Here is a 141,040-nt window from a genome sequence, read left to right as displayed (position 1 = left end):
CCCTCCTAGATCTGTTGCTGGAGAACAGAGAGGGTCTTGTGGGGGACGTGGCAACTGGTGGTTATCTCAGTCATAGTGACCATGAAATGGTTGAGTTTAAAATTCTCGGTGGCAGAAGGAAAATTGCCACCAAAACTTCAGCCCTGGATATGGGGAAAGCAGACTTCAGGCTGCTCAGGGAACTAATTAGCAAGGTCCCCTGGGAAACTGCTTTAGGAGACGTTGGCGTCCATCAGTGCTGGTCAGTCTTTAAGCACTGCCTCCTAAAAGCACAGGATCAGGCAATTCCAAAATATCAGAAGTCAAGCAGGCGGGGCAGAAGGCTGGCCTGGATGACTAGGGATCTTATTTTGGAGCTTAGGTAGAAAAAGAAAATGTATGGCTGCTGGAAGCGGGGTCAGGCAACGTGGAAGGAATACAGGGACATTGTTTGCATTTGTAGGGAGAAAATTAATGTGGCCAAGGCCCAATTAGAGTTGAGGCTGGCCAAGTCTTTGGGAGACAATAAAAAGTTTTTTTTTTAGATATGTGAACAGAAAAAGGAGGACCAAAGAAAACATAGGTCCGCTACTTGATGGGGAAGGTCACCTCACAGACAAGGACACAGGCAAAGCAGAGACGTTTAATGCCTTCTTTGCCTCCATCTTAAACGCTGAGGATGGGCTTCAGGACCCAGGTGCCCTGAGCTGGAGGACCATGGCAGTGGGAATGATAAACTCCCAACTGACCCTGAACGTGTGTGGGACTTGCTGCTCCACCTGGATCCATACAAGTCCATGGGTCCGGATGGGATTCATCTCAGGGTGCTTAGAGAGCTGGCTGACATCATTGCAGGACCTCTCTCAATTACTTTTCAATGGTCTTGGGAATCTGGAGAGGTCCCAGTAGACTGGAAGCTGGCAAATGTTGTACCCATTTTCAAGAAGGGTAAGAAAGAAGACCCTGGCAATTACAGGCCTGTCAGTCTCACATCAGTACCTGGTAAAATTATGGAGATGATTATCCTTGAAGTTATTGAAGCGCACCTGGGGGAAGAATGCAGTCATTGGTCCCAGTCAACGTGGGTTCACGACGGGTAGGTCCTGTTTAACAAATTTGATTTCCTTTTATGATAAGATCACCCATCTAGTCAATCAAGGGAAACCAGCTGATGTGATCTTTTTGGATTTCAGTAAAGCTTTTGACACAGTTTCCCATAGGATCCTATTGGACAAAATGTCCAGCATACAGCTAAACAAAAACATCATACGACGGGTGAGCAATTGGCTGACAGGCAGGACTCAGAGGGTTGTGGTAAATGGGGCCACATCAGGCTGGCGGATGGTCACCAGTGGGGTCCCCCAAGGCTCCATTTTAGGGCCAGTCCTCTTCAATGTTTTTATAAACGATTTGGATGTAGGACTAGAAGGTGTTTTGAGCAAATTTGCTGATGACACTAAACTTGGAGGAGTTGTGGACTCTGTTGAGGGTGGAAAGACCTTGCAGAGAGATCTGGACAGATTGGAGAGCTGGGCGATCACCAACCGCATGAAGTTTAACAAAAGCAAGTGCCGGGTCCTGCACCTGGGATGGGGCAACCCTGGCTATACATACAAACTGGGCGATGAGACCCTGGAGAGCAGCCCAGCAGAGAGGAATCTGGGGGTTGTGGTTGACAGCAAGTTGAATATGAGCCAGCATTGTGCCTGGGCAGCCAGGAGGGCCAACTGTATCCTGGGGTGCATCGAGCATGGCATTGCCAGTTAGTCGAGGGAAGTGATTGTCCCGCTCTGCTCTGCGCTGGTGCGGCCTCACCTCGAGTACTGTGTGCAGTTCTGGGCACCACAGCACAAAAAGGACAAAAAATTGTTGGAGAGAGTCCAGAGAAGGGCTACAAAGATGGTGAAGGACCTAGAGGGGAAGACACAAGGAGCGGCTGAGGTCACTTGGCCTGTTCAGCCTGGAGAAGAAAAGGCTGAGGGGAGACCTCATCGTGATCTACAGCTTCCTCATGAGGGGGAGTGGAGGGAAAGGTGCTGATCTATTCTCTTTAGTCACCAGTGATAAGACCTGCGGGAATGGTGTCAAGCTGACGCACAGCAGGTTTAGGCTAGACGTCAGGAAGAGGTTCTTCACTGAGACGGTTGTTGCACACTGGAACAGGCTTCCCAGTGAAGTAGTCACTGCACCAAGCCTGTCTAAATTTAAGAAGCGATTGGACTGTGCACTTAGTCACATGGTCTGAATTTTTTGGTAGACCTGTGTAGTACCAGGAGTTGGACTCGACGATCATTATGGGTCCCTTCCAACTCGGGATATTCTATGACTCTATGATTCTATGCTCTCTGCAAGAGATGTGAGAATCCCTGCACATCGTGACTGTGCCTATGGGGTTTGAAGTCCTGTGGCACTGATGTCTCGTGCATGCTTCTGTCAAGGTGCCTTTTTTTTTTTCTCAGTGTTACAAGTCAGCTCTAAGTCTGCTCAGGTATTTCAGCAGGGATGCGTGAGGGGCTAACCTTGCCTTTCGTGGCTTAAAGCCACACATAGTACTGAAGATGCAGGGCCAAAGTTGCCTGAGTTTCCACAGCCTCCAAGAGGGTACAGCAACGTAACAACAGGGCTCAAAGGTCCAGACTCTGCAGGGGCTCTTCTGATGGGACATGTTCTAAAAAGAGACTGCAAAGCTGCTAGAGCAGAAGGCAGTGCAGGACGGCTTGCTTTGCCCATGCACGGTGCCCTGGAGGCTCTTGCGCTTGCTCTCTGCGAGACGCATCTTCCCTCAGGACACACTGACCTCCTCCGGCGTGGTCTCTTGCACTGGCTGCGCGGCATTAAGGAATGGTTTCTGGTGGCTGGAAGACCTCCTGCTCTTTCTCCTCCTCCTGTTCCTCCTCCTGCTCCTCCTCCTGCTCCTCCTTCTCTTCCTCCTGCCCCTCCTTCTCCTCCTCTTGTGCCTCCTGACCCTCCAAACCCCTCATCCCCTTCCTTCCTCCCGCTCCGACTCTCACCTTAGCGTTTGCACAGCTGTTTCTCACACTTTTCCCTCCTCATCCCCCACTGCTGAGCAGCATTTTGCCCTTTTTGAGTGCCCTTTCAGGACAACCTTTCTCCCGAGGCCCCGCCCACTTGGCGGCTAGGCTCTGCCATACATTGCGGCAGTGCCGCTTGTAACAGCAGTGTCAGCATGGGACCAATATTGGCTTATTCTTAGGGGCCACCGGCAGCCCCTCGTGCCAGCACCTGAGCATATACCTGTTACGGCTTTATAGAAACATATACAGTATGTTATAGTACTATACTATATATACAGTACTATATACTATATATATATACATATATATATGTACTATATTTATATACAGTACTGTATACTATATATACAGTATACCAGTATACTGTACGAAAACAGGTGGGTTGGGTCCTTTCACAAAATGGTGGTTTTTACTATGTACATCATTTTTTACTATGGACATCATTTTGCCCTTTTTGCTGTTTTAAAATGGTGTAGCACTGATGACTTATGGAACTTATTTCTAGGTGTCATCTTTTCTGAGTGGTATAAGTCATCACTGAAATATCGTGGGACCTCTCTGACAACTGGAGTACTGGGTTGGATGGCTATAAGCTCTATCAGTGGTCGTGGTCAACCAGAGTTCCCAGTTGAATGGAGACTTGCTAATGTGACCGTTATCTCTAAGAAGCGCTGTCAGGAGGTTCCAAGAAACTACAGGCCTGTCAGCCTGACATCCCCACCATGGAAGAGTATGGAACATATCATCATGAGAGCAATCACCCAGGATTTGCAAGACTACCAGGAGATCAGGCCCAGCCAGCATGGATTCATGAAAGGCAAGACCTGCCTGATCAAACTCATCTCCTTCCATGACCATGTAGTCCACCTGGCGGATGAGGGAAAGGCTGTTGTCGTAGCCTACCTATATGTCAGCAAAGCCTTTCACACGGTCTACCACATTATTCTCCTGGAGAAGCTGGCAGCCCATGGCTTGGACAGGTACACTCTTGGCTGGGTTAAAAGTGGATGGAGTGGTTGGAAAGCTGCCTAGCAGAGAAGGACCTGGGAATACTGGTTGATAGGCAGCTGAATATGAGCCAGCAGTGTGCTCAGGTGGCCAAGAAGGCCAACAGCATCCTGGCCTGTATAAGAAACAGTGTGGCCAGCAGGTCTAGGGAGGTGATTGTCCCCCTGTACTCGGCTCTGGTGAGGCCGCACCTCGAGTACTGTGTTCAGTTTTGGGCCCCTCGCTGCAAGAAGGACATGGAGGTGCTTGAGAGAGTCCAGAGAAGGGCAACGAAGCTGGTGAGGGGTCTGGAGAACAAGTCTTACGAGGAGTGGCTGAGGGAGCTGGGGTTGTTTAGCCTGGAGAAGAGGAGGCTCAGGGGAGACCTCATCGCTCTCTATAGGTACCTTAAAGGAGGCTGTAGAGAGGTGGGGGTTGGTCTATTCTCCCATGTGCCTGGTGACAGGACGAGGGGGAATGGGCTAAAGTTGTGCCAGGGGAGGTTTAGGTTGGATGTTAGGAAGAACTTTACTGAAAGGGTTGTTAGGCATTGGAATGGACTGCCCAGGGAGGTGGTTGAGTCGCCATCCCTGGAGGTCTTTAAAAGACGTTTAGATGTAGCCCTTAGTGGTATGGTTTAGTGTAGGACTTGTTAGTGTTAGGGCAGAGGTTGGACTAGATGATCTTGGAGGTCTCTTCCAACCTAGACGATTCTGTGATTCTGTGATTCTGAAAAACTGTCTGGCAGGCTGGCCCAGAGTGAGGTGGTGAATGGAGTTAAATCCAGCTGGTGACCGGTCACCAGTGGTGTTCCCTAGGGGTCGGTGTTGGGGCCCATCCTCTTTAACGTCTTTATTGATGATTTAGATGAGGGAATTGAGTGTACTCTTAGTAAGTTTGCAGATGCCACCAAGTTGGGGGTAAGTGACAATCTGCTGGAGGGTATGAAGGCCCTGCAGAGGGACCTGGACAGGATGGGTCGATGGGCAGAGGCCAATGGGATGAGGTTCAACATGGCTAAATGCCAGATCCTGTGCTTTGGTCACAACACCCCATGCAATGCTGCAGGTCTGGGGTGAAGTGGCTGGAAAGCTGTGCAGAGGAAAAGGATGTGGGGGTGTTTGTCAATGCTATCCTGAACATGAGCCAGCAGTGTGTCTAGGTGGCCAAGAAGGCCAACGGCATCCTGGCTTGTATTAGGAATAGTGTAGCCAGCAGGACGAGGGAGGTAATCATCCCCCTGTACTCAGTTCTGGTGAGGCCGCACCTCGAGTACTGCATTCAGTTTGGGGTCCCTCAGTACGAGAAAGACATTGAGGCCCTGGAGCATGTCCAGAGAAAGACTACCAAGTTGGTGAAGGGTCTGGAACACAAGTCTTATGAGGAGTGGCTGAGGGAAATGGGGTTGTTTAGTCTGGAGAAGAAGAGATTCAGGGGAGCCCTTATTGCTCTCTACAACTACCTGAAAGGAACTTGTGGTGAACTGGGAGTTGGCCTCTTCTCACAGATGACTAGAGATAGGACAAGAGGGCATGGCTTCAAGTTTTGCATGGGGAGGTTTAGTTTGGAAATTAGGAGAAGCTGCTTCTCAGAAAGAGTGGTTAGGCATTGGAATGGGTTGCCCAGAGAAGTGGTGGAGTCACTGTCCCTGGGGGTGTTTAAGCAAAGGTTTGGTGGGGTGCTTAGGGACATGGTTTAGTGACTAATATTGGTGGTAAGGGGACGTTTGGACTAGAGGATTCTGGAGGTCTTTTCCAACCTTAAGGATTCAAAGATTCTCAGTCAGGTACAAGTCCCCAGGTATTTCAGCAGGGATTGTGAGCCTTGCCTTCCATTGCTTAAAGCCACTCATAATACTGGAGATGCAGGGCCAAACTTTCCTGAGCTTCCACAGCCTCAAGGAGCATACAGGAAGCCAGCAACAGGCCTCAAAGGCCCAGACTCTGCAGGGGATCTTTCTATGGTTTTATTTTCTAAAAAGTATCTCCAAAGGGATCGGTCTCAGGAGAGTTTAATTCTTGCCAAAACTACAGCTGGCTTGACAGTGAAGGTAACTGTGATGGTTTTACCCTGCTGGGCAGCTGAACTCCATCGTAGCCTCTTTCTCACTCTCCCTTCTCTAAGGAAAAGAGGGAGAAAATATGATGGAAAGGGCTCAAGGGTTGAGATAAAGACAGGGAGATTGCTCACCAATTACCGTCTTGGCCAAACAGACTCAACATAGGAAGATTAATATAATAGATTGCCTATTACTACTACTGTACTAGAACAGGGAGAAACTAACAGCAAGCTAAAAACACCTTCCCCCTACCCTTAACCCACGCTCTTCTATGTCACCCTCAAGCAGCACAGAAGAACATGGAATGGGGGTTGCGGGCAGTCCATAATGCTTTGTCTCCACTTTTCCTTCATGATCACTCTCTTCCCCTGCTCCAGCATGGGGCCCCTCTCATGGGATGCCATTGTTCCTGAAGTGATCCTGTGTGGGCTTCCCACAGGCAGCAGTTCTTCAACAACTGCTCCAATATGGGTCTGTACCATGGGGTCCATTCACCAGGAGCAGCCTGCTCCAGCATGGGTCCCCCAAGGGCGGCAGCTCCCGACAGATCCCCTGCTCCCGTGTGGGTTCCTCTCCATAGGCTGTAGGTCCGGCCTAGAGTACAATCCTGCAGGGCCTCTCCATGGGCTGCACACTCCTCAGGCCACATCCACCAGCTCCACCATGGGCTCCTCCATGAGCTGCAGCATGGAAATCTGCTCTGCCGTTGTACACCATGGGCTGCAGGGGGACAGCCTGCTCCACTATGGGCCTCTCCACAGTCTGCAGGAGAACTGTTCCCTGTCCTTCTTCACTGACCTGGCTTGTTTCTTATTCTTCTCTCTCTTTGGTGCTGGTGTGTAGCAGAATTTTCCCTTTCTTAAATGTGCTCTCACAGAGGTACAACCAACATTGCTCATTGGCTTGGCTCTGGCCAGTGGTGGGTGCCTTTTGAACTGGCTCTTATCTCACATGGGGCAACTTCTGGAGTCTTCTCATAGATGTCACCGCTGTAGCCCCCCCTGCTACCAAACCCTTGCCACATAAACCCAAGACAGTAACATAAACCATAAACTCACCCAGTTTTGTTTCTCTCGCCAAGGCTATAGGGACTCAATATTCTATAGTGAAGAAAGGATGGTGGGATACATCAAGAGCGAAGGAGAGAAATTTCACATTTAGAGCATCTTAGCAACATGATTCAGAGTACATCGTAACAGGGTGACTACATAACAGGGTGGTGGTGAAAGGATGACTTAAAAAAGGAAAGGAAAGACAGGGCATAGATTGTACGCTAACTGCGGAATGTGGTGGCTTTTTTTTCTTTCCTAAACGAAGCTGTAAAAATTAAGACTCTTTTGTACAATTTCTGCACTGGTAAAAAAGATTGACTTACTCAGCCTGTACATTTTCCTTATTATGGATTAATGTACTAATACTTAGAGTAACTTTTTCATAGACTTTACAATGTTCAATTCAAATACGATATTAGTATTTGTCACAGACTTGTTGGTTTAAGGTGCACTTTATCAAAAGCTATGGTAAGTATGTTCTTCTTAATCAGTTCTCTTTGGCATGCTTCTGGTATATTTAAATACAAAAGCCTGGCTCGAGTACAGAACGCTGCTAGGACAGCTGACCCCAGTGGACAAAAGGGAAGTCCTGCATCTTTTGACAACATGCTCAGCAATAGAAACCAGGGAAAAGAAGAGGTAGGGGGCATATTGTCCTGGTTCCAGTTAGGACAGAGTTAATTTTTCCTCATAGTAGCTGGTAGGGTGCTATGTTTTGGATTAGGATGAGAAGAGCGCTGATAACATGCTGATGTTTTAATTGTTGCAGAGCAGTGTTTACACCAGGCCAAGGACTTTTCGGCTTCTCGCTCTGTCCTGCCAGCGAGCAGGCTAGGGGTGCAGCAGGAGCTGGGAGGGGACAGACCCAGGACAGCTGACCCAAACTGGCCAAAGGGGTATTCCATACCATCTGACGTCATGCTAAACAATATATAGGGGTGGCTAGCTGGGGTGGGGGACCGGCTGCTCGGGGATAGGCTGGGCATCGGTCAGCGGGTGGTGAGCAATTGCATTGTGCATCACTTGTTTCTTACACATTATTATTATTAATACTATTATCATTATCACTATTATTATTATTATTATTGTTATTATTATATTCCTGTCTTAATAAACTGTCTTTATCTCAACTCACCGACTTCACTTTCCCGTTTCTCTCCCCCATCCCAGAGAGGGAGGGGGGAGGGTGAGCGAACGTCTGTGTGGTGTTTAGCTGCCGGCCGGGTTAAACCACAACAGTCCTTTTGGCGCCCAACGTGGGGCTCGAAGGGTTGAGATATCGACAAATTTGACCAGAGTGTGTTAAACTAAAATTGGTATAAGTATTGGACCTGCTTAATAGTTGCTAGTCACGATGTTGATTGCCTTAATCTCCGGTCTGCTGTGCCTGTTTTCCAAATTGAGTTTTATAGCGCGTTACTTTCTGTATGTGCTCCCTGTTGCACTGTTTATCCTTTCCGGGCCCTGGTTTAAGATTGTTATGGTACTGTGCGGTGTAACAATGGCTTATGAAACGATGAAATATCTGGTCACAACTCTAACCTGTTATTTGTACTCAGCACTGACGTCGACTCTATACTTTGGAAACCATATCTCGGAAACTATTAGCAATTACACCTATTGCCTGTTTTCATTAAGGAGCCAATCTGTGAAGGGGACAGGGGAAGACATGTTTCCCTACCTGTTCACTCTCCCTTTCTCCTTCACCACCCTCTTATCCCCCGAGCTAGTTACGGTGGTTCTCTGAGATGTTGAATATCCTTGGGATACTCAGACCAGCCTGCTCTTGTTGTTATGTCTCCTGAATGCGCTTCAGGTTTTGTTGAGGGTTAAACAACTACTTAGGAATCTCATCTGGAGATCTGTCTTGAGGCGGGATAGTTGCGAGTGGCAGGGAGTGTGGGAGGATATGGCCAGGTTTCTAGAGCAGTGGTCACCTCCAGTGTTTTGGACATTCACCCCTGAACAACTGCAAAATCCTAAAAAGCAAGTCCTATGGCGACATGGCACCCCAGAGAGAATTGAGTCAGACAACGGGACTCATTTCCGAAACAACCTTATAGACACTTGGGCCAAAGAACATGGTATTGAGTGGGTGTATCACATCCCCTATCATGCACCAGCCTCTGGAAAAGTTGAACGATACAATGGACTGTTGAAGACTACACTGAAAGCAATGGGTGCTGGGACATTCAAAAATTGGGATACACATTTGGCAAAGGCCACCTGGTTAGTCAATACTAGGGGATCTGCCAACCGAGCTGGACCTGCCCAATCAAACCTGTTACGCACTGTAGAAGGGGATAAAGTTCCAGTAGTGCACGTAAGAAACATGCTGGGTAAAACAGTCTGGGCTACTCCTGCCTCAGGAAAAGGCAAACCTATTCGTGGAATTGCTTTTGCTCAGGGACCTGGATGCACTTGGTGGGTAACGCAAAAAAATGGGGAGGTCCGGTGTGTACCTCAAGGGGATTTGATACTGGGTGAGAATAGCCCATGAGTTGAATTGTAGTATGTTAATTATTATATAATACTGTATGTCATCACTACCATGATTGCTATATATCATAGATGAAAATGGTGATTAATTACAAGGTATTGAAAAGAGTGTAACCTGAGCATGACATAAATGGTATGGAATAAGGGGTGGATATCTGTCCTGGTTCCAGTTAGGACAGAGTTAATTTTTCCTCATAGTAGCTGGTAGGGTGCTATGTTTTGGATTAGGATGAGAAGAGCGCTGATAACATGCTGATGTTTTAATTGTTGCAGAGCAGTGTTTACACCAGGCCAAGGACTTTTCGGCTTCTCGCTCTGTCCTGCCAGCGAGCAGGCTAGGGGTGCAGCAGGAGCTGGGAGGGGACAGACCCAGGACAGCTGACCCAAACTGGCCAAAGGGGTATTCCATACCATCTGACGTCATGCTAAACAATATATAGGGGTGGCTAGCTGGGGTGGAGGACCGGCTGCTCGGGGATAGGCTGGGCATCGGTCAGCGGGTGGTGAGCAATTGCATTGTGCATCACTTGTTTCTTACACATTATTATTATTAATACTATTATCATTATCACTATTATTATTATTATTGTTATTATTATATTCCTGTCTTAATAAACTGTCTTTATCTCAACTCACCGACTTCACTTTCCCGTTTCTCTCCCCCATCCCAGAGAGGGAGGGGGGAGGGTGAGCGAACGTCTGTGTGGTGTTTAGCTGCCGGCCGGGTTAAACCACAACACATATGTTCACAGTTAGGGTGTTTGTCTTCCCATGTAACAGATACATATGACTGAGCCCTACCTTCATGGAAATGGCTGAACATCTACCTGCCAATGCCAGGTAGGGAAGAAATTCCTTATTTTGCTTTGCTTGCACTTGCAGCTTCTGCTTTTCCCATTGAACTGTCTTCATCTCAACGCAAGAGTTTTCTCCCTGTGGGAGAGTGAGCGAGCAGCTGCGTGGGGCTCAGCTGCCTGCCAGGGTTAAACCACAACACCAGTGATGGCATTGCTGGGCAGTGTGATGGAGAAATGCCCATGTGCTGACCTTCTTTTCCCCTGCTCCACTGACAACCACGAGAAGGCCTGGATGTGGGAGCCTCCTATCCCAGCTCTGCAGATCAACAACTTGCCTTTTAGCAGCTTCAAAATGGAGATTCATAGTCCCCAGTGCTTTACACGTCCCTGGGAGCACAGTGGATCTTTTCTAACAGAAGCAGCAGTATAGGCCTCCATGGCTGTGCTAATACACAATTGTGTAAACTTTTTCCTACAACCTCTCTGCGCACGTTCTGCTGAAGGTGGTGTTTTTTTCTTGTTTTCCATTTTTGCAGACAGAATTGCCTGTATCTTGCAGCACCATGTAAAGCCCTAAGCCTGCCCCAGTAACCCTGTATGGCCAACATCAGGGCCACTTGCTCATTAACATGTGTCGGGATTTGCACCAGGGGAGGATGTCCCTTGGTGGCCTCCTGGGAGGGGTCTACATCCGATCCATTTTTGACAACTCCCTCTGCCCTCCTGAAAGTTCCCAACCCAGACATGCCAGGGTTGTGTCTACAGACTGGCAAAGTGGGGGACCCCAACCCAGCCTCCTGCTTTTGCTTAGATATTTTCTGGTCTCATTGGAACTTATTTATGTCATTAGCTATTATTATGGGATGTCTTCTCCGTTCCATTCCTTTGCTTTTAGGAGCATATGCATAATATTCAGTCTCTATATCTTGATAAATGTGAGTCCATTTTCTATTATTGTTGCAGTATAACCAGGCAGACGATGAAACACCACTCAGCTGCTCACTCACCCTACTCAGGTGGGATGGGGCAGAGAATTGGAAAGGTTAAAGCAAGGGAACTCCTGGGTTGAGATTAAGACAGATCTCTAGGTAAAGCAAAAGCCATGTGCACAAGCAAAGCACAAGAAGGAAATCATTCGGTAGTTCCCATTGGAAGGCAGATATTCAACCACTGCCAGGAAAGCAGGGCTCATCACACATAACAATCTCTGTGGAAGACAAATGCCATCACTCCTGACATATCCCCATTCCTCCTTCTTTACCCCATCTTTTGTTGCTGAGCATGACCTTCTATGGTATGGACTAACCCTTTGGTCATTTGGGGTCAGCTGTCCTGGCTGCATCTTCTTGTGCATTCCCAGCATCCTCGTGGGCAGGGCAGCATGAGAAGTGGGAAAGACCTTCACTCTCTGTAAGCACAGTAGTACATATATCATGCAGTATAGTAGATAGTGTATCTACATACAAATAAAAAAAATGCATATTTACTAATACTTCTCAAGTCCTTTCTCTAATTCTAGGTAGGTATGTATTATTGTGGTGGGCTGACCTTGGCCAGCAGCCTGAAACTAGTACATCCTTCATGCAGTACAGTAGACAACAAATCTATGAATAAATAAATAAAATACGTATTTACTAACACTTCTGAAGTCTTTTCTTGTATAGTAGGTAGGTATAGATGGTTGTCGTGGGATGGTCTTGGCAATCCCAAGGGTGAAAATAAGGACAGGGAGCTCCCTCAGTAATCACCATCACAGGAAAAATGGACTTGACACAGGGAAAGTTAATTTACTTTAAAGAAAACAAAATAAAAGTTTTGAAAAAAAAGCAATGGCTGCACTTGATCATATTAGAGGTATTTTCCAACCTAGATGATCTTATGGTTTTATGACTCCACGGAATCAGAAGTAAACTTGAGGTAGCGAGGAAGAAAAAAAAAAAATCTTTAACAACACCACTTGCATGGTTTTTCCTGGCACGAATTAAGTCCTTAATCCACCAGCCCTGGACATCTGCACAAAGGGAAGGAGGCACGGATCAAGGAGCTCACAGTCAAAAAATCACAGTTACACCCATCCGCTCCTGCAATATCAAAGATCACACAAGAATTGCGTGTGCTTTAGTGGGTTACAGCTACCCTCAGAATACATTGACCTGCTCTGCCATGCACTCTTCCATGGGCTGCGCTGCATTAAAAGTTTGTTTCTGGCGCCAGAACCACCCTCTGCTCTTCCTCCTCCTCCTGCTCCTCCTCCTGTTCCTCCTCCCGCTCCACCTCTTGCTCGTCCTGCCCCTCCAAACCCTTCCTCTCCTTCCTTACTCCCGCTCCAGCTCTCACCTTAGCCTTTGCACAGCTGTTTCTCACACTTTTTCCTCCTCACTCCCCACTGCTGAGCAGCATGTTGCCCTTTTTGGGGGTCCTTTCCAAGCAACCTTTCTCCTAAGGCACCGCCTTCTTGGCTGCCAGGCTCTGCCCTCCCCTGCGGCAGTGCCGCTAGAAGCGGCTGTGTCAGCAGGCATGGGGCCAATAGCAGCTTCTTCTCAGAGGCCACCAGCAGCCCCCGCTGCCAGCACCTGGGCATACACCCGGCACAGCTCTACAGAAACGCATATATTCCTACATGTGAGACCTTCCCGGTCTGGAAGCAGGCACCCAATCAGAGGGAGGAATGAGGAGATGACAGGGCTTTGAAAACAAAGCTGGCTAAGCCAATCAGGGAGCGGTACGAAACCAGGTGGGTTGGGTCCTTTCACAAAATGGCGGCTCCTCACTGTGGAATGCGGAATGCAACAAAATGGTGCCCGCCACTGCGGGTGGCTGGGAGGGATTGCCTGTCCTGGCCCATCCCACCTGCAGGAGGGCCAATCAGCAGCGTAGTCGTGCCCTTCCCAAATGGCCCTTTCCCCGCCCTGCCATGCGGTGTATGCCCAGCGCCTCCAGCTGGTGGCCGGGAAGAACTTCAGGCTGCAGCCGTGGCGCTGTGGAGCTGCACTAGCGGCAGAAGCAGCATCTGTGCCTACTGCAGTGCTCACCATCTGAGCGGCCAAGTGGTAGCAGGTGCTCCACAGGACATCACGCAGAAGCAAACGGGCCTGCAACTGTAAATGTGGGGAGTGGAAGGGGTTCAGCTGCCAGTTTGGGGGAGGGGCGGTGTGTGCATTTCAAGACAACAAGGTGGACTGTTCCTGCTCTTCGCAGGCAATGTGAGAGAACAAGTGGCTTGCGCATCGTGACTGTGTTTATGGGGTTTGAAGTTCTGGGGCACTCATGGCTCGAGCATGCTTCTTTAAATGTGCCTTCTTTGCTCAATGATCCAAGTTAGCAAGGAGTCCGCAACTAGTTCAGCAGGGATGTGTGAGGGGTAGCCTTGCCTTCCAGGCCTTAAAGCCACACATAATACTGAAGATGCAGGGCCAAACTTGCCCAAGCGTCCACAGCATCAAAGAGCGTGCAGCAACGTAACAAGAGGGCTCAAAGGCCCAGACTCAGCAGGGGCTTTTCTGATGGGACACTTGCTAAAAAGATACTCCAAAGGTGCCAGAGCAGCAGGCTGTGGAGGACGGCTTGCTTGGCCCATGCATGGTGCCGTGCAGGCTCTTGTGCGTGCGCCTGGGGGGCTGCAGCTTCCCTCAGGACACATCGACCTGCTCTGCCGTGCTCTCTTCCATGGGCTGCGCTGCATTAAAAGTTTGTTTCTGGCGCCAGAACCACCCCCTGCTCTTCCTCCTCCTCCTGCTCCTCCTCCTGTTCCTCCTCCCGCTCCACCTCTTGCTCGTCCTGCCCCTCCAAACCCTTCCTCTCCTTCCTTACTCCCGCTCCAGCTCTCACCTTAGCCTTTGCACAGCTGTTTCTCACACTTTTTCCTCCTCACTCCCCACTGCTGAGCAGCATGTTGCCCTTTTTGGCGGTCCTTTCCAAGCAACCTTTCTCCTAAGGCACCGCCTTCTTGGCTGCCAGGCTCTGCCCTCCCCTGCGGCAGTGCCGCTAGAAGCGGCTGTGTCAGCAGGCATGGGGCCAATAGCAGCTTCTTCTCAGAGGCCACCAGCAGCCCCCGCTGCCGGCACCTGGGCATACACCCGGCACAGCTCTACAGAAACGCATATATTCCTACATGTGAGACTTTCCCGGTCTGGAAGCAGGCACCCAATCAGAGGGAGGAATGAGGAGATGACAGGGTTTTGAAAACAAAGCTGGCTAAGCCAATCAGGGAGCGGTACGAAACCAGGTGGGTTGGGTCCTTTCACAAAATGGCGGCTCCTCACTGTGGAATGCGGAATGCAACAAAATGGTGCCCGCCACTGCGGGTGGCTGGGAGGGATTGCCTGTCCTGGCCCATCCCACCTGCAGGAGGGCCAATCAGCAGCGTAGTCGTGCCCTTCCCAAATGGCCCTTTCCCCGCCCTGCCATGCGGTGTATGCCCAGCGCCTCCAGCTGGTGGCCGGGAAGAACTTCAGGCTGCAGCCGTGGCGCTGTGGAGCTGCACTAGCGGCAGAAGCAGCATCTGTGCCTACTGCAGTGCTCACCATCTGAGCGGCCAAGTGGTAGCAGGTGCTCCACAGGACATCACGCAGAAGCAAACGGGCCTGCAACTGTAAATGTGGGGAGTGGAAGGGGTTCAGCTGCCAGTTTGGGGGAGGGGCGGTGTGTGCATTTCAAGACAACAAGGTGGACTGTTCCTGCTCTTCGCAGGCAATGTGAGAGAACAAGTGGCTTGCGCATCGTGACTGTGTTTATGGGGTTTGAAGTTCTGGGGCACTCATGGCTCGAGCATGCTTCTTTAAATGTGCCTTCTTTGCTCAATGATCCAAGTTAGCAAGGAGTCCGCAACTAGTTCAGCAGGGATGTGTGAGGGGTAGCCTTGCCTTCCAGGCCTTAAAGCCACACATAATACTGAAGATGCAGGGCCAAACTTGCCCAAGCGTCCACAGCATCAAAGAGCGTGCAGCAACGTAACAAGAGGGCTCAAAGGCCCAGACTCAGCAGGGGCTTTTCTGATGGGACACTTGCTAAAAAGATACTCCAAAGGTGCCAGAGCAGCAGGCTGTGGAGGACGGCTTGCTTGGCCCATGCACGGTGCCGTGCAGGCTCTTGTGCGTGCGCCTGGGGGGCTGCAGCTTCCCTCAGGACACATCGACCTGCTCTGCCGTGCTCTCTTCCATGGGCTGCGCTGCATTAAAAGTTTGTTTCTGGCGCCAGAACCACCCCCTGCTCTTCCTCCTCCTCCTGCTCCTCCTCCTGTTCCTCCTCCCGCTCCACCTCTTGCTCGTCCTGCCCCTCCAAACCCTTCCTCTCCTTCCTTACTCCCGCTCCAGATCTCACCTTAGCCTTTGCACAGCTGTTTCTCACACTTTTTCCTCCTCACTCCCCACTGCTGAGCAGCATGTTGCCCTTTTTGGCGGTCCTTTCCAAGCAACCTTTCTCCTAAGGCACCGCCTTCTTGGCTGCCAGGCTCTGCCCTCCCCTGCGGCAGTGCCGCTAGAAGCGCCTGTGTCAGCAGGCATGGGGCCAATAGCAGCTTCTTCTTAGAGGCCAGCAGCAGCCCCCGCTGCCAGCACCTGGGCATACACCCGGCACAGCTCTACAGAAACGCATATATTCCTACATGTGAGACCTTCCCGGTCTGGAAGCAGGCACCCAATCAGAGGGAGGAATGAGGAGATGACAGGGCTTTGAAAACAAAGCTGGCTAAGCCAATCAGGGAGCGGTACGAAACCAGGTGGGTTGGGTCCTTTCACAAAATGGCGGCTCCTCACTGTGGAATGCGGAATGCAACAAAATGGTGCCCGCCACTGCGGGTGGCTGGGAGGGATTGCCTGTCCTGGCCCATCCCACCTGCAGGAGGGCCAATCAGCAGCGTAGTCGTGCCCTTCCCAAATGGCCCTTTCCCCGCCCTGCCATGCGGTGTATGCCCAGCGCCTCCAGCTGGTGGCCGGGAAGAACTTCAGGCTGCAGCCGTGGCGCTGTGGAGCTGCACTAGCGGCAGAAGCAGCATCTGTGCCTACTGCAGTGCTCACCATCTGAGCGGCCAAGTGGTAGCAGGTGCTCCACAGGACATCACGCAGAAGCAAACGGGCCTGCAACTGTAAATGTGGGGAGTGGAAGGGGTTCAGCTGCCAGTTTGGGGGAGGGGCGGTGTGTGCATTTCAAGACAACAAGGTGGACTGTTCCTGCTCTTCGCAGGCAATGTGAGAGAACAAGTGGCTTGCGCATCGTGACTGTGTTTATGGGGTTTGAAGTTCTGGGGCACTCATGGCTCGAGCATGCTTCTTTAAATGTGCCTTCTTTGCTCAATGATCCAAGTTAGCAAGGAGTCCGCAACTAGTTCAGCAGGGATGTGTGAGGGGTAGCCTTGCCTTCCAGGCCTTAAAGCCACACATAATACTGAAGATGCAGGGCCAAACTTGCCCAAGCGTCCACAGCATCAAAGAGCGTGCAGCAACGTAACAAGAGGGCTCAAAGGCCCAGACTCAGCAGGGGCTTTTCTGATGGGACACTTGCTAAAAAGATACTCCAAAGGTGCCAGAGCAGCAGGCTGTGGAGGACGGCTTGCTTGGCCCATGCACGGTGCCGTGCAGGCTCTTGTGCGTGCGCCTGGGGGGCTGCAGCTTCCCTCAGGACACATCGACCTGCTCTGCCGTGCTCTCTTCCATGGGCTGCGCTGCATTAAAAGTTTGTTTCTGGCGCCAGAACCACCCCCTGCTCTTCCTCCTCCTCCTGCTCCTCCTCCTGTTCCTCCTCCCGCTCCACCTCTTGCTCGTCCTGCCCCTCCAAACCCTTCCTCTCCTTCCTTACTCCCGCTCCAGATCTCACCTTAGCCTTTGCACAGCTGTTTCTCACACTTTTTCCTCCTCACTCCCCACTGCTGAGCAGCATGTTGCCCTTTTTGGCGGTCCTTTCCAAGCAACCTTTCTCCTAAGGCACCGCCTTCTTGGCTGCCAGGCTCTGCCCTCCCCTGCGGCAGTGCCGCTAGAAGCGCCTGTGTCAGCAGGCATGGGGCCAATAGCAGCTTCTTCTTAGAGGCCAGCAGCAGCCCCCGCTGCCAGCACCTGGGCATACACCCGGCACAGCTCTACAGAAACGCATATATTCCTACATGTGAGACCTTCCCGGTCTGGAAGCAGGCACCCAATCAGAGGGAGGAATGAGGAGATGACAGGGCTTTGAAAACAAAGCTGGCTAAGCCAATCAGGGAGCGGTACGAAACCAGGTGGGTTGGGTCCTTTCACAAAATGGCGGCTCCTCACTGTGGAATGCGGAATGCAACAAAATGGTGCCCGCCACTGCGGGTGGCTGGGAGGGATTGTCTGTCCTGGCCCATCCCACCTGCAGGAGGGCCAATCAGCAGCGTAGTCGTGCCCTTCCCAAATGGCCCTTTCCCCGCCCTGCCATGCGGTGTATGCCCAGCGCCTCCAGCTGGTGGCCGGGAAGAACTTCAGGCTGCAGCCGTGGCGCTGTGGAGCTGCACTAGCGGCAGAAGCAGCATCTGTGCCTACTGCAGTGCTCACCATCTGAGCGGCCAAGTGGTAGCAGGTGCTCCACAGGACATCACGCAGAAGCAAACGGGCCTGCAACTGTAAATGTGGGGAGTGGAAGGGGTTCAGCTGCCAGTTTGGGGGAGGGGCGGTGTGTGCATTTCAAGACAACAAGGTGGACTGTTCCTGCTCTTCGCAGGCAATGTGAGAGAACAAGTGGCTTGCGCATCGTGACTGTGTTTATGGGGTTTGAAGTTCTGGGGCACTCATGGCTCGAGCATGCTTCTTTAAATGTGCCTTCTTTGCTCAATGATCCAAGTTAACAAGGAGTCCGCAACTAGTTCAGCAGGGATGTGTGAGGGGTAGCCTTGCCTTCCAGGCCTTAAAGCCACACATAATACTGAAGATGCAGGGCCAAACTTGCCCAAGCGTCCACAGCATCAAAGAGCGTGCAGCAACGTAACAAGAGGGCTCAAAGGCCCAGACTCAGCAGGGGCTTTTCTGATGGGACACTTGCTAAAAAGATACTCCAAAGGTGCCAGAGCAGCAGGCTGTGGAGGACGGCTTGCTTGGCCCATGCACGGTGCCGTGCAGGCTCTTGTGCGTGCGCCTGGGGGGCTGCAGCTTCCCTCAGGACACATCGACCTGCTCTGCCGTGCTCTCTTCCATGGGCTGCGCTGCATTAAAAGTTTGTTTCTGGCGCCAGAACCACCCCCTGCTCTTCCTCCTCCTCCTGCTCCTCCTCCTGTTCCTCCTCCCGCTCCACCTCTTGCTCGTCCTGCCCCTCCAAACCCTTCCTCTCCTTCCTTACTCCCGCTCCAGCTCTCACCTTAGCCTTTGCACAGCTGTTTCTCACACTTTTTCCTCCTCACTCCCCACTGCTGAGCAGCATGTTGCCCTTTTTGGCGGTCCTTTCCAAGCAACCTTTCTCCTAAGGCACCGCCTTCTTGGCTGCCAGGCTCTGCCCTCCCCTGCGGCAGTGCCGCTAGAAGCGCCTGTGTCAGCAGGCATGGGGCCAATAGCAGCTTCTTCTCAGAGGCCACCAGCAGCCCCCGCTGCCAGCACCTGGGCATACACCCGGCACAGCTCTACAGAAACGCATATATTCCTACATGTGAGACCTTCCCGGTCTGGAAGCAGGCACCCAATCAGAGGGAGGAATGAGGAGATGACAGGGCTTTGAAAACAAAGCTGGCTAAGCCAATCAGGGAGCGGTACGAAACCAGGTGGGTTGGGTCCTTTCACAAAATGGCGGCTCCTCACTGTGGAATGCGGAATGCAACAAAATGGTGCCCGCCACTGCGGGTGGCTGGGAGGGATTGTCTGTCCTGGCCCATCCCACTTGCAGGAGGGCCAATCAGCAGCGTAGTCGTGCCCTTCCCAAATGGCCCTTTCCCCGCCCTGCCATGCGGTGTATGCCCAGCGCCTCCAGCTGGTGGCCGGGAAGAACTTCAGGCTGCAGCCGTGGAGCTGTGGAGCTGCACTAGCGGCAGAAGCAGCATCTGTGCCTACTGCAGTGCTCACCATCTGAGCGGCCAAGTGGTAGCAGGTGCTCCACAGGACATCACGCAGAAGCAAACGGGCCTGCAACTGTAAATGTGGGGAGTGGAAGGGGTTCAGCTGCCAGTTTGGGGGAGGGGCGGTGTGTGCATTTCAAGACAACAAGGTGGACTGTTCCTGCTCTTCGCAGGCAATGTGAGAGAACAAGTGGCTTGCGCATCGTGACTGTGTTTATGGGGTTTGAAGTTCTGGGGCACTCATGGCTCGAGCATGCTTCTTTAAATGTGCCTTCTTTGCTCAATGATCCAAGTTAGCAAGGAGTCCGCAACTAGTTCAGCAGGGATGTGTGAGGGGTAGCCTTGCCTTCCAGGCCTTAAAGCCACACATAATACTGAAGATGCAGGGCCAAACTTGCCCAAGCGTCCACAGCATCAAAGAGCGTGCAGCAACGTAACAAGAGGGCTCAAAGGCCCAGACTCAGCAGGGGCTTTTCTGATGGGACACTTGCTAAAAAGATACTCCAAAGGTGCCAGAGCAGCAGGCTGTGGAGGACGGCTTGCTTGGCCCATGCACGGTGCCGTGCAGGCTCTTGTGCGTGCGCCTGGGGGGCTGCAGCTTCCCTCAGGACACATCGACCTGCTCTGCCGTGCTCTCTTCCATGGGCTGCGCTGCATTAAAAGTTTGTTTCTGGCGCCAGAACCACCCCCTGCTCTTCCTCCTCCTCCTGCTCCTCCTCCTGTTCCTCCTCCCGCTCCACCTCTTGCTCGTCCTGCCCCTCCAAACCCTTCCTCTCCTTCCTTACTCCCGCTCCAGCTCTCACCTTAGCCTTTGCACAGCTGTTTCTCACACTTTTTCCTCCTCACTCCCCACTGCTGAGCAGCATGTTGCCCTTTTTGGGGGTCCTTTCCAAGCAACCTTTCTCCTAAGGCACCGCCTTCTTGGCTGCCAGGCTCTGCCCTCCCCTGCGGCAGTGCCGCTAGAAGCGCCTGTGTCAGCAGGCATGGGGCCAATAGCAGCTTCTTCTTAGAGGCCAGCAGCAGCCCCCGCTGCCGGCACCTGGGCATACACCCGGCACAGCTCTACAGAAACGCATATATTCCTACATGTGAGACCTTCCCGGTCTGGAAGCAGGCACCCAATCAGAGGGAGGAATGAGGAGATGACAGGGCTTTGAAAACAAAGCTGGCTAAGCCAATCAGGGAGCGGTACGAAACCAGGTGGGTTGGGTCCTTTCACAAAATGGCGGCTCCTCACTGTGGAATGCGGAATGCAACAAAATGGTGCCCGCCACTGCGGGTGGCTGGGAGGGATTGTCTGTCCTGGCCCATCCCACCTGCAGGAGGGCCAATCAGCAGCGTAGTCGTGCCCTTCCCAAATGGCCCTTTCCCCGCCCTGCCATGCGGTGTATGCCCAGCGCCTCCAGCTGGTGGCCGGGAAGAACTTCAGGCTGCAGCCGTGGCGCTGTGGAGCTGCACTAGCGGCAGAAGCAGCATCTGTGCCTACTGCAGTGCTCACCATCTGAGCGGCCAAGTGGTAGCAGGTGCTCCACAGGACATCACGCAGAAGCAAACGGGCCTGCAACTGTAAATGTGGGGAGTGGAAGGGGTTCAGCTGCCAGTTTGGGGGAGGGGCGGTGTGTGCATTTCAAGACAACAAGGTGGACTGTTCCTGCTCTTCGCAGGCAATGTGAGAGAACAAGTGGCTTGCGCATCGTGACTGTGTTTATGGGGTTTGAAGTTCTGGGGCACTCATGGCTCGAGCATGCTTCTTTAAATGTGCCTTCTTTGCTCAATGATCCAAGTTAACAAGGAGTCCGCAACTAGTTCAGCAGGGATGTGTGAGGGGTAGCCTTGCCTTCCAGGCCTTAAAGCCACACATAATACTGAAGATGCAGGGCCAAACTTGCCCAAGCGTCCACAGCATCAAAGAGCGTGCAGCAACGTAACAAGAGGGCTCAAAGGCCCAGACTCAGCAGGGGCTTTTCTGATGGGACACTTGCTAAAAAGATACTCCAAAGGTGCCAGAGCAGCAGGCTGTGGAGGACGGCTTGCTTGGCCCATGCACGGTGCCGTGCAGGCTCTTGTGCGTGCGTCTGGGGGGCTGCAGCTTCCCTCAGGACACATCGACCTGCTCTGCCGTGCTCTCTTCCATGGGCTGCGCTGCATTAAAAGTTTGTTTCTGGCGCCAGAACCACCCCCTGCTCTTCCTCCTCCTCCTGCTCCTCCTCCTGTTCCTCCTCCCGCTCCACCTCTTGCTCGTCCTGCCCCTCCAAACCCTTCCTCTCCTTCCTTACTCCCGCTCCAGCTCTCACCTTAGCCTTTGCACAGCTGTTTCTCACACTTTTTCCTCCTCACTCCCCACTGCTGAGCAGCATGTTGCCCTTTTTGGCGGTCCTTTCCAAGCAACCTTTCTCCTAAGGCACCGCCTTCTTGGCTGCCAGGCTCTGCCCTCCCCTGCGGCAGTGCCGCTAGAAGCGCCTGTGTCAGCAGGCATGGGGCCAATAGCAGCTTCTTCTCAGAGGCCACCAGCAGCCCCCGCTGCCAGCACCTGGGCATACACCCGGCACAGCTCTACAGAAACGCATATATTCCTACATGTGAGACCTTCCCGGTCTGGAAGCAGGCACCCAATCAGAGGGAGGAATGAGGAGATGACAGGGCTTTGAAAACAAAGCTGGCTAAGCCAATCAGGGAGCGGTACGAAACCAGGTGGGTTGGGTCCTTTCACAAAATGGCGGCTCCTCACTGTGGAATGCGGAATGCAACAAAATGGTGCCCGCCACTGCGGGTGGCTGGGAGGGATTGCCTGTCCTGGCCCATCCCACCTGCAGGAGGGCCAATCAGCAGCGTAGTCGTGCCCTTCCCAAATGGCCCTTTCCCCGCCCTGCCATGCGGTGTATGCCCAGCGCCTCCAGCTGGTGGCCGGGAAGAACTTCAGGCTGCAGCCGTGGCGCTGTGGAGCTGCACTAGCGGCAGAAGCAGCATCTGTGCCTACTGCAGTGCTCACCATCTGAGCGGCCAAGTGGTAGCAGGTGCTCCACAGGACATCACGCAGAAGCAAACGGGCCTGCAACTGTAAATGTGGGGAGTGGAAGGGGTTCAGCTGCCAGTTTGGGGGAGGGGCGGTGTGTGCATTTCAAGACAACAAGGTGGACTGTTCCTGCTCTTCGCAGGCAATGTGAGAGAACAAGTGGCTTGCGCATCGTGACTGTGTTTATGGGGTTTGAAGTTCTGGGGCACTCATGGCTCGAGCATGCTTCTTTAAATGTGCCTTCTTTGCTCAATGATCCAAGTTAACAAGGAGTCCGCAACTAGTTCAGCAGGGATGTGTGAGGGGTAGCCTTGCCTTCCAGGCCTTAAAGCCACACATAATACTGAAGATGCAGGGCCAAACTTGCCCAAGCGTCCACAGCATCAAAGAGCGTGCAGCAACGTAACAAGAGGGCTCAAAGGCCCAGACTCAGCAGGGGCTTTTCTGATGGGACACTTGCTAAAAAGATACTCCAAAGGTGCCAGAGCAGCAGGCTGTGGAGGACGGCTTGCTTGGCCCATGCACGGTGCCGTGCAGGCTCTTGTGCGTGCGCCTGGGGGGCTGCAGCTTCCCTCAGGACACATCGACCTGCTCTGCCGTGCTCTCTTCCATGGGCTGCGCTGCATTAAAAGTTTGTTTCTGGCGCCAGAACCACCCCCTGCTCTTCCTCCTCCTCCTGCTCCTCCTCCTGTTCCTCCTCCCGCTCCACCTCTTGCTCGTCCTGCCCCTCCAAACCCTTCCTCTCCTTCCTTACTCCCGCTCCAGCTCTCACCTTAGCCTTTGCACAGCTGTTTCTCACACTTTTTCCTCCTCACTCCCCACTGCTGAGCAGCATGTTGCCCTTTTTGGCGGTCCTTTCCAAGCAACCTTTCTCCTAAGGCACCGCCTTCTTGGCTGCCAGGCTCTGCCCTCCCCTGCGGCAGTGCCGCTAGAAGCGGCTGTGTCAGCAGGCATGGGGCCAATAGCAGCTTCTTCTCAGAGGCCACCAGCAGCCCCCGCTGCCAGCACCTGGGCATACACCCGGCACAGCTCTACAGAAACGCATATATTCCTACATGTGAGACCTTCCCGGTCTGGAAGCAGGCACCCAATCAGAGGGAGGAATGAGGAGATGACAGGGCTTTGAAAACAAAGCTGGCTAAGCCAATCAGGGAGCGGTACGAAACCAGGTGGGTTGGGTCCTTTCACAAAATGGCGGCTCCTCACTGTGGAATGCGGAATGCAACAAAATGGTGCCCGCCACTGCGGGTGGCTGGGAGGGATTGCCTGTCCTGGCCCATCCCACCTGCAGGAGGGCCAATCAGCAGCGTAGTCGTGCCCTTCCCAAATGGCCCTTTCCCCGCCCTGCCATGCGGTGTATGCCCAGCGCCTCCAGCTGGTGGCCGGGAAGAACTTCAGGCTGCAGCCGTGGCGCTGTGGAGCTGCACTAGCGGCAGAAGCAGCATCTGTGCCTACTGCAGTGCTCACCATCTGAGCGGCCAAGTGGTAGCAGGTGCTCCACAGGACATCACGCAGAAGCAAACGGGCCTGCAACTGTAAATGTGGGGAGTGGAAGGGGTTCAGCTGCCAGTTTGGGGGAGGGGCGGTGTGTGCATTTCAAGACAACAAGGTGGACTGTTCCTGCTCTTCGCAGGCAATGTGAGAGAACAAGTGGCTTGCGCATCGTGACTGTGTTTATGGGGTTTGAAGTTCTGGGGCACTCATGGCTCGAGCATGCTTTAAATGTGCCTTCTTTGCTCAATGATCCAAGTTAACAAGGAGTCCGCAACTAGTTCAGCAGGGATGTGTGAGGGGTAGCCTTGCCTTCCAGGCCTTAAAGCCACACATAATACTGAAGATGCAGGGCCAAACTTGCCCAAGCGTCCACAGCATCAAAGAGCGTGCAGCAACGTAACAAGAGGGCTCAAAGGCCCAGACTCAGCAGGGGCTTTTCTGATGGGACACTTGCTAAAAAGATACTCCAAAGGTGCCAGAGCAGCAGGCTGTGGAGGACGGGTTGCTTGGCCCATGCACGGTGCCATGCAGGCTCTTGTGCGTGCGCCTGGGGGGCTGCAGCTTCCCTCAGGACACATCGACCTGCTCTGCCGTGCTCTCTTCCATGGGCTGCGCTGCATTAAAAGTTTGTTTCTGGCGCCAGAACCACCCCCTGCTCTTCCTCCTCCTCCTGCTCCTCCTCCTGTTCCTCCTCCCGCTCCACCTCTTGCTCGTCCTGCCCCTCCAAACCCTTCCTCTCCTTCCTTACTCCCGCTCCAGCTCTCACCTTAGCCTTTGCACAGCTGTTTCTCACACTTTTTCCTCCTCACTCCCCACTGCTGAGCAGCATGTTGCCCTTTTTGGCGGTCCTTTCCAAGCAACCTTTCTCCTAAGGCACCGCTTCTTGGCTGCCAGGCTCTGCCCTCCCCTGCGGCAGTGCCGCTAGAAGCGGCTGTGTCAGCAGGCATGGGGCCAATAGCAGCTTCTTCTCAGAGGCCACCAGCAGCCCCCGCTGCCAGCACCTGGGCATACACCCGGCACAGCTCTACAGAAACGCATATATTCCTACATGTGAGACCTTCCCGGTCTGGAAGCAGGCACCCAATCAGAGGGAGGAATGAGGAGATGACAGGGCTTTGAAAACAAAGCTGGCTAAGCCAATCAGGGAGCGGTACGAAACCAGGTGGGTTGGGTCCTTTCACAAAATGGCGGCTCCTCACTGTGGAATGCGGAATGCAACAAAATGGTGCCCGCCACTGCGGGTGGCTGGGAGGGATTGTCTGTCCTGGCCCATCCCACTTGCAGGAGGGCCAATCAGCAGCGTAGTCGTGCCCTTCCCAAATGGCCCTTTCCCCGCCCTGCCATGCGGTGTATGCCCAGCGCCTCCAGCTGGTGGCCGGGAAGAACTTCAGGCTGCAGCCGTGGCGCTGTGGAGCTGCACTAGCGGCAGAAGCAGCATCTGTGCCTACTGCAGTGCTCACCATCTGAGCGGCCAAGTGGTAGCAGGTGCTCCACAGGACATCACGCAGAAGCAAACGGGCCTGCAACTGTAAATGTGGGGAGTGGAAGGGGTTCAGCTGCCAGTTTGGGGGAGGGGCGGTGTGTGCATTTCAAGACAACAAGGTGGACTGTTCCTGCTCTTCGCAGGCAATGTGAGAGAACAAGTGGCTTGCGCATCGTGACTGTGTTTATGGGGTTTGAAGTTCTGGGGCACTCATGGCTCGAGCATGCTTCTTTAAATGTGCCTTCTTTGCTCAATGATCCAAGTTAGCAAGGAGTCCGCAACTAGTTCAGCAGGGATGTGTGAGGGGTAGCCTTGCCTTCCAGGCCTTAAAGCCACACATAATACTGAAGATGCAGGGCCAAACTTGCCCAAGCGTCCACAGCATCAAAGAGCGTGCAGCAACGTAACAAGAGGGCTCAAAGGCCCAGACTCAGCAGGGGCTTTTCTGATGGGACACTTGCTAAAAAGATACTCCAAAGGTGCCAGAGCAGCAGGCTGTGGAGGACGGCTTGCTTGGCCCATGCACGGTGCCGTGCAGGCTCTTGTGCGTGCGCCTGGGGGGCTGCAGCTTCCCTCAGGACACATCGACCTGCTCTGCCGTGCTCTCTTCCATGGGCTGCGCTGCATTAAAAGTTTGTTTCTGGCGCCAGAACCACCCCCTGCTCTTCCTCCTCCTCCTGCTCCTCCTCCTGTTCCTCCTCCCGCTCCACCTCTTGCTCGTCCTGCCCCTCCAAACCCTTCCTCTCCTTCCTTACTCCCGCTCCAGCTCTCACCTTAGCCTTTGCACAGCTGTTTCTCACACTTTTTCCTCCTCACTCCCCACTGCTGAGCAGCATGTTGCCCTTTTTGGCGGTCCTTTCCAAGCAACCTTTCTCCTAAGGCACCGCCTTCTTGGCTGCCAGGCTCTGCCCTCCCCTGCGGCAGTGCCGCTAGAAGCGCCTGTGTCAGCAGGCATGGGGCCAATAGCAGCTTCTTCTTAGAGGCCAGCAGCAGCCCCCGCTGCCAGCACCTGGGCATACACCCGGCACAGCTCTACAGAAACGCATATATTCCTACATGTGAGACCTTCCCGGTCTGGAAGCAGGCACCCAATCAGAGGGAGGAATGAGGAGATGACAGGGCTTTGAAAACAAAGCTGGCTAAGCCAATCAGGGAGCGGTACGAAACCAGGTGGGTTGGGTCCTTTCACAAAATGGCGGCTCCTCACTGTGGAATGCGGAATGCAACAAAATGGTGCCCGCCACTGCGGGTGGCTGGGAGGGATTGTCTGTCCTGGCCCATCCCACCTGCAGGAGGGCCAATCAGCAGCGTAGTCGTGCCCTTCCCAAATGGCCCTTTCCCCGCCCTGCCATGCGGTGTATGCCCAGCGCCTCCAGCTGGTGGCCGGGAAGAACTTCAGGCTGCAGCCGTGGCGCTGTGGAGCTGCACTAGCGGCAGAAGCAGCATCTGTGCCTACTGCAGTGCTCACCATCTGAGCGGCCAAGTGGTAGCAGGTGCTCCACAGGACATCACGCAGAAGCAAACGGGCCTGCAACTGTAAATGTGGGGAGTGGAAGGGGTTCAGCTGCCAGTTTGGGGGAGGGGCGGTGTGTGCATTTCAAGACAACAAGGTGGACTGTTCCTGCTCTTCGCAGGCAATGTGAGAGAACAAGTGGCTTGCGCATCGTGACTGTGTTTATGGGGTTTGAAGTTCTGGGGCACTCATGGCTCGAGCATGCTTCTTTAAATGTGCCTTCTTTGCTCAATGATCCAAGTTAGCAAGGAGTCCGCAACTAGTTCAGCAGGGATGTGTGAGGGGTAGCCTTGCCTTCCAGGCCTTAAAGCCACACATAATACTGAAGATGCAGGGCCAAACTTGCCCAAGCGTCCACAGCATCAAAGAGCGTGCAGCAACGTAACAAGAGGGCTCAAAGGCCCAGACTCAGCAGGGGCTTTTCTGATGGGACACTTGCTAAAAAGATACTCCAAAGGTGCCAGAGCAGCAGGCTGTGGAGGACGGCTTGCTTGGCCCATGCACGGTGCCGTGCAGGCTCTTGTGCGTGCGCCTGGGGGGCTGCAGCTTCCCTCAGGACACATCGACCTGCTCTGCCGTGCTCTCTTCCATGGGCTGCGCTGCATTAAAAGTTTGTTTCTGGCGCCAGAACCACCCCCTGCTCTTCCTCCTCCTCCTGCTCCTCCTCCTGTTCCTCCTCCCGCTCCACCTCTTGCTCGTCCTGCCCCTCCAAACCCTTCCTCTCCTTCCTTACTCCCGCTCCAGCTCTCACCTTAGCCTTTGCACAGCTGTTTCTCACACTTTTTCCTCCTCACTCCCCACTGCTGAGCAGCATGTTGCCCTTTTTGGCGGTCCTTTCCAAGCAACCTTTCTCCTAAGGCACCGCCTTCTTGGCTGCCAGGCTCTGCCCTCCCCTGCGGCAGTGCCGCTAGAAGCGCCTGTGTCAGCAGGCATGGGGCCAATAGCAGCTTCTTCTCAGAGGCCACCAGCAGCCCCCGCTGCCGGCACCTGGGCATACACCCGGCACAGCTCTACAGAAACGCATATATTCCTACATGTGAGACCTTCCCGGTCTGGAAGCAGGCACCCAATCAGAGGGAGGAATGAGGAGATGACAGGGCTTTGAAAACAAAGCTGGCTAAGCCAATCAGGGAGCGGTACGAAACCAGGTGGGTTGGGTCCTTTCACAAAATGGCGGCTCCTCACTGTGGAATGCGGAATGCAACAAAATGGTGCCCGCCACTGCGGGTGGCTGGGAGGGATTGTCTGTCCTGGCCCATCCCACCTGCAGGAGGGCCAATCAGCAGCGTAGTCGTGCCCTTCCCAAATGGCCCTTTCCCCGCCCTGCCATGCGGTGTATGCCCAGCGCCTCCAGCTGGTGGCCGGGAAGAACTTCAGGCTGCAGCCGTGGCGCTGTGGAGCTGCACTAGCGGCAGAAGCAGCATCTGTGCCTACTGCAGTGCTCACCATCTGAGCGGCCAAGTGGTAGCAGGTGCTCCACAGGACATCACGCAGAAGCAAACGGGCCTGCAACTGTAAATGTGGGGAGTGGAAGGGGTTCAGCTGCCAGTTTGGGGGAGGGGCGGTGTGTGCATTTCAAGACAACAAGGTGGACTGTTCCTGCTCTTCGCAGGCAATGTGAGAGAACAAGTGGCTTGCGCATCGTGACTGTGTTTATGGGGTTTGAAGTTCTGGGGCACTCATGGCTCGAGCATGCTTCTTTAAATGTGCCTTCTTTGCTCAATGATCCAAGTTAACAAGGAGTCCGCAACTAGTTCAGCAGGGATGTGTGAGGGGTAGCCTTGCCTTCCAGGCCTTAAAGCCACACATAATACTGAAGATGCAGGGCCAAACTTGCCCAAGCGTCCACAGCATCAAAGAGCGTGCAGCAACGTAACAAGAGGGCTCAAAGGCCCAGACTCAGCAGGGGCTTTTCTGATGGGACACTTGCTAAAAAGATACTCCAAAGGTGCCAGAGCAGCAGGCTGTGGAGGACGGCTTGCTTGGCCCATGCACGGTGCCGTGCAGGCTCTTGTGCGTGCGCCTGGGGGGCTGCAGCTTCCCTCAGGACACATCGACCTGCTCTGCCGTGCTCTCTTCCATGGGCTGCGCTGCATTAAAAGTTTGTTTCTGGCGCCAGAACCACCCCCTGCTCTTCCTCCTCCTCCTGCTCCTCCTCCTGTTCCTCCTCCCGCTCCACCTCTTGCTCGTCCTGCCCCTCCAAACCCTTCCTCTCCTTCCTTACTCCCGCTCCAGCTCTCACCTTAGCCTTTGCACAGCTGTTTCTCACACTTTTTCCTCCTCACTCCCCACTGCTGAGCAGCATGTTGCCCTTTTTGGCGGTCCTTTCCAAGCAACCTTTCTCCTAAGGCACCGCCTTCTTGGCTGCCAGGCTCTGCCCTCCCCTGCGGCAGTGCCGCTAGAAGCGGCTGTGTCAGCAGGCATGGGGCCAATAGCAGCTTCTTCTCAGAGGCCACCAGCAGCCCCCGCTGCCAGCACCTGGGCATACACCCGGCACAGCTCTACAGAAACGCATATATTCCTACATGTGAGACCTTCCCGGTCTGGAAGCAGGCACCCAATCAGAGGGAGGAATGAGGAGATGACAGGGCTTTGAAAACAAAGCTGGCTAAGCCAATCAGGGAGCGGTACGAAACCAGGTGGGTTGGGTCCTTTCACAAAATGGCGGCTCCTCACTGTGGAATGCGGAATGCAACAAAATGGTGCCCGCCACTGCGGGTGGCTGGGAGGGATTGCCTGTCCTGGCCCATCCCACCTGCAGGAGGGCCAATCAGCAGCGTAGTCGTGCCCTTCCCAAATGGCCCTTTCCCCGCCCTGCCATGCGGTGTATGCCCAGCGCCTCCAGCTGGTGGCCGGGAAGAACTTCAGGCTGCAGCCGTGGCGCTGTGGAGCTGCACTAGCGGCAGAAGCAGCATCTGTGCCTACTGCAGTGCTCACCATCTGAGCGGCCAAGTGGTAGCAGGTGCTCCACAGGACATCACGCAGAAGCAAACGGGCCTGCAACTGTAAATGTGGGGAGTGGAAGGGGTTCAGCTGCCAGTTTGGGGGAGGGGCGGTGTGTGCATTTCAAGACAACAAGGTGGACTGTTCCTGCTCTTCGCAGGCAATGTGAGAGAACAAGTGGCTTGCGCATCGTGACTGTGTTTATGGGGTTTGAAGTTCTGGGGCACTCATGGCTCGAGCATGCTTTAAATGTGCCTTCTTTGCTCAATGATCCAAGTTAACAAGGAGTCCGCAACTAGTTCAGCAGGGATGTGTGAGGGGTAGCCTTGCCTTCCAGGCCTTAAAGCCACACATAATACTGAAGATGCAGGGCCAAACTTGCCCAAGCGTCCACAGCATCAAAGAGCGTGCAGCAACGTAACAAGAGGGCTCAAAGGCCCAGACTCAGCAGGGGCTTTTCTGATGGGACACTTGCTAAAAAGATACTCCAAAGGTGCCAGAGCAGCAGGCTGTGGAGGACGGGTTGCTTGGCCCATGCACGGTGCCATGCAGGCTCTTGTGCGTGCGCCTGGGGGGCTGCAGCTTCCCTCAGGACACATCGACCTGCTCTGCCGTGCTCTCTTCCATGGGCTGCGCTGCATTAAAAGTTTGTTTCTGGCGCCAGAACCACCCCCTGCTCTTCCTCCTCCTCCTGCTCCTCCTCCTGTTCCTCCTCCCGCTCCACCTCTTGCTCGTCCTGCCCCTCCAAACCCTTCCTCTCCTTCCTTACTCCCGCTCCAGCTCTCACCTTAGCCTTTGCACAGCTGTTTCTCACACTTTTTCCTCCTCACTCCCCACTGCTGAGCAGCATGTTGCCCTTTTTGGCGGTCCTTTCCAAGCAACCTTTCTCCTAAGGCACCGCCTTCTTGGCTGCCAGGCTCTGCCCTCCCCTGCGGCAGTGCCGCTAGAAGCGGCTGTGTCAGCAGGCATGGGGCCAATAGCAGCTTCTTCTCAGAGGCCACCAGCAGCCCCCGCTGCCAGCACCTGGGCATACACCCGGCACAGCTCTACAGAAACGCATATATTCCTACATGTGAGACCTTCCCGGTCTGGAAGCAGGCACCCAATCAGAGGGAGGAATGAGGAGATGACAGGGCTTTGAAAACAAAGCTGGCTAAGCCAATCAGGGAGCGGTACGAAACCAGGTGGGTTGGGTCCTTTCACAAAATGGCGGCTCCTCACTGTGGAATGCGGAATGCAACAAAATGGTGCCCGCCACTGCGGGTGGCTGGGAGGGATTGCCTGTCCTGGCCCATCCCACCTGCAGGAGGGCCAATCAGCAGCGTAGTCGTGCCCTTCCCAAATGGCCCTTTCCCCGCCCTGCCATGCGGTGTATGCCCAGCGCCTCCAGCTGGTGGCCGGGAAGAACTTCAGGCTGCAGCCGTGGCGCTGTGGAGCTGCACTAGCGGCAGAAGCAGCATCTGTGCCTACTGCAGTGCTCACCATCTGAGCGGCCAAGTGGTAGCAGGTGCTCCACAGGACATCACGCAGAAGCAAACGGGCCTGCAACTGTAAATGTGGGGAGTGGAAGGGGTTCAGCTGCCAGTTTGGGGGAGGGGCGGTGTGTGCATTTCAAGACAACAAGGTGGACTGTTCCTGCTCTTCGCAGGCAATGTGAGAGAACAAGTGGCTTGCGCATCGTGACTGTGTTTATGGGGTTTGAAGTTCTGGGGCACTCATGGCTCGAGCATGCTTCTTTAAATGTGCCTTCTTTGCTCAATGATCCAAGTTAGCAAGGAGTCCGCAACTAGTTCAGCAGGGATGTGTGAGGGGTAGCCTTGCCTTCCAGGCCTTAAAGCCACACATAATACTGAAGATGCAGGGCCAAACTTGCCCAAGCGTCCACAGCATCAAAGAGCGTGCAGCAACGTAACAAGAGGGCTCAAAGGCCCAGACTCAGCAGGGGCTTTTCTGATGGGACACTTGCTAAAAAGATACTCCAAAGGTGCCAGAGCAGCAGGCTGTGGAGGACGGCTTGCTTGGCCCATGCACGGTGCCGTGCAGGCTCTTGTGCGTGCGCCTGGGGGGCTGCAGCTTCCCTCAGGACACATCGACCTGCTCTGCCGTGCTCTCTTCCATGGGCTGCGCTGCATTAAAAGTTTGTTTCTGGCGCCAGAACCACCCCCTGCTCTTCCTCCTCCTCCTGCTCCTCCTCCTGTTCCTCCTCCCGCTCCACCTCTTGCTCGTCCTGCCCCTCCAAACCCTTCCTCTCCTTCCTTACTCCCGCTCCAGCTCTCACCTTAGCCTTTGCACAGCTGTTTCTCACACTTTTTCCTCCTCACTCCCCACTGCTGAGCAGCATGTTGCCCTTTTTGGCGGTCCTTTCCAAGCAACCTTTCTCCTAAGGCACCGCCTTCTTGGCTGCCAGGCTCTGCCCTCCCCTGCGGCAGTGCCGCTAGAAGCGCCTGTGTCAGCAGGCATGGGGCCAATAGCAGCTTCTTCTTAGAGGCCAGCAGCAGCCCCCGCTGCCAGCACCTGGGCATACACCCGGCACAGCTCTACAGAAACGCATATATTCCTACATGTGAGACCTTCCCGGTCTGGAAGCAGGCACCCAATCAGAGGGAGGAATGAGGAGATGACAGGGCTTTGAAAACAAAGCTGGCTAAGCCAATCAGGGAGCGGTACGAAACCAGGTGGGTTGGGTCCTTTCACAAAATGGCGGCTCCTCACTGTGGAATGCGGAATGCAACAAAATGGTGCCCGCCACTGCGGGTGGCTGGGAGGGATTGTCTGTCCTGGCCCATCCCACCTGCAGGAGGGCCAATCAGCAGCGTAGTCGTGCCCTTCCCAAATGGCCCTTTCCCCGCCCTGCCATGCGGTGTATGCCCAGCGCCTCCAGCTGGTGGCCGGGAAGAACTTCAGGCTGCAGCCGTGGCGCTGTGGAGCTGCACTAGCGGCAGAAGCAGCATCTGTGCCTACTGCAGTGCTCACCATCTGAGCGGCCAAGTGGTAGCAGGTGCTCCACAGGACATCACGCAGAAGCAAACGGGCCTGCAACTGTAAATGTGGGGAGTGGAAGGGGTTCAGCTGCCAGTTTGGGGGAGGGGCGGTGTGTGCATTTCAAGACAACAAGGTGGACTGTTCCTGCTCTTCGCAGGCAATGTGAGAGAACAAGTGGCTTGCGCATCGTGACTGTGTTTATGGGGTTTGAAGTTCTGGGGCACTCATGGCTCGAGCATGCTTCTTTAAATGTGCCTTCTTTGCTCAATGATCCAAGTTAGCAAGGAGTCCGCAACTAGTTCAGCAGGGATGTGTGAGGGGTAGCCTTGCCTTCCAGGCCTTAAAGCCACACATAATACTGAAGATGCAGGGCCAAACTTGCCCAAGCGTCCACAGCATCAAAGAGCGTGCAGCAACGTAACAAGAGGGCTCAAAGGCCCAGACTCAGCAGGGGCTTTTCTGATGGGACACTTGCTAAAAAGATACTCCAAAGGTGCCAGAGCAGCAGGCTGTGGAGGACGGCTTGCTTGGCCCATGCACGGTGCCATGCAGGCTCTTGTGCGTGCGCCTGGGGGGCTGCAGCTTCCCTCAGGACACATCGACCTGCTCTGCCGTGCTCTCTTCCATGGGCTGCGCTGCATTAAAAGTTTGTTTCTGGCGCCAGAACCACCCCCTGCTCTTCCTCCTCCTCCTGCTCCTCCTCCTGTTCCTCCTCCCGCTCCACCTCTTGCTCGTCCTGCCCCTCCAAACCCTTCCTCTCCTTCCTTACTCCCGCTCCAGCTCTCACCTTAGCCTTTGCACAGCTGTTTCTCACACTTTTTCCTCCTCACTCCCCACTGCTGAGCAGCATGTTGCCCTTTTTGGCGGTCCTTTCCAAGCAACCTTTCTCCTAAGGCACCGCCTTCTTGGCTGCCAGGCTCTGCCCTCCCCTGCGGCAGTGCCGCTAGAAGCGCCTGTGTCAGCAGGCATGGGGCCAATAGCAGCTTCTTCTCAGAGGCCACCAGCAGCCCCCGCTGCCGGCACCTGGGCATACACCCGGCACAGCTCTACAGAAACGCATATATTCCTACATGTGAGACCTTCCCGGTCTGGAAGCAGGCACCCAATCAGAGGGAGGAATGAGGAGATGACAGGGCTTTGAAAACAAAGCTGGCTAAGCCAATCAGGGAGCGGTACGAAACCAGGTGGGTTGGGTCCTTTCACAAAATGGCGGCTCCTCACTGTGGAATGCGGAATGCAACAAAATGGTGCCCGCCACTGCGGGTGGCTGGGAGGGATTGTCTGTCCTGGCCCATCCCACCTGCAGGAGGGCCAATCAGCAGCGTAGTCGTGCCCTTCCCAAATGGCCCTTTCCCCGCCCTGCCATGCGGTGTATGCCCAGCGCCTCCAGCTGGTGGCCGGGAAGAACTTCAGGCTGCAGCCGTGGCGCTGTGGAGCTGCACTAGCGGCAGAAGCAGCATCTGTGCCTACTGCAGTGCTCACCATCTGAGCGGCCAAGTGGTAGCAGGTGCTCCACAGGACATCACGCAGAAGCAAACGGGCCTGCAACTGTAAATGTGGGGAGTGGAAGGGGTTCAGCTGCCAGTTTGGGGGAGGGGCGGTGTGTGCATTTCAAGACAACAAGGTGGACTGTTCCTGCTCTTCGCAGGCAATGTGAGAGAACAAGTGGCTTGCGCATCGTGACTGTGTTTATGGGGTTTGAAGTTCTGGGGCACTCATGGCTCGAGCATGCTTCTTTAAATGTGCCTTCTTTGCTCAATGATCCAAGTTAACAAGGAGTCCGCAACTAGTTCAGCAGGGATGTGTGAGGGGTAGCCTTGCCTTCCAGGCCTTAAAGCCACACATAATACTGAAGATGCAGGGCCAAACTTGCCCAAGCGTCCACAGCATCAAAGAGCGTGCAGCAACGTAACAAGAGGGCTCAAAGGCCCAGACTCAGCAGGGGCTTTTCTGATGGGACACTTGCTAAAAAGATACTCCAAAGGTGCCAGAGCAGCAGGCTGTGGAGGACGGGTTGCTTGGCCCATGCACGGTGCCATGCAGGCTCTTGTGCGTGCGCCTGGGGGGCTGCAGCTTCCCTCAGGACACATCGACCTGCTCTGCCGTGCTCTCTTCCATGGGCTGCGCTGCATTAAAAGTTTGTTTCTGGCGCCAGAACCACCCCCTGCTCTTCCTCCTCCTCCTGCTCCTCCTCCTGTTCCTCCTCCCGCTCCACCTCTTGCTCGTCCTGCCCCTCCAAACCCTTCCTCTCCTTCCTTACTCCCGCTCCAGCTCTCACCTTAGCCTTTGCACAGCTGTTTCTCACACTTTTTCCTCCTCACTCCCCACTGCTGAGCAGCATGTTGCCCTTTTTGGCGGTCCTTTCCAAGCAACATTTCTCCTAAGGCACCGCTTCTTGGCTGCCAGGCTCTGCCCTCCCCTGCGGCAGTGCCGCTAGAAGCGGCTGTGTCAGCAGGCATGGGGCCAATAGCAGCTTCTTCTCAGAGGCCACCAGCAGCCCCCGCTGCCAGCACCTGGGCATACACCCGGCACAGCTCTACAGAAACGCATATATTCCTACATGTGAGACCTTCCCGGTCTGGAAGCAGGCACCCAATCAGAGGGAGGAATGAGGAGATGACAGGGCTTTGAAAACAAAGCTGGCTAAGCCAATCAGGGAGCGGTACGAAACCAGGTGGGTTGGGTCCTTTCACAAAATGGCGGCTCCTCACTGTGGAATGCGGAATGCAACAAAATGGTGCCCGCCACTGCGGGTGGCTGGGAGGGATTGTCTGTCCTGGCCCATCCCACTTGCAGGAGGGCCAATCAGCAGCGTAGTCGTGCCCTTCCCAAATGGCCCTTTCCCCGCCCTGCCATGCGGTGCATGCCCAGCGCCTCCAGCTGGTGGCCGGGAAGAACTTCAGGCTGCAGCCGTGGCGCTGTGGAGCTGCACTAGCGGCAGAAGCAGCATCTGTGCCTACTGCAGTGCTCACCATCTGAGCGGCCAAGTGGTAGCAGGTGCTCCACAGGACATCACGCAGAAGCAAACGGGCCTGCAACTGTAAATGTGGGGAGTGGAAGGGGTTCAGCTGCCAGTTTGGGGGAGGGGCGGTGTGTGCATTTCAAGACAACAAGGTGGACTGTTCCTGCTCTTCGCAGGCAATGTGAGAGAACAAGTGGCTTGCGCATCGTGACTGTGTTTATGGGGTTTGAAGTTCTGGGGCACTCATGGCTCGAGCATGCTTCTTTAAATGTGCCTTCTTTGCTCAATGATCCAAGTTAGCAAGGAGTCCGCAACTAGTTCAGCAGGGATGTGTGAGGGGTAGCCTTGCCTTCCAGGCCTTAAAGCCACACATAATACTGAAGATGCAGGGCCAAACTTGCCCAAGCGTCCACAGCATCAAAGAGCGTGCAGCAACGTAACAAGAGGGCTCAAAGGCCCAGACTCAGCAGGGGCTTTTCTGATGGGACACTTGCTAAAAAGATACTCCAAAGGTGCCAGAGCAGCAGGCTGTGGAGGACGGCTTGCTTGGCCCATGCACGGTGCCGTGCAGGCTCTTGTGCGTGCGCCTGGGGGGCTGCAGCTTCCCTCAGGACACATCGACCTGCTCTGCCGTGCTCTCTTCCATGGGCTGCGCTGCATTAAAAGTTTGTTTCTGGCGCCAGAACCACCCCCTGCTCTTCCTCCTCCTCCTGCTCCTCCTCCTGTTCCTCCTCCCGCTCCACCTCTTGCTCGTCCTGCCCCTCCAAACCCTTCCTCTCCTTCCTTACTCCCGCTCCAGCTCTCACCTTAGCCTTTGCACAGCTGTTTCTCACACTTTTTCCTCCTCACTCCCCACTGCTGAGCAGCATGTTGCCCTTTTTGGCGGTCCTTTCCAAGCAACCTTTCTCCTAAGGCACCGCCTTCTTGGCTGCCAGGCTCTGCCCTCCCCTGCGGCAGTGCCGCTAGAAGCGCCTGTGTCAGCAGGCATGGGGCCAATAGCAGCTTCTTCTTAGAGGCCAGCAGCAGCCCCCGCTGCCAGCACCTGGGCATACACCCGGCACAGCTCTACAGAAACGCATATATTCCTACATGTGAGACCTTCCCGGTCTGGAAGCAGGCACCCAATCAGAGGGAGGAATGAGGAGATGACAGGGCTTTGAAAACAAAGCTGGCTAAGCCAATCAGGGAGCGGTACGAAACCAGGTGGGTTGGGTCCTTTCACAAAATGGCGGCTCCTCACTGTGGAATGCGGAATGCAACAAAATGGTGCCCGCCACTGCGGGTGGCTGGGAGGGATTGTCTGTCCTGGCCCATCCCACCTGCAGGAGGGCCAATCAGCAGCGTAGTCGTGCCCTTCCCAAATGGCCCTTTCCCCGCCCTGCCATGCGGTGTATGCCCAGCGCCTCCAGCTGGTGGCCGGGAAGAACTTCAGGCTGCAGCCGTGGCGCTGTGGAGCTGCACTAGCGGCAGAAGCAGCATCTGTGCCTACTGCAGTGCTCACCATCTGAGCGGCCAAGTGGTAGCAGGTGCTCCACAGGACATCACGCAGAAGCAAACGGGCCTGCAACTGTAAATGTGGGGAGTGGAAGGGGTTCAGCTGCCAGTTTGGGGGAGGGGCGGTGTGTGCATTTCAAGACAACAAGGTGGACTGTTCCTGCTCTTCGCAGGCAATGTGAGAGAACAAGTGGCTTGCGCATCGTGACTGTGTTTATGGGGTTTGAAGTTCTGGGGCACTCATGGCTCGAGCATGCTTCTTTAAATGTGCCTTCTTTGCTCAATGATCCAAGTTAGCAAGGAGTCCGCAACTAGTTCAGCAGGGATGTGTGAGGGGTAGCCTTGCCTTCCAGGCCTTAAAGCCACACATAATACTGAAGATGCAGGGCCAAACTTGCCCAAGCGTCCACAGCATCAAAGAGCGTGCAGCAACGTAACAAGAGGGCTCAAAGGCCCAGACTCAGCAGGGGCTTTTCTGATGGGACACTTGCTAAAAAGATACTCCAAAGGTGCCAGAGCAGCAGGCTGTGGAGGACGGCTTGCTTGGCCCATGCACGGTGCTGTGCAGGCTCTTGTGCGTGCGCCTGGGGGGCTGCAGCTTCCCTCAGGACACATCGACCTGCTCTGCCGTGCTCTCTTCCATGGGCTGCGCTGCATTAAAAGTTTGTTTCTGGCGCCAGAACCACCCCCTGCTCTTCCTCCTCCTCCTGCTCCTCCTCCTGTTCCTCCTCCCGCTCCACCTCTTGCTCGTCCTGCCCCTCCAAACCCTTCCTCTCCTTCCTTACTCCCGCTCCAGCTCTCACCTTAGCCTTTGCACAGCTGTTTCTCACACTTTTTCCTCCTCACTCCCCACTGCTGAGCAGCATGTTGCCCTTTTTGGCGGTCCTTTCCAAGCAACCTTTCTCCTAAGGCACCGCCTTCTTGGCTGCCAGGCTCTGCCCTCCCCTGCGGCAGTGCCGCTAGAAGCGCCTGTGTCAGCAGGCATGGGGCCAATAGCAGCTTCTTCTTAGAGGCCAGCAGCAGCCCCCGCTGCCAGCACCTGGGCATACACCCGGCACAGCTCTACAGAAACGCATATATTCCTACATGTGAGACCTTCCCGGTCTGGAAGCAGGCACCCAATCAGAGGGAGGAATGAGGAGATGACAGGGCTTTGAAAACAAAGCTGGCTAAGCCAATCAGGGAGCGGTACGAAACCAGGTGGGTTGGGTCCTTTCACAAAATGGCGGCTCCTCACTGTGGAATGCGGAATGCAACAAAATGGTGCCCGCCACTGCGGGTGGCTGGGAGGGATTGTCTGTCCTGGCCCATCCCACCTGCAGGAGGGCCAATCAGCAGCGTAGTCGTGCCCTTCCCAAATGGCCCTTTCCCCGCCCTGCCATGCGGTGTATGCCCAGCGCCTCCAGCTGGTGGCCGGGAAGAACTTCAGGCTGCAGCCGTGGCGCTGTGGAGCTGCACTAGCGGCAGAAGCAGCATCTGTGCCTACTGCAGTGCTCACCATCTGAGCGGCCAAGTGGTAGCAGGTGCTCCACAGGACATCACGCAGAAGCAAACGGGCCTGCAACTGTAAATGTGGGGAGTGGAAGGGGTTCAGCTGCCAGTTTGGGGGAGGGGCGGTGTGTGCATTTCAAGACAACAAGGTGGACTGTTCCTGCTCTTCGCAGGCAATGTGAGAGAACAAGTGGCTTGCGCATCGTGACTGTGTTTATGGGGTTTGAAGTTCTGGGGCACTCATGGCTCGAGCATGCTTCTTTAAATGTGCCTTCTTTGCTCAATGATCCAAGTTAACAAGGAGTCCGCAACTAGTTCAGCAGGGATGTGTGAGGGGTAGCCTTGCCTTCCAGGCCTTAAAGCCACACATAATACTGAAGATGCAGGGCCAAACTTGCCCAAGCATCCACAGCATCAAAGAGCGTGCAGCAACGTAACAAGAGGGCTCAAAGGCCCAGACTCAGCAGGGGCTTTTCTGATGGGACACTTGCTAAAAAGATACTCCAAAGGTGCCAGAGCAGCAGGCTGTGGAGGACGGCTTGCTTGGCCCATGCACGGTGCCGTGCAGGCTCTTGTGCGTGCGCCTGGGGGGCTGCAGCTTCCCTCAGGACACATCGACCTGCTCTGCCGTGCTCTCTTCCATGGGCTGCGCTGCATTAAAAGTTTGTTTCTGGCGCCAGAACCACCCCCTGCTCTTCCTCCTCCTCCTGCTCCTCCTCCTGTTCCTCCTCCCGCTCCACCTCTTGCTCGTCCTGCCCCTCCAAACCCTTCCTCTCCTTCCTTACTCCCGCTCCAGCTCTCACCTTAGCCTTTGCACAGCTGTTTCTCACACTTTTTCCTCCTCACTCCCCACTGCTGAGCAGCATGTTGCCCTTTTTGGCGGTCCTTTCCAAGCAACCTTTCTCCTAAGGCACCGCCTTCTTGGCTGCCAGGCTCTGCCCTCCCGTGCGGCAGTGCCGCTAGAAGCGGCTGTGTCAGCAGGCATGGGGCCAATAGCAGCTTCTTCTCAGAGGCCAGCAGCAGCCCCCGCTGCCAGCACCTGGGCATACACCCGGCACAGCTCTACAGAAACGCATATATTCCTACATGTGAGACCTTCCCGGTCTGGAAGCAGGCACCCAATCAGAGGGAGGAATGAGGAGATGACAGGGCTTTGAAAACAAAGCTGGCTAAGCCAATCAGGGAGCGGTACGAAACCAGGTGGGTTGGGTCCTTTCACAAAATGGCGGCTCCTCACTGTGGAATGCGGAATGCAACAAAATGGTGCCCGCCACTGCGGGTGGCTGGGAGGGATTGCCTGTCCTGGCCCATCCCACCTGCAGGAGGGCCAATCAGCAGCGTAGTTGTGCCCTTCCCAAATGGCCCTTTCCCCGCCCTGCCATGCGGTGTATGCCCAGCGCCTCCAGCTGGTGGCCGGGAAGAACTTCAGGCTGCAGCCGTGGCGCTGTGGAGCTGCACTAGCGGCAGAAGCAGCATCTGTGCCTACTGCAGTGCTCACCATCTGAGCGGCCAAGTGGTAGCAGGTGCTCCGCAGGACATCACGCAGAAGCAAACGGGCCTGCAACTGTAAATGTGGGGAGTGGAAGGGGTTCAGCTGCCAGTTTGGGGGAGGGGCGGTGTGTGCATTTCAAGACAACAAGGTGGACTGTTCCTGCTCTTCGCAGGCAATGTGAGAGAACAAGTGGCTTGCGCATCGTGACTGTGTTTATGGGGTTTGAAGTTCTGGGGCACTCATGGCTCGAGCATGCTTCTTTAAATGTGCCTTCTTTGCTCAATGATCCAAGTTAGCAAGGAGTCCGCAACTAGTTCAGCAGGGATGTGTGAGGGGTAGCCTTGCCTTCCAGGCCTTAAAGCCACACATAATACTGAAGATGCAGGGCCAAACTTGCCCAAGCGTCCACAGCATCAAAGAGCGTGCAGCAACGTAACAAGAGGGCTCAAAGGCCCAGACTCAGCAGGGGCTTTTCTGATGGGACACTTGCTAAAAAGATACTCCAAAGGTGCCAGAGCAGCAGGCTGTGGAGGACGGCTTGCTTGGCCCATGCACGGTGCCATGCAGGCTCTTGTGCGTGCGCCTGGGGGGCTGCAGCTTCCCTCAGGACACATCGACCTGCTCTGCCGTGCTCTCTTCCATGGGCTGCGCTGCATTAAAAGTTTGTTTCTGGCGCCAGAACCACCCCCTGCTCTTCCTCCTCCTCCTGCTCCTCCTCCTGTTCCTCCTCCCGCTCCACCTCTTGCTCGTCCTGCCCCTCCAAACCCTTCCTCTCCTTCCTTACTCCCGCTCCAGCTCTCACCTTAGCCTTTGCACAGCTGTTTCTCACACTTTTTCCTCCTCACTCCCCACTGCTGAGCAGCATGTTGCCCTTTTTGGCTGTCCTTTCCTAGCAACCTTTCTCCTAAGGCACCGCCTTCTTGGCTGCCAGGCTCTGCCCTCCCCTGCGGCAGTGCCGCTAGAAGCGGCTGTGTCAGCAGGCATGGGGCCAATAGCAGCTTCTTCTCAGAGGCCAGCAGCAGCCCCCGCTGCCAGCACCTGGGCATACACCCGGCACAGCTCTACAGAAACGCATATATTCCTACATGTGAGACCTTCCCGGTCTGGAAGCAGGCACCCAATCAGAGGGAGGAATGAGGAGATGACAGGGCTTTGAAAACAAAGCTGGCTAAGCCAATCAGGGAGCGGTACGAAACCAGGTGGGTTGGGTCCTTTCACAAAATGGCGGCTCCTCACTGTGGAATGCGGAATGCAACAAAATGGTGCCCGCCACTGCGGGTGGCTGGGAGGGATTGCCTGTCCTGGCCCATCCCACCTGCAGGAGGGCCAATCAGCAGCGTAGTCGTGCCCTTCCCAAATGGCCCTTTCCCCGCCCTGCCATGCGGTGTATGCCCAGCGCCTCCAGCTGGTGGCCGGGAAGAACTTCAGGCTGCAGCTGTGGCGCTGTGGAGCTGCACTAGCGGCAGAAGCAGCATCTGTGCCTACTGCAGTGCTCACCATCTGAGCGGCCAAGTGGTAGCAGGTGCTCCACAGGACATCACGCAGAAGCAAACGGGCCTGCAACTGTAAATGTGGGGAGTGGAAGGGGTTCAGCTGCCAGTTTGGGGGAGGGGCGGTGTGTGCATTTCAAGACAACAAGGTGGACTGTTCCTGCTCTTCGCAGGCAATGTGAGAGAACAAGTGGCTTGCGCATCGTGACTGTGTTTATGGGGTTTGAAGTTCTGGGGCACTCATGGCTCGAGCATGCTTCTTTAAATGTGCCTTCTTTGCTCAATGATCCAAGTTAGCAAGGAGTCCGCAACTAGTTCAGCAGGGATGTGTGAGGGGTAGCCTTGCCTTCCAGGCCTTAAAGCCACACATAATACTGAAGATGCAGGGCCAAACTTGCCCAAGCGTCCACAGCATCAAAGAGCGTGCAGCAACGTAACAAGAGGGCTCAAAGGCCCAGACTCAGCAGGGGCTTTTCTGATGGGACACTTGCTAAAAAGATACTCCAAAGGTGCCAGAGCAGCAGGCTGTGGAGGACGGCTTGCTTGGCCCATGCACGGTGCCGTGCAGGCTCTTGTGCGTGCGCCTGGGGGGCTGCAGCTTCCCTCAGGACACATCGACCTGCTCTGCCATGCTCTCTTCCATGGGCTGCGCTGCATTAAAAGTTTGTTTCTGGCGCCAGAACCACCCCCTGCTCTTCCTCCTCCTCCTGCTCCTCCTCCTGTTCCTCCTCCCGCTCCACCTCTTGCTCGTCCTGCCCCTCCAAACCCTTCCTCTCCTTCCTTACTCCCGCTCCAGCTCTCACCTTAGCCTTTGCACAGCTGTTTCTCACACTTTTTCCTCCTCACTCCCCACTGCTGAGCAGCATGTTGCCCTTTTTGGCGGTCCTTTCCAAGCAACCTTTCTCCTAAGGCACCGCCTTCTTGGCTGCCAGGCTCTGCCCTCCCCTGCGGCAGTGCCGCTAGAAGCGGCTGTGTCAGCAGGCATGGGGCCAATAGCAGCTTCTTCTCAGAGGCCACCAGCAGCCCCCGCTGCCAGCACCTGGGCATACACCCGGCACAGCTCTACAGAAACGCATATATTCCTACATGTGAGACCTTCCCGGTCTGGAAGCAGGCACCCAATCAGAGGGAGGAATGAGGAGATGACAGGGCTTTGAAAACAAAGCTGGCTAAGCCAATCAGGGAGCGGTACGAAACCAGGTGGGTTGGGTCCTTTCACAAAATGGCGGCTCCTCACTGTGGAATGCGGAATGAAACAAAATGGTGCCCGCCACTGCGGGTGGCTGGGAGGGATTGCCTGTCCTGGCCCATCCCACCTGCAGGAGGGCCAATCAGCAGTGTAGTCGTGCCCTTCCCAAATGGCCCTTTCCCCGCCCTGCCATGCGGTGTATGCCCAGCGCCTCCAGCTGGTGGCCGGGAAGAACTTCAGGCTGCAGCCGTGGCGCTGTGGAGCTGCGCTAGCGGCAGAAGCAGCATCTGTGCCTACTGCAGTGCTCACCATCTGAGCGGCCAAGTGGTAGCAGGTGCTCCACAGGACATCACGCAGAAGCAAACGGGCCTGCAACTGTAAATGTGGGGAGTGGAAGGGGTTCAGCTGCCAGTTTGGGGGAGGGGCGGTGTGTGCATTTCAAGACAACAAGGTGGACTGTTCCTGCTCTTCGCAGGCAATGTGAGAGAACAAGTGGCTTGCGCATCGTGACTGTGTTTATGGGGTTTGAAGTTCTGGGGCACTCATGGCTCGAGCATGCTTCTTTAAATGTGCCTTCTTTGCTCAATGATCCAAGTTAGCAAGGAGTCCGCAACTAGTTCAGCAGGGATGTGTGAGGGGTAGCCTTGCCTTCCAGGCCTTAAAGCCACACATAATACTGAAGATGCAGGGCCAAACTTGCCCAAGCGTCCACAGCATCAAAGAGCGTGCAGCAACGTAACAAGAGGGCTCAAAGGCCCAGACTCAGCAGGGGCTTTTCTGATGGGACACTTGCTAAAAAGATACTCCAAAGGTGCCAGAGCAGCAGGCTGTGGAGGACGGCTTGCTTGGCCCATGCACGGTGTCGTGCAGGCTCTTGTGCGTGCGCCTGGGGGGCTGCAGCTTCCCTCAGGACACATCGACCTGCTCTGCCGTGCTCTCTTCCATGGGCTGCGCTGCATTAAAAGTTTGTTTCTGGCGCCAGAACCACCCCCTGCTCTTCCTCCTCCTCCTGCTCCTCCTCCTGTTCCTCCTCCCGCTCCACCTCTTGCTCGTCCTGCCCCTCCAAACCCTTCCTTTCCTTCCTTACTCCCGCTCCAGCTCTCACCTTAGCCTTTGCACAGCTGTTTCTCACACTTTTTCCTCCTCACTCCCCACTGCTGAGCAGCATGTTGCCCTTTTTGGGGGTCCTTTCCAAGCAACCTTTCTCCTAAGGCACCGCCTTCTTGGCTGCCAGGCTCTGCCCTCCCGTGCGGCAGTGCCGCTAGAAGCGGCTGTGTCAGCAGGCATGGGGCCAATAGCAGCTTCTTCTCAGAGGCCAGCAGCAGCCCCCGCTGCCAGCACCTGGGCATACACCCGGCACAGCTCTACAGAAACGCATATATTCCTACATGTGAGACCTTCCCGGTCTGGAAGCAGGCACCCAATCAGAGGGAGGAATGAGGAGATGACAGGGCTTTGAAAACAAAGCTGGCTAAGCCAATCAGGGAGCGGTACGAAACCAGGTGGGTTGGGTCCTTTCACAAAATGGCGGCTCCTCACTGTGGAATGCGGAATGCAACAAAATGGTGCCCGCCACTGCGGGTGGCTGGGAGGGATTGCCTGTCCTGGCCCATCCCACCTGCAGGAGGGCCAATCAGCAGCGTAGTTGTGCCCTTCCCAAATGGCCCTTTCCCCGCCCTGCCATGCGGTGTATGCCCAGCGCCTCCAGCTGGTGGCCGGGAAGAACTTCAGGCTGCAGCCGTGGCGCTGTGGAGCTGCACTAGCGGCAGAAGCAGCATCTGTGCCTACTGCAGTGCTCACCATCTGAGCGGCCAAGTGGTAGCAGGTGCTCCGCAGGACATCACGCAGAAGCAAACGGGCCTGCAACTGTAAATGTGGGGAGTGGAAGGGGTTCAGCTGCCAGTTTGGGGGAGGGGCGGTGTGTGCATTTCAAGACAACAAGGTGGACTGTTCCTGCTCTTCGCAGGCAATGTGAGAGAACAAGTGGCTTGCGCATCGTGACTGTGTTTATGGGGTTTGAAGTTCTGGGGCACTCATGGCTCGAGCATGCTTCTTTAAATGTGCCTTCTTTGCTCAATGATCCAAGTTAGCAAGGAGTCCGCAACTAGTTCAGCAGGGATGTGTGAGGGGTAGCCTTGCCTTCCAGGCCTTAAAGCCACACATAATACTGAAGATGCAGGGCCAAACTTGCCCAAGCGTCCACAGCATCAAAGAGCGTGCAGCAACGTAACAAGAGGGCTCAAAGGCCCAGACTCAGCAGGGGCTTTTCTGATGGGACACTTGCTAAAAAGATACTCCAAAGGTGCCAGAGCAGCAGGCTGTGGAGGACGGCTTGCTTGGCCCATGCACGGTGCCATGCAGGCTCTTGTGCGTGCGCCTGGGGGGCTGCAGCTTCCCTCAGGACACATCGACCTGCTCTGCCGTGCTCTCTTCCATGGGCTGCGCTGCATTAAAAGTTTGTTTCTGGCGCCAGAACCACCCCCTGCTCTTCCTCCTCCTCCTGCTCCTCCTCCTGTTCCTCCTCCCGCTCCACCTCTTGCTCGTCCTGCCCCTCCAAACCCTTCCTCTCCTTCCTTACTCCCGCTCCAGCTCTCACCTTAGCCTTTGCACAGCTGTTTCTCACACTTTTTCCTCCTCACTCCCCACTGCTGAGCAGCATGTTGCCCTTTTTGGCTGTCCTTTCCTAGCAACCTTTCTCCTAAGGCACCGCCTTCTTGGCTGCCAGGCTCTGCCCTCCCCTGCGGCAGTGCCGCTAGAAGCGGCTGTGTCAGCAGGCATGGGGCCAATAGCAGCTTCTTCTCAGAGGCCACCAGCAGCCCCCGCTGCCAGCACCTGGGCATACACCCGGCACAGCTCTACAGAAACGCATATATTCCTACATGTGAGACCTTCCCGGTCTGGAAGCAGGCACCCAATCAGAGGGAGGAATGAGGAGATGACAGGGCTTTGAAAACAAAGCTGGCTAAGCCAATCAGGGAGCGGTACGAAACCAGGTGGGTTGGGTCCTTTCACAAAATGGCGGCTCCTCACTGTGGAATGCGGAATGCAACAAAATGGTGCCCGCCACTGCGGGTGGCTGGGAGGGATTGCCTGTCCTGGCCCATCCCACCTGCAGGAGGGCCAATCAGCAGCGTAGTCGTGCCCTTCCCAAATGGCCCTTTCCCCGCCCTGCCATGCGGTGTATGCCCAGCGCCTCCAGCTGGTGGCCGGGAAGAACTTCAGGCTGCAGCTGTGGCGCTGTGGAGCTGCACTAGCGGCAGAAGCAGCATCTGTGCCTACTGCAGTGCTCACCATCTGAGCGGCCAAGTGGTAGCAGGTGCTCCACAGGACATCACGCAGAAGCAAACGGGCCTGCAACTGTAAATGTGGGGAGTGGAAGGGGTTCAGCTGCCAGTTTGGGGGAGGGGCGGTGTGTGCATTTCAAGACAACAAGGTGGACTGTTCCTGCTCTTCGCAGGCAATGTGAGAGAACAAGTGGCTTGCGCATCGTGACTGTGTTTATGGGGTTTGAAGTTCTGGGGCACTCATGGCTCGAGCATGCTTCTTTAAATGTGCCTTCTTTGCTCAATGATCCAAGTTAGCAAGGAGTCCGCAACTAGTTCAGCAGGGATGTGTGAGGGGTAGCCTTGCCTTCCAGGCCTTAAAGCCACACATAATACTGAAGATGCAGGGCCAAACTTGCCCAAGCGTCCACAGCATCAAAGAGCGTGCAGCAACGTAACAAGAGGGCTCAAAGGCCCAGACTCAGCAGGGGCTTTTCTGATGGGACACTTGCTAAAAAGATACTCCAAAGGTGCCAGAGCAGCAGGCTGTGGAGGACGGCTTGCTTGGCCCATGCACGGTGCCGTGCAGGCTCTTGTGCGTGCGCCTGGGGGGCTGCAGCTTCCCTCAGGACACATCGACCTGCTCTGCCATGCTCTCTTCCATGGGCTGCGCTGCATTAAAAGTTTGTTTCTGGCGCCAGAACCACCCCCTGCTCTTCCTCCTCCTCCTGCTCCTCCTCCTGTTCCTCCTCCCGCTCCACCTCTTGCTCGTCCTGCCCCTCCAAACCCTTCCTTTCCTTCCTTACTCCCGCTCCAGCTCTCACCTTAGCCTTTGCACAGCTGTTTCTCACACTTTTTCCTCCTCACTCCCCACTGCTGAGCAGCATGTTGCCCTTTTTGGCGGTCCTTTCCAAGCAACCTAAGGCACCGCCTTCTTGGCTGCCAGGCTCTGCCCTCCCCTGCGGCAGTGTCGCTAGAAGCAGCTGTGTCAGCAGGCATGGGGCCAATAGCAGCTTCTTCTCAGAGGCCACCAGTAGCCCCCGCTGCCAGCACCTGGGCATACACCCGGCACAGCTCTACAGAAACGCATATATTCCTACATGTGAGACCTTCCCGGTCTGGAAGCAGGCACCCAATCAGAGGGAGGAATGAGGAGATGACAGGGCTTTGAAAACAAAGCTGGCTAAGCCAACCAGGGAGCGGTACAAAACCAGGTGGGTTGGGTCCTTTCACAAAATGGCGGCTCCTCACTGTGGAATGCGGAATGCAACAAAATGGTGCCCGCCACTGCGTTTGACTGGGAGGGATTGCCTGTCCTGGCCCATCCCACCTGCAGGAGGGCCAATCAGCAGCGTAGTCGTGCCCTTCCCAAATGGCCCTTTCCCCGCCCTGCCATGCGGTGTATGCCCAGCGCCTCCAGCTGGTGGCCGGGAAGAACTTCAGGCTGCAGCCGTGGCGCTGTGGAGCTGCACTAGCGGCAGAAGCAGCATCTGTGCCTACTGCAGTGCTCACCATCTGAGCGGCCAAGTGGTAGCAGGTGCTCCACAGCACATCACACAGAAGCAAACGGGCCTGCAACTGTAAATTTGGGGGTGGAAGGGGTTTAGCGGTCAGTTTTTGGGAGAGGGTGTTTGCGCATTTCAAGACAAGGTGGACTGTTCCTGCTCTTTGCAGGGAATGTGAGAGAACAAGTGGCCTGTGCATCGTGACGGTGCTTGTGGGGTTTGAAGTTCTGGCGAACTGATGGCTCGTGCATGCTTCTGTAAATGTGCCTTCTTTGCTCAATGATCCAAGTCAGCTACGAGTCCGCAAGTATGTCAGCAGGGATGTGTGAGGGGTAGCCTTGCCTTCCAGGCCTTAAAGCCACACATAATACTGAAGATGCAGGGCCAAACTTGCCCAAGCGTCCACAGCATCAAAGAGCATGCAGCAACGTAACAACAGGGCTCAAAGGCCCAGACTCAGCAGGGGCTCTTGCGATGGGACACTTGCTGAAAAGAAACTCCAAAGCTGCCAGAGCAGCAGGCTGTGGAGGACGGCTTGCTTGGCCCATGCACGGTGCCGTGCAGGCTCTTGTGCGTGCTCTCGGGGGGCTGCAGCTTCCCTCAGGACACATCGACCTGCTCTGCCATGCTCTCTTCCATGGGCTGCGCTGCATTAAAAGTTTGTTTCTGGCGCCAGAACCACCCCCTGCTCTTCCTCCTCCTCCTGCTCCTCCTCCTGTTCCTCCCCCTGCTCCCCCTCTTGCCCGGCCTGTCCCTCCAAACCCTTCCTCCCCCTCCTTACTCCCGCTCCGACTCTCACCTTAGCCTTTGCACAGCTGTTTCTCACACTTTTTCCTCCTCACTCCCCACTGCTGAGCGGCATGATGCCCTTTTTGGCGGTCCTTTCCAAGCAACCTTTCTCCTAAGGCACCGCCTTCTTGGCTGCCAGGCTCTGCCCTCCCCTGCGGCAGTGCTGTTAGAACCGGCTGTGTCACCAGGCATGGGGCTGACACCGGCTTCTTCTCAGAGGCCACCCGCAGCCCCCGCTGCCAGCACCTGGGCAAACACCCGGCACAGCTCTACAGAAACGTATATATTCCTACATGTGAGACCTTCCCGGTCTGGAAGCAGGCACCCAATCAGAGGGAGGAATGAGAAGATGACAGGGGTTTAAAAACAAAGCTGGCTAAGCCAATCAGGGAGCGGTACGAAACCAGGTGGGTTGGGTCCTTTCACAAAATGGCGGCTCCTCACTGTGGAATGCGGAATGCAACAAAATGGTGCCCGCCGCTGCGCGTGGCTGGGAGGGATTGCCTGTCCTGGCCCATCCCAAATCCAGGAGGGCCACTCAGCAGCATAGTGCTACTCTTCCCAAATGGCCCTTTCCCCGCCCTGCCATGCGGTGTATGCCCAGCGCCTCCAGCTGGTGGCCGGGAAGAACTTCAGGCTGCAGCCGTGGCACTGTGGAGCTGCACTAGAAGCACAAGCAGCATCTGCACCTGATGCAGTGCTCGCGATCTCACTGCACAGGTGGTAGCAGGTGCTCCACAGCACATCACGCAGAAGCAAACGGGCCTGCAGCTGTAAATTTGGGGGTGGAAGGGGTTTAGCGGTCAGTTTTTGGGAGAGGGTGTTTGCGCATTTCAAGACAAGGTGGACTGTTCCTGCTCTTTGCAGGGAATGTGAGAGAACAAGTGGCCTGTGCATCGTGACGGTGCTTGTGGGGTTTGAAGTTCTGGCGAACTGATGGCTCGTGCATGCTTCTGTAAATGTGCCTTCTTTGCTCAATGATCCAAGTCAGCTACGAGTCCGCAAGTATGTCAGCAGGGATGTGTGAGGGGTAGCCTTGCCTTCCAGGCCTTAAAGCCACACATAATACTGAAGATGCAGGGCCAAACTTGCCCAAGCGTCCACAGCATCAAAGAGCGTGCAGCAACGTAACAACAGGGCTCAAAGGCCCAGACTCTGCAGGGGCTCTTGCGATGAGACACTTGCTGAAAAGAAACTCCAAAGCTGCCAGAGCAGCAGGCTGTGGAGGACAGTTTGCTTGGCCCATGCACGGTGCCGTGCAGGCTCTTGTGCGTGCTCTCAGGGGGCTGCAGCTTCCCTCAGGACACATCGACCTGCTCTGCCGTGCTCTCTTCCATGGGCTGCGCTGCATTAAAAGTTTGTTTCTGGCGCCAGAACCACCCCCTGCTCTTCCTCCTCCTCCTGCTCCTCCTCCTGTTCCTCCTCCCGCTCCACCTCTTGCTCGTCCTGCCCCTCCAAACCCTTCCTTTCCTTCCTTACTCCCGCTCCAGCTCTCACCTTAGCCTTTGCACAGCTGTTTCTCACACTTTTTCCTCCTCACTCCCCACTGCTGAGCAGCATGTTGCCCTTTTTGGCGGTCCTTTCCAAGCCACCTTTCTCCTAAGGCACCGCCTTCTTGGCTGCCAGGCTCTGCCCTCCCCTGCGGCAGTGCCGCTAGAAGCGGCTGTGTCAGCAGGCATGGGGCCAATAGCAGCTTCTTCTCAGAGGCCACCAGCAGCCCCCGCTGCCAGCACCTGGGCATACACCCGGCACAGCTCTACAGAAACGCATATATTCCTACATGTGAGACCTTCCCGGTCTGGAAGCAGGCACCCAATCAGAGGGAGGAATGAGGAGATGACAGGGCTTTGAAAACAAAGCTGGCTAAGCCAATCAGGGAGCGGTACGAAACCAGGTGGGTTGGGTCCTTTCACAAAATGGCGGCTCCTCACTGTGGAATGCGGAATGCAACAAAATGGTGCCCGCCACTGCGGGTGGCTGGGAGGGATTGCCTGTCCTGGCCCATCCCACCTGCAGGAGGGCCAATCAGCAGTGTAGTCGTGCCCTTCCCAAATGGCCCTTTCCCCGCCCTGCCATGCGGTGTATGCCCAGCGCCTCCAGCTGGTGGCCGGGAAGAACTTCAGGCTGCAGCCGTGGCGCTGTGGAGCTGCGCTAGCGGCAGAAGCAGCATCTGTGCCTACTGCAGTGCTCACCATCTGAGCGGCCAAGTGGTAGCAGGTGCTCCACAGGACATCACGCAGAAGCAAACGGGCCTGCAACTGTAAATGTGGGGAGTGGAAGGGGTTCAGCTGCCAGTTTGGGGGAGGGGCGGTGTGTGCATTTCAAGACAACAAGGTGGACTGTTCCTGCTCTTCGCAGGCAATGTGAGAGAACAAGTGGCTTGCGCATCGTGACTGTGTTTATGGGGTTTTAAGTTCTGGGGCACTCATGGCTCGAGCATGCTTCTTTAAATGTGCCTTCTTTGCTCAATGATCCAAGTTAGCAAGGAGTCCGCAACTAGTTCAGCAGGGATGTGTGAGGGGTAGCCTTGCCTTCCAGGCCTTAAAGCCACACATAATACTGAAGATGCAGGGCCAAACTTGCCCAAGCGTCCACAGCATCAAAGAGCGTGCAGCAACGTAACAAGAGGGCTCAAAGGCCCAGACTCAGCAGGGGCTTTTCTGATGGGACACTTGCTAAAAAGATACTCCAAAGGTGCCAGAGCAGCAGGCTGTGGAGGACGGCTTGCTTGGCCCATGCACGGTGCCGTGCAGGCTCTTGTGCGTGCGCCTGGGGGGCTGCAGCTTCCCTCAGGACACATCGACCTGCTCTGCCGTGCTCTCTTCCATGGGCTGCGCTGCATTAAAAGTTTGTTTCTGGCGCCAGAACCACCCCCTGCTCTTCCTCCTCCTCCTGCTCCTCCTCCTGTTCCTCCTCCCGCTCCACCTCTTGCTCGTCCTGCCCCTCCAAACCCTTCCTTTCCTTCCTTACTCCCGCTCCAGCTCTCACCTTAGCCTTTGCACAGCTGTTTCTCACACTTTTTCCTCCTCACTCCCCACTGCTGAGCAGCATGTTGCCCTTTTTGGGGGTCCTTTCCAAGCAACCTTTCTCCTAAGGCACCGCCTTCTTGGCTGCCAGGCTCTGCCCTCCCCTGCGGCAGTGCCGCTAGAAGCGGCTGTGTCAGCAGGCATGGGGCCAATAGCAGCTTCTTCTCAGAGGCCACCAGCAGCCCCCGCTGCCAGCACCTGGGCATACACCCGGCACAGCTCTACAGAAACGCATATATTCCTACATGTGAGACCTTCCCGGTCTGGAAGCAGGCACCCAATCAGAGGGAGGAATGAGGAGATGACAGGGCTTTGAAAACAAAGCTGGCTAAGCCAATCAGGGAGCGGTACGAAACCAGGTGGGTTGGGTCCTTTCACAAAATGGCGGCTCCTCACTGTGGAATGCGGAATGCAACAAAATGGTGCCCGCCACTGCGGGTGGCTGGGAGGGATTGCCTGTCCTGGCCCATCCCACCTGCAGGAGGGCCAATCAGCAGCGTAGTCGTGCCCTTCCCAAATGGCCCTTTCCCCGCCCTGCCATGCGGTGTATGCCCAGCGCCTCCAGCTGGTGGCCGGGAAGAACTTCAGGCTGCAGCCGTGGCGCTGTGGAGCTGCACTAGCGGCAGAAGCAGCATCTGTGCCTACTGCAGTGCTCACCATCTGAGCGGCCAAGTGGTAGCAGGTGCTCCACAGGACATCACGCAGAAGCAAACGGGCCTGCAACTGTAAATGTGGGGAGTGGAAGGGGTTCAGCTGCCAGTTTGGGGGAGGGGCGGTGTGTGCATTTCAAGACAACAAGGTGGACTGTTCCTGCTCTTCGCAGGCAATGTGAGAGAACAAGTGGCTTGCGCATCGTGACTGTGTTTATGGGGTTTGAAGTTCTGGGGCACTCATGGCTCGAGCATGCTTCTTTAAATGTGCCTTCTTTGCTCAATGATCCAAGTTAGCAAGGAGTCCGCAACTAGTTCAGCAGGGATGTGTGAGGGGTAGCCTTGCCTTCCAGGCCTTAAAGCCACACATAATACTGAAGATGCAGGGCCAAACTTGCCCAAGCGTCCACAGCATCAAAGAGCGTGCAGCAACGTAACAAGAGGGCTCAAAGGCCCAGACTCAGCAGGGGCTTTTCTGATGGGACACTTGCTAAAAAGATACTCCAAAGGTGCCAGAGCAGCAGGCTGTGGAGGACGGCTTGCTTGGCCCATGCACGGTGCCGTGCAGGCTCTTGTGCGTGCGCCTGGGGGGCTGCAGCTTCCCTCAGGACACATCGACCTGCTCTGCCATGCTCTCTTCCATGGGCTGCGCTGCATTAAAAGTTTGTTTCTGGCGCCAGAACCACCCCCTGCTCTTCCTCCTCCTCCTGCTCCTCCTCCTGTTCCTCCTCCCGCTCCACCTCTTGCTCGTCCTGCCCCTCCAAACCCTTCCTTTCCTTCCTTACTCCCGCTCCAGCTCTCACCTTAGCCTTTGCACAGCTGTTTCTCACACTTTTTCCTCCTCACTCCCCACTGCTGAGCAGCATGTTGCCCTTTTTGGCGGTCCTTTCCAAGCAACCTAAGGCACCGCCTTCTTGGCTGCCAGGCTCTGCCCTCCCCTGCGGCAGTGCCGCTAGAAGCAGCTGTGTCAGCAGGCATGGGGCCAATAGCAGCTTCTTCTCAGAGGCCACCAGTAGCCCCCGCTGCCAGCACCTGGGCATACACCCGGCACAGCTCTACAGAAACGCATATATTCCTACATGTGAGACCTTCCCGGTCTGGAAGCAGGCACCCAATCAGAGGGAGGAATGAGGAGATGACAGGGCTTTGAAAACAAAGCTGGCTAAGCCAACCAGGGAGCGGTACGAAACCAGGTGGGTTGGGTCCTTTCACAAAATGGCGGCTCCTCACTGTGGAATGCGGAATGCAACAAAATGGTGCCCGCCACTGCGTTTGACTGGGAGGGATTGCCTGTCCTGGCCCATCCCACCTGCAGGAGGGCCAATCAGCAGCGTAGTCGTGCCCTTCCCAAATGGCCCTTTCCCCGCCCTGCCATGCGGTGTATGCCCAGCGCCTCCAGCTGGTGGCCGGGAAGAACTTCAGGCTGCAGCCGTGGCGCTGTGGAGCTGCACTAGCGGCAGAAGCAGCATCTGTGCCTACTGCAGTGCTCACCATCTGAGCGGCCAAGTGGTAGCAGGTGCTCCACAGCACATCACACAGAAGCAAACGGGCCTGCAACTGTAAATTTGGGGGTGGAAGGGGTTTAGCGGTCAGTTTTTGGGAGAGGGTGTTTGCGCATTTCAAGACAAGGTGGACTGTTCCTGCTCTTTGCAGGGAATGTGAGAGAACAAGTGGCCTGTGCATCGTGACGGTGCTTGTGGGGTTTGAAGTTCTGGCGAACTGATGGCTCGTGCATGCTTCTGTAAATGTGCCTTCTTTGCTCAATGATCCAAGTCAGCTACGAGTCCGCAAGTATGTCAGCAGGGATGTGTGAGGGGTAGCCTTGCCTTCCAGGCCTTAAAGCCACACATAATACTGAAGATGCAGGGCCAAACTTGCCCAAGCGTCCACAGCATCAAAGAGCATGCAGCAACGTAACAACAGGGCTCAAAGGCCCAGACTCAGCAGGGGCTCTTGCGATGGGACACTTGCTGAAAAGAAACTCCAAAGCTGCCAGAGCAGCAGGCTGTGGAGGACAGCTTGCTTGGCCCATGCACGGTGCCGTGCAGGCTCTTGTGCGTGCTCTCGGGGGGCTGCAGCTTCCCTCAGGACACATCGACCTGCTCTGCCATGCTCTCTTCCATGGGCTGCGCTGCATTAAAAGTTTGTTTCTGGCGCCAGAACCACCCCCTGCTCTTCCTCCTCCTCCTGCTCCTCCTCCTGTTCCTCCCCCTGCTCCCCCTCTTGCCCGGCCTGTCCCTCCAAACCCTTCCTCCCCCTCCTTACTCCCGCTCCGACTCTCACCTTAGCCTTTGCACAGCTGTTTCTCACACTTTTTCCTCCTCACTCCCCACTGCTGAGCGGCATGATGCCCTTTTTGGCGGTCCTTTCCAAGCAACCTTTCTCCTAAGGCACCGCCTTCTTGGCTGCCAGGCTCTGCCCTCCCCTGCGGCAGTGCTGTTAGAACCGGCTGTGTCACCAGGCATGGGGCTGACACCGGCTTCTTCTCAGAGGCCACCCGCAGCCCCCGCTGCCAGCACCTGGGCAAACACCCGGCACAGCTCTACAGAAACGTATATATTCCTACATGTGAGACCTTCCCGGTCTGGAAGCAGGCACCCAATCAGAGGGAGGAATGAGAAGATGACAGGGGTTTAAAAACAAAGCTGGCTAAGCCAATCAGGGAGCGGTACGAAACCAGGTGGGTTGGGTCCTTTCACAAAATGGCGGCTCCTCACTGTGGAATGCGGAATGCAACAAAATGGTGCCCGCCGCTGCGCGTGGCTGGGAGGGATTGCCTGTCCTGGCCCATCCCAAATCCAGGAGGGCCACTCAGCAGCATAGTGCTACTCTTCCCAAATGGCCCTTTCCCCGCCCTGCCATGCGGTGTATGCCCAGCGCCTCCAGCTGGTGGCCGGGAAGAACTTCAGGCTGCAGCCGTGGCACTGTGGAGCTGCACTAGAAGCACAAGCAGCATCTGCACCTGATGCAGTGCTCGCGATCTCACTGCACAGGTGGTAGCAGGTGCTCCACAGCACATCACGCAGAAGCAAACGGGCCTGCAGCTGTAAATTTGGGGGTGGAAGGGGTTTAGCGGTCAGTTTTTGGGAGAGGGTGTTTGCGCATTTCAAGACAAGGTGGACTGTTCCTGCTCTTTGCAGGGAATGTGAGAGAACAAGTGGCCTGTGCATCGTGACGGTGCTTGTGGGGTTTGAAGTTCTGGCGAACTGATGGCTCGTGCATGCTTCTGTAAATGTGCCTTCTTTGCTCAATGATCCAAGTCAGCTACGAGTCCGCAAGTATGTCAGCAGGGATGTGTGAGGGGTAGCCTTGCCTTCCAGGCCTTAAAGCCACACATAATACTGAAGATGCAGGGCCAAACTTGCCCAAGCGTCCACAGCATCAAAGAGCGTGCAGCAACGTAACAACAGGGCTCAAAGGCCCAGACTCTGCAGGGGCTCTTGCGATGAGACACTTGCTGAAAAGAAACTCCAAAGCTGCCAGAGCAGCAGGCTGTGGAGGACAGTTTGCTTGGCCCATGCACGGTGCCGTGCAGGCTCTTGTGCGTGCTCTCAGGGGGCTGCAGCTTCCCTCAGGACACATCGACCTGCTCTGCCGTGCTCTCTTCCATGGGCTGCGCTGCATTAAAAGTTTGTTTCTGGCGCCAGAACCACCCCCTGCTCTTCCTCCTCCTCCTGCTCCTCCTCCTGTTCCTCCCCCTGCTCCACTCTTGCTTGTCCTGCCCCTCCAAACCCTTCCTCCCCCTCCTTACTCCCACTCCGACTCTCACCTTAGCCTTTGCACAGCTGTTTCTCACACTTTTTCCTCCTCACTCCCCACTGCTGAGCGGCATGTTGCCCTTTTTGGGGGTCCTTTCCAAGCAACCTTTCTCCTAAGGCACTGCCTTCTTGGCTGCCATGCTCTGCCCTGCAGTGCGGCAGTGCCGCTAGAACCGGCTGTGTCACCATTCTTTTCTTATTGATAAACGTCAGCTAGCACTCCGCACGTATGTCAGCAGGAATGCCTTGCGTTGCCCATGCACGGTGCCCTGCAGGCTCTTTTGCGTGCTCTCTTTGGGCTGTCCTCAGAGGATAGGGTTGTAAAAACAAAGGTCGCTAAGCCAATCAGAGAGTTTTAAAAAACAGGTGTTTAAAGGTCCTTTCACAAAATTGCAGCTTTCACTAAATGCAGGATTTTGCACTTTTGTTTTTGCCCTCTTAAACTGCTGTAGTACTGATCGCTCATGGAACTTATGTCTATGGGCTGTCTTTTCTGAGTGCATTAAGTCATCACTGAAAGATGGTGGGACCTCCCTGACAAGTCTAGTGCTGAATTGGATGGCTATAAGCTCTTGAGAACAAATAGGCAACAAGGAGGGCTGTTGGCATGATTCTGCATCTCTGAGAGTGTTTCAACATTACAGAACTAGCCAGTGGGGATGAGAAGTTTGATTCCCTGTGGGTAAGAATCAGGGGGTATTCCAAAAAGTTAGACATCCTGGTCTTGCTCTGTTATATTCTGCCAATGCAGGACGAAGAGACACGTGCCATTCTACAAGCAACTGGCAGAAGTCCTGCATTCACCAGCACCTGTTCCACTGGGGGACTTCTACTTCCTGGACATAGGCTTGAAATACGGTGCAGCCGAGAGGAACAGTACAGCCAGTCTGGAAGGCTTCTGCAGTGTGTGGAAGATAGCTTATTGACACAGCTAGCTATTGAACCTACCGAAGGGGAGGGGGTGGAGGGTGGTTCCCTCTAGACTTACTGTTCATGAGCAGTGAAGGACAGGTGGCAGATGTGCTGTCCTGTGCAGTGTGACCATGAAATGGTAGAGTTCTCTATCCTCGGTGAAGTCAGGAGGGGGGTCATTAAAACTGCTACCTTGGACTTTTTTGAGGGCAGACTTTGAACTGTTCAAGACACTGCTAGGCAGGGTCACTTGGGAGTGAGTCCTGCAGGACAGAGGGGTTCAGTAAGTCTGGACGCTTGTCGAGAAGGAAGTCTTAAATGTGTAGGAGCAGACTGTCCTCGCGTGCCATAAGATGAGCTGGCAGTAGAGAAGAGTGGCCTGGCTGAACAGGGAACTTTTGCTGAGTCTCATGGAGAAAAAGGGAGTTTATGTCCAGTGGAAGAAGGGTCAGGCAACTCGGGGAGAGTACAAGGAAGTTGCTAGCATATGCAGGAAAACAATCAGAAAGGCTAAAGCCAGCCTGAGCTCAGCCTGGCCATTGTGGTAAAAGACAACAACAAAAAAAATGTTTTTACAAACATATTAAGAGTAAGAGGAGGGCGAAGGAGAATCTCCATCCTTTACTGGATGTGGTGGGGAACATGACTACTGGGGATAAGGAAGAGGCTGAGATTCTCAATGCCTTCTTTACATCTGCCTTTAATAGTCAGACCAGTTATCCTCAGGGTACTCAGCTTCCTGACCTGGAAATCTGGGATAGGGAGCAGAAGAAACCTCCCACGATTCAGGTGGAAAGAGTAAGAGACCTGCTACTCCACCTGGACTGTCACAAGTTCATGGGGTCAGATGGGATCCACCCGAGGGTGCTGAGGGACATGGCAGACGTGAACGTTAAGCTGCTTTCCATCATCTATCAGTGGTCATGGTCAACCAGAGAGGTCCCAGTTGAATGGAGACTTTCTAACGTGACGCCCAGCTATGAGAAGGACCGTAAGGAGGATCCAGGGAACTACAGGCCTGTCAGCTTGACCTCGGTGCTGGAAAATGTTAGGGAACATATCATCATGAGAGCAATCACCCAGGATGTGCAAGACCACCAGGGGATCAGGCCCAGCCAGCATGGGTTCATGAAAGGCAAGGCCTGCCTGACCAGCCTCATCTCCTTCTATGACCAGTAGCCCACTTGGCAGATGAGGGAAAGGCTGTTGTTGTAGCCTACCTAGATGTCAGCAAAGCCCTTGACATGGTCTACCACATTGTTACCCTGGAGAAGCTGGCAACCCATGGCTCGGACAGGTACACTCTTGGCTGGGTTAAAAATCGTCCAGCGGGCCGGGCCCAGGGTGAGGTAGTGAATGGAGTTAAATCCAGCTGGTGACCGGTCACCAGTGGTGTTCCCTAGGGGTCGGTGTTGGGGCCCATCCTCTTTAACGTCTTTATTGATGATTTAGATGAGGGAATTGAGTGCACTCTTAGTAAGTTTGCAGATGCCACCAAGTTGGGGGTAAGTGTCGATCTGCTGGAGGGTATGAAGGCCCTGCAGAGGGACCTGGACAGGTTGGATCGATGGGCAGAGGCCAATGGGATGAGGTTCAACATGGCTAAATGCCAGATCCTGTGCTTTGGTCACAACACCCCATGCGATGCTGCAGGCTTGGGGCAGAGTGGCTGGAGAGCTGTGCAGGGGAGAAGAATGTGGGGGTGTTTGTCAATGCTATCCTGAACATGAGCCAGCAGTGTGTCTAGGTGGCCAAGAAGGCCAACGGCATCCTGGCTTGTATTAGGAATAGTGTAACCAGAAGGACGAGGGAGGTAATCATCCCCCTGTACTCAGTTCTGGTGAGGCCGCACCTCGAGCACTGCATTCAGTTTGGGGCCCCTCAGTACGAGAAAGACATTGAGGCCCAGGAGCATATCCAGAGAAAGACTACCAAGTTGGTGAAGGGTCCGGAACACAAGTCTTATGAGGAGTGGCTGAGGAAAATGGGGTTGTTTAGTCTGGAGAAGAGGAGGCTCAGGGGAGCCCTTATTGCTCTCTACAACTACCTGAAAGGAACTTGTGGTGAACTGGGGGTCGGCGTCTTCTCACAAATGACTAGACACGGGACAAGAGGGCATGGCCTCAAGTTTTGCATAGGGAGGTTCAGTTTGGAAATTAGGAGAAGCTTCTTCTCAGAAAGAGTGGTTAGGTATTGGAATGGGTTGCCCAGAGAAGTGGTGGAGTCACTGTCCCTGGGGGTGTTTAAGCAAAGGTTCATTGCAGAGCTTAGGGACACGGTTTAGTGACTAATATTGGTGGTAAGGGGACATTTGGACTAGAGGATCCTGGAGGTCTTTTCCGACCTTAAGGATTCAACGATTCTCACTCAGGTCCATGTCCCCAAGTAGTTCAGCAGGGATGTATGAGAGGTGAGCCTTGCCTTCAAAGGCTTAAAGCCTCACATAATACTGAAGATGCTGGGCCAAACTTGTCCAAGCATCCACAGCATCAAAGAGCGTGCAGCAACCTCGACAACAAGGCTCAAAGGCTGTGGTGGTTTTACTCAGGTGGGCAGCCGAATTCCACCATGGCCCCTCTCTCACTCCCCCCTCCTCAAAGAGGAAGGGGGAGAAAATACAACACAAAGAGCTCGAGGTTGGAGATCAGAATGATTTAACTAAAGGGAAAGGGAATGGGAAAAAAAAAAAAAAAGAAACAAAAAAAAAATTATTCTTTACTTCCCATCAACGAGCGATGTTCAGCTACATCGTGGGAAGCAGGGCTTCAAATCGCGTTAACAGTTGTTCGGGAGGACAGTCCCCTCCCACACAGGAGCCCTCCTTCTATTGCGGAGTGTGACATCATGTGTTATGGAATACCCCTTTGGTTGATTTAGGTCAGCTGCCTGGCGATGTCCCCTCTCCGTCACTTGCCCACCCCCAGCCTGCTGGCTCCTGGGGGCTTGGAGGGAGTCCTGATGCTGTGCCAGTACTACGCAGCAATAGACACAACACTGGAGTGATAACAGTGCTGTTCCAGCTAGGAGTGCAGAGCAAAGAACTGTGTGGGTTGATGAAGGGAAAGGTGACTCTGTCCCAGACAGACCCAGCACAGACTCTGAAGGAGCTTTTCCGATGGGATACTTACTAAAAACAAATTGTAAAGCTGCCAGAGCAGCAGGCTGTGGAGGACGGCTTACGTTGCCTATACTCGGTACCCGGTCCTGGCCCATCCCAAATCTAGGATGGCCACTCAGCAGCATAGTCCTGCCCTTCACAAACGGCCCTTTTGGGGCGCTGTGGAGCTGCGCTAGCAGAAGAAGCAGCATCTGCGCCTGCTGAAGTGCTTGCGATCTGACCGGCCTAGTTGTAGCAGGTGCTCCACAGCACATCACGCAGAAGCAAACGGGCCTGCAGCTGTAAATGTGGGGAGTGGAAGGGGTTTAGCTGCCAGTTTTGGGGAGGAGGTGTTTGCGAATTTCAAAGCAACAAGGTGGACTGTTCCTGTTCTTCGCAAGAAACGTGAGAGAAAAGTGGCCTATACATCCTGACTGTGCTTATCGGGTTTGAAGTTCTGGGGCACTGACGGCTCGTGCATGCTTCTTTAAATGTGCCTTCTTTGCTCAATGATCCAAGTCAGCTATGAGTCCGCAAATATGTCAGCAGGGATGTGTGAGGGGTAGCCTTGCCTTCCAGGCCTTAAAGCCACACATAATACTGAAGATGCAGGGCCAAACTTGCCCAAGCGTCCACAGCATAAAAGAGCATGCAGCAGACTAACAAGAGGGCTCAAAGGCCCAGACTCAGCAGGGGCTCTTCTGATGGAACACTTGCTAAAAAGAGACAACAAAGCTGCCAGAGCAGCAGGCTGTGGAGGATGGCTTGCTTGGCCCATGCACGGTGCCATGCAAGCTGTTGTGCATGCTCTCGGGGGGCTGCAGCTTCCCTCAGGACACACTGACCTGCTCCGGTGTGCTCTCTTCCATGGGCTGTGCTGCATTAAAAGTTTGTTTCTGGCGCCAGAACCACCCCCTGCTCTTCCTCCTCCTCCTGCTCCTCCTCCTGTTCCTTCCTTCCCCTGCTCCACTCTTGCTTGTCCTGCCCCTCCAAACCCTTCCTCCCCCTCCTTACTCCCACTCCGACTCTCACCTTAGCCTTTGCACAGCTGTTTCTCACACTTTTTCCTCCTCACTCCCCACTGCTGAGCGGCATGTTGCCCTTTTTGGGGGTCCTTTCCAAGCAACCTTTCTCCTAAGGCACTGCCTTCTTGGCTGCCATGCTCTGCCCTGCAGTGCGGCAGTGCCGCTAGAACCGGCTGTGTCACCATTCTTTTCTTATTGATAAACGTCAGCTAGCACTCCGCACGTATGTCAGCAGGAATGCCTTGCGTTGCCCATGCACGGTGCCCTGCAGGCTCTTTTGCGTGCTCTCTTTGGGCTGTCCTCAGAGGATAGGGTTGTAAAAACAAAGGTCGCTAAGCCAATCAGAGAGTTTTAAAAAACAGGTGTTTAAAGGTCCTTTCACAAAATTGCAGCTTTCACTAAATGCAGGATTTTGCACTTTTGTTTTTGCCCTCTTAAACTGCTGTAGTACTGATCGCTCATGGAACTTATGTCTATGGGCTGTCTTTTCTGAGTGCATTAAGTCATCACTGAAAGATGGTGGGACCTCCCTGACAAGTCTAGTGCTGAATTGGATGGCTATAAGCTCTTGAGAACAAATAGGCAACAAGGAGGGCTGTTGGCATGATTCTGCATCTCTGAGAGTGTTTCAACATTACAGAACTAGCCAGTGGGGATGAGAAGTTTGATTCCCTGTGGGTAAGAATCAGGGGGTATTCCAAAAAGTTAGACATCCTGGTCTTGCTCTGTTATATTCTGCCAATGCAGGACGAAGAGACACGTGCCATTCTACAAGCAACTGGCAGAAGTCCTGCATTCACCAGCACCTGTTCCACTGGGGGACTTCTACTTCCTGGACATAGGCTTGAAATACGGTGCAGCCGAGAGGAACAGTACAGCCAGTCTGGAAGGCTTCTGCAGTGTGTGGAAGATAGCTTATTGACACAGCTAGCTATTGAACCTACCGAAGGGGAGGGGGTGGAGGGTGGTTCCCTCTAGACTTACTGTTCATGAGCAGTGAAGGACAGGTGGCAGATGTGCTGTCCTGTGCAGTGTGACCATGAAATGGTAGAGTTCTCTATCCTCGGTGAAGTCAGGAGGGGGGTCATTAAAACTGCTACCTTGGACTTTTTTGAGGGCAGACTTTGAACTGTTCAAGACACTGCTAGGCAGGGTCACTTGGGAGTGAGTCCTGCAGGACAGAGGGGTTCAGTAAGTCTGGACGCTTGTCGAGAAGGAAGTCTTAAATGTGTAGGAGCAGACTGTCCTCGCGTGCCATAAGATGAGCTGGCAGTAGAGAAGAGTGGCCTGGCTGAACAGGGAACTTTTGCTGAGTCTCATGGAGAAAAAGGGAGTTTATGTCCAGTGGAAGAAGGGTCAGGCAACTCGGGGAGAGTACAAGGAAGTTGCTAGCATATGCAGGAAAACAATCAGAAAGGCTAAAGCCAGCCTGAGCTCAGCCTGGCCATTGTGGTAAAAGACAACAACAAAAAAAATGTTTTTACAAACATATTAAGAGTAAGAGGAGGGCGAAGGAGAATCTCCATCCTTTACTGGATGTGGTGGGGAACATGACTACTGGGGATAAGGAAGAGGCTGAGATTCTCAATGCCTTCTTTACATCTGCCTTTAATAGTCAGACCAGTTATCCTCAGGGTACTCAGCTTCCTGACCTGGAAATCTGGGATAGGGAGCAGAAGAAACCTCCCACGATTCAGGTGGAAAGAGTAAGAGACCTGCTACTCCACCTGGACTGTCACAAGTTCATGGGGTCAGATGGGATCCACCCGAGGGTGCTGAGGGACATGGCAGACGTGAACGTTAAGCTGCTTTCCATCATCTATCAGTGGTCATGGTCAACCAGAGAGGTCCCAGTTGAATGGAGACTTTCTAACGTGACGCCCAGCTATGAGAAGGACCGTAAGGAGGATCCAGGGAACTACAGGCCTGTCAGCTTGACCTCGGTGCTGGAAAATGTTAGGGAACATATCATCATGAGAGCAATCACCCAGGATGTGCAAGACTACCAGGGGATCAGGCCCAGCCAGCATGGGTTCATGAAAGGCAAGGCCTGCCTGACCAGCCTCATCTCCTTCTATGACCAGTAGCCCACTTGGCAGATGAGGGAAAGGCTGTTGTTGTAGCCTACCTAGATGTCAGCAAAGCCCTTGACATGGTCTACCACATTGTTCTCCTGGAGAAGCTGGCAGCCCATGGCTCGGACAGGTACACTCTTGGCTGGGTTAAAAATCGTCCAGCGGGCCGGGCCCAGGGTGAGGTAGTGAATGGAGTTAAATCCAGCTGGTGACCGGTCACCAGTGGTGTTCCCTAGGGGTCGGTGTTGGGGCCCATCCTCTTTAACGTCTTTATTGATGATTTAGATGAGGGAATTGAGTGCACTCTTAGTAAGTTTGCAGATGCCACCAAGTTGGGGGTAAGTGTCGATCTGCTGGAGGGTATGAAGGCCCTGCAGAGGGACCCGGACAGGTTGGATCGATGGGCAGAGGCCAATGGGATGAGGTTCAACATGGCTAAATGCCAGATCCTGTGCTTTGGTCACAACACCCCATGCGATGCTGCAGGCTTGGGGCAGAGTGGCTGGAGAGCTGTGCAGGGGAGAAGAATGTGGGGGTGTTTGTCAATGCTATCCTGAACATGAGCCAGCAGTGTGTCTAGGTGGCCAAGAAGGCCAACGGCATCCTGGCTTGTATTAGGAATAGTGTAACCAGAAGGACGAGGGAGGTAATCATCCCCCTGTACTCAGTTCTGGTGAGGCCGCACCTCGAGCACTGCATTCAGTTTGGGGCCCCTCAGTACGAGAAAGACATTGAGGCCCAGGAGCATATCCAGAGAAAGACTACCAAGTTGGTGAAGGGTCCGGAACACAAGTCTTATGAGGAGTGGCTGAGGAAAATGGGGTTGTTTAGTCTGGAGAAGAGGAGGCTCAGGGGAGCCCTTATTGCTCTCTACAACTACCTGAAAGGAACTTGTGGTGAACTGGGGGTCGGCGTCTTCTCACAAATGACTAGACACGGGACAAGAGGGCATGGCCTCAAGTTTTGCATAGGGAGGTTCAGTTTGGAAATTAGGAGAAGCTTCTTCTCAGAAAGAGTGGTTAGGTATTGGAATGGGTTGCCCAGAGAAGTGGTGGAGTCACTGTCCCTGGGGGTGTTTAAGCAAAGGTTCATTGCAGAGCTTAGGGACACTGTTTAGTGACTAATATTGGTGGTAAGGGGACATTTGGACTAGAGGATCCTGGAGGTCTTTTCCAACCTTAAGGATTCAACGATTCTCACTCAGGTCCATGTCCCCAAGTAGTTCAGCAGGGATGTATGAGAGGTGAGCCTTGCCTTCAAAGGCTTAAAGCCTCACATAATACTGAAGATGCTGGGCCAAACTTGTCCAAGCATCCACAGAATCAAAGAGCGTGCAGCAACGTAACAACAGGGCTCAAAGGCCCAGACTCAGCAGGGGCTTTTCTGATTGGACACTTCCTGAAAAGAGACTCCAAAGCTGCCAGAGCAGCAGGCTGTGGAGGATGGCTTGCTTTACCCATGCACGGTGCCCTGCAGGCTCTTGTGCGTGCTCTCGGGGGCCTGCAGCTTCCCTCAGGACACATCGACCTGCTCCGGCGTGCTCTCTTCCATGGGCTGCACTGCATTAAAAGTTTGTTTCTGGCGCCAGAACCAGCCCCTGCTCTTCCTCCTCCTCCTGCTCCTCCTCCTGTTCCTCCCCCTGCTCCCCCTCTTGCCCGGCCTGCCCCTCCAAACCCTTCCTCCCCCTCTTTACTCCCGCTCCAACTCTCACCTTAGCCTTTGCACAGCTGTTTCTCACACTTTTCTCCTCACTCCCCACTGCTGAGCAGCATGTTGCCTTTTGTGGCGGTCCTTTCCAAGCAACCTTTCTCCTAAGGCACCGCCTTCTTGGCTGCCAGGCTCTGCCCTCCCCTGCGGCAGTGCCGCTACAACCGGCTGTGTCACCAGGCATGGGGCTGACACCGGCTTCTTCTCAGAGGCCACCCGCAGCCCCCGCTGCCAGCACCTGGGCAAACACCCGGCACAGTTCTACACAAATGTATATATTCCTACATGTGAGACCATCCCGGTCTGGAAGCAGGCACCCAGTCAGAGGGAGGAATGAGGAGAAGACAGGGGTTTGAAAACAAAGCTGGCTAAGCCAATCAGGGAGCGGTACGAAAACAGGTGGGTTGGGTCCTTTCACAAAATGGCGGCTCCTCACTGTGGAATGCGGAATGCAACAAAATGGTGCCCGCCACTGCGGGTGGCTGGGAGGGATTGCCTGTCCTGGCCCATCCCACCTGCAGGAGGGCCACTCAGCAGCTTAGTCCTGCCCTTCCCAAATGGCCCTTTCCCCGCCCTGCCATGCGGTGTATGCCCAGCGCCTCCAGCTGGTGGCCGGGAAGAGCTTCAGGCTGCAGCCGTGGAGCTGTGTGTTAGCGTAGCAACCACATAACCACCAAGTGATTATATGAAGGTGCTTTATTCAGCTCCGGAAGCCAGTGTAGGTGCCCAGATCTGGCTTCATGTCCCGTTACTTCCCAGCCATTTTATATACATTCAACATTACGTAAGGCATACATATTCATTACAGGTTGCAACATCAGCCTCGCATTCCATTCTAATTAGCTCTCCTCCCATTTGCACATGTGTGGTGCTCTCTGGTGGTCGTCCAGGTTGTCGTCCAGATGAAGTAAGGAGTTTTCCTCTCTGCTAAACTTTTCACCTTTCTCACTCGACGCATGCTCTCTCCGCTCCTTGCTTCTGGTTCAACTCATTTCAGCATTTTCAGGTTCTTATTAAAGGTCAGGTTCTACCTGTTCCCTCCCAAGGCTCCCCTTCAAAGATTCATTTGACTGTTCAGTATACTCCCTAAATTTCCCAGTATACATAGATTAATTGATAATGTAAGTACATTTGGCAATGCTTGATTATACTTTATGACCCACCACCTAAGAGACATTAATAAAACATCCATTCGATTCTCCCTAGCACTAACATTTCCCCCCTTTGAAAATACTTCGCTCATACCGAGAGCAAGTATTTTCATTACTATTAGGTTGAATCAGGTTAGTAGATGTTAGTAAGTATAACTTGATATAGAGATTATTAAGTATAATTTTAATGCATCTTCGTTAGTCTACTATCTTATTGATTCCTCCATGCCTGCTTGTTAACGCTAGTACTATAGGATGGGGGTGGAGTAAGTGGGATAGGGTGTTCTGGGTCTTTCCCAGTAACCTACTAACCTCCTTAACCACATCGGCAATGAAATGTGGTCCCCTGTCTGAAGAAATACCCAATGGTACACCAAATCTAGGGATTATTTCCTGTAGTAACCATTTTACCGTTTCCTTTGCTTGGTTGGTGCGACAGGGAAGGGCCTCCGGCCATCCTGAAAAAGTATCAACCCCTACCAATAGCTATTTATAACCTCTTGCTTTAGGCAGTTCCACAAAGTCTATTTGCCAGTAATCTCCAGGCTCTATCCCAGCTCTAGTTCTTACCATCTCAGCATGTTTCCTTGCTACCGGATTATTCTTTAAGCAAAGCTCACATTTTGACATTACTGACTTTGCCATTGTTAACATGTGTACCGAGATGACACCTCGTTTCAAATAGGTCACCATTGATCCTGCACCCCAGTGACATTCATTATGTTTTATTTGTAAGATTTCTCGCATTACTATAGGAGGCACTATGAGTTGTCCTGTCGTAGTCACATACCATCCATCAGGATTCTTCTGGGCCTTCATCAAATTTGCAAGTCTCTCATCTTCTGCTGAATACTTTGGGTCTTTAGGTAATTTAAAACAAGAGAGGCCTACCTTCGATGGAATTAGAGCCATTACTTTCCATACTTCATGCGCAACCTTCCGGGCCATCAAATCTGCCAGTCTGTTACCTTCTGCAATCTTTGACACCCCTCCTTGATGGGCTTTACAATGCATTATGGCCACCTGTTGGGGTTTCTGTACAGCTGTTATTAATTTCAATATTTCTTCCTGGTATTTTATATTAGTCCCTTGTGAGGATAGCATTCCCCTTTCTTTCCATAATGCCCCATGTACATGAACTACCCCGAATGCATATTTTGAATCTGTCCAAATATTCACGTTCTTACCCTCGCTTAGTTCCAGGGCTCGTGTCAGGGCAATTATTTCTGCTCGTTGGGCTGAAGTTCCCGGAGGTAGGGAATTTGCCTCAATCACTACCTTTGATGTAGTTACCGCGTATCCTGTGTAACGAGTCCCATTTTCCACAAAGCTGCTTCCATCTGTGAAAAGTTCCCAATCCGGTCTCCCCATAGGCTGATCCTTTAAGTCTGTTCTGCTGGCATAGGTATGTTCGATGATTTCCACACAATCATGACTGAGGTCTCCTTCCTCCGTAGTTGTTCCTAGAAACACTGCTGGGTTCAATAGGTTAGTAGTTTTTAGAATTACATCATCTTGCTCAGTTAGTATAGCTTGATATTTCATCATTCGGCTGGGCAATAGCCAATGGCCCCCCTTTTGCTCCAATACCGTAGTCACCATATGTGGCACGAACACCTCAATTCGTTTCCCTAATGTGAGCTTCCTGGCTTCCTGTATTAAAAGGACTGTGGCTGCCACGGCCCTTAAACACGAGGGCCATCCAGCGCTTACCGCATCCAATTGTTTAGAAAAATACCCCACAGGTCTTTTCCAGCTCCCAAGTCACTGGGTCAGTACTCCTAATGCCAATCGTTGTCTCTCATGCACAAACAGCTGGAAGTCCTTTGATAAGTCCGGCAAGCCCAAGGCAGGCGCCTTTATCAGGGCTTCCTTTAATTTCTTAAAGGCCTCTTGTTGTGGCTTTCCCCAGGTAAATGTACAGGCCTTTTGGGTTTCATAGAGGGGCTTTGCTATGAGTCCATAGTCCATTACCCACGGTCTGCACCACCCGGCCATACCTAGGAAAGCCCGTAGTTCATGCAAATTTTGCGGCTCGGCGATTTAACAAATAGCTTGTATTCGGTTAACTCCCAATTTTCTTTGTCCTTGAGAAATTTCACATCCCAAATAAATTACTGTTGTGCATGCGATTTGTGCCTTTTGTTTAGAAACCTTGTACCCATTTAGTCCCAATTGATTCAAAATATCAATAGTTACCTGAATACATTCTGACTCTCCTTCGGTAGCTATTAATATATCATCCACATATTGTAACAGCAGGTATCGATCCTTTGGTACCTGAATCTGTCCTTGGTTAATCCAATCTTCTATTTCTTTAGCTAGTTGACCGCCAAAGAGGGTCGGGTTATTCTTGAATCCTTGAGGCAATCTTGTCCAGGTCAGTTGCATCTTTCGTCCGTTCCGTGGATTTTCCCATTCAAAAGCAAAGAGTTTTCTACTATCCTTGTCAATGGGTATGCAGAAGAAGGCATCTTTTAAATCAGTTACCGTAAACCACTTATATTTCTCTTTTACAGATGTTAACAATGTATAAGGATTAGTCACCACTGGGTGAATATCTTTTGTTATTTCGTTTATTGCCCTAAGGTCCTGCACTAGCCTATATTCCCCATTAGGTTTCTTTACTGGGAAAATTGGGGTATTGTATTCGGATTTGCATTCCTCCAGAATGTGGTAGCTAAGAAATTTATCTATAATCTTTACTATTCCTAGCCTAGCTTCTAGCTTCAATGGGTACTGTTTAATCCGTACCGATCAGGCCCCTTCCTTAAGTTCAATTTTTACTGGCTGGGCTACTTTTGATTTTCCGGGCACGTCTATTTCCCAAATCGTAGGTATTACTGCATTTTCTACCTCCTTTGGTATATGAGGAACAGCCTTCTCTTTAATCATTAATATTTGTCCCACTTTTGATTCCGGGATTCTCATAATCAATTCTCCATCTTCAAACATTATGGTAGCGTTTAGTTTAGTTAACAAATCCCGTCCCAAAAGAGGAATAGGGCATTCTGGTACATATAAAAACTCATGTGTAATTTCTTTACCTCCAAACCGTAAATCAAGGGGTTGTAAGAACGGCCGTATTTCCTCCTTCCTGGTGGCACCTACAATAGTAGTTTTCCTTTCCCCTATCTTACCACTTAATCTATTGAGTACTGAATATGTGGCCCCTGTATCAATTAAAAATTTTACTTCTTTATTTCCTATTTGAATTTTTACTAAGGGCTCTTTAGTTTCTGCTACCGGATCTCCTAGTCAGCTACTATATTCCCCCAGAACCATCACCTTAGCTGCTTCTTGGTTTCGGAACGAATTTCCCCCACCAACGATCAGCTGTCCATGGAGAGGGCACTCGTTTTTCCAATGACCCTCCCCCTAACAATGGGCACATTCGTTAAGACCCAGCCGGTTTCCCCCTGAGCTCGGGTAGCCTCTCCCTGTTCCTCTACCTTGACCATTAATATTTCCTCTTCCCATGACCCTTAATCCTGCATGTTCTCTCCCTTGAATTACTGCTAATAAGTTCTGTTGTTGCCTTTTTGTTGTTTCCTTTTCTCTGTTATTATACACTTTCCAGGCTATTCCCAACAGCCTATCCAAATTTCTCAAATCTGCACTTTCCAACTTTTGCAATTTCTTCCTAATATCCTCTTGGGCTTGTCCCAGGAAAATGAGTGCTAATTGAGCTTTAGCTTGCTCAGTCTCTACGTCTAAATCTGTATATTTCTTAGCAGTTTCTTTCAATCTCTCTAAAAAGGCGGAAGGTGATTCCGCTTTTTCTTGCCTGACATTATACAATTTTGACCAATTTATGGTCCAGGGCACAGCATTCTGTACCCCGACTTGTACCCAATCTTGATATCTCTTCAGCCTCCTTATTCCATCCCCTGTGTTATAATCCCATTGGGGATCCTCAGTGGGGAAGTTTTGATCTAGATTTCCAAGCACTAATCCATTTCGTATATCTTCTCGGGCTCTCTCTCTGGCTGCCCGCAATACCATGTCTTTTTCTGTCGAGTCCATCAAAGTATCCAGGATCACCTGGAGATCATCCCAATCGGGATTTTGGGTTTTAATTATCATTTTCATTAGCCTGGCTACTTTATCTGGGTTTTCCCTGTAGGTGCGGGCTGCTTCTTTCCATATCATTAAGTCCCCAGCTGAAAAAGGCACCTTAACATATACTGGTCCTTCTGTCCCCATTCCTTGCCTGAGGGGAGCGATTATTTTCCCTCTCTGTTCATTTATATTTTCTCCTGCCCTTCGCTGTTGCCGAGTCCTATGTGACACAGGGGAGACTAAAGTCGGGGGTTCTCTATCACTACTGCTATCTTCATTTTCTCTTTTCCTTCCCTGTCCTGGCTCTTCCGGCGGAGCCGACGGCGCAACTTCCAAATCAATATTTCCATTATTCATTTCCCCATAATACTTATTATTCTCTATTGCCTGATGCTGTATACAGCGTCCCTCCTTAGTACATGCACAACAACGTTCCTCAGTTGAAACTTCAAGCACCATTATTCCACAAGCATGCTGCCATTCAGGCTTTCGGCGCAAATAAAAGAATAATTCCACATACGGCAGTTCATCATATTTTCCTTCCCGCTTGCAAAATAGCATTAATTGTAAAATTGTATTATATTGCAATGTTCCATTCTCAGGCCAAGTTTCTTGGTCCTCTAGTTTATACTGTGGCCACCAAATATTACAATAATCAATCAGCTTTCCTTTCCGCATTTCTTGACCAAAACCTCCCTCTTTCCAATGTGCTAGCAAACACCCCAGTGGGGATGTTCGCGGGATAGGTACATCTTTTCCCAGAATTCCTTTAATCTTTTTCATTTTGAGCTTATGATACAAACCCAGAAGCTGCTGGAGCAGCAGCACACTCCCCCAGAAGCTGCTGGAGCAGCAGCACGCTCTCCCAGAAGCTGCCGGAGCAGCAGCGTGCTTACCACATACCAATAATACCAGGTGCTGACCCTTCAGCACAAACCAATACAATTACCAATACCAAACCACCAATGCCGAACCTGCAGAGCTTTCGCTCTGTCTAACGGACGGCGCCTAGGCTTACCCCGGGAGCTCCCTGCCCAACCGAGCATGGCTTTCGCCGCGTCTGACCGGCAGGCTTTCCCAACCAAATCGGTACCGAATACCCAAAGTCGAAAGCACCTTTGCTTACCACTCCAGTGGTACGTCGTGAGCAGCGGAGGTCGGTCGCGGTCGACTGCTCCCCGAGAATCCCTCGGTGCCGGCTGGAGCGAAATCGAGACACGATCCGCCTCAGCAGTGCCCACGCCGTCCCACCTGGGTCACCAAAATGTTAGCGTAACAACCACATAACCACCAAGCGATTATATGAAGGTGCTTTATTCAGCGCTGGAAGCCGGGGCAGGTGCCCAAATCTGGCTTCAAGTCCCGTTACTTCCCAGCCATTATTTATACATTCAACATTACGTAAGGCATACATATGCATTACAGGTTGCAACATCAGCCTCGCATTCCATTCTAATTAGCTCTCCTCCCATTTGCACATGTGTGGTGCTCTCTGGTGGTCGTCCAGGTGGTCGTCCAGATGAAGTAAGGAGTCTTCCTCTCTGCTAAACTTTTCACCTTTCTCACTCGACGCATGCTCTCTCCGCTCCTTGCTTCTGGTTCAACTCATTTCAGCATTTTCAGGTTCTTATCAAAGGTCAGGTTCTACCTGTTCCATCCCAAGGCTCCCCTTCAAAGATTCATTTGACTCTTCAGTATACTCCCTAAATTTCCCAGTATACATAGATTAATTGATAATGTAAGTACATTTGGCAATGCTTGATTATAGTTTATGACCCACCACCTAAGAGACATGAATAAAACATCCATTCGATTCTCCCTAACACTAACATGAGGAGCTGCGCTAGCAGCAGAAGCAGCATCTGTGCCTGCAGCAGTGCTCGCGATCTGTCCGGCCAAGTGGTAGCAGGTGCTCCACAGCACATCACGCAGAAGCAAACGGGCCTGCAACTGTAAATGTGGGGAGTGGAAGGGGTATAGATGTCGGTTTTAGCGAGGGGGTATGTGCGCATTTCAAGACAACAAGGTGGACTGTTCCTGCTCTTTGCAGGGAATGTGAGAGAACAAGTGGCCTGTGCATCGTGACAGTACTTCAGGGGTATGAAGGTCTGGGGCACTGATGGCTCGTGCATGCTTCTTTAAATGTGCCTTCTTTTCTCAGTGCTACAAGTGAGCTACGAGTCCACAGGTATGTCAGCAGAGATGCCTGAGGGGTAGCCTTGCCTTCCATGCCTTAAAGCCACACATAATACTGAAGATGCCGGGCCAAACTTGACCGAGCGTCCACAACATCAAAGAGTGTGCAGCAACCGAACAAGAGGGCTCAAAGGCCCAGACTCTGCAGGGGCTCTTGTGATAGGAAACTTGCTAAAAAGAGACAACAAAGCTGCCAGAGCAGCAGGCTGTGCAGGATGGCTTGCTTTACCCATGCACGGTGCCCTGCAGGCTCTTGTGCGTGCTCTCGGGGGCCTGCAGCTTCCCTCAGGACACATCGACCTGCTCCGGCGTGCTCTCTTCCATGGGCTGCGCTGCATTAAAAGTTTGTTTCTGGCGCCAGAACCACCCCCTGCTCTTCCTCCTCCTCCTGCTCCTCCTCCTGTTCCTCCCCCTGCTCCCCCTCTTGCCCGGCCTGCCCCTCCAAACCCTTCCTCCCCCTCTTTACTCCCGCTCCAACTCTCACCTTAGCCTTTGCACAGCTGTTTCTCACACTTTTCTCCTCACTCCCCACTGCTGAGCAGCATGTTGCCTTTTGTGGCGGTCCTTTCCAAGCAACCTTTCTCCTAAGGCACCGCCTTCTTGGCTGCCAGGCTCTGCCCTCCCCTGCGGCAGTGCCGCTACAACCGGCTGTGTCACCAGGCATGGGGCTGACACCGGCTTCTTCTCAGAGGCCACCCGCAGCCCCCGCTGCCAGCACCTGGGCAAACACCCGGCACAGTTCTACACAAATGTATATATTCCTACATGTGAGACCATCCCGGTCTGGAAGCAGGCACCCAGTCAGAGGGAGGAATGAGGAGAAGACAGGGGTTTGAAAACAAAGCTGGCTAAGCCAATCAGGGAGCGGTACGAAAACAGGTGGGTTGGGTCCTTTCACAAAATGGCGGCTCCTCACTGTGGAATGCGGAATGCAACAAAATGGTGCCCGCCACTGCGGGTGGCTGGGAGGGATTGCCTGTCCTGGCCCATCCCACCTGCAGGAGGGCCACTCAGCAGCTTAGTCCTGCCCTTCCCAAATGGCCCTTTCCCCGCCCTGCCATGCGGTGTATGCCCAGCGCCTCCAGCTGGTGGCCGGGAAGAGCTTCAGGCTGCAGCCGTGGAGCTGTGTGTTAGCGTAGCAACCACATAACCACCAAGTGATTATATGAAGGTGCTTTATTCAGCTCCGGAAGCCAGTGTAGGTGCCCAGATCTGGCTTCATGTCCCGTTACTTCCCAGCCATTTTATATACATTCAACATTACGTAAGGCATACATATTCATTACAGGTTGCAACATCAGCCTCGCATTCCATTCTAATTAGCTCTCCTCCCATTTGCACATGTGTGGTGCTCTCTGGTGGTCGTCCAGGTTGTCGTCCAGATGAAGTAAGGAGTTTTCCTCTCTGCTAAACTTTTCACCTTTCTCACTCGACGCATGCTCTCTCCGCTCCTTGCTTCTGGTTCAACTCATTTCAGCATTTTCAGGTTCTTATTAAAGGTCAGGTTCTACCTGTTCCCTCCCAAGGCTCCCCTTCAAAGATTCATTTGACTGTTCAGTATACTCCCTAAATTTCCCAGTATACATAGATTAATTGATAATGTAAGTACATTTGGCAATGCTTGATTATACTTTATGACCCACCACCTAAGAGACATTAATAAAACATCCATTCGATTCTCCCTAGCACTAACATTTCCCCCCTTTGAAAATACTTCGCTCATACCGAGAGCAAGTATTTTCATTACTATTAGGTTGAATCAGGTTAGTAGATGTTAGTAAGTATAACTTGATATAGAGATTATTAAGTATAATTTTAATGCATCTTCGTTAGTCTACTATCTTATTGATTCCTCCATGCCTGCTTGTTAACGCTAGTACTATAGGATGGGGGTGGAGTAAGTGGGATAGGGTGTTCTGGGTCTTTCCCAGTAACCTACTAACCTCCTTAACCACATCGGCAATGAAATGTGGTCCCCTGTCTGAAGAAATACCCAATGGTACACCAAATCTAGGGATTATTTCCTGTAGTAACCATTTTACCGTTTCCTTTGCTTGGTTGGTGCGACAGGGAAGGGCCTCCGGCCATCCTGAAAAAGTATCAACCCCTACCAATAGCTATTTATAACCTCTTGCTTTAGGCAGTTCCACAAAGTCTATTTGCCAGTAATCTCCAGGCTCTATCCCAGCTCTAGTTCTTACCATCTCAGCATGTTTCCTTGCTACCGGATTATTCTTTAAGCAAAGCTCACATTTTGACATTACTGACTTTGCCATTGTTAACATGTGTACCGAGATGACACCTCGTTTCAAATAGGTCACCATTGATCCTGCACCCCAGTGACATTCATTATGTTTTATTTGTAAGATTTCTCGCATTACTATAGGAGGCACTATGAGTTGTCCTGTCGTAGTCACATACCATCCATCAGGATTCTTCTGGGCCTTCATCAAATTTGCAAGTCTCTCATCTTCCGCTGAATACTTTGGGTCTTTAGGTAATTTAAAACAAGAGAGGCCTACCTTCGATGGAATTAGAGCCATTACTTTCCATACTTCATGCGCAACCTTCCGGGCCATCAAATCTGCCAGTCTGTTACCTTCTGCAATCTTTGACACCCCTCCTTGATGGGCTTTACAATGCATTATGGCCACCTGTTGGGGTTTCTGTACAGCTGTTATTAATTTCAATATTTCTTCCTGGTATTTTATATTAGTCCCTTGTGAGGATAGCATTCCCCTTTCTTTCCATAATGCCCCATGTACATGAACTACCCCGAATGCATATTTTGAATCTGTCCAAATATTCACGTTCTTACCCTCGCTTAGTTCCAGGGCTCGTGTCAGGGCAATTATTTCTGCTCGTTGGGCTGAAGTTCCCGGAGGTAGGGAATTTGCCTCAATCACTACCTTTGATGTAGTTACCGCGTATCCTGTGTAACGAGTCCCATTTTCCACAAAGCTGCTTCCATCTGTGAAAAGTTCCCAATCCGGTCTCCCCATAGGCTGATCCTTTAAGTCTGTTCTGCTGGCATAGGTATGTTCGATGATTTCCACACAATCATGACTGAGGTCTCCTTCCTCCGTAGTTGTTCCTAGAAACACTGCTGGGTTCAATAGGTTAGTAGTTTTTAGAATTACATCATCTTGCTCAGTTAGTATAGCTTGATATTTCATCATTCGGCTGGGCAATAGCCAATGGCCCCCCTTTTGCTCCAATACCGTAGTCACCATATGTGGCACGAACACCTCAATTCGTTTCCCTAATGTGAGCTTCCTGGCTTCCTGTATTAAAAGGACTGTGGCTGCCACGGCCCTTAAACACGAGGGCCATCCAGCGCTTACCGCATCCAATTGTTTAGAAAAATACCCCACAGGTCTTTTCCAGCTCCCAAGTCACTGGGTCAGTACTCCTAATGCCAATCGTTGTCTCTCATGCACAAACAGCTGGAAGTCCTTTGATAAGTCCGGCAAGCCCAAGGCAGGCGCCTTTATCAGGGCTTCCTTTAATTTCTTAAAGGCCTCTTGTTGTGGCTTTCCCCAGGTAAATGTACAGGCCTTTTGGGTTTCATAGAGGGGCTTTGCTATGAGTCCATAGTCCATTACCCACGGTCTGCACCACCCGGCCATACCTAGGAAAGCCCGTAGTTCATGCAAATTTTGCGGCTCGGCGATTTAACAAATAGCTTGTATTCGGTTAACTCCCAATTTTCTTTGTCCTTGAGAAATTTCACATCCCAAATAAATTACTGTTGTGCATGCGATTTGTGCCTTTTGTTTAGAAACCTTGTACCCATTTAGTCCCAATTGATTCAAAATATCAATAGTTACCTGAATACATTCTGACTCTCCTTCGGTAGCTATTAATATATCATCCACATATTGTAACAGCAGGTATCGATCCTTTGGTACCTGAATCTGTCCTTGGTTAATCCAATCTTCTATTTCTTTAGCTAGTTGACCGCCAAAGAGGGTCGGGTTATTCTTGAATCCTTGAGGCAATCTTGTCCAGGTCAGTTGCATCTTTCGTCCGTTCCGTGGATTTTCCCATTCAAAAGCAAAGAGTTTTCTACTATCCTTGTCAATGGGTATGCAGAAGAAGGCATCTTTTAAATCAGTTACCGTAAACCACTTATATTTCTCTTTTACAGATGTTAACAATGTATAAGGATTAGTCACCACTGGGTGAATATCTTTTGTTATTTCGTTTATTGCCCTAAGGTCCTGCACTAGCCTATATTCCCCATTAGGTTTCTTTACTGGGAAAATTGGGGTATTGTATTCGGATTTGCATTCCTCCAGAATGTGGTAGCTAAGAAATTTATCTATAATCTTTACTATTCCTAGCCTAGCTTCTAGCTTCAATGGGTACTGTTTAATCCGTACCGATCAGGCCCCTTCCTTAAGTTCAATTTTTACTGGCTGGGCTACTTTTGATTTTCCGGGCACGTCTATTTCCCAAATCGTAGGTATTACTGCATTTTCTACCTCCTTTGGTATATGAGGAACAGCCTTCTCTTTAATCATTAATATTTGTCCCACTTTTGATTCCGGGATTCTCATAATCAATTCTCCATCTTCAAACATTATGGTAGCGTTTAGTTTAGTTAACAAATCCCGTCCCAAAAGAGGAATAGGGCATTCTGGTACATATAAAAACTCATGTGTAATTTCTTTACCTCCAAACCGTAAATCAAGGGGTTGTAAGAACGGCCGTATTTCCTCCTTCCTGGTGGCACCTACAATAGTAGTTTTCCTTTCCCCTATCTTACCACTTAATCTATTGAGTACTGAATATGTGGCCCCTGTATCAATTAAAAATTTTACTTCTTTATTTCCTATTTGAATTTTTACTAAGGGCTCTTTAGTTTCTGCTACCGGATCTCCTAGTCAGCTACTATATTCCCCCAGAACCATCACCTTAGCTGCTTCTTGGTTTCGGAACGAATTTCCCCCACCAACGATCAGCTGTCCATGGAGAGGGCACTCGTTTTTCCAATGACCCTCCCCCTAACAATGGGCACATTCGTTAAGACCCAGCCGGTTTCCCCCTGAGCTCGGGTAGCCTCTCCCTGTTCCTCTACCTTGACCATTAATATTTCCTCTTCCCATGACCCTTAATCCTGCATGTTCTCTCCCTTGAATTACTGCTAATAAGTTCTGTTGTTGCCTTTTTGTTGTTTCCTTTTCTCTGTTATTATACACTTTCCAGGCTATTCCCAACAGCCTATCCAAATTTCTCAAATCTGCACTTTCCAACTTTTGCAATTTCTTCCTAATATCCTCTTGGGCTTGTCCCAGGAAAATGAGTGCTAATTGAGCTTTAGCTTGCTCAGTCTCTACGTCTAAATCTGTATATTTCTTAGCAGTTTCTTTCAATCTCTCTAAAAAGGCGGAAGGTGATTCCGCTTTTTCTTGCCTGACATTATACAATTTTGACCAATTTATGGTCCAGGGCACAGCATTCTGTACCCCGACTTGTACCCAATCTTGATATCTCTTCAGCCTCCTTATTCCATCCCCTGTGTTATAATCCCATTGGGGATCCTCAGTGGGGAAGTTTTGATCTAGATTTCCAAGCACTAATCCATTTCGTATATCTTCTCGGGCTCTCTCTCTGGCTGCCCGCAATACCATGTCTTTTTCTGTCGAGTCCATCAAAGTATCCAGGATCACCTGGAGATCATCCCAATCGGGATTTTGGGTTTTAATTATCATTTTCATTAGCCTGGCTACTTTATCTGGGTTTTCCCTGTAGGTGCGGGCTGCTTCTTTCCATATCATTAAGTCCCCAGCTGAAAAAGGCACCTTAACATATACTGGTCCTTCTGTCCCCATTCCTTGCCTGAGGGGAGCGATTATTTTCCCTCTCTGTTCATTTATATTTTCTCCTGCCCTTCGCTGTTGCCGAGTCCTATGTGACACAGGGGAGACTAAAGTCGGGGGTTCTCTATCACTACTGCTATCTTCATTTTCTCTTTTCCTTCCCTGTCCTGGCTCTTCCGGCGGAGCCGACGGCGCAACTTCCAAATCAATATTTCCATTATTCATTTCCCCATAATACTTATTATTCTCTATTGCCTGATGCTGTATACAGCGTCCCTCCTTAGTACATGCACAACAACGTTCCTCAGTTGAAACTTCAAGCACCATTATTCCACAAGCATGCTGCCATTCAGGCTTTCGGCGCAAATAAAAGAATAATTCCACATACGGCAGTTCATCATATTTTCCTTCCCGCTTGCAAAATAGCATTAATTGTAAAATTGTATTATATTGCAATGTTCCATTCTCAGGCCAAGTTTCTTGGTCCTCTAGTTTATACTGTGGCCACCAAATATTACAATAATCAATCAGCTTTCCTTTCCGCATTTCTTGACCAAAACCTCCCTCTTTCCAATGTGCTAGCAAACACCCCAGTGGGGATGTTCGCGGGATAGGTACATCTTTTCCCAGAATTCCTTTAATCTTTTTCATTTTGAGCTTATGATACAAACCCAGAAGCTGCTGGAGCAGCAGCACACTCCCCCAGAAGCTGCTGGAGCAGCAGCACGCTCTCCCAGAAGCTGCCGGAGCAGCAGCGTGCTTACCACATACCAATAATACCAGGTGCTGACCCTTCAGCACAAACCAATACAATTACCAATACCAAACCACCAATGCCGAACCTGCAGAGCTTTCGCTCTGTCTAACGGACGGCGCCTAGGCTTACCCCGGGAGCTCCCTGCCCAACCGAGCATGGCTTTCGCCGCGTCTGACCGGCAGGCTTTCCCAACCAAATCGGTACCGAATACCCAAAGTCGAAAGCACCTTTGCTTACCACTCCAGTGGTACGTCGTGAGCAGCGGAGGTCGGTCGCGGTCGACTGCTCCCCGAGAATCCCTCGGTGCCGGCTGGAGCGAAATCGAGACACGATCCGCCTCAGCAGTGCCCACGCCGTCCCACCTGGGTCACCAAAATGTTAGCGTAACAACCACATAACCACCAAGCGATTATATGAAGGTGCTTTATTCAGCGCTGGAAGCCGGGGCAGGTGCCCAAATCTGGCTTCAAGTCCCGTTACTTCCCAGCCATTATTTATACATTCAACATTACGTAAGGCATACATATGCATTACAGGTTGCAACATCAGCCTCGCATTCCATTCTAATTAGCTCTCCTCCCATTTGCACATGTGTGGTGCTCTCTGGTGGTCGTCCAGGTGGTCGTCCAGATGAAGTAAGGAGTCTTCCTCTCTGCTAAACTTTTCACCTTTCTCACTCGACGCATGCTCTCTCCGCTCCTTGCTTCTGGTTCAACTCATTTCAGCATTTTCAGGTTCTTATCAAAGGTCAGGTTCTACCTGTTCCATCCCAAGGCTCCCCTTCAAAGATTCATTTGACTCTTCAGTATACTCCCTAAATTTCCCAGTATACATAGATTAATTGATAATGTAAGTACATTTGGCAATGCTTGATTATAGTTTATGACCCACCACCTAAGAGACATGAATAAAACATCCATTCGATTCTCCCTAACACTAACATGAGGAGCTGCGCTAGCAGCAGAAGCAGCATCTGTGCCTGCAGCAGTGCTCGCGATCTGTCCGGCCAAGTGGTAGCAGGTGCTCCACAGCACATCACGCAGAAGCAAACGGGCCTGCAACTGTAAATGTGGGGAGTGGAAGGGGTATAGATGTCGGTTTTAGCGAGGGGGTATGTGCGCATTTCAAGACAACAAGGTGGACTGTTCCTGCTCTTTGCAGGGAATGTGAGAGAACAAGTGGCCTGTGCATCGTGACAGTACTTCAGGGGTATGAAGGTCTGGGGCACTGATGGCTCGTGCATGCTTCTTTAAATGTGCCTTCTTTTCTCAGTGCTACAAGTGAGCTACGAGTCCACAGGTATGTCAGCAGAGATGCCTGAGGGGTAGCCTTGCCTTCCATGCCTTAAAGCCACACATAATACTGAAGATGCCGGGCCAAACTTGACCGAGCGTCCACAACATCAGAGTGTGCAGCAACCGAACAAGAGGGCTCAAAGGCCCAGACTCTGCAGGGGCTCTTGCGATAGGAAACTTGCTAAAAAGAGACAACAAAGCTGCCAGAGCAGCAGGCTGTGCAGGATGGCTTGCTTTACCCATGCACGGTGCCCTGCAGGCTCTTGTGCGTGCTCTCGGGGGCCTGCAGCTTCCCTCAGGACACATCGACCTGCTCCGGCGTGCTCTCTTCCATGGGCTGCGCTGCATTAAAAGTTTGTTTCTGGCGCCAGAACCACCCCCTGCTCTTCCTCCTCCTCCTGCTCCTCCTCCTGTTCCTCCCCCTGCTCCCCCTCTTGCCCGGCCTGCCCCTCCAAACCCTTCCTCCCCCTCTTTACTCCCGCTCCAACTCTCACCTTAGCCTTTGCACAGCTGTTTCTCACACTTTTCTCCTCACTCCCCACTGCTGAGCAGCATGTTGCCTTTTGTGGCGGTCCTTTCCAAGCAACCTAAGGCACCGCCTTCTTGGCTGCCAGGCACTGCCCCGCCCTGCGGCAGTGCCGCTACAACCGGCTGTGTCAGCATGCATGGGGCCGATACTGGCTTCTTCTCAGAGGCCACCAGCAGCCCCCGCTGACAGCACCTGGGCAAACACCCGGCACAGCTCTACAGAAACGTATATATTCCTACATGTGAGAGTGTCCCGGTCTGGAAGCAGGCACCCAGTCAGAGGGAGGAATGAGGAGATGACAGGGTTTTGAAAACAAAGCTGGCTAAGCCAATCAGGGAGCGGTACGAAAACAGGTGGGTTGGGTCCTTTCACAAAATGGCGGCTCCTCACTGTGGAATGCGGAATGCAAGAAAATGGTGCCCGCCACTGCGGGTGGCTGGGAGGGATTGCCTGTCCTGGCCCATCCCACCTGCAGGAGGGCCAATCAGCAGCTTAGTCCTGCCCTTCCCAAATGGCCCTTTCCCCGCCCTGCCATGCGGTGTATGCCCAGCGCCTCCAGCTGGTGGCCGGGAAGAGCTTCAGGCTGCAGCCGTGGCGCTGTGGAGCTGCGCTAGCAGCAGAAGCAGCATCTGTGCCTGCAGCAGTGCTCGCGATCTGTCCGGCCAAGTGGTAGCAGGTGCTCCACAGCACATCACGCAGAAGCAAACGGGCCTGCAACTGTAAATGTGGGGAGTGGAAGGGGTATAGATGTCGGTTTTAGCGAGGGGGTATGTGCGCATTTCAAGACAACAAGGTGGACTGTTCCTGCTCTTTGCAGGGAATGTGAGAGAACAAGTGGCCTGTGCATCGTGACAGTACTTAAGGGGTATGAAGGTCTGGGGCACTGATGGCTCGTGCATGCTTCTTTAAATGTGCCTTCTTTTCTCAGTGCTACAAGTGAGCTACGAGTCCACAGGTATGTCAGCAGAGATGCCTGAGGGGTAGCCTTGCCTTCCATGCCTTAAAGCCACACATAATACTGAAGATGCCGGGCCAAACTTGACCGAGCGTCCACAACATCAAAGAGTGTGCAGCAACCGAACAAGAGGGCTCAAAGGCCCAGACTCTGCAGGGGCTCTTGCGATAGGAAACTTGCTAAAAAGAGACAACAAAGCTGCCAGAGCAGCAGGCTGTGCAGGATGGCTTGCTTTACCCATGCACGGTGCCCTGCAGGCTCTTGTGCGTGCTCTCGGGGGCCTGCAGCTTCCCTCAGGACACATCGACCTGCTCCGGCGTGCTCTCTTCCATGGGCTGCGCTGCATTAAAAGTTTGTTTCTGGCGCCAGAACCACCCCCTGCTCTTCCTCCTCCTCCTGCTCCTCCTCCTGTTCCTCCCCCTGCTCCCCCTCTTGCCCGGCCTGCCCCTCCAAACCCTTCCTCCCCCTCTTTACTCCCGCTCCAACTCTCACCTTAGCCTTTGCACAGCTGTTTCTCACACTTTTCTCCTCACTCCCCACTGCTGAGCAGCATGTTGCCTTTTGTGGCGGTCCTTTCCAAGCAACCTAAGGCACCGCCTTCTTGGCTGCCAGGCACTGCCCCGCCCTGCGGCAGTGCCGCTACAACCGGCTGTGTCAGCATGCATGGGGCCGATACCGGCTTCTTCTCAGAGGCCACCAGCAGCCCCCGCTGACAGCACCTGGGCAAACACCCGGCACAGCTCTACAGAAACGTATATATTACTTCATGTGAGAGTGTCCCGGTCTGGAAGCAGGCACCCAGTCAGAGGGAGGAATGAGGAGATGACAGGGTTTTGAAAACAAAGCTGGCTAAGCCAATCAGGGAGCGGTACGAAAACAGGTGGGTTGGGTCCTTTCACAAAATGGCGGCTCCTCACTGTGGAATGCGGAATGCAAGAAAATGGTGCCCGCCACTGCGGGTGGCTGGGAGGGATTGCCTGTCCTGGCCCATCCCACCTGCAGGAGGGCCAATCAGCAGCTTAGTCCTGCCCTTCCCAAATGGCCCTTTCCCCGCCCTGCCATGCGGTGTATGCCCAGCGCCTCCAGCTGGTGGCCGGGAAGAGCTTCAGGCTGCAGCCGTGGCGCTGTGGAGCTGCGCTAGCAGCAGAAGCAGCATCTGTGCCTGCAGCAGTGCTCGCGATCTGTCCGGCCAAGTGGTAGCAGGTGCTCCACAGCACATCACGCAGAAGCAAACGGGCCTGCAACTGTAAATGTGGGGAGTGGAAGGGGTTTAGCTGTCGGTTTTAGCGAGGGGGTACGTGCGCATTTCAAGACAACAAGGTGGACTGTTCCTGCTCTTTGCAGGGAATGTGAGAGAACAAGTGGCCTGTGCATCGTGACAGTACTTAAGGGGTATGAAGGTCTGGGGCACTGATGGCTCGTGCATGCTTCTTTAAATGTGCCTTCTTTTCTCAGTGCTACAAGTGAGCTACGAGTCCACAGGTATGTCAGCAGAGATGCCTGAGGGGTAGCCTTGCCTTCCATGCCTTAAAGCCACACATAATACTGAAGATGCCGGGCCAAACTTGACCGAGCGTCCACAACATCAAAGAGTGTGCAGCAACCGAACAAGAGGGCTCAAAGGCCCAGACTCTGCAGGGGCTCTTGCGATAGGAAACTTGCTAAAAAGAGACTCCAAAGCTGCCAGAGCAGCAGGCTGTGCAGGATGGCTTGTTTTACCCATGCACGGTGCCCTGCAGGCTCTTGTGCGTGCTCTCGGGGGGCTGCAGCTTCCCTCAGGACACATCGACCTGCTCCGGCGTGCTCTCTTCCATGGGCTGCGCTGCATTAAAAGTTTGTTTCTGGCGCCAGAACCAGCCCCTGCTCTTCCTCCTCCTCCTGCTCCTCCTCCTGTTCCTCCCCCTGCTCCCCCTCTTGCCCGGCCTGCCCCTCCAAACCCTTCCTCCCCCTCTTTACTCCCGCTCCAACTCTCACCTTAGCCTTTGCACAGCTGTTTCTCACACTTTTCTCCTCACTCCCCACTGCTGAGCAGCATGTTGCCTTTTGTGGCGGTCCTTTCCAAGCAACCTAAGACACAGCCTTCTTGGCTGCCAGGCACTGCCCCGCCCTGCGGCAGTGCCGCTACAACCGGCTGTGTCAGCATGCATGGGGCCGATACCGGCTTCTTCTCAGAGGCCACCAGCAGCCCCCGCTGACAACACCTGGGCAAACACCCGGCACAGCTCTACAGAAACGTATATATTACTTCATGTGAGAGTGTCCCGGTCTGGAAGCAGGCACCCAGTCAGAGGGAGGAATGAGGAGATGACAGGGTTTTGAAAACAAAGCTGGCTAAGCCAATCAGGGAGCGGTACGAAAACAGGTGGGTTGGGTCCTTTCACAAAATGGCGGCTCCTCACTGTGGAATGCGGAATGCAAGAAAATGGTGCCCGCCACTGCGGGTGGCTGGGAGGGATTGCCTGTCCTGGCCCATCCCACCTGCAGGAGGGCCAATCAGCAGCTTAGTCCTGCCCTTCCCAAATGGCCCTTTCCCCGCCCTGCCATGCGGTGTATGCCCAGCGCCTCCAGCTGGTGGCCGGGAAGAGCTTCAGGCTGCAGCCGTGGCGCTGTGGAGCTGCGCTAGCAGCAGAAGCAGCATCTGTGCCTGCAGCAGTGCTCGCGATCTGTCCGGCCAAGTGGTAGCAGGTGCTCCACAGCACATCACGCAGAAGCAAACGGGCCTGCAACTGTAAATGTGGGGAGTGGAAGGGGTATAGATGTCGGTTTTAGCGAGGGGGTATGTGCGCATTTCAAGACAACAAGGTGGACTGTTCCTGCTCTTTGCAGGGAATGTGAGAGAACAAGTGGCCTGTGCATCGTGACAGTACTTAAGGGGTATGAAGGTCTGGGGCACTGATGGCTCGTGCATGCTTCTTTAAATGTGCCTTCTTTTCTCAGTGCTACAAGTGAGCTACGAGTCCACAGGTATGTCAGCAGAGATGCCTGAGGGGTAGCCTTGCCTTCCATGCCTTAAAGCCACACATAATACTGAAGATGCCGGGCCAAACTTGACCGAGCGTCCACAACATCAAAGAGTGTGCAGCAACCGAACAAGAGGGCTCAAAGGCCCAGACTCTGCAGGGGCTCTTGCGATAGGAAACTTGCTAAAAAGAGACAACAAAGCTGCCAGAGCAGCAGGCTGTGCAGGATGGCTTGCTTTACCCATGCACGGTGCCCTGCAGGCTCTTGTGCGTGCTCTCGGGGGCCTGCAGCTTCCCTCAGGACACATCGACCTGCTCCGGCGTGCTCTCTTCCATGGGCTGCGCTGCATTAAAAGTTTGTTTCTGGCGCCAGAACCACCCCCTGCTCTTCCTCCTCCTCCTGCTCCTCCTCCTGTTCCTCCCCCTGCTCCCCCTCTTGCCCGGCCTGCCCCTCCAAACCCTTCCTCCCCCTCTTTACTCCCGCTCCAACTCTCACCTTAGCCTTTGCACAGCTGTTTCTCACACTTTTCTCCTCACTCCCCACTGCTGAGCAGCATGTTGCCTTTTGTGGCGGTCCTTTCCAAGCAACCTAAGGCACCGCCTTCTTGGCTGCCAGGCACTGCCCCGCCCTGCGGCAGTGCCGCTACAACCGGCTGTGTCAGCATGCATGGGGCCGATACCGGCTTCTTCTCAGAGGCCACCAGCAGCCCCCGCTGACAGCACCTGGGCAAACACCCGGCACAGCTCTACAGAAACGTATATATTACTTCATGTGAGAGTGTCCCGGTCTGGAAGCAGGCACCCAGTCAGAGGGAGGAATGAGGAGATGACAGGGTTTTGAAAACAAAGCTGGCTAAGCCAATCAGGGAGCGGTACGAAAACAGGTGGGTTGGGTCCTTTCACAAAATGGCGGCTCCTCACTGTGGAATGCGGAATGCAAGAAAATGGTGCCCGCCACTGCGGGTGGCTGGGAGGGATTGCCTGTCCTGGCCCATCCCACCTGCAGGAGGGCCAATCAGCAGCTTAGTCCTGCCCTTCCCAAATGGCCCTTTCCCCGCCCTGCCATGCGGTGTATGCCCAGCGCCTCCAGCTGGTGGCCGGGAAGAGCTTCAGGCTGCAGCCGTGGCGCTGTGGAGCTGCGCTAGCAGCAGAAGCAGCATCTGTGCCTGCAGCAGTGCTCGCGATCTGTCCGGCCAAGTGGTAGCAGGTGCTCCACAGCACATCACGCAGAAGCAAACGGGCCTGCAACTGTAAATGTGGGGAGTGGAAGGGGTTTAGCTGTCGGTTTTAGCGAGGGGGTACGTGCGCATTTCAAGACAACAAGGTGGACTGTTCCTGCTCTTTGCAGGGAATGTGAGAGAACAAGTGGCCTGTGCATCGTGACAGTACTTAAGGGGTATGAAGGTCTGGGGCACTGATGGCTCGTGCATGCTTCTTTAAATGTGCCTTCTTTTCTCAGTGCTACAAGTGAGCTACGAGTCCACAGGTATGTCAGCAGAGATGCCTGAGGGGTAGCCTTGCCTTCCATGCCTTAAAGCCACACATAATACTGAAGATGCCGGGCCAAACTTGACCGAGCGTCCACAACATCAAAGAGTGTGCAGCAACCGAACAAGAGGGCTCAAAGGCCCAGACTCTGCAGGGGCTCTTGCGATAGGAAACTTGCTAAAAAGAGACTCCAAAGCTGCCAGAGCAGCAGGCTGTGCAGGATGGCTTGTTTTACCCATGCACGGTGCCCTGCAGGCTCTTGTGCGTGCTCTCGGGGGGCTGCAGCTTCCCTCAGGACACATCGACCTGCTCCGGCGTGCTCTCTTCCATGGGCTGCGCTGCATTAAAAGTTTGTTTCTGGCGCCAGAACCAGCCCCTGCTCTTCCTCCTCCTCCTGCTCCTCCTCCTGTTCCTCCCCCTGCTCCCCCTCTTGCCCGGCCTGCCCCTCCAAACCCTTCCTCCCCCTCTTTACTCCCGCTCCAACTCTCACCTTAGCCTTTGCACAGCTGTTTCTCACACTTTTCTCCTCACTCCCCACTGCTGAGCAGCATGTTGCCTTTTGTGGCGGTCCTTTCCAAGCAACCTAAGACACAGCCTTCTTGGCTGCCAGGCACTGCCCCGCCCTGCGGCAGTGCCGCTACAACCGGCTGTGTCAGCATGCATGGGGCCGATACCGGCTTCTTCTCAGAGGCCACCAGCAGCCCCCGCTGACAACACCTGGGCAAACACCCGGCACAGCTCTACAGAAACGTATATATTACTTCATGTGAGAGTGTCCCGGTCTGGAAGCAGGCACCCAGTCAGAGGGAGGAATGAGGAGATGACAGGGTTTTGAAAACAAAGCTGGCTAAGCCAATCAGGGAGCGGTACGAAAACAGGTGGGTTGGGTCCTTTCACAAAATGGCGGCTCCTCACTGTGGAATGCGGAATGCAAGAAAATGGTGCCCGCCACTGCGGGTGGCTGGGAGGGATTGCCTGTCCTGGCCCATCCCACCTGCAGGAGGGCCAATCAGCAGCTTAGTCCTGCCCTTCCCAAATGGCCCTTTCCCCGCCCTGCCATGCGGTGTATGCCCAGCGCCTCCAGCTGGTGGCCGGGAAGAGCTTCAGGCTGCAGCCGTGGCGCTGTGGAGCTGCGCTAGCAGCAGAAGCAGCATCTGTGCCTGCAGCAGTGCTCGCGATCTGTCCGGCCAAGTGGTAGCAGGTGCTCCACAGCACATCACGCAGAAGCAAACGGGCCTGCAACTGTAAATGTGGGGAGTGGAAGGGGTTTAGCTGTCGGTTTTAGCGAGGGGGTACGTGCGCATTTCAAGACAACAAGGTGGACTGTTCCTGCTCTTTGCAGGGAATGTGAGAGAACAAGTGGCCTGTGCATCGTGACAGTACTTAAGGGGTATGAAGGTCTGGGGCACTGATGGCTCGTGCATGCTTCTTTAAATGTGCCTTCTTTTCTCAGTGCTACAAGTGAGCTACGAGTCCACAGGTATGTCAGCAGAGATGCCTGAGGGGTAGCCTTGCCTTCCATGCCTTAAAGCCACACATAATACTGAAGATGCCGGGCCAAACTTGACCGAGCGTCCACAACATCAAAGAGTGTGCAGCAACCGAACAAGAGGGCTCAAAGGCCCAGACTCTGCAGGGGCTCTTGCGATAGGAAACTTGCTAAAAAGAGACTCCAAAGCTGCCAGAGCAGCAGGCTGTGCAGGATGGCTTGTTTTACCCATGCACGGTGCCCTGCAGGCTCTTGTGCGTGCTCTCGGGGGGCTGCAGCTTCCCTCAGGACACATCGACCTGCTCCGGCGTGCTCTCTTCCATGGGCTGCGCTGCATTAAAAGTTTGTTTCTGGCGCCAGAACCAGCCCCTGCTCTTCCTCCTCCTCCTGCTCCTCCTCCTGTTCCTCCCCCTGCTCCCCCTCTTGCCCGGCCTGCCCCTCCAAACCCTTCCTCCCCCTCTTTACTCCCGCTCCAACTCTCACCTTAGCCTTTGCACAGCTGTTTCTCACACTTTTCTCCTCACTCCCCACTGCTGAGCAGCATGTTGCCTTTTGTGGCGGTCCTTTCCAAGCAACCTAAGACACAGCCTTCTTGGCTGCCAGGCACTGCCCCGCCCTGCGGCAGTGCCGCTACAACCGGCTGTGTCAGCATGCATGGGGCCGATACCGGCTTCTTCTCAGAGGCCACCAGCAGCCCCCGCTGACAACACCTGGGCAAACACCCGGCACAGCTCTACAGAAACGTATATATTACTTCATGTGAGAGTGTCCCGGTCTGGAAGCAGGCACCCAGTCAGAGGGAGGAATGAGGAGATGACAGGGTTTTGAAAACAAAGCTGGCTAAGCCAATCAGGGAGCGGTACGAAAACAGGTGGGTTGGGTCCTTTCACAAAATGGCGGCTCCTCACTGTGGAATGCGGAATGCAAGAAAATGGTGCCCGCCACTGCGGGTGGCTGGGAGGGATTGCCTGTCCTGGCCCATCCCACCTGCAGGAGGGCCAATCAGCAGCTTAGTCCTGCCCTTCCCAAATGGCCCTTTCCCCGCCCTGCCATGCGGTGTATGCCCAGCGCCTCCAGCTGGTGGCCGGGAAGAGCTTCAGGCTGCAGCCGTGGCGCTGTGGAGCTGCGCTAGCAGCAGAAGCAGCATCTGTGCCTGCAGCAGTGCTCGCGATCTGTCCGGCCAAGTGGTAGCAGGTGCTCCACAGCACATCACGCAGAAGCAAACGGGCCTGCAACTGTAAATGTGGGGAGTGGAAGGGGTATAGATGTCGGTTTTAGCGAGGGGGTATGTGCGCATTTCAAGACAACAAGGTGGACTGTTCCTGCTCTTTGCAGGGAATGTGAGAGAACAAGTGGCCTGTGCATCGTGACAGTACTTAAGGGGTATGAAGGTCTGGGGCACTGATGGCTCGTGCATGCTTCTTTAAATGTGCCTTCTTTTCTCAGTGCTACAAGTGAGCTACGAGTCCACAGGTATGTCAGCAGAGATGCCTGAGGGGTAGCCTTGCCTTCCATGCCTTAAAGCCACACATAATACTGAAGATGCCGGGCCAAACTTGACCGAGCGTCCACAACATCAGAGTGTGCAGCAACCGAACAAGAGGGCTCAAAGGCCCAGACTCTGCAGGGGCTCTTGCGATAGGAAACTTGCTAAAAAGAGCCTCCAAAGCTGCCAGAGTAGCAGGCTGTGCAGGATGGCTTGCTTTACCCATGCACGGTGCCCTGCAGGCTCTTGTGCGTGCTCTCGGGGGCCTGCAGCTTCCCTCAGGACACATCGACCTGCTCCGGCGTGCTCTCTTCCATGGGCTGCGCTGCATTAAAAGTTTGTTTCTGGCGCCAGAACCACCCCCTGCTCTTCCTCCTCCTCCTGCTCCTCCTCCTGTTCCTCCCCCTGCTCCCCCTCTTGCCCGGCCTGCCCCTCCAAACCCTTCCTCCCCCTCTTTACTCCCGCTCCAACTCTCACCTTAGCCTTTGCACAGCTGTTTCTCACACTTTTCTCCTCACTCCCCACTGCTGAGCAGCATGTTGCCTTTTGTGGCGGTCCTTTCCAAGCAACCTAAGGCACCGCCTTCTTGGCTGCCAGGCACTGCCCCGCCCTGCGGCAGTGCCGCTACAACCGGCTGTGTCAGCATGCATGGGGCCGATACCGGCTTCTTCTCAGAGGCCACCAGCAGCCCCCGCTGACAGCACCTGGGCAAACACCCGGCACAGCTCTACAGAAACGTATATATTACTTCATGTGAGAGTGTCCCGGTCTGGAAGCAGGCACCCAGTCAGAGGGAGGAATGAGGAGATGACAGGGTTTTGAAAACAAAGCTGGCTAAGCCAATCAGGGAGCGGTACGAAAACAGGTGGGTTGGGTCCTTTCACAAAATGGCGGCTCCTCACTGTGGAATGCGGAATGCAACAAAATGGTGCCCGCCACTGCGGGTGGCTGGGAGGGATTGCCTGTCCTGGCCCATCCCACCTGCAGGAGGGCCAATCAGCAGCTTAGTCCTGCCCTTCCCAAATGGCCCTTTCCCCGCCCTGCCATGCGGTGTATGCCCAGCGCCTCCAGCTGGTGGCCGGGAAGAGCTTCAGGCTGCAGCCGTGGCGCTGTGGAGCTGCGCTAGCAGCAGAAGCAGCATCTGTGCCTGCAGCAGTGCTCGCGATCTGTCCGGCCAAGTGGTAGCAGGTGCTCCACAGCACATCACGCAGAAGCAAACGGGCCTGCAACTGTAAATGTGGGGAGTGGAAGGGGTTTAGCTGTCGGTTTTAGCGAGGGGGTACGTGCGCATTTCAAGACAACAAGGTGGACTGTTCCTGCTCTTTGCAGGGAATGTGAGAGAACAAGTGGCCTGTGCATCGTGACAGTACTTAAGGGGTATGAAGGTCTGGGGCACTGATGGCTCGTGCATGCTTCTTTAAATGTGCCTTCTTTTCTCAGTGCTACAAGTGAGCTACGAGTCCACAGGTATGTCAGCAGAGATGCCTGAGGGGTAGCCTTGCCTTCCATGCCTTAAAGCCACACATAATACTGAAGATGCCGGGCCAAACTTGACCGAGCGTCCACAACATCAAAGAGTGTGCAGCAACCGAACAAGAGGGCTCAAAGGCCCAGACTCTGCAGGGGCTCTTGCGATAGGAAACTTGCTAAAAAGAGACTCCAAAGCTGCCAGAGCAGCAGGCTGTGCAGGATGGCTTGTTTTACCCATGCACGGTGCCCTGCAGGCTCTTGTGCGTGCTCTCGGGGGGCTGCAGCTTCCCTCAGGACACATCGACCTGCTCCGGCGTGCTCTCTTCCATGGGCTGCGCTGCATTAAAAGTTTGTTTCTGGCGCCAGAACCAGCCCCTGCTCTTCCTCCTCCTCCTGCTCCTCCTCCTGTTCCTCCCCCTGCTCCCCCTCTTGCCCGGCCTGCCCCTCCAAACCCTTCCTCCCCCTCTTTACTCCCGCTCCAACTCTCACCTTAGCCTTTGCACAGCTGTTTCTCACACTTTTCTCCTCACTCCCCACTGCTGAGCAGCATGTTGCCTTTTGTGGCGGTCCTTTCCAAGCAACCTAAGACACAGCCTTCTTGGCTGCCAGGCACTGCCCCGCCCTGCGGCAGTGCCGCTACAACCGGCTGTGTCAGCATGCATGGGGCCGATACCGGCTTCTTCTCAGAGGCCACCAGCAGCCCCCGCTGACAACACCTGGGCAAACACCCGGCACAGCTCTACAGAAACGTATATATTACTTCATGTGAGAGTGTCCCGGTCTGGAAGCAGGCACCCAGTCAGAGGGAGGAATGAGGAGATGACAGGGTTTTGAAAACAAAGCTGGCTAAGCCAATCAGGGAGCGGTACGAAAACAGGTGGGTTGGGTCCTTTCACAAAATGGCGGCTCCTCACTGTGGAATGCGGAATGCAACAAAATGGTGCCCGCCACTGCGGGTGGCTGGGAGGGATTGCCTGTCCTGGCCCATCCCACCTGCAGGAGGGCCAATCAGCAGCTTAGTCCTGCCCTTCCCAAATGGCCCTTTCCCCGCCCTGCCATGCGGTGTATGCCCAGCGCCTCCAGCTGGTGGCCGGGAAGAGCTTCAGGCTGCAGCCGTGGCGCTGTGGAGCTGCGCTAGCAGCAGAAGCAGCATCTGTGCCTGCAGCAGTGCTCGCGATCTGTCCGGCCAAGTGGTAGCAGGTGCTCCACAGCACATCACGCAGAAGCAAACGGGCCTGCAACTGTAAATGTGGGGAGTGGAAGGGGTATAGATGTCGGTTTTAGCGAGGGGGTATGTGCGCATTTCAAGACAACAAGGTGGACTGTTCCTGCTCTTTGCAGGGAATGTGAGAGAACAAGTGGCCTGTGCATCGTGACAGTACTTAAGGGGTATGAAGGTCTGGGGCACTGATGGCTCGTGCATGCTTCTTTAAATGTGCCTTCTTTTCTCAGTGCTACAAGTGAGCTACGAGTCCACAGGTATGTCAGCAGAGATGCCTGAGGGGTAGCCTTGCCTTCCATGCCTTAAAGCCACACATAATACTGAAGATGCCGGGCCAAACTTGACCGAGCGTCCACAACATCAGAGTGTGCAGCAACCGAACAAGAGGGCTCAAAGGCCCAGACTCTGCAGGGGCTCTTGCGATAGGAAACTTGCTAAAAAGAGCCTCCAAAGCTGCCAGAGTAGCAGGCTGTGCAGGATGGCTTGCTTTACCCATGCACGGTGCCCTGCAGGCTCTTGTGCGTGCTCTCGGGGGCCTGCAGCTTCCCTCAGGACACATCGACCTGCTCCGGCGTGCTCTCTTCCATGGGCTGCGCTGCATTAAAAGTTTGTTTCTGGCGCCAGAACCACCCCCTGCTCTTCCTCCTCCTCCTGCTCCTCCTCCTGTTCCTCCCCCTGCTCCCCCTCTTGCCCGGCCTGCCCCTCCAAACCCTTCCTCCCCCTCTTTACTCCCGCTCCAACTCTCACCTTAGCCTTTGCACAGCTGTTTCTCACACTTTTCTCCTCACTCCCCACTGCTGAGCAGCATGTTGCCTTTTGTGGCGGTCCTTTCCAAGCAACCTAAGGCACCGCCTTCTTGGCTGCCAGGCACTGCCCCGCCCTGCGGCAGTGCCGCTACAACCGGCTGTGTCAGCATGCATGGGGCCGATACCGGCTTCTTCTCAGAGGCCACCAGCAGCCCCCGCTGACAGCACCTGGGCAAACACCCGGCACAGCTCTACAGAAACGTATATATTACTTCATGTGAGAGTGTCCCGGTCTGGAAGCAGGCACCCAGTCAGAGGGAGGAATGAGGAGATGACAGGGTTTTGAAAACAAAGCTGGCTAAGCCAATCAGGGAGCGGTACGAAAACAGGTGGGTTGGGTCCTTTCACAAAATGGCGGCTCCTCACTGTGGAATGCGGAATGCAACAAAATGGTGCCCGCCACTGCGGGTGGCTGGGAGGGATTGCCTGTCCTGGCCCATCCCACCTGCAGGAGGGCCAATCAGCAGCTTAGTCCTGCCCTTCCCAAATGGCCCTTTCCCCGCCCTGCCATGCGGTGTATGCCCAGCGCCTCCAGCTGGTGGCCGGGAAGAGCTTCAGGCTGCAGCCGTGGCGCTGTGGAGCTGCGCTAGCAGCAGAAGCAGCATCTGTGCCTGCAGCAGTGCTCGCGATCTGTCCGGCCAAGTGGTAGCAGGTGCTCCACAGCACATCACGCAGAAGCAAACGGGCCTGCAACTGTAAATGTGGGGAGTGGAAGGGGTTTAGCTGTCGGTTTTAGCGAGGGGGTACGTGCGCATTTCAAGACAACAAGGTGGACTGTTCCTGCTCTTTGCAGGGAATGTGAGAGAACAAGTGGCCTGTGCATCGTGACAGTACTTAAGGGGTATGAAGGTCTGGGGCACTGATGGCTCGTGCATGCTTCTTTAAATGTGCCTTCTTTTCTCAGTGCTACAAGTGAGCTACGAGTCCACAGGTATGTCAGCAGAGATGCCTGAGGGGTAGCCTTGCCTTCCATGCCTTAAAGCCACACATAATACTGAAGATGCCGGGCCAAACTTGACCGAGCGTCCACAACATCAAAGAGTGTGCAGCAACCGAACAAGAGGGCTCAAAGGCCCAGACTCTGCAGGGGCTCTTGCGATAGGAAACTTGCTAAAAAGAGACTCCAAAGCTGCCAGAGCAGCAGGCTGTGCAGGATGGCTTGTTTTACCCATGCACGGTGCCCTGCAGGCTCTTGTGCGTGCTCTCGGGGGCCTGCAGCTTCCCTCAGGACACATCGACCTGCTCCGGCGTGCTCTCTTCCATGGGCTGCGCTGCATTAAAAGTTTGTTTCTGGCGCCAGAACCACCCCCTGCTCTTCCTCCTCCTCCTGCTCCTCCTCCTGTTCCTCCCCCTGCTCCCCCTCTTGCCCGGCCTGCCCCTCCAAACCCTTCCTCCCCCTCTTTACTCCCGCTCCAACTCTCACCTTAGCCTTTGCACAGCTGTTTCTCACACTTTTCTCCTCACTCCCCACTGCTGAGCAGCATGTTGCCTTTTGTGGCGGTCCTTTCCAAGCAACCTAAGGCACCGCCTTCTTGGCTGCCAGGCACTGCCCCGCCCTGCGGCAGTGCCGCTACAACCGGCTGTGTCAGCATGCATGGGGCCGATACCGGCTTCTTCTCAGAGGCCACCAGCAGCCCCCGCTGACAGCACCTGGGCAAACACCCGGCACAGCTCTACAGAAACGTATATATTACTTCATGTGAGAGTGTCCCGGTCTGGAAGCAGGCACCCAGTCAGAGGGAGGAATGAGGAGATGACAGGGTTTTGAAAACAAAGCTGGCTAAGCCAATCAGGGAGCGGTACGAAAACAGGTGGGTTGGGTCCTTTCACAAAATGGCGGCTCCTCACTGTGGAATGCGGAATGCAACAAAATGGTGCCCGCCACTGCGGGTGGCTGGGAGGGATTGCCTGTCCTGGCCCATCCCACCTGCAGGAGGGCCAATCAGCAGCTTAGTCCTGCCCTTCCCAAATGGCCCTTTCCCCGCCCTGCCATGCGGTGTATGCCCAGCGCCTCCAGCTGGTGGCCGGGAAGAGCTTCAGGCTGCAGCCGTGGCGCTGTGGAGCTGCGCTAGCAGCAGAAGCAGCATCTGTGCCTGCAGCAGTGCTCGCGATCTGTCCGGCCAAGTGGTAGCAGGTGCTCCACAGCACATCACGCAGAAGCAAACGGGCCTGCAACTGTAAATGTGGGGAGTGGAAGGGGTATAGATGTCGGTTTTAGCGAGGGGGTATGTGCGCATTTCAAGACAACAAGGTGGACTGTTCCTGCTCTTTGCAGGGAATGTGAGAGAACAAGTGGCCTGTGCATCGTGACAGTACTTAAGGGGTATGAAGGTCTGGGGCACTGATGGCTCGTGCATGCTTCTTTAAATGTGCCTTCTTTTCTCAGTGCTACAAGTGAGCTACGAGTCCACAGGTATGTCAGCAGAGATGCCTGAGGGGTAGCCTTGCCTTCCATGCCTTAAAGCCACACATAATACTGAAGATGCCGGGCCAAACTTGACCGAGCGTCCACAACATCAAAGAGTGTGCAGCAACCGAACAAGAGGGCTCAAAGGCCCAGACTCTGCAGGGGCTCTTGCGATAGGAAACTTGCTAAAAAGAGACAACAAAGCTGCCAGAGCAGCAGGCTGTGCAGGATGGCATGCTTTACCCATGCACGGTGCCCTGCAGGCTCTTGTGCGTGCTCTCGGGGGCCTGCAGCTTCCCTCAGGACACATCGACCTGCTCCGGCGTGCTCTCTTCCATGGGCTGCGCTGCATTAAAAGTTTGTTTCTGGCGCCAGAACCACCCCCTGCTCTTCCTCCTCCTCCTGCTCCTCCTCCTGTTCCTCCCCCTGCTCCCCCTCTTGCCCGGCCTGCCCCTCCAAACCCTTCCTCCCCCTCTTTACTCCCGCTCCAACTCTCACCTTAGCCTTTGCACAGCTGTTTCTCACACTTTTCTCCTCACTCCCCACTGCTGAGCAGCATGTTGCCTTTTGTGGCGGTCCTTTCCAAGCAACCTAAGGCACCGCCTTCTTGGCTGCCAGGCACTGCCCCGCCCTGCGGCAGTGCCGCTACAACCGGCTGTGTCAGCATGCATGGGGCCGATACCGGCTTCTTCTCAGAGGCCACCAGCAGCCCCCGCTGACAGCACCTGGGCAAACACCCGGCACAGCTCTACAGAAACGTATATATTACTTCATGTGAGAGTGTCCCGGTCTGGAAGCAAGCACCCAGTCAGAGGGAGGAATGAGGAGATGACAGGGCTTTGAAAACAAAGCTGGCTAAGCCAATCAGGGAGCGGTACGAAAACAGGTGGGTTGGGTCCTTTCACAAAATGGCGGCTCCTCACTGTGGAATGCGGAATGCAACAAAATGGTGCCCGCCACTGCGGGTGGCTGGGAGGGATTGCCTGTCCTGGCCCATCCCACCTGCAGGAGGGCCAATCAGCAGCTTAGTCCTGCCCTTCCCAAATGGCCCTTTCCCCGCCCTGCCATGCGGTGTATGCCCAGTGCCTCCAGCTGGTGGCCGGGAAGAGCTTCAGGCTGCAGCCGTGGCGCTGTGGAGCTGCGCTAGCAGCAGAAGCAGCATCTGTGCCTGCAGCAGTGCTCGCGATCTGTCCGGCCAAGTGGTAGCAGGTGCTCCACAGCACATCACGCAGAAGCAAACGGGCCTGCAACTGTAAATGTGGGGAGTGGAAGGGGTATAGATGTCGGTTTTAGCGAGGGGGTATGTGCGCATTTCAAGACAACAAGGTGGACTGTTCCTGCTCTTTGCAGGGAATGTGAGAGAACAAGTGGCCTGTGCATCGTGACAGTACTTAAGGGGTATGAAGGTCTGGGGCACTGATGGCTCGTGCATGCTTCTTTAAATGTGCCTTCTTTTCTCAGTGCTACAAGGGAGCTACGAGTCCACAGGTATGTCAGCAGAGATGCCTGAGGGGTAGCCTTGCCTTCCATGCCTTAAAGCCACACATAATACTGAAGATGCCGGGCCAAACTTGACCGAGCGTCCACAACATCAGAGTGTGCAGCAACCGAACAAGAGGGCTCAAAGGCCCAGACTCTGCAGGGGCTCTTGCGATAGGAAACTTGCTAAAAAGAGCCTCCAAAGCTGCCAGAGTAGCAGGCTGTGCAGGATGGCTTGCTTTACCCATGCACGGTGCCCTGCAGGCTCTTGTGCGTGCTCTCGGGGGCCTGCAGCTTCCCTCAGGACACATCGACCTGCTCCGGCGTGCTCTCTTCCATGGGCTGCGCTGCATTAAAAGTTTGTTTCTGGCGCCAGAACCAGCCCCTGCTCTTCCTCCTCCTCCTGCTCCTCCTCCTGTTCCTCCCCCTGCTCCCCCTCTTGCCCGGCCTGCCCCTCCAAACCCTTCCTCCCCCTCTTTACTCCCGCTCCAACTCTCACCTTAGCCTTTGCACAGCTGTTTCTCACACTTTTCTCCTCACTCCCCACTGCTGAGCAGCATGTTGCCTTTTGTGGCGGTCCTTTCCAAGCAACCTAAGGCACCGCCTTCTTGGCTGCCAGGCACTGCCCCGCCCTGCGGCAGTGCCGCTACAACCGGCTGTGTCAGCATGCATGGGGCCGATACCGGCTTCTTCTCAGAGGCCACCAGCAGCCCCCGCTGACAGCACCTGGGCAAACACCCGGCACAGCTCTACAGAAACGTATATATTACTTCATGTGAGAGTGTCCCGGTCTGGAAGCAAGCACCCAGTCAGAGGGAGGAATGAGGAGATGACAGGGCTTTGAAAACAAAGCTGGCTAAGCCAATCAGGGAGCAGTACGAAAACAGGTGGGTTGGGTCCTTTCACAAAATGGCGGCTCCTCACTGTGGAATGCGGAATGCAACAAAATGGTGCCCGCCACTGCGGGTGGCTGGGAGGGATTGCCTGTCCTGGCCCATCCCACCTGCAGGAGGGCCAATCAGCAGCTTAGTCCTGCCCTTCCCAAATGGCCCTTTCCCCGCCCTGCCATGCGGTGTATGCCCAGCGCCTCCAGCTGGTGGCCGGGAAGAGCTTCAGGCTGCAGCCGTGGCGCTGTGGAGCTGCGCTAGCAGCAGAAGCAGCATCTGTGCCTGCAGCAGTGCTCGCGATCTGTCCGGCCAAGTGGTAGCAGGTGCTCCACAGCACATCACGCAGAAGCAAACGGGCCTGCAACTGTAAATGTGGGGAGTGGAAGGGGTATAGATGTCGGTTTTAGCGAGGGGGTATGTGCGCATTTCAAGACAACAAGGTGGACTGTTCCTGCTCTTTGCAGGGAATGTGAGAGAACAAGTGGCCTGTGCATCGTGACAGTACTTAAGGGGTATGAAGGTCTGGGGCACTGATGGCTCGTGCATGCTTCTTTAAATGTGCCTTCTTTTCTCAGTGCTACAAGGGAGCTACGAGTCCACAGGTATGTCAGCAGAGATGCCTGAGGGGTAGCCTTGCCTTCCATGCCTTAAAGCCACACATAATACTGAAGATGCCGGGCCAAACTTGACCGAGCGTCCACAACATCAAAGAGTGTGCAGCAACCGAACAAGAGGGCTCAAAGGCCCAGACTCTGCAGGGGCTCTTGCGATAGGAAACTTGCTAAAAAGAGACAACAAAGCTGCCAGAGCAGCAGGCTGTGCAGGATGGCTTGCTTTACCCATGCACGGTGCCCTGCAGGCTCTTGTGCGTGCTCTCGGGGGCCTGCAGCTTCCCTCAGGACACATCGACCTGCTCCGGCGTGCTCTCTTCCATGGGCTGCGCTGCATTAAAAGTTTGTTTCTGGCGCCAGAACCACCCCCTGCTCTTCCTCCTCCTCCTGCTCCTCCTCCTGTTCCTCCCCCTGCTCCCCCTCTTGCCCGGCCTGCCCCTCCAAACCCTTCCTCCCCCTCTTTACTCCCGCTCCAACTCTCACCTTAGCCTTTGCACAGCTGTTTCTCACACTTTTCTCCTCACTCCCCACTGCTGAGCAGCATGTTGCCTTTTGTGGCGGTCCTTTCCAAGCAACCTAAGGCACCGCCTTCTTGGCTGCCAGGCACTGCCCCGCCCTGCGGCAGTGCCGCTACAACCGGCTGTGTCAGCATGCATGGGGCCGATACCGGCTTCTTCTCAGAGGCCACCAGCAGCCCCCGCTGACAGCACCTGGGCAAACACCCGGCACAGCTCTACAGAAACGTATATATTACTTCATGTGAGAGTGTCCCGGTCTGGAAGCAAGCACCCAGTCAGAGGGAGGAATGAGGAGATGACAGGGCTTTGAAAACAAAGCTGGCTAAGCCAATCAGGGAGCGGTACGAAAACAGGTGGGTTGGGTCCTTTCACAAAATGGCGGCTCCTCACTGTGGAATGCGGAATGCAACAAAATGGTGCCCGCCACTGCGGGTGGCTGGGAGGGATTGCCTGTCCTGGCCCATCCCACCTGCAGGAGGGCCAATCAGCAGCTTAGTCCTGCCCTTCCCAAATGGCCCTTTCCCCGCCCTGCCATGCGGTGTATGCCCAGCGCCTCCAGCTGGTGGCCGGGAAGAGCTTCAGGCTGCAGCCGTGGCGCTGTGGAGCTGCGCTAGCAGCAGAAGCAGCATCTGTGCCTGCAGCAGTGCTCGCGATCTGTCCGGCCAAGTGGTAGCAGGTGCTCCACAGCACATCACGCAGAAGCAAACGGGCCTGCAACTGTAAATGTGGGGAGTGGAAGGGGTATAGATGTCGGTTTTAGCGAGGGGGTATGTGCGCATTTCAAGACAACAAGGTGGACTGTTCCTGCTCTTTGCAGGGAATGTGAGAGAACAAGTGGCCTGTGCATCGTGACAGTACTTAAGGGGTATGAAGGTCTGGGGCACTGATGGCTCGTGCATGCTTCTTTAAATGTGCCTTCTTTTCTCAGTGCTACAAGTGAGCTACGAGTCCACAGGTATGTCAGCAGAGTTGCCTGAGGGGTAGCCTTGCCTTCCATGCCTTAAAGCCACACATAATACTGAAGATGCCGGGCCAAACTTGACCGAGCGTCCACAACATCAAAGAGTGTGCAGCAACCGAACAAGAGGGCTCAAAGGCCCAGACTCTGCAGGGGCTCTTGCGATAGGAAACTTGCTAAAAAGAGACAACAAAGCTGCCAGAGCAGCAGGCTGTGCAGGATGGCTTGCTTTACCCATGCACGGTGCCCTGCAGGCTCTTGTGCGTGCTCTCGGGGGCCTGCAGCTTCCCTCAGGACACATCGACCTGCTCCGGCGTGCTCTCTTCCATGGGCTGCGCTGCATTAAAAGTTTGTTTCTGGCGCCAGAACCACCCCCTGCTCTTCCTCCTCCTCCTGCTCCTCCTCCTGTTCCTCCCCCTGCTCCCCCTCTTGCCCGGCCTGCCCCTCCAAACCCTTCCTCCCCCTCTTTACTCCCACTCCAACTCTCACCTTAGCCTTTGCACAGCTGTTTCTCACACTTTTCTCCTCACTCCCCACTGCTGAGCAGCATGTTGCCTTTTGTGGCGGTCCTTTCCAAGCAACCTAAGGCACCGCCTTCTTGGCTGCCAGGCACTGCCCCGCCCTGCGGCAGTGCCGCTACAACCGGCTGTGTCAGCATGCATGGGGCCGATACCGGCTTCTTCTCAGAGGCCACCAGCAGCCCCCGCTGACAGCACCTGGGCAAACACCCGGCACAGCTCTAGAGAAACGTATATATTCCTACATGTGAGAGTGTCCCGGTCTGGAAGCAGGCACCCAGTCAGAGGGAGGAATGAGGAGATGACAGGGTTTTGAAAACAAAGCTGGCTAAGCCAATCAGGGAGCGGTACGAAAACAGGTGGGTTGGGTCCTTTCACAAAATGGCGGCTCCTCACTGTGGAATGCGGAATGCAAGAAAATGGTGCCCGCCACTGTGGGTGGCTGGGAGGGATTGCCTGTCCTGGCCCATCCCACCTGCAGGAGGGCCAATCAGCAGCTTAGTCCTGCCCTTCCCAAATGGCCCTTTCCCCGCCCTGCCATGCGGTGTATGCCCAGCGCCTCCAGCTGGTGGCCGGGAAGAGCTTCAGGCTGCAGCCGTGGCGCTGTGGAGCTGCGCTAGCAGCAGAAGCAGCATCTGTGCCTGCAGCAGTGCTCGCGATCTGTCCGGCCAAGTGGTAGCAGGTGCTCCACAGCACATCACGCAGAAGCAAACGGGCCTGCAACTGTAAATGTGGGGAGTGGAAGGGGTATAGATGTCGGTTTTAGCGAGGGGGTATGTGCGCATTTCAAGACAAAAAGGTGGACTGTTCCTGCTCTTTGCAGGGAATGTGAGAGAACAAGTGGCCTGTGCATCGTGACAGTACTTAAGGGGTATGAAGGTCTGGGGCACTGATGGCTCGTGCATGCTTCTTTAAATGTGCCTTCTTTTCTCAGTGCTACAAGTCAGCTACGAGTCCACAGGTATGTCAGCAGAGATGCCTGAGGGGTAGCCTTGCCTTCCATGCCTTAAAGCCACACATAATACTGAAGATGCCGGGCCAAACTTGACCGAGCGTCCACAACATCAGAGTGTGCAGCAACCGAACAAGAGGGCTCAAAGGCCCAGACTCTGCAGGGGCTCTTGCGATAGGAAACTTGCTAAAAAGAGACTCCAAAGCTGCCAGAGTAGCAGGCTGTGCAGGATGGCTTGCTTTACCCATGCACGGTGCCCTGCAGGCTCTTGTGCGTGCTCTCGGGGGCCTGCAGCTTCCCTCAGGACACATCGACCTGCTCCGGCGTGCTCTCTTCCATGGGCTGCGCTGCATTAAAAGTTTGTTTCTGGCGCCAGAACCACCCCCTGCTCTTCCTCCTCCTCCTGCTCCTCCTCCTGTTCCTCCCCCTGCTCCCCCTCTTGCCCGGCCTGCCCCTCCAAACCCTTCCTCCCCCTCTTTACTCCCGATCCAACTCTCACCTTAGCCTTTGCACAGCTGTTTCTCACACTTTTCTCCTCACTCCCCACTGCTGAGCAGCATGTTGCCTTTTGTGGCGGTCCTTTCCAAGCAACCTAAGGCACCGCCTTCTTGGCTGCCAGGCACTGCCCCGCCCTGCGGCAGTGCCGCTACAACCGGCTGTGTCAGCATGCATGGGGCCGATACCGGCTTCTTCTCAGAGGCCACCAGCAGCCCCCGCTGACAGCACCTGGGCAAACACCCGGCACAGCTCTACAGAAACGTATATATTACTTCATGTGAGAGTGTCCCGGTCTGGAAGCAGGCACCCAGTCAGAGGGAGGAATGAGGAGATGACAGGGTTTTGAAAACAAAGCTGGCTAAGCCAATCAGGGAGCGGTACGAAAACAGGTGGGTTGGGTCCTTTCACAAAATGGCGGCTCCTCACTGTGGAATGCGGAATGCAAGAAAATGGTGCCCGCCACTGCGGGTGGCTGGGAGGGATTGCCTGTCCTGGCCCATCCCACCTGCAGGAGGGCCAATCAGCAGCTTAGTCCTGCCCTTCCCAAATGGCCCTTTCCCCGCCCTGCCATGCGGTGTATGCCCAGCGCCTCCAGCTGGTGGCCGGGAAGAGCTTCAGGCTGCAGCCGTGGCGCTGTGGAGCTGCGCTAGCAGCAGAAGCAGCATCTGTGCCTGCAGCAGTGCTCGCGATCTGTCCGGCCAAGTGGTAGCAGGTGCTCCACAGCACATCACGCAGAAGCAAACAGGCCTGCAACTGTAAATGTGGGGAGTGGAAGGGGTATAGATGTCGGTTTTAGCGAGGGGGTATGTGCGCATTTCAAGACAACAAGGTGGACTGTTCCTGCTCTTTGCAGGGAATGTGAGAGAACAAGTGGCCTGTGCATCGTGACAGTACTTAAGGGGTATGAAGGTCTGGGGCACTGATGGCTCGTGCATGCTTCTTTAAATGTGCCTTCTTTTCTCAGTGCTACAAGTGAGCTACGAGTCCACAGGTATGTCAGCAGAGATGCCTGAGGGGTAGCCTTGCCTTCCATGCCTTAAAGCCACACATAATACTGAAGATGCCGGGCCAAACTTGACCGAGCGTCCACAACATCAGAGTGTGCAGCAACCGAACAAGAGGGCTCAAAGGCCCAGACTCTGCAGGGGCTCTTGCGATAGGAAACTTGCTAAAAAGAGACTCCAAAGCTGCCAGAGTAGCAGGCTGTGCAGGATGGCTTGCTTTACCCATGCACGGTGCCCTGCAGGCTCTTGTGCGTGCTCTCGGGGGCCTGCAGCTTCCCTCAGGACACATCGACCTGCTCCGGCGTGCTCTCTTCCATGGGCTGCGCTGCATTAAAAGTTTGTTTCTGGCGCCAGAACCACCCCCTGCTCTTCCTCCTCCTCCTGCTCCTCCTCCTGTTCCTCCCCCTGCTCCCCCTCTTGCCCGGCCTGCCCCTCCAAACCCTTCCTCCCCCTCTTTACTCCCGATCCAACTCTCACCTTAGCCTTTGCACAGCTGTTTCTCACACTTTTCTCCTCACTCCCCACTGCTGAGCAGCATGTTGCCTTTTGTGGCGGTCCTTTCCAAGCAACCTAAGGCACCGCCTTCTTGGCTGCCAGGCACTGCCCCGCCCTGCGGCAGTGCCGCTACAACCGGCTGTGTCAGCATGCATGGGGCCGATACCGGCTTCTTCTCAGAGGCCACCAGCAGCGCCCGCTGACAGCACCTGGGCAAACACCCGGCACAGCTCTACAGAAACGTATATATTACTTCATGTGAGACTGTCCCGGTCTGGAAGCAGGCACCCAGTCAGAGGGAGGAATGAGGAGATGACAGGGTTTTGAAAACAAAGCTGGCTAAGCCAATCAGGGAGCGGTACGAAAACAGGTGGGTTGGGTCCTTTCACAAAATGGCGGCTCCTCACTGTGGAATGCGGAATGCAAGAAAATGGTGCCCGCCACTGCGGGTGGCTGGGAGGGATTGCCTGTCCTGGCCCATCCCACCTGCAGGAGGGCCAATCAGCAGCTTAGTCCTGCCCTTCCCAAATGGCCCTTTCCCCGCCCTGCCATGCGGTGTATGCCCAGCGCCTCCAGCTGGTGGCCGGGAAGAGCTTCAGGCTGCAGCCGTGGCGCTGTGGAGCTGCGCTAGCAGCAGAAGCAGCATCTGTGCCTGCAGCAGTGCTCGCGATCTGTCCGGCCAAGTGGTAGCAGGTGCTCCACAGCACATCACGCAGAAGCAAACGGGCCTGCAACTGTAAATGTGGGGAGTGGAAGGGGTATAGATGTCGGTTTTAGCGAGGGGGTATGTGCGCATTTCAAGACAACAAGGTGGACTGTTCTTGCTCTTTGCAGGGAATGTGAGAGAACAAGTGGCCTGTGCATCGTGACAGTACTTAAGGGGTATGAAGGTCTGGGGCACTGATGGCTCGTGCATGCTTCTTTAAATGTGCCTTCTTTTCTCAGTGCTACAAGTGAGCTACGAGTCCACAGGTATGTCAGCAGAGATGCCTGAGGGGTAGCCTTGCCTTCCATGCCTTAAAGCCACACATAATACTGAAGATGCCGGGCCAAACTTGACCGAGCGTCCACAACATCAAAGAGTGTGCAGCAACCGAACAAGAGGGCTCAAAGGCCCAGACTCTGCAGGGGCTCTTGCGATAGGAAACTTGCTAAAAAGAGACAACAAAGCTGCCAGAGCAGCAGGCTGTGCAGGATGGCTTGCTTTACCCATGCACGGTGCCCTGCAGGCTCTTGTGCGTGCTCTCGGGGGCCTGCAGCTTCCCTCAGGACACATCGACCTGCTCCGGCGTGCTCTCTTCCATGGGCTGCGCTGCATTAAAAGTTTGTTTCTGGCGCCAGAACCACCCCCTGCTCTTCCTCCTCCTCCTGCTCCTCCTCCTGTTCCTCCCCCTGCTCCCCCTCTTGCCCGGCCTGCCCCTCCAAACCCTTCCTCCCCCTCTTTACTCCCGCTCCAACTCTCACCTTAGCCTTTGCACAGCTGTTTCTCACACTTTTCTCCTCACTCCCCACTGCTGAGCAGCATGTTGCCTTTTGTGGCGGTCCTTTCCAAGCAACCTAAGGCACCGCCTTCTTGGCTGCCAGGCACTGCCCCGCCCTGCGGCAGTGCCGCTACAACCGGCTGTGTCAGCATGCATAGGGCCGATACCGGCTTCTTCTCAGAGGCCACCAGCAGCCCCCGCTGCCAGCACCTGGGCAAACACCCGGCACAGCTCTACAGAAACGTATATATTCCTACATGTGAGAGTGTCCCGGTCTGGAAGCAGGCACCCAGTCAGAGGGAGGAATGAGGAGATGACAGGGTTTTGAAAACAAAGCTGGCTAAGCCAATCAGGGAGCGGTACGAAAACAGGTGGGTTGGGTCCTTTCACAAAATGGCGGCTCCTCACTGTGGAATGCGGAATGCAAGAAAATGGTGCCCGCCACTGCGGGTGGCTGGGAGGGATTGCCTGTCCTGGCCCATCCCACCTGCAGGAGGGCCAATCAGCAGCTTAGTCCTGCCCTTCCCAAATGGCCCTTTCCCCGCCCTGCCATGCGGTGTATGCCCAGCGCCTCCAGCTGGTGGCCGGGAAGAGCTTCAGGCTGCAGCCGTGGCGCTGTGGAGCTGCGCTAGCAGCAGAAGCAGCATCTGTGCCTGCAGCAGTGCTCGCGATCTGTCCGGCCAAGTGGTAGCAGGTGCTCCACAGCACATCACGCAGAAGCAAACGGGCCTGCAACTGTAAATGTGGGGAGTGGAAGGGGTATAGATGTCGGTTTTAGCGAGGGGGTATGTGCGCATTTCAAGACAACAAGGTGGACTGTTCCTGCTCTTTGCAGGGAATGTGAGAGAACAAGTGGCCTGTGCATCGTGACAGTACTTAAGGGGTATGAAGGTCTGGGGCACTGATGGCTCGTGCATGCTTCTTTAAATGTGCCTTCTTTTCTCAGTGCTACAAGTGAGCTACGAGTCCACAGGTATGTCAGCAGAGATGCCTGAGGGGTAGCCTTGCCTTCCATGCCTTAAAGCCACACATAATACTGAAGATGCCGGGCCAAACTTGACCGAGCGTCCACAACATCAAAGAGTGTGCAGCAACCGAACAAGAGGGCTCAAAGGCCCAGACTCTGCAGGGGCTCTTGCGATAGGAAACTTGCTAAAAAGAGACAACAAAGCTGCCAGAGCAGCAGGCTGTGCAGGATGGCTTGCTTTACCCATGCACGGTGCCCTGCAGGCTCTTGTGCGTGCTCTCGGGGGCCTGCAGCTTCCCTCAGGACACATCGACCTGCTCCGGCGTGCTCTCTTCCATGGGCTGCGCTGCATTAAAAGTTTGTTTCTGGCGCCAGAACCACCCCCTGCTCTTCCTCCTCCTCCTGCTCCTCCTCCTGTTCCTCCCCCTGCTCCCCCTCTTGCCCGGCCTGCCCCTCCAAACCCTTCCTCCCCCTCTTTACTCCCGCTCCAACTCTCACCTTAGCCTTTGCACAGCTGTTTCTCACACTTTTCTCCTCACTCCCCACTGCTGAGCAGCATGTTGCCTTTTGTGGCGGTCCTTTCCAAGCAACCTAAGGCACCGCCTTCTTGGCTGCCAGGCACTGCCCCGCCCTGCGGCAGTGCCGCTACAACCGGCTGTGTCAGCATGCATGGGGCCGATACCGGCTTCTTCTCAGAGGCCACCAGCAGCCCCCGCTGACAGCACCTGGGCAAACACCCGGCACAGCTCTACAGAAACGTATATATTCCTTCATGTGAGAGTGTCCCGGTCTGGAAGCAAGCACCCAGTCAGAGGGAGGAATGAGGAGATGACAGGGTTTTGAAAACAAAGCTGGCTAAGCCAATCAGGGAGCGGTACGAAAACAGGTGGGTTGGGTCCTTTCACAAAATGGCGGCTCCTCACTGTGGAATGCGGAATGCAACAAAATGGTGCCCGCCACTGCGGGTGGCTGGGAGGGATTGCCTGTCCTGGCCCATCCCACCTGCAGGAGGGCCAATCAGCAGCTTAGTCCTGCCCTTCCCAAATGGCCCTTTCCCCGCCCTGCCATGCGGTGTATGCCCAGCGCCTCCAGCTGGTGGCCGGGAAGAGCTTCAGGCTGCAGCCGTGGCGCTGTGGAGCTGCGCTAGCAGCAGAAGCAGCATCTGTGCCTGCAGCAGTGCTCGCGATCTGTCCGGCCAAGTGGTAGCAGGTGCTCCACAGCACATCACGCAGAAGCAAACGGGCCTGCAACTGTAAATGTGGGGAGTGGAAGGGGTATAGATGTCGGTTTTAGCGAGGGGGTATGTGCGCATTTCAAGACAACAAGGTGGACTGTTCCTGCTCTTTGCAGGGAATGTGAGAGAACAAGTGGCCTGTGCATCGTGACAGTACTTAAGGGGTATGAAGGTCTGGAGCACTGATGGCTCGTGCATGCTTCTTTAAATGTGCCTTCTTTTCTCAGTGCTACAAGTGAGCTACGAGTCCACAGGTATGTCAGCAGAGTTGCCTGAGGGGTAGCCTTGCCTTCCATGCCTTAAAGCCACACATAATACTGAAGATGCCGGGCCAAACTTGACCGAGCGTCCACAACATCAAAGAGTGTGCAGCAACCTAACAAGAGGGCTCAAAGGCCCAGACTCTGCAGGGGCTCTTGCGATAGGAAACTTGCTAAAAAGAGACTCCAAAGATGCCAGAGCAGCAGGCTGTGCAGGATGGCTTGTTTTACCCATGCACGGTGCCCTGCAGGCTCTTGTGCGTGCTCTCGGGGGGCTGCAGCTTCCCTCAGGACACATCGACCTGCTCCGGCGTGCTCTCTTCCATGGGCTGCGCTGCATTAAAAGTTTGTTTCTGGCGCCAGAACCACCCCCTGCTCTTCCTCCTCCTCCTGCTCCTCCTCCTGTTCCTCCCCCTGCTCCCCCTCTTGCCCGGCCTGCCCCTCCAAACCCTTCCTCCCCCTCTTTACTCCCGCTCCAACTCTCACCTTAGCCTTTGCACAGCTGTTTCTCACACTTTTCTCCTCACTCCCCACTGCTGAGCAGCATGTTGCCTTTTGTGGCGGTCCTTTCCAAGCAACCTAAGGCACCGCCTTCTTGGCTGCAAGGCACTGCCCCCCCCTGCGGCAGTGCCGCTACAACCGGCTGTGTCAGCATGCATGGGGCCGATACCGGCTTCTTCTCAGAGGCCACCAGCAGCGCCCGCTGACAGCACCTGGGCAAACACCCGGCACAGCTCTACAGAAACGTATATATTACTTCATGTGAGAGTGTCCCGGTCTGGAAGCAGGCACCCAGTCAGAGGGAGGAATGAGGAGATGACAGGGTTTTGAAAACAAAGCTGGCTAAGCCAATCAGGGAGCGGTACGAAAACAGGTGGGTTGGGTCCTTTCACAAAATGGCGGCTCCTCACTGTGGAATACGGAATGCAACAAAATGGTGCCCGCCACTGCGGGTGGCTGGGAGGGATTGCCTGTCCTGGCCCATCCCACCTGCAGGAGGGCCAATCAGCAGCTTAGTCCTGCCCTTCCCAAATGGCCCTTTCCCCGCCCTGCCATGCGGTGTATGCCCAGCGCCTCCAGCTGGTGGCCGGGAAGAGCTTCAGGCTGCAGCCGTGGCGCTGTGGAGCTGCGCTAGCAGCAGAAGCAGCATCTGTGCCTGCAGCAGTGCTCGCGATCTGTCCGGCCAAGTGGTAGCAGGTGCTCCACAGCACATCACGCAGAAGCAAACGGGCCTGCAACTGTAAATGTGGGGAGTGGAAGGGGTATAGATGTCGGTTTTAGCGAGGGGGTACGTGCGCATTTCAAGACAACAAGGTGGACTGTTCCTGCTCTTTGCAGGGAATGTGAGAGAACACGTGGCCTGTGCATCGTGACAGTACTTAAGGGGTATGAAGGTCTGGGGCACTGATGGCTCGTGCATGCTTCTTTAAATGTGCCTTCTTTTCTCAGTGCTACAAGTGAGCTACGAGTCCACAGGTATGTCAGCAGAGATGCCTGAGGGGTAGCCTTGCCTTCCATGCCTTAAAGCCACACATAATACTGAAGATGCCGGGCCAAACTTGACCGAGCGTCCACAACATCAAAGAGTGTGCAGCAACCGAACAAGAGGGCTCAAAGGCCCAGACTCTGCAGGGGCTCTTGCGATAGGAAACTTGCTAAAAAGAGACAACAAAGCTGCCAGAGCAGCAGGCTGTGCAGGATGGCTTGCTTTACCCATGCACGGTGCCCTGCAGGCTCTTGTGCATGCTCTCGGGGGCCTGCAGCTTCCCTCAGGACACATCGACCTGCTCCGGCGTGCTCTCTTCCATGGGCTGCGCTGCATTAAAAGTTTGTTTCTGGCGCCAGAACCAGCCCCTGCTCTTCCTCCTCCTCCTGCTCCTCCTCCTGTTCCTCCCCCTGCTCCCCCTCTTGCCCGGCCTGCCCCTCCAAACCCTTCCTCCCCCTCTTTACTCCCGCTCCAACTCTCACCTTAGCCTTTGCACAGCTGTTTCTCACACTTTTCTCCTCACTCCCCACTGCTGAGCAGCATGTTGCCTTTTGTGGCGGTCCTTTCCAAGCAACCTAAGGCACCGCCTTCTTGGCTGCCAGGCACTGCCCCGCCCTGCGGCAGTGCCGCTACAACCGGCTGTGTCAGCATGCATAGGGCCGATACCGGCTTCTTCTCAGAGGCCACCAGCAGCCCCCGCTGACAGCACCTGGGCAAACACCCGGCACAGCTCTAGAGAAACGTATATATTCCTACATGTGAGAGTGTCCCGGTCTGGAAGCAGGCACCCAGTCAGAGGGAGGAATGAGGAGATGACAGGGTTTTGAAAACAAAGCTGGCTAAGCCAATCAGGGAGCGGTACGAAAACAGGTGGGTTGGGTCCTTTCACAAAATGGCGGCTCCTCACTGTGGAATGCGGAATGCAACAAAATGGTGCCCGCCACTGCGGGTGGCTGGGAGGGATTGCCTGTCCTGGCCCATCCCACCTGCAGGAGGGCCAATCAGCAGCTTAGTCCTGCCCTTCCCAAATGGCCCTTTCCCCGCCCTGCCATGCGGTGTATGCCCAGCGCCTCCAGCTGGTGGCCGGGAAGAGCTTCAGGCTGCAGCCGTGGCGCTGTGGAGCTGCGCTAGCAGCAGAAGCAGCATCTGTGCCTGCAGCAGTGCTCGCGATCTGTCCGGCCAAGTGGTAGCAGGTGCTCCACAGCACATCACGCAGAAGCAAACGGGCCTGCAACTGTAAATGTGGGGAGTGGAAGGGGTATAGATGTCGGTTTTAGCGAGGGGGTATGTGCGCATTTCAAGACAACAAGGTGGACTGTTCCTGCTCTTTGCAGGGAATGTGAGAGAACAAGTGGCCTGTGCATCGTGACAGTACTTCAGGGGTATGAAGGTCTGGGGCACTGATGGCTCGTGCATGCTTCTTTAAATGTGCCTTCTTTTCTCAGTGCTACAAGTGAGCTACGAGTCCACAGGTATGTCAGCAGAGATGCCTGAGGGGTAGCCTTGCCTTCCATGCCTTAAAGCCACGCATAATACTGAAGATGCCGGGCCAAACTTGACCGAGCGTCCACAACATCAAAGAGTGTGCAGCAACCGAACAAGAGGGCTCAAAGGCCCAGACTCTGCAGGGGCTCTTGTGATAGGAAACTTGCTAAAAAGAGACTCCAAAGCTGCCAGAGCAGCAGGCTGTGCAGGATGGCTTGCTTTACCCATGCACGGTGCCCTGCAGGCTCTTGTGCGTGCTCTCGGGGGCCTGCAGCTTCCCTCAGGACACATCGACCTGCTCCGGCGTGCTCTCTTCCATGGGCTGCGCTGCATTAAAAGTTTGTTTCTGGCGCCAGAACCACCCCCTGCTCTTCCTCCTCCTCCTGCTCCTCCTCCTGTTCCTCCCCCTGCTCCCCCTCTTGCCCGGCCTGCCCCTCCAAACCCTTCCTCCCCCTCTTTACTCCCGCTCCAACTCTCACCTTAGCCTTTGCACAGCTGTTTCTCACACTTTTCTCCTCACTCCCCACTGCTGAGCAGCATGTTGCCTTTTGTGGCGGTCCTTTCCAAGCAACCTAAGGCACCGCCTTCTTGGCTGCCAGGCACTGCCCCGCCCTGCGGCAGTGCCGCTACAACCGGCTGTGTCAGCATGCATAGGGCCGATACCGGCTTCTTCTCAGAGGCCACCAGCAGCCCCCGCTGACAGCACCTGGGCAAACACCCGGCACAGCTCTAGAGAAACGTATATATTCCTACATGTGAGAGTGTCCCGGTCTGGAAGCAGGCACCCAGTCAGAGGGAGGAATGAGGAGATGACAGGGTTTTGAAAACAAAGCTGGCTAAGCCAATCAGGGAGCGGTACGAAAACAGGTGGGTTGGGTCCTTTCACAAAATGGCGGCTCCTCACTGTGGAATGCGGAATGCAAGAAAATGGTGCCCGCCACTGCGGGTGGCTGGGAGGGATTGCCTGTCCTGGCCCATCCCACCTGCAGGAGGGCCAATCAGCAGCTTAGTCCTGCCCTTCCCAAATGGCCCTTTCCCCGCCCTGCCATGCGGTGTATGCCCAGCGCCTCCAGCTGGTGGCCGGGAAGAGCTTCAGGCTGCAGCCGTGGCGCTGTGGAGCTGCGCTAGCAGCAGAAGCAGCATCTGTGCCTGCAGCAGTGCTCGCGATCTGTCCGGCCAAGTGGTAGCAGGTGCTCCACAGCACATCACGCAGAAGCAAACGGGCCTGCAACTGTAAATGTGGGGAGTGGAAGGGGTATAGATGTCGGTTTTAGCGAGGGGGTATGTGCGCATTTCAAGACAACAAGGTGGACTGTTCCTGCTCTTTGCAGGGAATGTGAGAGAACAAGTGGCCTGTGCATCGTGACAGTACTTAAGGGGTATGAAGGTCTGGGGCACTGATGGCTCGTGCATGCTTCTTTAAATGTGCCTTCTTTTCTCAGTGCTACAAGTGAGCTACGAGTCCACAGGTATGTCAGCAGAGATGCCTGAGGGGTAGCCTTGCCTTCCATGCCTTAAAGCCACACATAATACTGAAGATGCCGGGCCAAACTTGACCGAGCGTCCACAACATCAAAGAGTGTGCAGCAACCTAACAAGAGGGCTCAAAGGCCCAGACTCTGCAGGGGCTCTTGCAATAGGAAACTTGCTAAAAAGAGACAACAAAGCTGCCAGAGCAGCAGGCTGTGCAGGATGGCTTGCTTTACCCATGCACGGTGCCCTGCAGGCTCTTGTGCGTGCTCTCGGGGGCCTGCAGCTTCCCTCAGGACACATCGACCTGCTCCGGCGTGCTCTCTTCCATGGGCTGCGCTGCATTAAAAGTTTGTTTCTGGCGCCAGAACCACCCCCTGCTCTTCCTCCTCCTCCTGCTCCTCCTCCTGTTCCTCCCCCTGCTCCCCCTCTTGCCCGGCCTGCCCCTCCAAACCCTTCCTCCCCCTCTTTACTCCCGCTCCAACTCTCACCTTAGCCTTTGCACAGCTGTTTCTCACACTTTTCTCCTCACTCCCCACTGCTGAGCAGCATGTTGCCTTTTGTGGCGGTCCTTTCCAAGCAACCTAAGGCACCGCCTTCTTGGCTGCCAGGCACTGCCCCCCCCTGCGGCAGTGCCGCTACAACCGGCTGTGTCAGCATGCATGGGGCCGATACCCGCTTCTTCTCAGAGGCCACCAGCAGCCCCCGCTGACAGCACCTGGGCAAACACCCGGCACAGCTCTACAGAAACGTATATATTACTTCATGTGAGAGTGTCCCGGTCTGGAAGCAAGCACCCAGTCAGAGGGAGGAATGAGGAGATGACAGGGTTTTGAAAACAAAGCTGGCTAAGCCAATCAGGGAGCGGTACGAAAACAGGTGGGTTGGGTCCTTTCACAAAATGGCGGCTCCTCACTGTGGAATGCGGAATGCAACAAAATGGTGCCCGCCACTGCGGGTGGCTGGGAGGGATTGCCTGTCCTGGCCCATCCCACCTGCAGGAGGGCCAATCAGCAGCTTAGTCCTGCCCTTCCCAAATGGCCCTTTCCCCGCCCTGCCATGCGGTGTATGCCCAGCGCCTCCAGCTGGTGGCCGGGAAGAGCTTCAGGCTGCAGCCGTGGCGCTGTGGAGCTGCGCTAGCAGCAGAAGCAGCATCTGTGCCTGCAGCAGTGCTCGCGATCTGTCCGGCCAAGTGGTAGCAGGTGCTCCACAGCACATCACGCAGAAGCAAACGGGCCTGCAACTGTAAATGTGGGGAGTGGAAGGGGTATAGATGTCGGTTTTAGCGAGGGGGTATGTGCGCATTTCAAGACAACAAGGTGGACTGTTCCTGCTCTTTGCAGGGAATGTGAGAGAACAAGTGGCCTGTGCATCGTGACAGTACTTAAGGGGTATGAAGGTCTGGAGCACTGATGGCTCGTGCATGCTTCTTTAAATGTGCCTTCTTTTCTCAGTGCTACAAGTGAGCTACGAGTCCACAGGTATGTCAGCAGAGTTGCCTGAGGGGTAGCCTTGCCTTCCATGCCTTAAAGCCACACATAATACTGAAGATGCCGGGCCAAACTTGACCGAGCGTCCACAACTTCAAAGAGTCTGCAGCAACCTAACAAGAGGGCTCAAAGGCCCAGACTCTGCAGGGGCTCTTGCGATAGGAAACTTGCTAAAAAGAGACTCCAAAGATGCCAGAGCAGCAGGCTGTGCAGGATGGCTTGTTTTACCCATGCACGGTGCCCTGCAGGCTCTTGTGCGTGCTCTCGGGAGGCTGCAGCTTCCCTCAGGACACATCGACCTGCTCCGGCGTGCTCTCTTCCATGGGCTGCGCTGCATTAAAAGTTTGTTTCTGGCGCCAGAACCACCCCCTGCTCTTCCTCCTCCTCCTGCTCCTCCTCCTGTTCCTCCCCCTGCTCCCCCTCTTGCCCGGCCTGCCCCTCCAAACCCTTCCTCCCCCTCTTTACTCCCGCTCCAACTCTCACCTTAGCCTTTGCACAGCTGTTTCTCACACTTTTCTCCTCACTCCCCACTGCTGAGCAGCATGTTGCCTTTTGTGGCGGTCCTTTCCAAGCAACCTAAGGCACCGCCTTCTTGGCTGCAAGGCACTGCCCCCCCCTGCGGCAGTGCCGCTACAACCGGCTGTGTCAGCATGCATGGGGCCGATACCGGCTTCTTCTCAGAGGCCACCAGCAGCGCCCGCTGACAGCACCTGGGCAAACACCCGGCACAGCTCTACAGAAACGTATATATTACTTCATGTGAGAGTGTCCCGGTCTGGAAGCAGGCACCCAGTCAGAGGGAGGAATGAGGAGATGACAGGGTTTTGAAAACAAAGCTGGCTAAGCCAATCAGGGAGCGGTACGAAAACAGGTGGGTTGGGTCCTTTCACAAAATGGCGGCTCCTCACTGTGGAATGCGGAATGCAAGAAAATGGTGCCCGCCACTGCGGGTGGCTGGGAGGGATTGCCTGTCCTGGCCCATCCCACCTGCAGGAGGGCCAATCAGCAGCTTAGTCCTGCCCTTCCCAAATGGCCCTTTCCCCGCCCTGCCATGCGGTGTATGCCCAGCGCCTCCAGCTGGTGGCCGGGAAGAGCTTCAGGCTGCAGCCGTGGCGCTGTGGAGCTGCGCTAGCAGCAGAAGCAGCATCTGTGCCTGCAGCAGTGCTCGCGATCTGTCCGGCCAAGTGGTAGCAGGTGCTCCACAGCACATCACGCAGAAGCAAACGGGCCTGCAACTGTAAATGTGGGGAGTGGAAGGGGTATAGATGTCGGTTTTAGCGAGGGGGTATGTGCGCATTTCAAGACAACAAGGTGGACTGTTCCTGCTCTTTGCAGGGAATGTGAGAGAACACGTGGCCTGTGCATCGTGACAGTACTTAAGGGGTATGAAGGTCTGGGGCACTGATGGCTCGTGCATGCTTCTTTAAATGTGCCTTCTTTTCTCAGTGCTACAAGTCAGCTACGAGTCCACAGGTATGTCAGCAGAGATGCCTGAGGGGTAGCCTTGCCTTCCATGCCTTAAAGCCACACATAATACTGAAGATGCCGGGCCAAACTTGACCGAGCGTCCACAACATCAAAGAGTGTGCAGCAACCTAACAAGAGGGCTCAAAGGCCCAGACTCTGCAGGGGCTCTTGCGATAGGAAACTTGCTAAAAAGAGACAACAAAGCTGCCAGAGCAGCAGGCTGTGCAGGATGGCTTGCTTTACCCATGCACGGTGCCCTGCAGGCTCTTGTGCGTGCTCTCGGGGGCCTGCAGCTTCCCTCAGGACACATCGACCTGCTCCAGCGTGCTCTCTTCCATGGGCTGCGCTGCATTAAAAGTTTGTTTCTGGCGCCAGAACCACCCCCTGCTCTTCCTCCTCCTCCTGCTCCTCCTCCTGTTCCTCCCCCTGCTCCCCCTCTTGCCCGGCCTGCCCCTCCAAACCCTTCCTCCCGCTCTTTACTCCCGATCCAACTCTCACCTTAGCCTTTGCACAGCTGTTTCTCACACTTTTCTCCTCACTCCCCACTGCTGAGCAGCATGTTGCCTTTTGTGGCGGTCCTTTCCAAGCAACCTAAGGCACCGCCTTCTTGGCTGCCAGGCACTGCCCCGCCCTGCGGCAGTGCCGCTACAACCGGCTGTGTCAGCATGCATAGGGCCGATACCGGCTTCTTCTCAGAGGCCACCAGCAACCCCCGCTGACAGCACCTGGGCAAACACCCGGCACAGCTCTACAGAAACGTATATATTCCTACATGTGAGAGTGTCCCGGTCTGGAAGCAGGCACCCAGTCAGAGGGAGGAATGAGGAGATGACAGGGTTTTGAAAACAAAGCTGGCTAAGCCAATCAGGGAGCGGTAAGAAAACAGGTGGGTTGGGTCCTTTCACAAAATGGCGGCTCCTCACTGTGGAATGCGGAATGCAACAAAATGGTGCCCGCCACTGCGGGTGGCTGGGAGGGATTGCCTGTCCTGGCCCATCCCACCTGCAGGAGGGCCAATCAGCAGCTTAGTCCTGCCCTTCCCAAATGGCCCTTTCCCCGCCCTGCCATGCGGTGTATGCCCAGCGCCTCCAGCTGGTGGCCGGGAAGAGCTTCAGGCTGCAGCCGTGGCGCTGTGGAGCTGCGCTAGCAGCAGAAGCAGCATCTGTGCCTGCAGCAGTGCTCGCGATCTGTCCGGCCAAGTGGTAGCAGGTGCTCCACAGCACATCACGCAGAAGCAAACGGGCCTGCAACTGTAAATGTGGGGAGTGGAAGGGGTATAGATGTCGGTTTTAGCGAGGGGGTATGTGCGCATTTCAAGACAACAAGGTGGACTGTTCCTGCTCTTTGCAGGGAATGTGAGAGAACAAGTGGCCTGTGCATCGTGACAGTACTTAAGGGGTATGAAGGTCTGGAGCACTGATGGCTCGTGCATGCTTCTTTAAATGTGCCTTCTTTTCTCAGTGCTACAAGTGAGCTACGAGTCCACAGGTATGTCAGCAGAGTTGCCTGAGGGGTAGCCTTGCCTTCCATGCCTTAAAGCCACACATAATACTGAAGATGCCGGGCCAAACTTGACCGAGCGTCCACAACATCAAAGAGTGTGCAGCAACCTAACAAGAGGGCTCAAAGGCCCAGACTCTGCAGGGGCTCTTGCGATAGGAAACTTGCTAAAAAGAGACTCCAAAGATGCCAGAGCAGCAGGCTGTGCAGGATGGCTTGTTTTACCCATGCACGGTGCCCTGCAGGCTCTTGTGCGTGCTCTCGGGGGGCTGCAGCTTCCCTCAGGACACATCGACCTGCTCCGGCGTGCTCTCTTCCATGGGCTGCGCTGCATTAAAAGTTTGTTTCTGGCGCCAGAACCACCCCCTGCTCTTCCTCCTCCTCCTGCTCCTCCTCCTGTTCCTCCCCCTGCTCCCCCTCTTGCCCGGCCTGCCCCTCCAAACCCTTCCTCCCGCTCTTTACTCCCGCTCCAACTCTCACCTTAGCCTTTGCACAGCTGTTTCTCACACTTTTCTCCTCACTCCCCACTGCTGAGCAGCATGTTGCCTTTTGTGGCGGTCCTTTCCAAGCAACCTAAGGCACCGCCTTCTTGGCTGCAAGGCACTGCCCCCCCCTGCGGCAGTGCCGCTACAACCGGCTGTGTCAGCATGCATGGGGCCGATACCGGCTTCTTCTCAGAGGCCACCAGCAGCGCCCGCTGACAGCACCTGGGCAAACACCCGGCACAGCTCTACAGAAACGTATATATTACTTCATGTGAGAGTGTCCCGGTCTGGAAGCAGGCACCCAGTCAGAGGGAGGAATGAGGAGATGACAGGGTTTTGAAAACAAAGCTGGCTAAGCCAATCAGGGAGCGGTACGAAAACAGGTGGGTTGGGTCCTTTCACAAAATGGCGGCTCCTCACTGTGGAATGCGGAATGCAACAAAATGGTGCCCGCCACTGCGGGTGGCTGGGAGGGATTGCCTGTCCTGGCCCATCCCACCTGCAGGAGGGCCAATCAGCAGCTTAGTCCTGCCCTTCCCAAATGGCCCTTTCCCCGCCCTGCCATGCGGTGTATGCCCAGCGCCTCCAGCTGGTGGCCGGGAAGAGCTTCAGGCTGCAGCCGTGGCGCTGTGGAGCTGCGCTAGCAGCAGAAGCAGCATCTGTGCCTGCAGCAGTGCTCGCGATCTGTCCGGCCAAGTGGTAGCAGGTGCTCCACAGCACATCACGCAGAAGCAAACGGGCCTGCAACTGTAAATGTGGGGAGTGGAAGGGGTATAGATGTCGGTTTTAGCGAGGGGGTATGTGCGCATTTCAAGACAACAAGGTGGACTGTTCCTGCTCTTTGCAGGGAATGTGAGAGAACACGTGGCCTGTGCATCGTGACAGTACTTAAGGGGTATGAAGGTCTGGGGCACTGATGGCTCGTGCATGCTTCTTTAAATGTGCCTTCTTTTCTCAGTGCTACAAGTCAGCTACGAGTCCACAGGTATGTCAGCAGAGATGCCTGAGGGGTAGCCTTGCCTTCCATGCCTTAAAGCCACACATAATACTGAAGATGCCGGGCCAAACTTGACCGAGCGTCCACAACATCAAAGAGTGTGCAGCAACCGAACAAGAGGGCTCAAAGGCCCAGACTCTGCAGGGGCTCTTGCGATAGGAAACTTGCTAAAAAGAGACAACAAAGCTGCCAGAGCAGCAGGCTGTGCAGGATGGCTTGCTTTACCCATGCACGGTGCCCTGCAGGCTCTTGTGCGTGCTCTCGGGGGCCTGCAGCTTCCCTCAGGACACATCGACCTGCTCCAGCGTGCTCTCTTCCATGGGCTGTGCTGCATTAAAAGTTTGTTTCTGGCGCCAGAACCACCCCCTGCTCTTCCTCCTCCTCCTGCTCCTCCTCCTGTTCCTCCCCCTGCTCCCCCTCTTGCCCGGCCTGCCCCTCCAAACCCTTCCTCCCGCTCTTTACTCCCGATCCAACTCTCACCTTAGCCTTTGCACAGCTGTTTCTCACACTTTTCTCCTCACTCCCCACTGCTGAGCAGCATGTTGCCTTTTGTGGCGGTCCTTTCCAAGCAACCTAAGGCACCGCCTTCTTGGCTGCCAGGCACTGCCCCGCCCTGCGGCAGTGCCGCTACAACCGGCTGTGTCAGCATGCATAGGGCCGATACCGGCTTCTTCTCAGAGGCCACCAGCAGCCCCCGCTGACAGCACCTGGGCAAACACCCGGCACAGCTCTACAGAAACGTATATATTCCTACATGTGAGAGTGTCCCGGTCTGGAAGCAGGCACCCAGTCAGAGGGAGGAATGAGGAGATGACAGGGTTTTGAAAACAAAGCTGGCTAAGCCAATCAGGGAGCGGTACGAAAACAGGTGGGTTGGGTCCTTTCACAAAATGGCGGCTCCTCACTGTGGAATGCGGAATGCAAGAAAATGGTGCCCGCCACTGCGGGTGGCTGGGAGGGATTGCCTGTCCTGGCCCATCCCACCTGCAGGAGGGCCAATCAGCAGCTTAGTCCTGCCCTTCCCAAATGGCCCTTTCCCCGCCCTGCCATGCGGTGTATGCCCAGCGCCTCCAGCTGGTGGCCGGGAAGAGCTTCAGGCTGCAGCCGTGGCGCTGTGGAGCTGCGCTAGCAGCAGAAGCAGCATCTGTGCCTGCAGCAGTGCTCGCGATCTGTCCGGCCAAGTGGTAGCAAGAGCTCCACAGCACATCACGCAGAAGTAAACGGGCCTGCAACTGTAAATGTGGGGAGTGGAAGGGGTATAGATGTCGGTTTTAGCGAGGGGGTATGTGCGCATATCAAGACAACAAGGTGGACTGTTCCTGCTCTTTGCAGAGAATGTGAGAGAACAAGTGGCCTGTGCATCGTGACAGTACTTAAGGGGTATGAAGGTCTGGAGCACTGATGGCTCGTGCATGCTTCTTTAAATGTGCCTTCTTTTCTCAGTGCTACAAGTCAGCTACGAGTCCACAGGTATGTCAGCAGAGTTGCCTGAGGGGTAGCCTTGCCTTCCATGCCTTAAAGCCACACATAATACTGAAGATGCCGGGCCAAACTTGACCGAGCGTCCACAACATCAAAGAGTGTGCAGCAACCGAACAAGAGGGCTCAAAGGCCCAGACTCTGCAGGGGCTCTTGCGATAGGAAACTTGCTAAAAAGAGACTCCAAAGATGCCAGAGCAGCAGGCTGTGCAGGATGGCTTGTTTTACCCATGCACGGTGCCCTGCAGGCTCTTGTGCGTGCTCTCGGGGGGCTGCAGCTTCCCTCAGGACACATCGACCTGCTCCGGCGTGCTCTCTTCCATGGGCTGCGCTGCATTAAAAGTTTGTTTCTGGCGCCAGAACCACCCCCTGCTCTTCCTCCTCCTCCTGCTCCTCCTCCTGTTCCTCCCCCTGCTCCCCCTCTTGCCCGGCCTGCCCCTCCAAACCCTTCCTCCCCCTCTTTACTCCCGCTCCAACTCTCACCTTAGCCTTTGCACAGCTGTTTCTCACACTTTTCTCCTCACTCCCCACTGCTGAGCAGCATGTTGCCTTTTGTGGCGGTCCTTTCCAAGCAACCTAAGGCACCGCCTTCTTGGCTGCAAGGCACTGCCCCCCCCTGCGGCAGTGCCGCTACAACCGGCTGTGTCAGCATGCATGGGGCCGATACCGGCTTCTTCTCAGAGGCCACCAGCAGCGCCCGCTGACAGCACCTGGGCAAACACCCGGCACAGCTCTACAGAAACGTATATATTACTTCATGTGAGAGTGTCCCGGTCTGGAAGCAGGCACCCAGTCAGAGGGAGGAATGAGGAGATGACAGGGTTTTGAAAACAAAGCTGGCTAAGCCAATCAGGGAGCGGTAAGAAAACAGGTGGGTTGGGTCCTTTCACAAAATGGCGGCTCCTCACTGTGGAATGCGGAATGCAACAAAATGGTGCCCGCCACTGCGGGTGGCTGGGAGGGATTGCCTGTCCTGGCCCATCCCACCTGCAGGAGGGCCAATCAGCAGCTTAGTCCTGCCCTTCCCAAATGGCCCTTTCCCCGCCCTGCCATGCGGTGTATGCCCAGCGCCTCCAGCTGGTGGCCGGGAAGAGCTTCAGGCTGCAGCCGTGGCGCTGTGGAGCTGCGCTAGCAGCAGAAGCAGCATCTGTGCCTGCAGCAGTGCTCGCGATCTGTCCGGCCAAGTGGTAGCAGGTGCTCCACAGCACATCACGCAGAAGCAAACGGGCCTGCAACTGTAAATGTGGGGAGTGGAAGGGGTATAGATGTCGGTTTTAGCGAGGGGGTATGTGCGCATTTCAAGACAACAAGGTGGACTGTTCCTGCTCTTTGCAGGGAATGTGAGAGAACAAGTGGCCTGTGCATCGTGACAGTACTTAAGGGGTATGAAGGTCTGGGGCACTGATGGCTCGTGCATGCTTCTTTAAATGTGCCTTCTTTTCTCAGTGCTACAAGTCAGCTACGAGTCCACAGGTATGTCAGCAGAGTTGCCTGAGGGGTAGCCTTGCCTTCCATGCCTTAAAGCCACACATAATACTGAAGATGCCGGGCCAAACTTGACCGAGCGTCCACAACATCAAAGAGTGTGCAGCAACCGAACAAGAGGGCTCAAAGGCCCAGACTCTGCAGGGGCTCTTGCGATAGGAAACTTGCTAAAAAGAGACTCCAAAGATGCCAGAGCAGCAGGCTGTGCAGGATGGCTTGTTTTACCCATGCACGGTGCCCTGCAGGCTCTTGTGCGTGCTCTCGGGAGGCTGCAGCTTCCCTCAGGACACATCGACCTGCTCCGGCGTGCTCTCTTCCATGGGCTGCGCTGCATTAAAAGTTTGTTTCTGGCGCCAGAACCACCCCCTGCTCTTCCTCCTCCTCCTGCTCCTCCTCCTGTTCCTCCCCCTGCTCCCCCTCTTGCCCGGCCTGCCCCTCCAAACCCTTCCTCCCCCTCTTTACTCCCGCTCCAACTCTCACCTTAGCCTTTGCACAGCTGTTTCTCACACTTTTCTCCTCACTCCCCACTGCTGAGCAGCATGTTGCCTTTTGTGGCGGTCCTTTCCAAGCAACCTAAGGCACCGCCTTCTTGGCTGCCAGGCACTGCCCCGCCCTGCGGCAGTGCCGCTACAACCGGCTGTGTCAGCATGCATGGGGCCGATACCGGCTTCTTCTCAGAGGCCACCAGCAGCCCCCGCTGACAGCACCTGGGCAAACACCCGGCACAGCTCTACAGAAACGTATATATTCCTACATGTGAGAGTGTCCCGGTCTGGAAGCAGGCACCCAGTCAGAGGGAGGAATGAGGAGATGACAGGGTTTTGAAAACAAAGCTGGCTAAGCCAATCAGGGAGCGGTACGAAAACAGGTGGGTTGGGTCCTTTCACAAAATGGCGGCTCCTCACTGTGGAATGCGGAATGCAACAAAATGGTGCCCGCCACTGCGGGTGGCTGGGAGGGATTGCCTGTCCTGGCCCATCCCACCTGCAGGAGGGCCAATCAGCAGCTTAGTCCTGCCCTTCCCAAATGGCCCTTTCCCCGCCCTGCCATGCGGTGTATGCCCAGCGCCTCCAGCTGGTGGCCGGGAAGAGCTTCAGGCTGCAGCCGTGGCGCTGTGGAGCTGCGCTAGCAGCAGAAGCAGCATCTGTGCCTGCAGCAGTGCTCGCGATCTGTCCGGCCAAGTGGTAGCAAGAGCTCCACAGCACATCACGCAGAAGTAAACGGGCCTGCAACTGTAAATGTGGGGAGTGGAAGGGGTATAGATGTCGGTTTTAGCGAGGGGGTATGTGCGCATATCAAGACAACAAGGTGGACTGTTCCTGCTCTTTGCAGAGAATGTGAGAGAACAAGTGGCCTGTGCATCGTGACAGTACTTAAGGGGTATGAAGGTCTGGAGCACTGATGGCTCGTGCATGCTTCTTTAAATGTGCCTTCTTTTCTCAGTGCTACAAGTCAGCTACGAGTCCACAGGTATGTCAGCAGAGTTGCCTGAGGGGTAGCCTTGCCTTCCATGCCTTAAAGCCACACATAATACTGAAGATGCCGGGCCAAACTTGACCGAGCGTCCACAACATCAAAGAGTGTGCAGCAACCGAACAAGAGGGCTCAAAGGCCCAGACTCTGCAGGGGCTCTTGCGATAGGAAACTTGCTAAAAAGAGACTCCAAAGATGCCAGAGCAGCAGGCTGTGCAGGATGGCTTGTTTTACCCATGCACGGTGCCCTGCAGGCTCTTGTGCGTGCTCTCGGGAGGCTGCAGCTTCCCTCAGGACACATCGACCTGCTCCGGCGTGCTCTCTTCCATGGGCTGCGCTGCATTAAAAGTTTGTTTCTGGCGCCAGAACCACCCCCTGCTCTTCCTCCTCCTCCTGCTCCTCCTCCTGTTCCTCCCCCTGCTCCCCCTCTTGCCCGGCCTGCCCCTCCAAACCCTTCCTCCCCCTCTTTACTCCCGCTCCAACTCTCACCTTAGCCTTTGCACAGCTGTTTCTCACACTTTTCTCCTCACTCCCCACTGCTGAGCAGCATGTTGCCTTTTGTGGCGGTCCTTTCCAAGCAACCTAAGGCACCGCCTTCTTGGCTGCAAGGCACTGCCCCCCCCTGCGGCAGTGCCGCTACAACCGGCTGTGTCAGCATGCATGGGGCCGATACCGGCTTCTTCTCAGAGGCCACCAGCAGCGCCCGCTGACAGCACCTGGGCAAACACCCGGCACAGCTCTACAGAAACGTATATATTACTTCATGTGAGAGTGTCCCGGTCTGGAAGCAGGCACCCAGTCAGAGGGAGGAATGAGGAGATGACAGGGCTTTGAAAACAAAGCTGGCTAAGCCAATCAGGGAGCGGTACAAAAACAGGTGGGTTGGGTCCTTTCACAAAATGGCGGCTCCTCACTGTGGAATGCGGAATGCAACAAAATGGTGCCCGCCACTGCGGGTGGCTGGGAGGGATTGCCTGTCCTGGCCCATCCCACCTGCAGGAGGGCCACTCAGCAGCTTAGTCCTACCCTTCCCAAATGGCCCTTTCCCTGCCCTGCCATGCGGTTTATGCCCAGCGCCTCCAGCTGGTGGCCGGGAAGAGCTTCAGGCTGCAGCCGTGGCGCTGTGGAGCTGCGCTAGCAGCAGAAGCAGCATCTGTGCCTGCTGCAGTGCTCGCGTTCTGTCCGGCCAAGTGGTAGCAGGTGCTCCACAGCACATCACGCAGAAGCAAACGGGCCTGCAACTGTAAATGTGGGGAGTGGAAGGGGTATAGATGTCGGTTTTAGCGAGGGGGTATGTGCGCATATCAAGACAACAAGGTGGACTGTTCCTGCTCTTTGCAGGGAATGTGAGAGAACAAGTGGCCTGTGCATCGTGACAGTACTTCAGGGGTATGAATGTCTGGGGCACTGATGGCTCGTGCATGCTTCTTTAAATGTGCCTTCTTTTCTCAGTGCTACAAGTCAGCTACGAGTCCACAGGTATGTCAGCAGAGTTGCCTGAGGGGTAGCCTTGCCTTCCATGCCTTAAAGCCACACATAATACTGAAGATGCCGGGCCAAACTTGACCGAGCGTCCACAACATCAAAGAGTGTGCAGCAACCGAACAAGAGGGCTCAAAGGCCCAGACTCTGCAGGGGCTCTTGCGATAGGAAACTTGCTAAAAAGAGACTCCAAAGATGCCAGAGCAGCAGGCTGTGCAGGATGGCTTGTTTTACCCATGCACGGTGCCCTGCAGGCTCTTGTGCGTGCTCTCGGGAGGCTGCAGCTTCCCTCAGGACACATCGACCTGCTCCGGCGTGCTCTCTTCCATGGGCTGCGCTGCATTAAAAGTTTGTTTCTGGCGCCAGAACCACCCCCTGCTCTTCCTCCTCCTCCTGCTCCTCCTCCTGTTCCTCCCCCTGCTCCCCCTCTTGCCCGGCCTGCCCCTCCAAACCCTTCCTCCCCCTCTTTACTCCCGCTCCAACTCTCACCTTAGCCTTTGCACAGCTGTTTCTCACACTTTTCTCCTCACTCCCCACTGCTGAGCAGCATGTTGCCTTTTGTGGCGGTCCTTTCCAAGCAACCTAAGGCACCGCCTTCTTGGCTGCAAGGCACTGCCCCCCCCTGCGGCAGTGCCGCTACAACCGGCTGTGTCAGCATGCATGGGGCCGATACCGGCTTCTTCTCAGAGGCCACCAGCAGCGCCCGCTGACAGCACCTGGGCAAACACCCGGCACAGCTCTACAGAAACGTATATATTACTTCATGTGAGAGTGTCCCGGTCTGGAAGCAGGCACCCAGTCAGAGGGAGGAATGAGGAGATGACAGGGCTTTGAAAACAAAGCTGGCTAAGCCAATCAGGGAGCGGTACAAAAACAGGTGGGTTGGGTCCTTTCACAAAATGGCGGCTCCTCACTGTGGAATGCGGAATGCAACAAAATGGTGCCCGCCACTGCGGGTGGCTGGGAGGGATTGCCTGTCCTGGCCCATCCCACCTGCAGGAGGGCCACTCAGCAGCTTAGTCCTACCCTTCCCAAATGGCCCTTTCCCTGCCCTGCCATGCGGTTTATGCCCAGCGCCTCCAGCTGGTGGCCGGGAAGAGCTTCAGGCTGCAGCCGTGGCGCTGTGGAGCTGCGCTAGCAGCAGAAGCAGCATCTGTGCCTGCTGCAGTGCTCGCGTTCTGTCCGGCCAAGTGGTAGCAGGTGCTCCACAGCACATCACGCAGAAGCAAACGGGCCTGCAACTGTAAATGTGGGGAGTGGAAGGGGTATAGATGTCGGTTTTAGCGAGGGGGTATGTGCGCATATCAAGACAACAAGGTGGACTGTTCCTGCTCTTTGCAGGGAATGTGAGAGAACAAGTGGCCTGTGCATCGTGACAGTACTTCAGGGGTATGAATGTCTGGGGCACTGATGGCTCGTGCATGCTTCTTTAAATGTGCCTTCTTTTCTCAGTGCTACAAGTCAGCTACGAGTCCACAGGTATGTCAGCAGAGTTGCCTGAGGGGTAGCCTTGCCTTCCATGCCTTAAAGCCACACATAATACTGAAGATGCCGGGCCAAACTTGACCGAGCGTCCACAACATCAAAGAGTGTGCAGCAACCGAACAAGAGGGCTCAAAGGCCCAGACTCTGCAGGGGCTCTTGCGATAGGAAACTTGCTAAAAAGAGACTCCAAAGATGCCAGAGCAGCAGGCTGTGCAGGATGGCTTGTTTTACCCATGCACGGTGCCCTGCAGGCTCTTGTGCGTGCTCTCGGGGGGCTGCAGCTTCCCTCAGGACACATCGACCTGCTCCGGCGTGCTCTCTTCCATGGGCTGCGCTGCATTAAAAGTTTGTTTCTGGCGCCAGAACCACCCCCTGCTCTTCCTCCTCCTCCTGCTCCTCCTCCTGTTCCTCCCCCTGCTCCCCCTCTTGCCCGGCCTGCCCCTCCAAACCCTTCCTCCCCCTCTTTACTCCCGCTCCAACTCTCACCTTAGCCTTTGCACAGCTGTTTCTCACACTTTTCTCCTCACTCCCCACTGCTGAGCAGCATGTTGCCTTTTGTGGCGGTCCTTTCCAAGCAACCTAAGGCACCGCCTTCTTGGCTGCAAGGCACTGCCCCCCCCTGCGGCAGTGCCGCTACAACCGGCTGTGTCAGCATGCATGGGGCCGATACCGGCTTCTTCTCAGAGGCCACCAGCAGCGCCCGCTGACAGCACCTGGGCAAACACCCGGCACAGCTCTACAGAAACGTATATATTACTTCATGTGAGAGTGTCCCGGTCTGGAAGCAGGCACCCAGTCAGAGGGAGGAATGAGGAGATGACAGGGCTTTGAAAACAAAGCTGGCTAAGCCAATCAGGGAGCGGTACAAAAACAGGTGGGTTGGGTCCTTTCACAAAATGGCGGCTCCTCACTGTGGAATGCGGAATGCAACAAAATGGTGCCCGCCACTGCGGGTGGCTGGGAGGGATTGCCTGTCCTGGCCCATCCCACCTGCAGGAGGGCCACTCAGCAGCTTAGTCCTGCCCTTCCCAAATGGCCCTTTCCCCGCCCTGCCATGCGGTGTATGCCCAGCGCCTCCAGCTGGTGGCCGGGAAGAGCTTCAGGCTGCAGCCGTGGCGCTGTGGAGCTGCGCTAGCAGCAGAAGCAGCATCTGTGCCTGCTGCAGTGCTCGCGTTCTGTCCGGCCAAGTGGTAGCAGGTGCTCCACAGCACATCACGCAGAAGCAAACGGGCCTGCAACTGTAAATGTGGGGAGTGGAAGGGGTATAGATGTCGGTTTTAGCGAGGGGGTATGTGCGCATATCAAGACAACAAGGTGGACTGTTCCTGCTCTTTGCAGGGAATGTGAGAGAACAAGTGGCCTGTGCATCGTGACAGTACTTCAGGGGTATGAAGGTCTGGGGCACTGATGGCTCGTGCATGCTTCTTTAAATGTGCCTTCTTTTCTCAGTGCTACAAGTGAGCTACGAGTCCACAGGTATGTCAGCAGAGATGCCTGAGGGGTCGCCTTGCCTTCCAGGCCTTAAAGCCACACATAATACTGAAGATGCCGGGCCAAACTTGACCGAGCGTCCACAACATCAAAGAGTGTGCAGCAACCTAACAAGAGGGCTCAAAGGCCCAGACTCTGCAGGGGCTCTTGCGATAGGAAACTTGCTAAAAAGAGACTCCAAAGCTGCCAGAGCAGCAGGCTGTGCAGGATGGCTTGCTTTACCCATGCACGGTGCCCTGCAGGCTCTTGTGCGTGCTCTCGGGGGCCTGCAGCTTCCCTCAGGACACATCGACCTGCTCCGGCGTGCTCTCTTCCATGGGCTGCGCTGCATTAAAAGTTTGTTTCTGGCGCCAGAACCACCCCCTGCTCTTCCTCCTCCTCCTGCTCCTCCTCCTGTTCCTCCCCCTGCTCCCCCTCTTGCCCGGCCTGCCCCTCCAAACCCTTCCTCCCCCTCTTTACTCCCGCTCCAACTCTCACCTTAGCCTTTGCACAGCTGTTTCTCACACTTTTCTCCTCACTCCCCACTGCTGAGCAGCATGTTGCCTTTTGTGGCGGTCCTTTCCAAGCAACCTAAGGCACCGCCTTCTTGGCTGCCAGGCACTGCCCCGCCCTGCGGCAGTGCCGCTACAACCGGCTGTGTCAGCATGCATGGGGCCGATACCGGCTCCTTCTCAGAAGCCACCAGCAGCCCCCGCTGACAGCACCTGGGCAAACACCCGGCACAGCTCTACAGAAACGTATATATTACTTCATGTGAGAGTGTCCCGGTCTGGAAGCAGGCACCCAGTCAGAGGGAGGAATGAGGAGATGACAGGGTTTTGAAAACAAAGCTGGCTAAGCCAATCAGGGAGCGGTACGAAAACAGGTGGGTTGGGTCCTTTCACAAAATGGCGGCTCCTCACTGTGGAATGCGGAATGCAACAAAATGGTGCCCGCCACTGCGGGTGGCTGGGAGGGATTGCCTGTCCTGGCCCATCCCACCTGCAGGAGGGCCAATCAGCAGCTTAGTCCTGCCCTTCCCAAATGGCCCTTTCCCCGCCCTGCCATGCGGTGTATGCCCAGCGCCTCCAGCTGGTGGCCGGGAAGAGCTTCAGGCTGCAGCCGTGGCGCTGTGGAGCTGCGCTAGCAGCAGAAGCAGCATCTGTGCCTGCAGCAGTGCTCGCGATCTGTCCGGCCAAGTGGTAGCAGGTGCTCCACAGCACATCACGCAGAAGCAAACGGGCCTGCAACTGTAAATGTGGGGAGTGGAAGGGGTATAGATGTCGGTTTTAGCGAGGGGGTATGTGCGCATTTCAAGACAACAAGGTGGACTGTTCCTGCTCTTTGCAGGGAATGTGAGAGAACAAGTGGCCTGTGCATCGTGACAGTACTTAAGGGGTATGAAGGTCTGGGGCACTGATGGCTCGTGCATGATTCTTTAAATGTGCCTTCTTTTCTCAGTGCTACAAGTGAGCTACGAGTCCACAGGTATGTCAGCAGAGATGCCTGAGGGGTAGCCTTGCCTTCCATGCCTTAAAGCCACACATAATACTGAAGATGCCGGGCCAAACTTGACCGAGCGTCCACAACATCAAAGAGTGTGCAGCAACCTAACAAGAGGGCTCAAAGGCCCAGACTCTGCAGGGGCTCTTGCAATAGGAAACTTGCTAAAAAGAGACAACAAAGCTGCCAGAGCAGCAGGCTGTGCAGGATGGCTTGCTTTACCCATGCACGGTGCCCTGCAGGCTCTTGTGCGTGCTCTCGGGGGCCTGCAGCTTCCCTCAGGACACATCGACCTGCTCCGGCGTGCTCTCTTCCATGGGCTGCGCTGCATTAAAAGTTTGTTTCTGGCGCCAGAACCACCCCCTGCTCTTCCTCCTCCTCCTGCTCCTCCTCCTGTTCCTCCCCCTGCTCCCCCTCTTGCCCGGCCTGCCCCTCCAAACCCTTCCTCCCGCTCTTTACTCCCGATCCAACTCTCACCTTAGCCTTTGCACAGCTGTTTCTCACACTTTTCTCCTCACTCCCCACTGCTGAGCAGCATGTTGCCTTTTGTGGCGGTCCTTTCCAAGCAACCTAAGGCACCGCCTTCTTGGCTGCCAGGCACTGCCCCGCCCTGCGGCAGTGCCGCTACAACCGGCTGTGTCAGCATGCATGGGGCCGATACCGGCTTCTTCTCAGAGGCCACCAGCAGCCCCCGCTGACAGCACCTGGGCAAACACCCGGCACAGCTCTACAGAAACGTATATATTCCTACATGTGAGAGTGTCCCGGTCTGGAAGCAGGCACCCAGTCAGAGGGAGGAATGAGGAGATGACAGGGTTTTGAAAACAAAGCTGGCTAAGCCAATCAGGGAGCGGTACGAAAACAGGTGGGTTGGGTCCTTTCACAAAATGGCGGCTCCTCACTGTGGAATGCGGAATGCAACAAAATGGTGCCCGCCACTGCGGGTGGCTGGGAGGGATTGCCTGTCCTGGCCCATCCCACCTGCAGGAGGGCCACTCAGCAGCTTAGTCCTGCCCTTCCCAAATGGCCCTTTCCCCGCCCTGCCATGCGGTGTATGCCCAGCGCCTCCAGCTGGTGGCCGGGAAGAGCTTCAGGCTGCAGCCGTGGCGCTGTGGAGCTGCGCTAGCAGCAGAAGCAGCATCTGTGCCTGCAGCAGTGCTCGCGATCTGTCCGGCCAAGTGGTAGCAGGTGCTCCACAGCACATCACGCAGAAGCAAACGGGCCTGCAACTGTAAATGTGGGGAGTGGAAGGGGTATAGATGTCGGTTTTAGCGAGGGGGTATGTGCGCATTTCAAGACAACAAGGTGGACTGTTCCTGCTCTTTGCAGGGAATGTGAGAGAACAAGTGGCCTGTGCATCGTGACAGTACTTAAGGGGTATGAAGGTCTGGGGCACTGATGGCTCGTGCATGATTCTTTAAATGTGCCTTCTTTTCTCAGTGCTACAAGTGAGCTACGAGTCCACAAGTATGTCAGCAGAGATGCCTGAGGGGTAGCCTTGCCTTCCATGCCTTAAAGCCACACATAATACTGAAGATGCCGGGCCAAACTTGACCGAGCGTCCACAACATCAAAGAGTGTGCAGCAACCGAACAAGAGGGCTCAAAGGCCCAGACTCTGCAGGGGCTCTTGTGATAGGAAACTTGCTAAAAAGAGACAACAAAGCTGCCAGAGCAGCAGGCTGTGCAGGATGGCTTGCTTTACCCATGCACGGTGCCCTGCAGGCTCTTGTGCGTGCTCTCGGGGGCCTGCAGCTTCCCTCAGGACACATCGACCTGCTCCGGCGTGCTCTCTTCCATGGGCTGCGCTGCATTAAAAGTTTGTTTCTGGCGCCAGAACCACCCCCTGCTCTTCCTCCTCCTCCTGCTCCTCCTCCTGTTCCTCCCCCTGCTCCCCCTCTTGCCCGGCCTGCCCCTCCAAACCCTTCCTCCCGCTCTTTACTCCCGATCCAACTCTCACCTTAGCCTTTGCACAGCTGTTTCTCACACTTTTCTCCTCACTCCCCACTGCTGAGCAGCATGTTGCCTTTTGTGGCGGTCCTTTCCAAGCAACCTAAGGCACCGCCTTCTTGGCTGCCAGGCACTGCCCCGCCCTGCGGCAGTGCCGCTACAACCGGCTGTGTCAGCATGCATAGGGCCGATACCGGCTTCTTCTCAGAGGCCACCAGCAGCCCCCGCTGACAGCACCTGGGCAAACACCCGGCACAGCTCTACAGAAACGTATATATTCCTACATGTGAGAGTGTCCCGGTCTGGAAGCAGGCACCCAGTCAGAGGGAGGAATGAGGAGATGACAGGGTTTTGAAAACAAAGCTGGCTAAGCCAATCAGGGAGCGGTACGAAAACAGGTGGGTTGGGTCCTTTCACAAAATGGCGGCTCCTCACTGTGGAATGCGGAATGCAACAAAATGGTGCCCGCCACTGCGGGTGGCTGGGAGGGATTGCCTGTCCTGGCCCATCCCACCTGCAGGAGGGCCAATCAGCAGCTTAGTCCTGCCCTTCCCAAATGGCCCTTTCCCCGCCCTGCCATGCGGTGTATGCCCAGCGCCTCCAGCTGGTGGCCGGGAAGAGCTTCAGGCTGCAGCCGTGGCGCTGTGGAGCTGCGCTAGCAGCAGAAGCAGCATCTGTGCCTGCAGCAGTGCTCGCGATCTGTCCGGCCAAGTGGTAGCAGGTGCTCCACAGCACATCACGCAGAAGCAAACGGGCCTGCAACTGTAAATGTGGGGAGTGGAAGGGGTATAGATGTCGGTTTTAGCGAGGGGGTATGTGCGCATTTCAAGACAACAAGGTGGACTGTTCCTGCTCTTTGCAGGGAATGTGAGAGAACAAGTGGCCTGTGCATCGTGACAGTACTTAAGGGGTATGAAGGTCTGGAGCACTGATGGCTCGTGCATGCTTCTTTAAATGTGCCTTCTTTTCTCAGTGCTACAAGTGAGCTACGAGTCCACAGGTATGTCAGCAGAGTTGCCTGAGGGGTAGCCTTGCCTTCCATGCCTTAAAGCCACACATAATACTGAAGATGCCGGGCCAAACTTGACCGAGCGTCCACAACATCAAAGAGTGTGCAGCAACCGAACAAGAGGGCTCAAAGGCCCAGACTCTGCAGGGGCTCTTGCGATAGGAAACTTGCTAAAAAGAGACAACAAAGCTGCCAGAGCAGCAGGCTGTGCAGGATGGCTTGCTTTACCCATGCACGGTGCCCTGCAGGCTCTTGTGCGTGCTCTCGGGGGCCTGCAGCTTCCCTCAGGACACATCGACCTGCTCCGGCGTGCTCTCTTCCATGGGCTGCGCTGCATTAAAAGTTTGTTTCTGGCGCCAGAACCACCCCCTGCTCTTCCTCCTCCTCCTGCTCCTCCTCCTGTTCCTCCCCCTGCTCCCCCTCTTGCCCGGCCTGCCCCTCCAAACCCTTCCTCCCCCTCTTTACTCCCGCTCCAACTCTCACCTTAGCCTTTGCACAGCTGTTTCTCACACTTTTCTCCTCACTCCCCACTGCTGAGCAGCATGTTGCCTTTTGTGGCGGTCCTTTCCAAGCAACCTAAGGCACCGCCTTCTTGGCTGCCAGGCACTGCCCCGCCCTGCGGCAGTGCCGCTACAACCGGCTGTGTCAGCACGCATGGGGCCGATACCGGCTTCTTCTCAGAGGCCACCAGCAGCCCCCGCTGACAGCACCTGGGCAAACACCCGGCACAGCTCTACAGAAACGTATATATTCCTACATGTGAGAGTGTCCCGGTCTGGAAGCAGGCACCCAGTCAGAGGGAGGAATGAGGAGATGACAGGGTTTTGAAAACAAAGCTGGCTAAGCCAATCAGGGAGCGGTACGAAAACAGGTGGGTTGGGTCCTTTCACAAAATGGCGGCTCCTCACTGTGGAATGCGGAATGCAACAAAATGGTGCCCGCCACTGCGGGTGGCTGGGAGGGATTGCCTGTCCTGGCCCATCCCACCTGCAGGAGGGCCAATCAGCAGCTTAGTCCTGCCCTTCCCAAATGGCCCTTTCCCCGCCCTGCCATGCGGTGTATGCCCAGCGCCTCCAGCTGGTGGCCGGGAAGAGCTTCAGGCTGCAGCCGTGGCGCTGTGGAGCTGCGCTAGCAGCAGAAGCAGCATCTGTGCCTGCAGCAGTGCTCGCGATCTGTCCGGCCAAGTGGTAGCAGGTGCTCCACAGCACATCACGCAGAAGCAAACGGGCCTGCAACTGTAAATGTGGGGAGTGGAAGGGGTATAGATGTCGGTTTTAGCGAGGGGGTATGTGCGCATTTCAAGACAACAAGGTGGACTGTTCCTGCTCTTTGCAGGGAATGTGAGAGAACAAGTGGCCTGTGCATCGTGACAGTACTTAAGGGGTATGAAGGTCTGGGGCACTGATGGCTCGTGCATGATTCTTTAAATGTGCCTTCTTTTCTCAGTGCTACAAGTGAGCTACGAGTCCACAGGTATGTCAGCAGAGATGCCTGAGGGGTAGCCTTGCCTTCCATGCCTTAAAGCCACACATAATACTGAAGATGCCGGGCCAAACTTGACCGAGCGTCCACAACATCAAAGAGTGTGCAGCAACCGAACAAGAGGGCTCAAAGGCCCAGACTCTGCAGGGGCTCTTGTGATAGGAAACTTGCTAAAAAGAGACAACAAAGCTGCCAGAGCAGCAGGCTGTGCAGGATGGCTTGCTTTACCCATGCACGGTGCCCTGCAGGCTCTTGTGCGTGCTCTCGGGGGCCTGCAGCTTCCCTCAGGACACATCGACCTGCTCCGGCGTGCTCTCTTCCATGGGCTGCGCTGCATTAAAAGTTTGTTTCTGGCGCCAGAACCACCCCCTGCTCTTCCTCCTCCTCCTGCTCCTCCTCCTGTTCCTCCCCCTGCTCCCCCTCTTGCCCGGCCTGCCCCTCCAAACCCTTCCTCCCGCTCTTTACTCCCGATCCAACTCTCACCTTAGCCTTTGCACAGCTGTTTCTCACACTTTTCTCCTCACTCCCCACTGCTGAGCAGCATGTTGCCTTTTGTGGCGGTCCTTTCCAAGCAACCTAAGGCACCGCCTTCTTGGCTGCCAGGCACTGCCCCGCCCTGCGGCAGTGCCGCTACAACCGGCTGTGTCAGCATGCATGGGGCCGATACCGGCTTCTTCTCAGAGGCCACCAGCAGCCCCCGCTGACAGCACCTGGGCAAACACCCGGCACAGCTCTACAGAAACGTATATATTCCTACATGTGAGAGTGTCCCGGTCTGGAAGCAGGCACCCAGTCAGAGGGAGGAATGAGGAGATGACAGGGTTTTGAAAACAAAGCTGGCTAAGCCAATCAGGGAGCGGTACGAAAACAGGTGGGTTGGGTCCTTTCACAAAATGGCGGCTCCTCACTGTGGAATGAGGAATGCAACAAAATGGTGCCCCCCACTGCGGGTGGCTGGGAGGGATTGCCTGTCCTGGCCCATCCCACCTGCAGGAGGGCCAATCAGCAGCTTAGTCCTGCCCTTCCCAAATGGCCCTTTCCCCGCCCTGCCATGCGGTGTATGCCCAGCGCCTCCAGCTGGTGGCCGGGAAGAGCTTCAGGCTGCAGCCGTGGCGCTGTGGAGCTGCGCTAGCAGCAGAAGCAGCATCTGTGCCTGCAGCAGTGCTCGCGATCTGTCCGGCCAAGTGGTAGCAGGTGCTCCACAGCACATCACGCAGAAGCAAACGGGCCTGCAACTGTAAATGTGGGGAGTGGAAGGGGTATAGATGTCGGTTTTAGCGAGGGGGTATGTGCGCATTTCAAGACAACAAGGTGGACTGTTCCTGCTCTTTGCAGGGAATGTGAGAGAACAAGTGGCCTGTGCATCGTGACAGTACTTAAGGGGTATGAATGTCTGGGGCACTGATGGCTCGTGCATGCTTCTTTAAATGTGCCTTCTTTTCTCAGTGCTACAAGTGAGCTACGAGTCCACAGGTATGTCAGCAGAGATGCCTGAGGGGTAGCCTTGCCTTCCATGCCTTAAAGCCACACATAATACTGAAGATGCCGGGCCAAACTTGACCGAGCGTCCACAACATCAAAGAGTGTGCAGCAACCGATCAAGAGGGCTCAAAGGCCCAGACTCTGCAGGGGCTCTTGTGATAGGAAACTTGCTAAAAAGAGACAACAAAGCTGCCAGAGCAGCAGGCTGTGCAGGATGGCTTGCTTTACCCATGCACGGTGCCCTGCAGGCTCTTGTGCGTGCTCTCGGGGGCCTGCAGCTTCCCTCAGGACACATCGACCTGCTCCGGCGTGCTCTCTTCCATGGGCTGCGCTGCATTAAAAGTTTGTTTCTGGCGCCAGAACCACCCCCTGCTCTTCCTCCTCCTCCTGCTCCTCCTCCTGTTCCTCCCCCTGCTCCCCCTCTTGCCCGGCCTGCCCCTCCAAACCCTTCCTCCCCCTTACTCCCGCTCCAACTCTCACCTTAGCCTTTGCACAGCTGTTTCTCACACTTTTCTCCTCACTCCCCACTGCTGAGCAGCATGTTGCCTTTTGTGGCGGTCCTTTCCAAGCAACCTAAGGCACCGCCTTCTTGGCTGCCAGGCACTGCCCCGCCCTGCGGCAGTGCCGCTACAACCGGCTGTGTCAGCACGCATGGGGCCGATACCGGCTTCTTCTCAGAGGCCACCAGCAGCCCCCGCTGACAGCACCTGGGCAAACACCCGGCACAGCTCTAGAGAAACGTATATATTCCTACATGTGAGAGTGTCCCGGTCTGGAAGCAGGCACCCAGTCAGAGGGAGGAATGAGGAGATGACAGGGTTTTGAAAACAAAGCTGGCTAAGCCAATCAGGGAGCGGTACGAAAACAGGTGGGTTGGGTCCTTTCACAAAATGGCGGCTCCTCACTGTGGAATGCGGAATGCAACAAAATGGTGCCCGCCACTGCGGGTGGCTGGGAGGGATTGCCTGTCCTGGCCCATCCCACCTGCAGGAGGGCCAATCAGCAGCTTAGTCCTGCCCTTCCCAAATGGCCCTTTCCCCGCCCTGCCATGCGGTGTATGCCCAGCGCCTCCAGCTGGTGGCCGGGAAGAGCTTCAGGCTGCAGCCGTGGCGCTGTGGAGCTGCGCTAGCAGCAGAAGCAGCATCTGTGCCTGCAGCAGTGCTCGCGATCTGTCCGGCCAAGTGGTAGCAAGAGCTCCACAGCACATCACGCAGAAGTAAACGGGCCTGCAACTGTAAATGTGGGGAGTGGAAGGGGTATAGATGTCGGTTTTAGCGAGGGGGTATGTGCGCATATCAAGACAACAAGGTGGACTGTTCCTGCTCTTTGCAGAGAATGTGAGAGAACAAGTGGCCTGTGCATCGTGACAGTACTTAAGGGGTATGAAGGTCTGGAGCACTGATGGCTCGTGCATGCTTCTTTAAATGTGCCTTCTTTTCTCAGTGCTACAAGTCAGCTACGAGTCCACAGGTATGTCAGCAGAGTTGCCTGAGGGGTAGCCTTGCCTTCCATGCCTTAAAGCCACACATAATACTGAAGATGCCGGGCCAAACTTGACCGAGCGTCCACAACATCAAAGAGTGTGCAGCAACCGAACAAGAGGGCTCAAAGGCCCAGACTCTGCAGGGGCTCTTGCGATAGGAAACTTGCTAAAAAGAGACTCCAAAGCTGCCAGAGCAGCAGGCTGTGCAGGATGGCTTGCTTTACCCATGCACGGTGCCCTGCAGGCTCTTGTGCGTGCTCTCGGGGGCCTGCAGCTTCCCTCAGGACACATCGACCTGCTCCGGCGTGCTCTCTTCCATGGGCTGCGCTGCATTAAAAGTTTGTTTCTGGCGCCAGAACCACCCCCTGCTCTTCCTCCTCCTCCTGCTCCTCCTCCTGTTCCTCCCCCTGCTCCCCCTCTTGCCCGGCCTGCCCCTCCAAACCCTTCCTCCCCCTCTTTACTCCCGCTCCAACTCTCACCTTAGCCTTTGCACAGCTGTTTCTCACACTTTTCTCCTCACTCCCCACTGCTGAGCAGCATGTTGCCTTTTGTGGCGGTCCTTTCCAAGCAACCTAAGGCACCGCCTTCTTGGCTGCCAGGCACTGCCCCGCCCTGCGGCAGTGCCTCTACAACCGGCTGTGTCAGCATGCATAGGGCCGATACCGGCTTCTTCTCAGAGGCCACCAGCAGCCCCCGCTGCCAGCACCTGGGCAAACACCCGGCACAGCTCTACAGAAACGTATATATTCCTACATGTGAGAGTGTCCCGGTCTGGAAGCAGGCACCCAGTCAGAGGGAGGAATGAGGAGATGACAGGGTTTTGAAAACAAAGCTGGCTAAGCCAATCAGGGAGCGGTACGAAAACAGGTGGGTTGGGTCCTTTCACAAAATGGCGGCTCCTCACTGTGGAATGCGGAATGCAACAAAATGGTGCCCGCCACTGCGGGTGGTTGGGAGGGATTGCCTGTCCTGGCCCATCCCACCTGCAGGAGGGCCAATCAGCAGCTTAGTCCTGCCCTTCCCAAATGGCCCTTTCCCCGCCCTGCCATGCGGTGTATGCCCAGCGCCTCCAGCTGGTGGCCGGGAAGAGCTTCAGGCTGCAGCCGTGGCGCTGTGGAGCTGCGCTAGCAGCAGAAGCAGCATCTGTGCCTGCAGCAGTGCTCGCGATCTGTCCGGCCAAGTGGTAGCAGGTGCTCCACAGCACATCACGCAGAAGCAAACGGGCCTGCAACTGTAAATGTGGGGAGTGGAAGGGGTTTAGCTGTCGGTTTTAGCGAGGGGGTATGTGCGCATTTCAAGACAACAAGGTGGACTGTTCCTGCTCTTTGCAGGGAATGTGAGAGAACAAGTGGCCTGTGCATCGTGACAGTACTTCAGGGGTATGAAGGTCTGGGGCACTGATGGCTCGTGCATGCTTCTTTAAATGTGCCTTCTTTTCTCAGTGCTACAAGTGAGCTACGAGTCCACAGGTATGTCAGCAGAGTTGCCTGAGGGGTAGCCTTGCCTTCCATGCCTTAAAGCCACACATAATACTGAAGATGCCGGGCCAAACTTGACCGAGCGTCCACAACATCAAAGAGTGTGCAGCAACCTAACAAGAGGGCTCAAAGGCCCAGACTCTGCAGGGGCTCTTGCGATAGGAAACTTGCTAAAAAGAGACTCCAAAGCTGCCAGAGCAGCAGGCTGTGCAGGATGGCTTGCTTTACCCATGCACGGTGCCCTGCAGGCTCTTGTGCGTGCTCTCGGGGGCCTGCAGCTTCCCTCAGGACACATCGACCTGCTCCGGCGTGCTCTCTTCCATGGGCTGCGCTGCATTAAAAGTTTGTTTCTGGCGCCAGAACCACCCCCTGCTCTTCCTCCTCCTCCTGCTCCTCCTCCTGTTCCTCCCCCTGCTCCCCCTCTTGCCCGGCCTGCCCCTCCAAACCCTTCCTCCCCCTCTTTACTCCCGCTCCAACTCTCACCTTAGCCTTTGCACAGCTGTTTCTCACACTTTTCTCCTCACTCCCCACTGCTGAGCAGCATGTTGCCTTTTGTGGCGGTCCTTTCCAAGCAACCTAAGGCACCGCCTTCTTGGCTGCCAGGCACTGCCCCGCCCTGCGGCAGTGCCGCTACAACCGGCTGTGTCAGCATGCATGGGGCCGATACTGGCTTCTTCTCAGAGGCCACCAGCAGCGCCCGCTGACAGCACCTGGGCAAACACCTGGCACAGCTCTACAGAAACGTATATATTCCTACATGTGAGAGTGTCCCGGTCTGGAAGCAGGCACCCAGTCAGAGGGAGGAATGAGGAGATGACAGGGTTTTGAAAACAAAGCTGGCTAAGCCAATCAGGGAGCGGTACGAAAACGGGTGGGTTGGGTCCTTTCACAAAATGGCGGCTCCTCACTGTGGAATGCGGAATGCAACAAAATGGTGCCCGCCACTGCGGGTGGCTGGGAGGGATTGCCTGTCCTGGCCCATCCCACCTGCAGGAGGGCCAATCAGCAGCTTAGTCCTGCCCTTCCCAAATGGCCCTTTCCCCGCCCTGCCATGCGGTGTATGCCCAGCGCCTCCAGCTGGTGGCCGGGAAGAGCTTCAGGCTGCAGCCGTGGCGCTGTGGAGCTGCGCTAGCAGCAGAAGCAGCATCTGTGCCTGCTGCAGTGCTCGCGATCTGTCCGGCCAAGTGGTAGCAGGTGCTCCACAGCACATCACGCAGAAGCAAACGGGCCTGCAACTGTAAATGTGGGGAGTGGAAGGGGTTTAGCTGTCGGTTTTAGCGAGGTGGTATGTGCGCATTTCAAGACAACAAGGTGGACTGTTCCTGCTCTTTGCAGGGAATGTGAGAGAACAAGTGGCCTGTGCATCGTGACAGTACTTAAGGGGTATGAAGGTCTGGGGCACTGATGGCTCGTGCATGATTCTTTAAATGTGCCTTCTTTTCTCAGTGCTACAAGTGAGCTACGAGTCCACAGGTATGTCAGCAGAGATGCCTGAGGGGTAGCCTTGCCTTCCATGCCTTAAAGCCACACATAATACTGAAGATGCCGGGCCAAACTTGACCGAGCGTCCACAACATCAAAGAGTGTGCAGCAACCGAACAAGAGGGCTCAAAGGCCCAGACTCTGCAGGGGCTCTTGTGATAGGAAACTTGCTAAAAAGAGACAACAAAGCTGCCAGAGCAGCAGGCTGTGCAGGATGGCTTGCTTTACCCATGCACGGTGCCCTGCAGGCTCTTGTGCGTGCTCTCGGGGGCCTGCAGCTTCCCTCAGGACACATCGACCTGCTCCGGCGTGCTCTCTTCCATGGGCTGCGCTGCATTAAAAGTTTGTTTCTGGCGCCAGAACCACCCCCTGCTCTTCCTCCTCCTCCTGCTCCTCCTCCTGTTCCTCCCCCTGCTCCCCCTCTTGCCCGGCCTGCCCCTCCAAACCCTTCCTCCCGCTCTTTACTCCCGATCCAACTCTCACCTTAGCCTTTGCACAGCTGTTTCTCACACTTTTCTCCTCACTCCCCACTGCTGAGCAGCATGTTGCCTTTTGTGGCGGTCCTTTCCAAGCAACCTAAGGCACCGCCTTCTTGGCTGCCAGGCACTGCCCCGCCCTGCGGCAGTGCCGCTACAACCGGCTGTGTCAGCATGCATGGGGCCGATACCGGCTTCTTCTCAGAGGCCACCAGCAGCCCCCGCTGACAGCACCTGGGCAAACACCCGGCACAGCTCTACAGAAACGTATATATTCCTACATGTGAGAGTGTCCCGGTCTGGAAGCAGGCACCCAGTCAGAGGGAGGAATGAGGAGATGACAGGGTTTTGAAAACAAAGCTGGCTAAGCCAATCAGGGAGCGGTACGAAAACAGGTGGGTTGGGTCCTTTCACAAAATGGCGGCTCCTCACTGTGGAATGAGGAATGCAACAAAATGGTGCCCGCCACTGCGGGTGGCTGGGAGGGATTGCCTGTCCTGGCCCATCCCACCTGCAGGAGGGCAAATCAGCAGCTTAGTCCTGCCCTTCCCAAATGGCCCTTTCCCCGCCCTGCCATGCGGTGTATGCCCAGCGCCTCCAGCTGGTGGCCGGGAAGAGCTTCAGGCTGCAGCCGTGGCGCTGTGGAGCTGCGCTAGCAGCAGAAGCAGCATCTGTGCCTGCAGCAGTGCTCGCGATCTGTCCGGCCAAGTGGTAGCAGGTGCTCCACAGCACATCACGCAGAAGCAAACGGGCCTGCAACTGTAAATGTGGGGAGTGGAAGGGGTATAGATGTCGGTTTTAGCGAGGGGGTATGTGCGCATTTCAAGACAACAAGGTGGACTGTTCCTGCTCTTTGCAGGGAATGTGAGAGAACAAGTGGCCTGTGCATCGTGACAGTACTTAAGGGGTATGAAGGTCTGGGGCACTGATGGCTCGTGCATGCTTCTTTAAATGTGCCTTCTTTTCTCAGTGCTACAAGTGAGCTACGAGTCCACAGGTATGTCAGCAGAGATGCCTGAGGGGTAGCCTTGCCTTCCATGCCTTAAAGCCACACATAATACTGAAGATGCCGGGCCAAACTTGACCGAGCGTCCACAACATCAAAGAGTGTGCAGCAACCGAACAAGAGGGCTCAAAGGCCCAGACTCTGCAGGGGCTCTTGTGATAGGAAACTTGCTAAAAAGAGACAACAAAGCTGCCAGAGCAGCAGGCTGTGCAGGATGGCTTGCTTTACCCATGCACGGTGCCCTGCAGGCTCTTGTGCGTGCTCTCGGGGGCCTGCAGCTTCCCTCAGGACACATCGACCTGCTCCGGCGTGCTCTCTTCCATGGGCTGCGCTGCATTAAAAGTTTGTTTCTGGCGCCAGAACCACCCCCTGCTCTTCCTCCTCCTCCTGCTCCTCCTCCTGTTCCTCCCCCTGCTCCCCCTCTTGCCCGGCCTGCCCCTCCAAACCCTTCCTCCCCCTCTTTACTCCCGCTCCAACTCTCACCTTAGCCTTTGCACAGCTGTTTCTCACACTTTTCTCCTCACTCCCCACTGCTGAGCAGCATGTTGCCTTTTGTGGCGGTCCTTTCCAAGCAACCTAAGGCACCGCCTTCTTGGCTGCCAGGCACTGCCCCGCCCTGCGGCAGTGCCGCTACAACCGGCTGTGTCAGCACGCATGGGGCCGATACCGGCTTCTTCTCAGAGGCCACCAGCAGCCCCCGCTGACAGCACCTGGGCAAACACCCGGCACAGCTCTAGAGAAACGTATATATTCCTACATGTGAGAGTGTCCCGGTCTGGAAGCAGGCACCCAGTCAGAGGGAGGAATGAGGAGATGACAGGGTTTTGAAAACAAAGCTGGCTAAGCCAATCAGGGAGCGGTACGAAAACAGGTGGGTTGGGTCCTTTCACAAAATGGCGGCTCCTCACTGTGGAATGCGGAATGCAACAAAATGGTGCCCGCCACTGCGGGTGGCTGGGAGGGATTGCCTGTCCTGGCCCATCCCACCTGCAGGAGGGCCAATCAGCAGCTTAGTCCTGCCCTTCCCAAATGGCCCTTTCCCCGCCCTGCCATGCGGTGTATGCCCAGCGCCTCCAGCTGGTGGCCGGGAAGAGCTTCAGGCTGCAGCCGTGGCGCTGTGGAGCTGCGCTAGCAGCAGAAGCAGCATCTGTGCCTGCAGCAGTGCTCGCGATCTGTCCGGCCAAGTGGTAGCAAGAGCTCCACAGCACATCACGCAGAAGTAAACGGGCCTGCAACTGTAAATGTGGGGAGTGGAAGGGGTATAGATGTCGGTTTTAGAGAGGGGGTATGTGCGCATATCAAGACAACAAGGTGGACTGTTCCTGCTCTTTGCAGAGAATGTGAGAGAACAAGTGGCCTGTGCATCGTGACAGTACTTAAGGGGTATGAAGGTCTGGAGCACTGATGGCTCGTGCATGCTTCTTTAAATGTGCCTTCTTTTCTCAGTGCTACAAGTCAGCTACGAGTCCACAGGTATGTCAGCAGAGTTGCCTGAGGGGTAGCCTTGCCTTCCATGCCTTAAAGCCACACATAATACTGAAGATGCCGGGCCAAACTTGACCGAGCGTCCAGAACATCAAAGAGTGTGCAGCAACCTAACAAGAGGGCTCAAAGGCCCAGACTCTGCAGGGGCTCTTGCGATAGGAAACTTGCTAAAAAGAGACTCCAAAGCTGCCAGAGCAGCAGGCTGTGCAGGATGGCTTGCTTTACCCATGCACGGTGCCCT

The 141,040-nt window shown here is 54.9% G+C and overlaps 1 long non-coding RNA gene across 1 annotated transcript; it reads right to left on the bottom strand.

Annotated features, from left to right (window-relative positions):
- Window positions 1-73,317: 73,317 nt before the first annotated feature.
- On the bottom strand, window positions 73,318-76,748 carry LOC308185416. Its single transcript, XR_013943354.1, has 2 exons — window positions 75,990-76,748; window positions 73,318-75,265 (listed from the first exon to the last, which is right to left on the bottom strand). It is a non-coding gene; the product is annotated as an uncharacterized lncRNA (long non-coding RNA).
- Between the last annotated feature and the right edge of the window lie 64,292 nt (window positions 76,749-141,040).

Source organism: Anser brachyrhynchus, assembly GCF_964034855.1.
Source record: "Anser brachyrhynchus genome assembly, chromosome: Z".
Lineage (NCBI taxonomy): Eukaryota > Metazoa > Chordata > Aves > Anseriformes > Anatidae > Anser > Anser brachyrhynchus.
The sequence above is the reverse complement of the archived record's forward strand: the minus strand, read 5'-3'. Positions and strand labels throughout refer to the sequence as shown.